At 36.1% G+C, this 135278-nt stretch overlaps 4 protein-coding genes and 1 non-coding gene across 9 annotated transcripts; 1 reads left to right on the forward strand and 4 right to left on the reverse strand.

Moving 5' to 3' along the window:
- Positions 1 to 3639: 3639 nt before the first annotated feature.
- LOC127789248 (transcription factor AS1-like) lies at positions 3640 to 8170 on the reverse strand. 2 transcript variants are annotated; one of them, XM_052318098.1, is made up of 3 exons: positions 8005 to 8170; positions 7754 to 7821; positions 3640 to 4959 (listed from the first exon to the last, which is right to left on the reverse strand). In XM_052318098.1, the coding sequence occupies exon 3, from the start codon at positions 4907 to 4909 to the stop codon at positions 3836 to 3838; it is 1074 nt and encodes a 357-aa protein (XP_052174058.1). In that variant the 5' UTR covers positions 4910 to 4959; positions 7754 to 7821; positions 8005 to 8170; the 3' UTR covers positions 3640 to 3835. The 2 variants fall into 2 exon arrangements, with proteins under 2 accessions (XP_052174058.1, XP_052174057.1); XM_052318097.1 differs by having other exon boundaries at positions 7754 to 8170.
- Positions 8171 to 17430: 9260 nt separating this feature from the next.
- TRNAK-UUU (transfer RNA lysine (anticodon UUU)) lies at positions 17431 to 17503 on the forward strand. Its single transcript has one exon. It is a non-coding gene; the product is annotated as a tRNA-Lys (tRNA).
- Positions 17504 to 21522: 4019 nt separating this feature from the next.
- On the reverse strand, positions 21523 to 23549 carry LOC127789313 (expansin-A4). The gene is made up of 3 exons (XM_052318201.1): positions 23310 to 23549; positions 22741 to 23059; positions 21523 to 22299 (listed from the first exon to the last, which is right to left on the reverse strand). The coding sequence occupies exons 1-3, from the start codon at positions 23461 to 23463 to the stop codon at positions 21987 to 21989; spliced, it is 786 nt and encodes a 261-aa protein (XP_052174161.1). The 5' UTR covers positions 23464 to 23549; the 3' UTR covers positions 21523 to 21986.
- Positions 23550 to 35980: 12431 nt separating this feature from the next.
- Positions 35981 to 86719, reverse strand: LOC127788776 (ribonuclease II, chloroplastic/mitochondrial). Of its 3 annotated transcripts, XM_052317385.1 has the most exons (14): positions 86365 to 86719; positions 71806 to 71965; positions 71560 to 71673; positions 71353 to 71430; positions 71153 to 71284; positions 70125 to 70346; positions 69768 to 69950; positions 42593 to 42655; positions 42405 to 42511; positions 42175 to 42324; positions 41406 to 41565; positions 39376 to 39771; positions 38349 to 38573; positions 35981 to 36794 (listed from the first exon to the last, which is right to left on the reverse strand). In XM_052317385.1, the coding sequence occupies exons 1-14, from the start codon at positions 86634 to 86636 to the stop codon at positions 36666 to 36668; spliced, it is 2391 nt and encodes a 796-aa protein (XP_052173345.1). In that variant the 5' UTR covers positions 86637 to 86719; the 3' UTR covers positions 35981 to 36665. The 3 variants fall into 3 exon arrangements, with proteins under 3 accessions (XP_052173345.1, XP_052173346.1, XP_052173347.1); XM_052317386.1 differs by lacking the exon at positions 71560 to 71673; XM_052317387.1 differs by lacking the exons at positions 35981 to 36794; positions 38349 to 38573; positions 39376 to 39771; ... (2 more) ...; positions 42405 to 42511; positions 42593 to 42655 and adding an exon at positions 65051 to 66329.
- A 4731-nt stretch (positions 86720 to 91450) lies between these two features.
- Positions 91451 to 105239, reverse strand: LOC127787900 (RHOMBOID-like protein 1). Of its 2 annotated transcripts, XM_052315967.1 has the most exons (7): positions 104772 to 105239; positions 94718 to 94881; positions 94223 to 94249; positions 93102 to 93268; positions 92739 to 92998; positions 92087 to 92218; positions 91451 to 91801 (listed from the first exon to the last, which is right to left on the reverse strand). In XM_052315967.1, exons 1-6 carry the CDS (start codon positions 105077 to 105079, stop codon positions 92167 to 92169), a joined length of 978 nt encoding a protein of 325 aa, XP_052171927.1. In that variant the 5' UTR covers positions 105080 to 105239; the 3' UTR covers positions 91451 to 91801; positions 92087 to 92166. The 2 variants fall into 2 exon arrangements, with proteins under 2 accessions (XP_052171927.1, XP_052171928.1); XM_052315968.1 differs by lacking the exons at positions 91451 to 91801; positions 92087 to 92218; positions 94223 to 94249 and having other exon boundaries at positions 92735 to 92998.
- Between the last annotated feature and the right edge of the window lie 30039 nt (positions 105240 to 135278).

Consider the following 135278-nt stretch of genomic DNA (forward strand, 5'->3'; position numbering starts at 1 on the left):
TCTCTTGTGTTTGAATGTAATTGTATCTTTTGTTTTCATCTTATTTAATTTCCGAACAGGATGTTCCTAAAGTTGAGTGAATTAATTGGTTCTAAGTTCTACTACAATTGGGCATGCGACTCTATAACCGTAATTGGTTTGTTTTTTTCTGTTGCTTTATTGTGCAAGCTAGTAGGTTGCTACGTTTGATTCGGGTGTAAGCAATTAGACTGTTGTTTTACCGGATGTTCCTCAAGTTAGGTGACTTAATTTGGTTTGTTCGGTTCTCATTTGTTTGCAATCGTTGTTGTTTGCAGGGTGGGACTGTTTTATGTTTCTTTACTGGTTTGTGGGTTCTTCTTCTACTAATATTGTTACCATTTAAAAATAAAATAGAAAGCTACAACTAGATGCACTTGTAGTTTGCACTACACATGCAGAAGTAGAAATCAAGGGCATAATGCTTTTGAAGTCTATTATTAGAGACCACACACGAGGATATGTATGATTTATTTTGTGTTGTTTATGAAGACTTCCTCTTTTTTTAGTTAACGCACTATCACGAGTTCCTCCGTTGTTCGGTCTCATGATTTTAGAAGGAAAGATAAATCAAGGAATCCAGCAGGTAGATTTCAATCCTTAGCACAATCGCAAATGTAAGGGTGGCAAGTATTTTTCATTTTCAGAGTTGCTACTTGCCTGCTGAATTATCACTAGTACAAGGTTCCTTCTTTATTGGATAGAATTTTGTTCTAGAAACTCATTCCCCATATTGAGAGTTTTGTTCTTATTTAAACTAGTTATTTTTTGAGTTTTCTATACTCCAATATCACTAGACTGTAAAATTGATTCTTATTATAAGTAATTCATTTCCCATCCTTTTTTTACCTCAAAAATCATGCTTACTCCAACCGTATTTTCTATTCTCCTCTTTATTTTATTTTTTATTTTATTTATTTATTAATAAATTTTAATTTTATTTATTTTACCATACTTATAATTTTCACTATTATAAAAATATACTATTTATTTTATAATTTAATAATAAATATTACGATATTAAATTTTAATAATAAATATTATGGTATCAAATTAAACACAACAACAATACACCAACAGCCCAAATATGCTAAAAAAATACAAATCAGAAAAAATATGATACAAGAACCACTATTTCAAATACACAAATAAATAATCTTGTTGAGTAATTTTGTAGGATCAGATTGAAAACATTATATTGAAAAATTTAGAAAAAATATGATACAAATTTTATGTGATTTGGCTCTATAATCAGATAATTCACTAATGTGTAATTTTGTATTAAAAAAAACTATAAATATATTTAACATAATTTTTTCTAATTTAGATAACTGATCACACTTTATTTGAAAATTCAATTAATCTAGTCGTGGGATTATCGTGGCATTTCCTCTTTCAAAAGATCGCTTGGACCTTTGATCTGTGGATCTGCTACAACGACGGGCATCTTTCGATAGCAAATCAACTTATACCGGCATTGAGATGGCCATTATAGGTGAAAGATAGCGAGGGTGGCTTGGCTAAAATAGATCGTCAAATCTAACGAAAGGATTAGGGTTCACCAAAACTTTGGCGAGCAGATTTGGCAATGGTAAGCAACGTTGGAGGCCTTCAAATCGGATTGCCTCGCTATCTATTTGATTTGGGTGACGAAGCATTCAAGATAGTGTTAGTAATTAAATTGACAGCAAGTTTAGATTGATAAATACATGGTGTCATTAGCCGCACTTGGGTGTTAATTGTTGAGGTGGTTTATGAACTCTTGTTTCTTAAAAGTAGGCTTTTCAACATAGACCATGGTTACTTGAAATAGGGTGTAACCAAGCTACTAGAGTATGAGACGAGAGGACTTGTAATTTGGTAAATTTAAAATTTAAAACTTTGTTAATAAGTGCATTATCCTTTTGAGATGGGTACCGCATGGGTCTCTTGAGAAATGAAATCTCATTAAATTTTATAGTGCAATTCTCCCAATCTGATCTCAACAAGGGATATCATATCAAAGCTACTGAATTCTTATGTCTATAACCCAACAATTGATAATAGAGAGTTATGTAAAGTTATAGATAATTTTGGTTTGGTCGTGGTATTTCATTACCAAAATGGAGCATCTCTAATAAATTGGACCTGATAGAATTTAAGAGTATTGTGACCACATCGTTCTATAAGTAATATTTATGCAAGTTGCCCTAGAAGCATAGGTGAAGTGGCGAGCAAGTGATACGTTGTGATTAGTGCTAGTAGGTCACGAGTTCGATATTTGAGTTAGACAATGGTCAAATGCCCACTTGTGATTTACCTTCTCTGTCGAAATTGAGAATACGAGCGAAGAAAGACCGCACAAAAACGATAATCCCAAGATTTATGCAAGCTTCTACGAACATATCCTAACTTGGTTTCAACCTCTTCAATTTTTAACCATGATAGTCGAGTATAGATTCTCGTGTCACACTATATATATATATATATATAAGATCATAATTTAAGAGAAAATAGTCATGCTCGTTGCATGTATTTTTTAACATTGATGTGGATGTAGACTAAGATTTAGTAAAATAAATTTAACGAGGGACTCAAAGGAAAACTTAGAAAGAGATATTAAAAAAAAATTGGGGATAAAAGGATCTATTTAATAAATATATATCAATCTAATAACAAAGTGCACGAATGAATAAAGTCTAAAAATTAAAAAATATAAAATAAAAGGGTTAAAAGAAGAGCTTCACACCAAAAGATCTGTGGAGACTTGTTCTTGAGAGGATCCCGGGAGAGTCTCAGCAGACTCCTGCAAAAAGGGTCCCTAGAAGACCTTAAATTTTTTGGGCTTTGTTTGAGGAATTTCTATTTTCTAAAATCAAAATTGTAAATAAGATAATTTTAAAAATCTCTTGAGGAATCTCATAAGGGATGAGACTTTTTCATAAGAGTTCAAATCTTAATCGATTTTGAAATACTCCCAAACTCCACTATGAATAAGTGAGTCCAAATTAAAAAAATATACATATTTAATATTAATTCAAGAACTCTATAAATTTTTTAACATTATCAAAAATTTAACTCAAGTATCAAAAGGTTCGGATAGAGAATGTCTCAGGGTGTCTAATCATTTTCTTTTTTACATAATTTTAATGACTTAAAGATAAATTTTAAAATAAATAAATTTATTATTATATTCAGTCAATAATAATTTCAACATTGATGGGAAAAGAAAAGAATCATGCTCATAGCATGTACCTCTTAACATATTCTGGGATATTCGTTCAGAGTACTAGTAAATCACAAATCAATTTGGTGAAGAGAAAACAAAGGTCAATTAATGGGTTGTAAAATCTAGACCAATTAATTACAATGCAAGCCAACTGATAAAGCAGTTCTTACTCTCGGTGGAGCTACTCAAGATAAATAGACAATTAAGGGGCAAACGAAACATATTATTGAATCTTGAAAATCTTTTTTGAGGATCAAGTTATCTAGATCTTATGTTTATATGCCAGAAGAAAAAAGGTCTTCATTTTGCTTCTCGTTGCAAATTGCTGCACCAATGCTAACAATAGATAAGACCAAGTTTGCTGCAGGACTGATGCTAAGTTTATCATGTACTAAGGACATTAAAGCTGCAAATTGAAAAGGTCCAAGAGATAAGTTTTGATATATAATAATGCAACAAATCAAATACCTGTTATAATGTAATAAGTTTTATGACTTGTGATGGAAGAACACTGGACAAAATGAGTTAAATAGCATCTTCTTACAGAGATGGACAGCCCAACCGCAATGAGCCAAACTCATCAAACGTTGTGGTGAATGCCAAATCTCCTCACCGCCCATTTGGCTCGGCAAACCTCAGCCCACATCCCATCTTCTCAATAAACTTGGTAAGCCGGAGGTGCTTTCCAGCCCACTCATCAGCTAACTTCTGCTCCTTGGCTTCTGCGTCCCTTTTCAGTCCGGCTAGCTGTTCTCTGTATTCGGCCTCAATCCTGTCCAATTCAGCCTTCAGCTCTTCCTGGAGAGCTCTCACCTTGGACTCGATCGCCTCGATTTTCTCGCTCCTCCGGGTTGCCTTCTCTGATTCGAGTTGCAGCTCCACTCTTTTCAACCTCCAGGCAGCTTCTTTCTTGTGCACTAGCCAAGCACGATGCCCTTCTTCCAATTCTCTGCAGCATTCTGCAAGCTCAGAAATTATTATGTTCTCTCCACAACCAGGTGTCGCCCCATGAGGCAGCAATGCACCCAAGACGATGGGGTTATTCTCTAATCCTCTATCGGACTGCAGCCAGGAAATTGCCGGTGATGGTGGAACGGTTGCAGGAGAGAGACTCAGCGTTACAGAAGGGGAGGGTGGCCTAGCATTGGAGGCGGCACTAGAATTGGAAAGCCATGGAGGAAGTAAAGTTGGTGGCGGAGGAGGTGGATCAGTGTGAAGGAAACCACCATTAGAAGGTGGCATAAGATAATTAGGAGCAGAGCGCTCTTTTACCAGCTTCTCTGCAAAAGTCTCAAGAATCCTTTCATACTTGCTGTCCTCAACTGGGTCCACAGCCTTGCTGTTATCCTTCTGCTCTCTCTGTTGCTTCTCTTTGAAAACTTCCCACCACTTTCCTAGTCTCTTGGCAGTTCGGCCAGGGACTTCAGCTGCAATTTTTTTCCATTTATTACCGTATTTGGCCTGAAGACGGATGACAAGACGCTGCTCCTCTTCAGTGAGGGACCCCTTCTTGATGCCAGGTTTTAGATAGTTCTTCCACCTCTCCAAGCAGGATTTGGCATCCCGACTGAAGGGTGTATTCATGCGCTGCGACACAAGGTTCCACTCCCTCGGTCCATATTGTTTCACATATGCACGCAATAAAGCATCCTCTTCAGGTCGCCAGCGCTGTCTTTCCTTCATCTCCAGGAGCAAATGCCAAGTCCCATTGCCTCAAACTCCTCATAATATATCTGATAAAAAAGATGAAAATCACAACATCATCCTGCTTAAACAATTCAGCATCAAACATCCTCTAGCAGGACCAATAGCCTAACCCAAACATGGCCCACAATGAAAATAATATAGTTCCTGGAGAAATATGCTGGACTTCTAGGGGGTGCTTAGTTGTTGAAAAAAGCCCCAGCTTCTGAAAAATTACTCTACAAAATGTAGAAAACTTGTTCAAATACCACACAAAAAAAAGTTCTACTTGGAAAATGCAGTTCTTCAAAATTGAACAGAACTTGGAAAAACTCTTAAAATGAGTCCATTCAAATTTTCCTTGCTAATTTGGAGATACAAAAAGCACACCTCTCCACAAATTTTTCTCCAAAATTGTCTTCATCTCCATCTCTAACACAAGTTAAACAAAAGAAAAACCCTCTCTCTCTCTCTCTGAACATATGTTCCCATTTTCTTGATTAGAAATTTGTTTTCTTTATTTTTAACATTCAAACACGCTTTTCAAATTTTATTTGGAAAATAAAAACTAGAGAGATTTTATAGAAAATTGAAGATAGAAAACTGAGAAATATTTTCCACAACTAAACAGCCCCCTAATGTTTTCCCAGAACCCTACATTTCCCATCCTAGTTGCTCAGGGAACTAACACAGAAATAACAGCTGTAGTGAAGTGAAGTATGAAGCAAGACGGACACAAAATGGATTCCTCATCAATAACAAAGATAAAACCAGCACCAGTAGTTGCCATCCCTACCCATTACAGGCTTGAAAGCATTAGTACTGGTCCTCCTCCTCTGTTTGCTAATTATCAGCTAGCATGCTATTCTCAATTTATAGTGAAAACATGAACACAAGATTCACCAATGGGACTACTATGAATTACAACTAAGTCCATCATGTAAGAGACCTAAGGCAATTAACTTGGTGACTGTCTAATTCCTCGAATCTCTTCTCCTTATGCTTTGGTTCACCCCTTTGCTCCACAGAGAGGGCAGCAACCAAGTTTAACAACAGACCGTGAAAGTGAGCAACTACTTCGTTTTGTTTAACATGACGGGCACTTGAGCAAGGTGATTTTTTCTTGTATTTTTTTAATGATAAATCCTAAGCAAAGGTATACACACCCATAAAAGTTCCTAAGGTAAATTTACATTATTCTGCTTTTCAAAGGAAACAAATGGAATACATATGATTCCAGTGCAAGAAATAGGAATGGGCACGCGGTGTGATATGGGAGGTTAGAAACTCAACAAAATAGTTATTCTGCAAATTAACGATGGATAACCCATTTCCAAACCATTTCTCTGTTTTCTAGTTCAGTTGTTACTTGATAATACAATAATTATTCTGCAAATTATTCATATATAACTGATTTCCGGGAGTATTGATCATGACCCATTTTCTTGAAACATTATCCTGGCAAACCCATTTCTCAATACTTTTTAGTTCAGTTTTTACTTTATTCTTTTCCATCAAATGAGAACATTTTTTGTTTGACCTAATAAAAAACACAAAAGAAAAAAGACATTCTTTGTTTGCGGGAGAGATGGTAATGGAATGGGACAGAAATGTGTAGAATGGAAAGTAAAACATTTTCTCCTTGTTTGGGAAAGTAATGGATGAAAAGTTAGGTAAAATACGTAAAATACTTCAACCTAGTTTGGGAGAGAGATGGAAATGGATGGAATAGGAAAATGTTAAAACAACAAAATGACATTTAGTACCTTCTTAATGAAAAAAAAAGTGTTTAATTTGAACGTACATAAAATTATAAAGAATAATACTGTAGACACACAAAAAGTTGTCCATCCATTCTTTCCCAATTTGGGGGAGACAAAAAAAAAAGGGCTTTGGAGCAGAATTCCATTCCATTCCATTATTATTATCATCTCTATCAAACAAGGAGAAACACCTTCCGCCTATTTCCACTCCATCGATCCCCCTCTCTCCCAATCACACTGTTCATATAATGAAGAGAGGATGCTTTAAATTGTTAAATTTACTCTTTCAAGTAGAGTGGAGCATTTCACAGAGCCTGAACTTCAAAAGATGAATTGGCAAAGAATTAGCATTTTCTGATAAAAATAGTCACAAGCAAAACATGAAAAAAATTAAAACAAAAGGAGAATGGTAATCGAAAAGAGAAAAGGACCTGCAGACTAAGCACAATTCCAGATTCAAATGAAATCTTACAAGTTGGTGTAAATTGGAACTGATTATAGTGAATGTTGAATGTAGAAAATTTTCAACAGATAAGGTATCACCCAGTACTTAAAACAATTCATGAAAGACCCTTCTGAAATCAAAAACATAAATCAGGATTCAACCTAAGCCATACGGGAAAATGTCAGTCTCCAGTGCCTATTATGGCCCAAGGCTTTGGAATGAAAAGTCACTCTAAGGTTGAGTATAATAAACTGTTAACTTGAAGCAATTTTACCACCAAAGGATCTTGTAAGGCTTGAGGTGATCAATCCAAAAATTACAAACCCAACAGTCAGTTTTAGACTTGTTTAACATCTACCAGAAATCAGTGAGAAAATCGGTACAATGTGCATTAATGAACCAGAAGAATCAAGAGCATCAACTATGAACTTCACATACACAGATCAAAGAGTCACCGCTAAAAGTTAAAAACAAATTCTTTCCTTCTTCCTGAAATAAAATCCCGGCAGAAACCGAAAGAAAACCCTCAAAAACATAAACTTTTAACAGAACTAAGAAAAACCCTTTTCCAGAAAAACAGTGGCCATCAACTACAACACATATGCGCATTGAGAAGGCAAGAAGAAAAGGCCTTACGGTTCTGTGGGAGGAAACCAAACATCTCCTACGCCGGATTTTCCTGTTCGATTGTCTTCTCAACAAGCCTAGAGCAAAATAGTGGGGCGGGGGGGGGGGGGGGGGAGAGAGAGAGAGAGAGAGAGAGAGGAAGAAGGAGCAATAAATGGGATTAGATTTAGAGAAAGAGAAGAGAGATACAAGCAAATGAGTGGCTGTGGCTATGGCTATGGCTGTGGGAGTGAATGAGATGAGATATGTCTGTAACTCACTTTTGCTTCTTCGATGATTAGTGTGAGGGAATGTGCTTACGTAACTTTCCTTCTTGATTGCTAACAGGGAAAAGTAGAAAATTATATATCTCTCTCTCTCTATATATATGTATGTATCGACAGAGAGAGAAACTGCAGAATATCCAGAAGAGAGGAGGGAGGAGCATCAATGACAGTGGGTCGAAAGGAAAAACTCTAACCATCCTATTTATGTCACGGTTGTTTTTATTTTAATTATTTTAATTTGAATTCATTTGTACCCTATTTATTAGAAGGCTTATAAATTTATAATTAAAAAATAAAATCATTATCATGAACCTTAGAGAGGAAACATTCAATCTAACTGTAATTTCATCCCATCCTGTTATAATTATAAATAGTATTTATTGATCAGGTCAAAATTAACAAATTTATATTCGAAACTAAATAAATTTATAGTTAAACTTACAAATGAACTCGTCGAGTGATTAGATATATATAATTAGTACTAAATTCACGATAAATTAAAGCCGACTCTTGTTCGAGTCTTAATCATATCTACTAACCAATCAAGGCTACAAAATAAATCTCTAAATCGAGATTACTATTGTTTGATCCTTTTAGAGTCGGCCATAAGAATGAATTTGAATGAAATGAGAGGATTAAGATTGAAATCCATTACAAAATAAACATCAGCTCATTGGCTTGTGCCTCAGATTGAGGAGGAGTCCAGTCAGGCAGTAAGTAACTGTATTTGCCACCTCTCCACACAAATTTAATTGCGGTTATAGTACAATTTTTTTTTAAATTAGGCTTTATTATTGGCATCCTCAATCATCTTATCCTTAGAGATATACTAAGAAGGTAAACCGTGAGATGTGCCCGAGTGATCAAGATGGTAGGGGTTGGCATCACTGATGTCACTCCTAAGGTCCTCCCCAGAAAGAAGCATTATATTTTTCTCAAGAATCGAACCATTATATTTTTCTCAAGAATCGAACTCACACTGTGAGTTTTTAGACAAACTTTTAGCCTATTTCTTTTTCACCTGAGTATACCCAAGGGCGATTATAGTACAATTTTTAAATCTTCTATAAAGACCACTAGTAGTAATGTAGTATACTTGTGTAAACTGCCTAAACTAAACTGTACAAGCTGAGATACTTACAAAACTGGGAGGGGTCCCCTACCCTTACACTCTCCCTACTATTGCCATCTACAAAAATTGCTAGTTTTTGATCAACTTAAAATTCAAAATACAGTTTATTTCTATTAATTGCCATGTAATCTGATTTTGAACATGTAACGAGATATTATTGAAATCTAATACCATGTCAACCTGGTAACGGAACGTAATATTACGATGTATAAAATATTTTTTCTATCTTAACTTACTTCTATAATAATTTTTTTTAAGAGTATTATTATTCTTCATTAGTATTTATAGAATATTGATACAATATATACAATATCAATACTGTGATACTTAAGAAAGTAATGGCATGTGAAAAAAGAAAACACTTTTAATCAACTTTAATATCACATGAAATAGGGTCTACATCGAACTTAAATACCATAGAAATTTAACCATTCAGACAAAATTAATAATTGTGTCGTTCAAGTCTAATTGCTCACAAAAAGTCCAAAAAAATTAAGGTACAGAGATTTAAAAATAAAGCAAATCTTTTATCCCGTCATCTTCTTCTCTTCCTTTGATATTTTGGGATCACTTGTTGATACGTTTGAATATGTCTAATTAGGTGATTTATCACTTAGTGACACCTCAAAAATAATTCTGTATACATATGATCAAGTAAATAATATGCTTACACTACCTATATCTAATTATGATAAATAATTATCGTTTATTGTTTATCAAGTGAACATAAGTAATTTAGTTTGGGACAAAATTCTAATGGCCCCCTTGATAATAATGTATCTTCCCATTATATATGTATGTATGTCAAAAAATTGAATTTTAATGTAATAAATATAAATTTCACATTTGCATAAATTATGAGAAATTAGTGTAATTTATGTCAAATAAATAGTCTTATATGTAATAAAAATGTATGTTGCAAAGTTCTAGTACCATTTGATCAATATTGAAGATCATATACATAATAAACTAAAACTAGTATGTCTATGTGCAACATCTATAACTCTTGGGGTAGAAGTATCACTCGGAGAAGTTCAAAATTTTTCATAATTTGCACACGCCTTCCTCTTCTTCTTCGATCAATTGCCTCCTCGCCAGTAGGCCATGTTGTTGGTTTATTGCCATCTACCATCGAAAGTCTTTTTTCGTCAATCTTAAGTTATCACCGACTAGTTTCATCGCTTTTTACTATTGAAAAACATTAAAAAGTATTGAAACCGTCATATCTTTACCCTCTCCTCCAATGAAACTAAATTGTCAAACTGGTCTTTATAGTGATTTTAAATCCTTGATTTTCACTCTTTCTTTCTCTTTTCCTTTTGCTCGTGTGGCCTTAAAATCGAGAGAAAATATTGGTCCATTTAGAAGTAAACATTGAGTAACCCAACACATGGTCAAATCATCAATCAACTTCGTTGTTGCCTAACATTCTAGCTATTGTCTAGTCATCGGTGCCTATCACCGTTGTCTTCTCACCATCCATCAATTCTCTTAATTTGATTTTTTTTATCATTGTTTTTTAAAACAAATTGGATTTGATATCTTACTTATTTGTGGTAAAAAAAATTCTATCAAAAGTACCTACATATTCTTTTTCGTGAAATCTATAGTTTTCGTAAGGTGGTTTGATCAAATTTGCACTCATTTGCTCTAAATCCAAGCATGGCCTACTTAAGTTATTTGTCGTATCTTAGACAACTTTTTTCAAAATCTTTCAAACTCTATTACTTTTGATTCGAGAATCTATTATGAAATCTAATTGTGTCATTATATTCTCAGTTATGCCTATTTCAACACTAATCTTTTAGTTTGTTTCAATCCAAGCTCATTCAAATTTTATTCAGTTTCAAAATAGGCTATCTAGTTAACTCGTCGTGTATTTTAATGGAATTTGAGTTTGAATAACTTTTAATTCATTTGTTAATTTCAAACGAGCTTGGATCCTATGAGTTTTGTTGTAACCTCGTTTATGATGCCCATTATTGTATTCGGCCCAATTTGATTTAGCTTGATCTAATTTTGCATTCAAATTTAGCTCTTAATTTAATGAAATTAGCCTATTTTTTCATAATATTTAATCAATTTCACTTAATCTCAATTATTCAAAAACTCAAGTTTGGATTCCTTAAACTCTTCTCCAACCCTAGTAATTTGACAAATTACCACAAAATCTTTAATTCAATTAATTCAAAATAATTTTCAAATTTCCAGAACTCCTAAATATTATAGCAATTGTCAAGAACCAACAAATGAATTTTCATTTGAAAATTTTTATTTTTATTTATACATATATAAAAGATATTATATTGGTATATATATAGATATATGCTTACCCTTATAAAAAGATATAATTATTAAAATCTAATCAATTTTTTTAGTAGATTTAATATTAGGAGTAAGCATAATTAAGTTCAAATTAGATTTTTGAACCGACCAAACTAGTTCAAAATTTAGTTAATACTTAATATGTTATGTTATATTTTTTAAATTTTGATTTCATTTGATTTTATTATAGGTAATCCAGTTATTTTAATTTAATTTCGATCCTTCTCTCAACTCGACTAGAATAACCTAATTAGGCTTTTTTTTTTTTTAGAGGGAGTTAATGATGAAATAGAATAGAACATAAAATATTATATGATAGGGTTTTTTTTTTGGGGGGGGGGGGGGGAGGGATAAGAAATGAAAATTAATGATATGTAATATAACATTTTTTCTTATTTCAAAAGAGTAATGATAATTGTTAGAATATAAGAGTGTTAAATAATAAATGACCAATAATACCCTCTTCATATATAGAAAGATAAAATGTGATAAAGTTAGGGACAAAATTTAACTTATAAAAATCCTTAAATTTAATGTTATTTTTACCCACAAAATTAAGTTGTTTATCTATTTTTATTTAATAAATTCTTATTTGTTTAAAACTTCTCCCTTTCTCTCGCACAATTGGCCAAAAAAAATAAAGAGAGAGAATTTTGCTTATTTAATTTTTATTAAATGAGTTGTAAAGGAGTATTTATCATGAGTTCTAATTTTAAAATTTATTACAAATTCTATTTAAAGTTCTTAGATAGAATATATAAAATTGGTGTTAAGAATCACATACGAGATCTATGTAATTATTTATATATTTATAAACATACAAACAAACAAAAATACACATCGGATTAAACACAAATCTAATATGACTTAATGTTTTATGCAACATACAAAGGTCTAAGATTGTCCACACCAAACTGGTAACAATAATCCTTCGATTCTTCCATGTGCTAGAGAAATCCACCAAAGGGAATGATGACCATGCTTTTATTCTTGCTTTACTACTTATTCTTTTGAGTGTGAAGCTCAATAGATGAGCAACAAGAACCAAGAATGCATGAAGAAAAAAAGAACGAGGCAAGACAATACACAAGTCATCTAACATGATTGAGTGGAAAAATAGAGAATTCCACTAAGTTATTTAGGATATCTCGGTTTGTGAGACTCGATTGTAGAAGAAATTGTTGAACAAAAAATGTTTATAATTTTTCCAAGCAGTCGACAATTTATTTTAACTTTTATAAAACATTCGACAATTTTGCATTTTTATTCGAATCATTATCCCACAAACCAAACAAACCCTTAATGGATATATGTTATACTATATCCCATGAAGAATATAATATAAACTTATCATAACTTATCTTGTCATTTTGCTTTTATGTGTTGATTTTCTAGGTTTATCGTCAAATAACAATTAAAAAATGTCAAAACTCTTTTGATATTAACTGAACTCTTTGACTTCTTTTTGAAAATCTTTGTGCATTCTCAAAGCACCCTAATGGTCTTTAGTGACGTCTAACAACGTATTAAGACAATTTAAATGGCAATAAAATCCATATCAAGAGAACCTATTTCATTAATAATTACTGTGTAATTCATTTATTCCATTACTAACATTTTGACCGAGTGAAAGTCATTGATCGATTAACGTCACTAACTCAATTCTATGCCATAGATCCTATTTAGTGTTGTTTGGCATGACACATTGAAAACTCATTTTCAATTATTCATGCTTTGACAAAGGGTTTCTCTTATCACAATCCAACCATAAGATCGCATAGGACGTTTATCTCACACCGAAAATAATAGATCTTATTCATCAAACACATGCTTTTATATATTAGTCGAAAAAGACCACTGAGTGATATTGCTCTAAATCAGATGATTATCTACACAATCGCGACTAATAACAAATCATTGATCATCTTATACATGTGATTTGTTCAACTAACAATCACACATGTATTTATTATTTGCATCTCATATTTTATGGTATATGACTTATCATCCTTTATTATTAATATCTCATACTAATCAAAAGTTACAAACTTATGTATTAGTCCATACTTGATTAATTAAAGTTTCCATATAAGGAATCTAATGATTAGGAACTTCTCAAAGAATTTTTGTATTAATTAATTTCGTCAAGATATTTTTAACAATTAAAGAATCTAAAGACTCATTCACACATAATAATATAGAGATATATGAATGAAGATTATATGTTTTTTATAAAATAAGATACAAAAATACATCAAATTGCCTCTATAGATGTCATTCAAATATAGTATTAAGAGATATCTCTAATAATTAGTATATTTTAATAAATATTTAAATTATGAATTAGATAATTTACAGGTATTATGCATGTGCATGAAAACTTATATATTTTGAAGAGATGTTACTTCGTATTTATGATTTAATTTTTAATTTTTTTAATAAATCTTAACTCATGACCAGCCCATGTGTAATGGTACCCTTATTTTTATTTTACTTTAGGTCTCAAATTTTAAGAAAAAAAAATGTTCTGGCACATGAAACCTAGTATTTGATAAAAGAATGTATAGATGTTGGAGATGTAACCACCATTCCTATGCCCAATGCCAACTGTTTTAATCTCAAAATGCAAATGTTAAATTTATTATAATATCTAATAAATAATTAATAAGAATACTTTTGAAATAAGAAATTTAAAAAATTAATATATTTAGGAAATTTAAGTCTTCATTACACCATAAATAATTTTTAAATGCCATTTAAAATTCATAATGTTTTTAACAATTAACGTAGGAGGAGGACAGGCCATGACAACTCCCTGTGCCCCAGTGGAATGCAATTTTGTTTACTCTCTTTAACGGGGTGAATATTACTCCCAGTATTTTAAAGGTTAAAACTAATAGAGAGTGATAGTCAAATAGCAAAATTGTATAAAGGGGTGAACAAAATTGCACTTCCCCTCTTAATTTTAACCCTCAAAGTACTAGAGTTTATGTTCACCCGTTAAAAGGGGTGAGCAAAATTGCACTCTCCCAATGACCCTCTTTCCATCGTGAATGAATAGAATAATAATAATAATAATAAATAAAAATAAATTATTAATTACCAAGAAAACACATTATTTTGGGCAAATTTGGGAGAAGAATTGAAATCAAACACAAAGTTTTGGCACGAATCTGAAAATATTATTAAAAAGTAAAATAAATGAGTAATATTTGTTATATAATTTATATATTATTATAAAGAAATAAAAAAAATTGACAGGACGCTGAAAGGTCAAAGGTGGGTGGGTGGGGACTGGAGACTGGAGTCCGGGTTTCACGGCACAAGGGGACGAGCCCCCGATGGCGACTTCACCTTCCTCTTGTCAGCGACGCGTTACGTCGCCCTTTTACACGCCCACCACCGCCCACTCTTCTTCTTCTTAATTCTGGGGTTCAAAAACACCAGAAAAAAGAAAATAGTACTACACCCCCAACTCCCCCAGTGAAAGTCCATTTCTACCCCCCCTGCTCCATTGCCTGTGCCGGGGCATAATGGGGATGGAAATATTTGATGGCGACGGGTCGAAAGTATTGTAAAATTGAGGGAGATTCTCTGCGATCTCCGCTCCACTCCCTTCCCTTGGGGCTGTTTTCTGTTTTGTTTTGTGGTGCCCAATGCCATTGTGCCAACGCACCAACCACCTTAATCTATCTTTAATAATGAAATAAGAAAATAATAAATTTTACAAATAAAAAAATGGTCCCTCCCAGCTCAACAAGGTTGACTTCTTACAACATGTACGGTGTCCCTGCGTTAGATCAGCACTTGCAAGCACTCTAACACTTAAATCAATACGTATTCAAAATGCCAGAGTATTGATAAGATTTGAAAAAAAATATATATTGACATGTGATCAAATTGGTTTATATAGAAATTAAGGTATCTTAAGTGTCGTTGACTGTTGTAAAATGATAGAAGATCAAGATGCACGATAATAATAAAGATCACTTTCGAGGATCTTAAATCTGATAAAAATTATGAACTAATAAAGATCATTGTGCGAGTTATTTAGAGTTGATGGAATTCATTATTGGTGCAAGAATCTAAAAAATATCGATTTAAATGGAATATTGTCAGAGCTCTTAGGCCAAGATTTAGCCTGGAGGTTGAGTTAGGTGCCAAGTTGTGGGGCTGCGGTCTGGGTACGGCCCAATGAATTAATATAGTGCAGAAATACTATTGGATTTTAACTAAGAAAGTCTAGAACAGTGATTCTTGTCTTGCATTTGCGTGTGTTTTCATATCTTGTATTAATGATATATATATATATATATATTGCATTTGATCATGGCCCTAACATCAACTCAGTTGGGCTTCTTCTAAGATGGGTCAAATCAAATAAAAAGCCCAAATAAACAACTAGGAGGATTTGACATGATTTATATGCAATTTGGGGTCAATTATGAAAAGATATCACCGAACATCACTGCGGATGATTTAAAGAATTAAAAAAAAAATGATCAAATCATTCAATCTTGTGCATTGTAGTTTGTACTATAAACTGTACAATTTATGTCATAATTATCTATTTAAAATGTTGGTAAATAAAGACCATGTCCTTGTGATAATTAAATAGTATATGAAATATTGTGGTATTTTATATTTTAGACTATATTACATATAAGAGAAGACATTACTTCTTATGATCATATAAAAATATAATATAACAACATTATTTAACAAATATATCGATATAGTTTAAGGTAATAGTCAAGGAGGAGTTAAACTCAAACGAATTTGAGATCTTGAGTCTTAATATTTTGATCTACATCAGGAATTAGATTCTAAGAAATAGAAAGCTAAAACTAAATGAATTGATATTAATTATTATTACTCATAATTAGGGCTAGCAATAAGCCAAGCTGTGCCGAGTTAAACCCAGCTCGAGCTCAGCTTGATTGATTTTAGCTTGGCTCATAGTTCGGCTCGAGCTCGATATGAGCTTATTTTTTTAGCTCGAGCTCGGCTCAATGATGACTACAAGCTGGCTCGGTTCGACTCGGTTTGAAATTGACTATTACTTTACTTTTATGTATATATATATATTTAAATAATATATGTGATATATATAATATATATTTAAATAATATATTTATAAAATTATTAAGTATATATTTATATTATTGAGTATTAAGTAATAAATATTTTTTTATTTAATAAATTTATAAAATTAATATATATATATATATAAGTATATCAAGCTGGCTCGTGAGCCAAATGAGTCGAGCTAATGGTAGTTCAAGCTCGGCTTATTTACTAAATGAACCAAATATTTGAGCTCAAACTTGACTCATTTATATCATGAGTTAGCTTATTGAGCCAATTTTCGAGTCGAGTCTTGAGCCAACTCACGAGTAGCTTGGCTCATTGCCAGCCCTACTCATAACCCAACACCTTGAAATATGGAATATAGTAACATGGAATATAGTAAGTATCAAACTTGCGAACAAAATTTAACTTTTATGGATTCACTTTGCCTGCAAATATTACCATTCAACAAAGGTTCATCTTTTTAGAATATGTTGTATCTATTTTTGACCTAAGTTTAGTGGACTAAAATCACCACTTTGGTCAATCAAAGTCCAAACATTGACTTAATAATGCCACATAAATAGTTGGATTCGAATATTTAGATAAAGATATTTTAGTCATTTATGATAAATTTTAAGGAAAATATGTTGAATTTATATTTTATTTCAAAGCGGTTCATTTTAAGTGAATATGTATGCATTGTGAGGTTATTTGGTTTTAAATTTATTTTTTATATGAAAAATAATAAAGGTAATATAAATGATGGTGATTATTAGAAAATTAATTTTACGAAACACATGAAGCTGAATGGGTATTGGTGTAGCATGCCTGTGCGTATAATGATCTTATTGATTTAATATAAACACCACCACCACCACCACAAGCGTGATGCCGTCTTAGCTCAGCTGGTAGAGCGCGTGGCTTTTAACCACGTGGTCGTGGGTTCGATTCCCACAGACGGCGGTTTGTTTATTTATTTATTTGCCAACTAAATTGCTGGGTTTGGTATTTTCCTGATTCGGTTCAATTAAAAATCTTAATTTTATCTTGGGGAGAAGAATGAAATATTGTAATTATTATCAAGATCATGGGGGTTCATAACATATAAAATATTATTATTATAATTGTTAAATGGAGAGAAGTTGGAACTAAATAGCTTGGGGGGTGTTGATTGTAAACGCAAAGGTCACGAATAAACATATTTATCTTTCTAAATTTTTGTATTTTTTTTGGGTGGAATTTTAAAATTTTGTAATTTCAAATGCGCTCTTAAACTATATAAAATTATTAATTTAAACACTTGACTAACAAGTGATACGCTCGCGATGACATGATAGTTTTTTAGTGTATTCCCAGCTCCTATATCTTTGTCTCTTTCTAATAGGAGTGTTCAAAAAACTTGTTGGATCGCTATTTTCGATCGAATCGGATCGAATTGACTAATTTTTTGAAATGGTGGTTCGGTTCAGTTTGGAAAAATGCTAAATCGCGCGGTTCCCGATTTGGTAGACTGGCGATTTGATTCAAAACCGAATCGCTCGCATATATATGATATATAATTAAAAAATAAAAAATATAAAAGGGGCGTCATCGGCTATTCCTTCCTTCCTTTCCTCTTTCTCCTCTTTTCCCCAAACCCTAACCCACACCCACCCACCCACCCGTCGTAGTCTTTCTTTCCCCTTGGACCCTTGGATCGCCGATCGGCTCCAACCTACCGATGGCCCCCACGTTGCAGGCTCTGGTAGCAGTAGATGCTCCTCTTGACATCGCCACCATTGCCTCGCAATAGTCCGACTCCAAGTGTCCCGTCGCCTTCTTCCCCCAACGATTTCGATAGTCGATTCGTCGGTCGCTGGTATCACCTCTTGACATCGCCGTTGCCTCGCAGCAGTCCCGTCGCCTTCTTCCCCCTTTCCAATCATTGATTCGCCAGTTGAGGGTAGACTCTCTCTCTCTCACAACTATTTCTGTTGATTTATTTACCTATTTTTAGTCACAAAATACTTGTGACTTGTGAGAAAAAACTTTCAATGAGACTTGTATTTTCTCTCCCACTCGCCTTATTGCTTTCCCTGCTTCTTGAGCATTTATGATAATACACAATCGTGTTTAGCTTTAAATAGAACAACCACGGAAATTGAACCAAATCAAACCGCAGTTTGCGGTTCAGTTTGGATCAGTTTTTTGCACCAAATCAAACCGCTTGGTTTGATTTGGTAAAAAATCGAGCTTGCGATTCAGCGCTTTAAATCGGTTCAAAACTGGTCAAACCGAACCGCAAACATCCCTACTTTCTAACATCTTTTCTTTTTTCAGCATCTCTTCAGCTTCCTCTTTCTCTCCAATGGCATCTCCTCAACTCTCTCTCCTTCTTCGGCTATATCTTCTCTCTCTCAAGTGTCTCTTTCTATTGCATCTCCTACAAGAAATGTTACCCCAAACTAGCCCCATCTTTAATCCCCTTAGACAACAAAGTGATCATACTTGAGCACATCAGCTACCCATTTAACCCAATCGACCCACATAGCCCAATTGGAGGAGAAGTAGGAGACGTCGTAGATAGATGAGACACAATTAGAAAAAGAGAGAGCGAGTTGAGAAGACACCAAAAAATTACTATTTCAATGTACGTGCGTATCACTTATTAATTAGATATTTAAATGAGTGATTTTGCACAGTTAAGGGACATATTTGAAATCACGAAAAGTTTAGGAATATAAATATAGTTTTGACTTAAATTTAGAGACATATTTGAAATCACAAAAAATTTAAGGTTCCACAAAAAAAAAAAAAAAAGACAAAAAATTGAGACCTTTCATAAAATGAAACATCACTAAATCCATCCGTGTCGTCTAGTAACATCAAATGTGGTGGTTGAGTCTGAGTGGATGTGACGCAGCAACTTGTTAGATTTCGCTCTAACTTGTGTTCTCATAAAGAAAAAAGAGAAGAATAATTTTTAAAGAGAAGTGCTAAGAATACAAATGTATTTTGATTCAAGATTGGATGCCTTACAAGTGAAACTAAATGGGCTATTTATAACTTACAAAATGTATTAGAGACCACACATTTAAAAAAAATTAAGAAATTAAGTACAACCATTCACTCAATACTTAAATTAAGGACAATCACACAATTAGTACTAAATCTACTCAATACTTAAATAATGAAAGCACTAATTCCACTCAATACTTAAATAATGGAACACACACCTAACTTAAGAAACTTCCCTAAGTTGGGCTTCATTTGATCGTCTTTGGTTGATGCTAATTTAGACTTTAAGACTTTTTTCGTGTTTTTAAAATATTTGAGTTGGGGATGTGTAGTGTGTAAAGAAGAAGATAGGAGGAGTGAAGCCCTAGGGTTTTAGGTTTCCCACTCACCCAATGGCCATCTTTGGTTGCACCTTTTCACATGTCTCTCATCCTCTCGTAATATTCCCAACTTTCTCTCATTCCTTGGCAACTTGTCCCATTAATCCCTTTGAGATTTTTCCACCAATTTTGACTGGCTCCTATTCTATCCATGCAAATCCAATGATCTATCCATACGCTCAACTTGGAATCATATCACATCTTTTCATATATACCATTCGCGCAAAAGAAGAAAATATCACAAGAACAAACAATAACGTAACCACCACAGCAATAATAAATCAAATTGGCACTAACATTTTCATTTATATACATATTTTATATATAATGTGACATCAGTTGTTACATGTAATTTTAGTGGGCGCATTACAAGTATAAATAAAGTAGAAGCCTTCAAAAATTATGGAAACCAGAGAGAGAGAGAGAAGAGAAAAGCATGGCCAGAAGATTCGGGCGGGCAATAGCAGATTGTTTCCCCAACCGAAAGAGAAGAAAGGTCACAAATTACAGACAGTGACAGGCAAAGCATAAATGCCATTATACCTTTCATTGCAACCCTACCCAAATTGGATTTTCATCTCCTTCCTTTTGGGCTAAGTAAACCAATAGAAGCTACCCACCGGCCTAGTCATTTTTTCTTTTTAACCTTAGTGCTACACTACACTACACTGGCATAATTGACCAATTGATATTTTTGTCCACCAATCCATGCTTTGGTTTTGATTGCGCTCTTTCCTTGGACACAGAAGAATCTCAAAGATAAAAGATCTAGCTAGTGTCTAGCCTTTTTGGCACTCAGATTCTCTCCCTTTTTTGTTCCTTTCTTTCTAATTGTATATATATATATTTTAGATGACATTCTATCATGGATGCCTGCTACTTGGCTCCATAATTTTTGTAAAAAAAGTAAATCAAGGAATCGCAATAACTAAGATTTGAATACTAACACGCTACAAACGTGATGATGAAAAATCTTTTTTCATGTTTACCTTAACCACTAGATTCTGTTTCTGGGACGAGATAAATTATATCTTTAATTCTTTTTTTGATTATTTTTTTAAATATCATCTTAGTACACATTAATATGAACCTCAAAATTAATTGATCATTTGTTAATTTTTGAGTTTCTATTAATGTGTATCACGTTAATTTTTTATTAATATAATTTGATAAAAATAAAAAAAATTAAAGTACAATAACTTATTTATCACAAAGTATATCTTGTCTACCACTTTAACTATTTTTATATTAATGAGGTTAGTTAGATTGTTTTTTTTTTTCTTATATTACAACAAAATAATTATCATTTTTAACTATTTTTATTCTTTGGCCATGTAGCCTTTGTATATTTAATCCTTCCAATAATATGCTTTAGTGGCGAAGGGTATTATAATTTTTTTAAAAATAAAATTAATTAAGGAAATAATACTAAATGGAGGTATGACTCGAGGAGTTAGTAAGTAGAATTGAAAGCAGCGGTTGGCTGCGAGGATAATTTGTATCCTTTAATTAAATTTTAAGAATAATTTGTAAAATTTACCTACTAATTAAAAAATAAAAAAATTCCACTTGGGAAAATAAAGTTAAATGCAAGTCAGTCAACACTTACAGCAATAGAAATTTATATATATATATATATATATCGTATAATTTAAAGCTGCGGGCTACATGCTTTTTGGCTAATTCCCCGCGGCCGCCTCAAGCCTCTGAACACTTTTAAACTTTTAGAAGAGCCTAAGCCTTCGCCGGTTCATGGAGTAACCAGCTAGCCGGCCCGGCCCGGCCCGACCCGACCCACTAACAAACGCCAAACAAATCAAAAGTAAAGCAGTGGGAAACCAAATTTCACAAGGGGAAAAGAGAGAAGAGAGAGAGAGAGAGAGAAAGAGAAAAAAAAGTTACCACAAACCCCCACTTTTGAGTTTTTTTTTTTTTTTTCTTTTATAACTTATATATATCATTTTCCTTTCTATCGTAAGAACTTTGAGATTTTCCCGAGAAAAAGAGAGAAAATATTAAGAAGATTGAAGAGGGAGGGGACGATCAGATTCAGATGTGTAGAGTGGAGATCAGACGTGGAAATTGCGACCGGTGAAGGTCTGGCCGAACTGCCAATTGGCGGGAGCCACGTTCCAGGAGGTGGAGGTTCTACCGTCACTGCCTGAGACCCTGAATGACAAGGACTGGCCCACAAGAATGGCGTTGGATTGCCAGTTCTGGCCCCAGTTGCGACTCATGGCCATCCACTGGGTGTCGCTGCCCTTCTTCACGCTGGCCCTCACGATATCCCCTGCGCCCGCCACGTTGGTGATCAGCACTAAGTTGAAGTAGCGGAAGCCGTTCACCGTGAACCTAATCCCCCCTTGCCTTGCACAAGCCACCCTGTCAAAATCCAAAAATATATTACAGCAAGGAAATGGCCAAAATGCTCTGTCTCGCCATCCATGAAACTGCGGTGTCTCCATATTTTGCAAGCAATGTATATAAGAATCAACCCCCCCCCCCCCCCCCTAAAAAAAAAAGAGTATAGTTTTAAAAGATGACGATATATAATTGGTGGTAGACTGACTGGTAGTGGCAACTTAAGCTTAGATGAGTATGTATTTAATGAGAATAAATATCCAAAACAATTCAATGGGCAACAAAAATACAATCTAACATATTGTTTGCCTCTTGGTTCCAGACTTGGGCTCCAGGCAAGGATTAGGATTCTATTTTGATTCCTGAACATGCCATCGCCGAGAAAGAATGAAAGAACGAAGCTAACCCATAATACTTTGAAGCAAAAAAGCAGCAGGGAAGAAGAGAGAAAGACTGACTCACCGGCGGTAAGAGACGGGGACAATTCCCGCACGGTACTCGGCGATCTGGACGAACATAGGCATGGCGAGGTCGAAGTGGGGGCGGGGTGGGTTGCACCAGCCGCCATTGTCGTTGGGAAGGGCGTAGTTCGGCGGGCAGAAGTTGGTGGCCGTGACGAAGATGGAGGGGTAACCCGGGTGGCACCATGTCGGGTCGTTGTCGCACTTGATCTCGAAGCACGCCCCGCAGCTCAGCCCCTCGTTGAACAGCGCCGTGCTCAGCGCCGCAGTCTTCACTCCGTACCCCTGGCTGTACAGATTCCCGTACCCGCATGCTCCGCCTGAAACACCAAATGCAAAACCATGAACTGTATGCGGCTTTGAATGATTTTCCTTTGATTGATACAAAAGAAAACATACAATTTTTAATTCTAATTACACGCAATGCTAAAACATATACAGGTGTCCTTGGGTCAGGGGAAAATGGCTGGACAATTGGACAGCAGAGGTTGTGGAATTGGATAAAGAGGAGAACCGCGAACGTATGCGTGTGGACGTGCAGTTGGAGTGTGGTAATAAAGAGAGAATTACCCATGGTGCCGGAGGCGTCGCTGCCGCCGTAGAAGGTAGCGTGGGCGGACTGCCAGGGACCGCCGGAGTAAACGCCGGGGATGCGAGCGTCTGCCACCGCCAGAAGCGAGAGGATGGTGGCGGCAATGCGGAAGAGGACTGGCATTGCAGCCATTTCACTGACAGAGAAGAAGAAGGAGAAAACAGGTAGGGAGAGAGAGAGGAGAGGAGAGGAGAGGGAGCGAATTGAAAGCGGGAGTGCGGAGAGGAGTACTTATGGAGGGAAGGGAAGTGGGCAGGAATCACAGGTGGGAGGGAGGCCTCATCATCATCATCATAATCATAATTATTAACCTACACTTAATGCGCTCCATTTTTAGTATTTTCTTCCTTCCTTCCTTTGTATATATATGTATATATCTGTGTGTGCGTAGATCAAAAGAAAATAGAAGGCAAAGAGGGTGCACGTGAGAGGCACGTGGAATAGGGGGGGTTCGATTGATGTGAATCTCAGTGTTTTGGTGTGCAAAATTTACTCTAATTAAAGTAAGTTAGATAACACACGATTAAATTAATTTAATAGTGTAAGAAAGAAGATTAATAAAAGATGTTGTACGAAAGAAGAGTGGATTATATAAAATAAATTTTTAACAAAATAAATCTATATGGGCTTTATACTCATTATATTGGTAACCAAATATTTTTAAAAGTTTTATACGTAATTTTTTAAAATATTATTTTATTCTTGATGTATTTTATTTACAATTGTGAATATACTAATTATTAACATTCTTTACATACAAAAACACTTTTTCACAATTAAAAAATATATATTTAAATAGTGTTTATTAATCAAGATATAAATTAAAAAAATAAAATATAAAAAATATTCTAAATAAAAATATTTTATATTGTGTTTTTGTTAGCTTTTTTGAAAAAAAATCATATGACTCTTTATCATAAATTTATCTTTTTTTCTCATTCGAATAATTTATTTTGATATAAATTTATTTTACTTATTTTAACAAATACTGTCTTAGAAAACACCATAAATTAAGAATGGTTCTTACCACTATTGAAATTTATAGTTTGGAAATGTTTGCATTTTAAATTCTTTTATTTTATTATTTCAAAATTTTAAAATATAAATCAAATAATTGTATCAAAACGTAAGCTCTTAAATACCACTTTAATAACATAACACTTGCGTTAAGAGGAGGAGAGGGATTTGGCGAGTGAGTAAAGAGAGAAGGGTTTAGGGTAGGAAGGGGTTGGTGCACTTTTGAACCCACCAAAAGTGAAAGTGAGCAGCTGGCACACAAAAGTACCATCCTGACCAACCAGATCTTGGAGATCGGCCACGTCCTCACCAAATTTATGTGAATTTCATGCCACCTCACCCCCCACCCCAACAGGCAACAGCTTCTCTATCATCGACTCTCCCATGCCCCATGCCAAGGCATGTGAGGTCGCCACCAAAATAAAACCCCTAATCCCTAATCTTACGTACGTGTCCCCTCACCACACCACGTGATCCAGACAGCCTCTTTTTAAAACCCACCGTTCTCACATTATGGTCTGAGGGTCCCTGCCCTCTGCCCCTGCGGTGACTCCCAAAGTGGGAACTCCCAACTCTTCAAAATGTTAAATGAATTTCAGAAAATTAACTTTGATGACAACGCTGAAGAGCCAATATGATTTTGACTTTGTGTGCCTATTTAGTTTTGTTTTTGTAAATGTCTTGAGATCCAAATTCACATGCAAGGTTGCAAGATTTTTTTTATGTTCGTACCCTTAATTATGTCAGAAGAGATAAATTATAGGTTGAGCTTTTGACTCTTACGCAAGACAAAGATCAAACTCGCAACCCATCAAATTAATATCGATATATTGCTTATTCGATCGCTCGACTTATGTCCTAAAGCATAAACTAAAACTTAATATATAACATCTTATTTTGATAATTCAGTCCACCTCTTAATTAATTAGCCAAAACCATTTCTATTTTATCACAAGTCATGTAGGCTTAGTGCAGTGGCTATCATATTTGTATAGTGTAGATGCCCAAATGCACTTAAAATGTCTTTTTAAGGTAGGGTAGGGCACATGATTAAATTGGGTAAAGCTAGCTGAGCAAATTTATAACATTATATTTCTTTTTTATTAAGTAAACCTTTAAAGTGCGAATGGATGTGTATGATTTGGTTTCAGTCCTTACATAATAAGCACAAATCATGTTGATAATTTTATTTTTTAGAACCCTTAAAACATTTTGTACACAAACATCCACTAAAAATGCCGAAAGTCTACCAAAATGTGGTCACCCAATTCATAGCTTATCATCACTTCAAGTTATTAAGTTTTCTTGAGAGAAAAGACTCTTTTTCTCTCTTATCATTAACCAAAATGCAGAGACATAATTAAGAATTCTTGTGAAATAATTAAACAAATTAATTTAAAAAAAAAAAACTATTAATTATAAGACTGGGGCAGCTTAGCTTAAGTGTGTATTAATTAGGTTTTGTTTCTACGCTAAGGGTGACTTTTTAGATTCTACAATCTCCATATATATATATATATATCATCCGTACGTACCACTTCATCAAGATTTTCGTAACATCTACTCTTATGTTTTAATGTCAATTCAAAATCAAGTGGCGCAGAACAAATGACAGAAAAGCTATATATTTCCCTTTCATTATGGACTTTCCTCTTGTGTTTTTCCATTTTGCTAAATGGCCAGAAATCAAAAACCTTAAATCTAAACATCGATCACTCCGCCCCTAATCTTTACTCAGCATTTTAATTAAATCTACTGATCGTAGTTCCCACATCCATAATTGTCATGTGATTTAATGAATACGTTTCCCAATTTCATGTTTCTATACCTTCTAACCCAAAATTGGTGTCTTCATTAGAGATAGGCTCGGCCACCTCGAATAGTATTAGAACCAAAAATTGATTTGAATCGATTATTTGAAAAATGGAAGCACAAATATACACAAATATAAAATAGTAATGAAAATAAAAGAAAACAAACACAGTAAGATTTATCGTGGTTCACCCTCTAAATTAGGACTATGTACACGTTGAGCTTCGGTGAGAAGAGCTCACTGCACTAATTGAAAAAATGATTTACACCCTCAGTGTATAAACAAGAATCCTCACTATATACTCACTGATTTCCTAGCAAAATTTGCTCAAATATTACATACAAATAAGAAGGTAGCCTTGTAAAACTAGAAAAGAAAATGAAGAACATGTACAAACGAGAGAAAACCCTAAAAAACGAACAACCCGACTTAACCTCTTGCTTTTCTTTTCTTTCCTTGCACAAATCTTGAGAAATCAGTGAAAATAAATAGACAGAAGCAACGATGGAGATACGATCTAAGAATGAGATCGACGACCTATAGAACAGTAAGCTAAACGACAAGATAGTACATGAGGAATCAACGAGCCATGAAATGATGAGGGGGGTTTGTCGTTTGGCCTTCCAAGCTCATGGGCTCCAAAACACCATCGTTTTGGAGCAACCATTGTGTGGTTACCTGATGACCCTCATCCCCTTATCAGAATGACATCATTTATGTAGATGAACCTTCACCATATTTCAACAATTTCCACCTTAAAGCTTCAGCACCTCAAGGTCACTCTTCCAACACTATGCAACATGCTTCAATTCTCGCCATCATCACTCTTGTTGGTTGTTCCTTCAATCAACTTCGACACGCAGCAAGTCCAAACAATGTTTGAACTTGATTGCTGTCACTACCTTTGTTCCTATGTTGTTGGATTGTCTTCAGTGGGGACTTTCTGAATTTTCACAATACCATTTGTCACCTAATCTCTTAGATAGTGGTATCTTACATCCATATGCTTGGTTCTTTCATGATATACTAGGTTCTTACATAGGTGAATAACACTCTGGCTATCTGAAAACACCACAACTCTACTATGTAACAGATGAATTTCCTTTAAGAGACCCTGGAATCAAATGGCTTCTTTAAATGCATTTGTTACCGCCACATATTCTGCCTCAGTGGAAAATAGTGCAACCAGAGGCTGTAATTGTGACTTCCAACTGATGCAATTATCTCTTAAGATGAAGAAGAATGTAGTATTAGATTTCCTTGAATCTCTATCCCTTGCAAAATCAAAGTCTATAAAACCCACAAGATCAAGTGCATTACATATTTTCTTATAATTCAAACCAACATTTATAGAACCATTAATATATCTTAACAAATATTTTAAAGCATCCCAATGAGATTTCTCAGGATTAGACATGAATCTACTTAGTAAAGAAATTGAATATGCAAGATCTGGCTTGGTACTAATTATTGAGTACATGATAGTTCAAATTACATTAGCATACGAGATGTTTTCCATCTTAAGAATTTCAAAATCAGATGTAGGACACTCTGATTTAGACAGGATAAAATGACTTGCTAAGGGAACACTCACAGATTTGCAATCTGACATGCCAAATTTTTGTACAATTTTTAACAAATAATCATGCTAATGAACCTTTAGACATAACGTACTCCTATCTCTTTCAATAACCATTCTCAAAACTTTCCTAGCAGATTCTAAGTCTTTCATGTCAAAATTTGTATTTAACAATAATATTAATTCACATATTTTAGATTTAGACTTACTAATCAGTAAAATATCATCTACATATAGAAACAAATAAACCGGAATATCAGAGAGCATGAAGTAAAAATAGTTATCATATTTACTTCTAATAAAACCAATCCTAGTATCAAAATTGTCAAATTTTTTATACCACTGTTTAAGGGATTATTTTAATTCATTCAAAGATTTTTTAAGTAAACAAACATATTCAGAGTGAAGATTATCAATATAATTAGCTAGTTGATCCATATATATTAGCTTATCAAGATCACTATGTAGGAAAACAGTTTTGACATCTAACTGTTCTCATTCTAAGTCAAAATGCACAACTATAGCAAGCATCATATGAATGGTTTTAAACTTGACTACAAGTGCAAAAATTTCAGTGTAATCTATACCTTCCCTTTGAGTAAAACCCTTAGTTATTAATCTAGCTTTATATCTTATAGGGTCAGAGGGAGTCATACATTCTTTGAGCTTGTATAACCACTTACATTTTACCAGTTTTTGCTTATCAGGCTTTAGAACTAGTTTTCATGTTTCATTGGCCATCATCCATTGTTTGCTACCATTTGGTGCAGTCATGAGAGCTAATAGCCTCCTCATAATAGGATGACTCACTATTTCTCATCTCCATATCTGCAACTAAGGCATAGTAAACTAAGTTTGAATACGCATATCTAGCAGGAGGTCTTATAGTCCTCCTACTTCTGTCTCGAGCCAGCTGATAGTCCCTTAAGTCTTGCTAAGGAGAGTCATCCTGCTCCACCTTAGCCTCAGGGACATCAGTTTGCTCCTCATGATCACTTTCGTGGTTAGAGGTTTGATCAACTTCTGGGTTTGAAACATGAGTGATAGGAGCAGTTGGCAGGTCATCAACCCTTACCAGTTGCTCCACCTTAACTTGGGTACCACCTATTATAACAAAGTCATTTGGGATATTAGGTTTGGGGTTCACTTCCATGTTTACTAGTTTGCATGGGAAAATAGTTTCATTGAATATGACATCCCTGGTTATAATTATTTTAACTCTACCTGAATTTCTATCCCACAATCTATAGCCCTTAGTCCCATCTTGATAACCCACAAATACACATTTTATGGACCTAGGATCTAACTTTCCCATAGATTGATGTGCATAGGCTTCACACCCAAATACTTTGAGATAATTTAGGTTCAATTTCTTTCTTGTCCACTTTTCTTTAGGACACCTAAGGTTTAAAATTGTAGAAAGGCTTCGGTTAACTAAGTGTGCAAAAGTGGAAAGGCTTCCCCCAAAAAAGATTTAGGCATATTAGTTGTAAACAGTAAGATCTTGACCTTTTCTAACAAAGTTCTGTTCATTCTTTCAGCCACCCCATTTTGTTGGGGTGTGTTTTTTACTGTTTTATACCTAAGTATACCATGTGAGTTACAAAACTCATCAAACTCCTAATTGCAAAACTCTAATCCATTGTCAGTTTTTAAGATTTTAATCTTCTTATCAGTTTGATTTTCTACTAATGCTTTCCAAGTTTTAAATTTTTTTAAAGTCCGATCCTTAGGAACACACTAACTTTTCTTGTAAAGTCATCAACAATAAATAAGAAATACCTGTTACCTCCAAGAGTAGGCATTTGTGAGGGACCCCACAAATCTGCATGCCAAGTATTCCAAGCATGCCTTTGCCAAGTGAGTTCTTTATGGAAGCTCATCCTATGTTGCTTGCCTAGAGTATAAGATTCACAGAAATCTAGGGAGTCTGCAAACACTGGACCAAGGTAATATTGGTTTGACAATGCCTGTACCCTTTCTGACTCATATGACCAAGTCTCAAGTGCTAGAGATTTGTCTAATCAGATTTAACAATACATGCAACAGAAACATTAACAGGAAATTGACAACAACCATTTAAAACATATAAACCATGATTCTTAGTACCAGTAAGAATCAGGTCATCATTTTTAAAGACACGCATAAAGCAATTTTCAGTTTTATAAGGCAAACCTAATTCATCTAAGGTATCAAGAGAGATTAAGTTTCTTTTTAATCCGAGCACATTCTTACATCAGTAAGCATTCTAATTTTATTATCATGCATTTTCAAAGATATGTCACCTATGCCTTAAACACTGCAAGAATGATTATTTCCCATATACACTATACCTGTTTCTCTATTACTAAAATTTTGAAACCATTCAATGTTTAGACACATGTGAAATGAACATCAGAGTCCATTATCCATTCATTTGTAATAGAGGAACTAGAAATAGTAAGCACTTCAGCTAATGTATTAGAGCTACCGGCAGCTACAATCATGTTCCCCCATTGTTTCTATTTCTTTATAAAATCATAGCAATATTTCTTTATGTGATCCTCTTTCCCACAGTGATAACATTTTCACTTAGTTTGTTTTTGTTTACCCTTCTTCTCTTTATTTTTACCCTTAGATCTAGAACCCCCCAAGTTGATCACTATTTCAAGCATTATTCCTTTTATCAAATTTTCCTTTAATAAGCAGATTATTACCAGATTTCTTAGAGGTATTTAACTCTAACTCTCTGGCCTTAATTTCAGAAATAACAAGCTCTAAACTAGATACAATTCCAGTATATTGTAAAGCATGCTAACAACATTGTAATCATCAGACAAAGAATTTAACAATATCATAGCTTCACTAATATCACCTAAAACTTGATCAATACCTTTTAATAGTAAAGTAAGTCTAGTGAATTCATCAATGTTTTTATATATAGACTCGGATGCATTCATTTTAAAATTAAATAACACGCATTTAAGGTAAACCAAATCAGGAGCAGTCATAACAGAATATAAAGAATTAAGTTTATTCCAAAGATTAATAGGAGTATTCATATCATCAAACCTTACGAATGACACTGTCACCAAGGTGGAGAAATATGAGGTTATAGACTTTTTCTCTCACCTCATTAGTCCTTGCTAATTGTTATGCTATCCATTTCCTATCATTGAACTCCAATGTAATAAGCACCTTATGATGAGAGAGCGAAACTCTCATATTCTTTTTTCAGCTTCCAAAATTGCATTTCCCATTGAATGTTCCGATTTCAAATTGAGTTGATGTCATCTTCGCCTTGCACGAACGTACCCTAAAACTCTAGACACTGACAGAGTCTTACATAATAAAACACCCAACTGATCGAGGCTTACAATAAACCCTAGAGAATCAGATAGACTCGATGAGCACGAATAAACCTTAGATTTGAACAACACAAACTTCAATTGGATCTAACTCTAAAACGTGGATACCAGAAAAGTGGATCTGATACCACCTTTAACACTTAGAACCAAAAACGGATCTGAATTAACTATTTAAAAAACAGAAGCATAGATATACACAAACATAACAAGTAACGAAAATGAAAGAAAACGAACACAGTAAGATTTGTCGTGGTTTACCTTCTAAATTAGGGCTACGTCCACATTGAGCTCATAGTTCTGAAAAGCGCGAGACGCAAAGGGTCCTGGAGCCTGAAGAGCGAGGCACACGAGACGAAGCACGCCTTTGAGAAGTGAGGTGCACTTTTTAGAAAAAAAACTTAAAATCTTGTAAAATCATAAAAAACTATCAAATCATCAATAATAACACATGCATCTCATTAATGATTCATTATCTTCAAATTCTAAACTAACATCATCAAAGTTGATTCATTCATCATGCAAATTCTAAACTAGAAACATTATCAAAGTTCAAATTTAAAGTCTCAAACTCAAACAAGTACCAATCATCATGCAAAGTTCTAAATAAATATATAAACACTACAAGTCCACAATCAATAAAGAAGTTTTAATCAATCATCATCAAGGAGATCATAAACATCAAGGTCAATATCTTCATCATCCCCTTCAATCACCCCTTCATCTTCTTCTTCTTGTCCCAATTCTTCTCCCTCTTCCAAGTCTTCATCATCTTCAGTCTCTGTCTCACTTTCCTCCTCCTTTTCAATCACCTGAGTTACCTGTCGTTTTGAAGTCGAAGCCGAAGTTGAACCCGATTGTGATCGAATTTGTTTAATACATTGTCTAGATACATTGGGTCTTTTCCTACTTTGAGGCAGCTCTTCCTCATCATCATACCCTTCACCAAATTAAAAATCATTATCTAACAGTGCCATATTTCGCTCATCCATGTTATTTTTCTTCCTTTGCATGTACTCTCCAATCTCTTGTTTTACTGATGGATGATATTTTGGACAAGTTTTTGTACTCTCCACAATCAATAAACACTACAAATCCACAATCAAGAAAATGTTTTCATTTTGAAAAATGTTATTTTTCTAAGTCTGGAAGATTAGCACATTATAAGGAGACATATAAGAAAATATTTTTATTTTGAAAAACTATCTCTTGATATTTTGATAGCTAATATTCATTGTTGTTAAAATAATTTTTAATGAATTTTTCAAGAAATAGTAGGTATGTATTTTGGGGTGGTAAAATCACTAAATTCTGAGTTTGTACTAAAACCAAAATTCTATTTTTTTATTGTTATAGATTTTGATTTTTTAGATATTTTTATTGAATCCAAATAAGGGGATACTTTCTTATTTACATTTATGTATTAAAATAAATGGAAGGTAAAATATAAATAAAAGAAAATGTGAACATTTATTTAAACTAAAGAAATGAAAATATGTTGTAATGTATACATGTTGGAACTGAGAAGAGGGGAGGAATTGGGCTGCCTAAGTTTTAATTAAAACCTAGGTTTCATACCTAAGTTTCATGAGGCGCGCCTCACCCTGCAAGGCGAGCGCCTCACTGAAATCGCCTCGGCCCAGGCGAGACACTGAATTGGCGCCTTGCGCCTAGGTGAGTCTTTAACAACTATGGTTGAGTTCCGGTGATAAGAGCTCATTGCACTAATCCAAAAAATGATTTACACCCTCACTGTACAAACAATAATCCTCACTATACACTCACTGGTTTTCTAACAAAATTTCCCCAAAGATTACATACAAATCAAAAGACAATCCTATGAAACTAGAAAAAAAAAAAATGAAGAACATGTACAAACGAGAGAAAACCCTAAAAAACGAACAACCTGACTTAACCTCTTGCCTGAGAATGAGATCGACAGCCTATAGAACAACAAGCAAAACGTTAAGACGGTATGGGAAGCATCAAGGAGCCATGAAATGACGAGGGGGGTTGCCTTTTGTCCCTCCGAGCTCATGGGCTCCAAAACACCATCGTTTTGGAGCAACCATGTGGTTGCCAGATAGCCTTTCTCCCCTTATTAGAACAACATCGTTTATGTAGATGATACTTTACCATATTTCAACATTAGAGATCAAACATCAAAGTAAACTCGAAAAACTAAATCAGTTTGTGGTGGTCAAGCCCATGTGCATAACTCCCTAGTTTCCCCCTAATTTAGGACTGGACCAGCCTGTGTGAGTAGTCCTTAAATGCAAACTTACTTTAATACTTTGTTTACGTTAACAGAAAAGTCATAGAAGAAAAGAAACATACAAGACAAAAAAAAAACCATGAAGAACTAATGTTTAAACCGTTTATGAGATAAACCAATAAAGGATTAATAAGCCTGTTAAATTTACTGAGTCAACCCAACCTCATCGGTGCCCAAAACAAATGTGTTAATTGCAAGCATAAGTGTGTTTTTTAAATGATTGAAGACAACCAACAATTCCTAATCCAAGAACATATACTAGATAAACTCCAATACGTAAAGCTTCCCGTTTACTTCGCAAATATTGAAAAAGAATTGTATTTCTACGCTACTTTCTCCTTGTTTATTTACAAAGAGATTATTTTGCAACTTAAGGGGACTTTGAGGTAAATGTTGTTTAGTTTTTCATTATGGTGGAAGTGTTCTTTTTTGAGAAAAAAAAAAAATTAATCTACTCTACCCGACAGATCTACTGAGGGGGTTATCGAAGGGTGTCAAAAAGACAAAAATGCTTTCGTCCAAATTGCAAACCCTGTCATTGCCTTGCTTGCTCTCTTCTCTCTCCCCTTCCCATGGGCACCGATGCAACTGTCGACTGCCGCTACCTTCACCTTGCCGTCATTGCCTCGTCGACCGGCGCTCATCTTCCCTCTACTAAGGATGCAACAACGATGGTCGGCGGTTGCCTCGACGATCATGGGAAGAAGAGAGAGCAGATAGATAAGACAGTAATAGGGTTCGCAAATTTACAATTTGAACAAGAATATTTTTTTTTTTTGACACCCTTCGATAATCCCCTTCCTACATCTGTCGGGCGGAGTAGAAAGGTCTAAAAATAAATTGTTTGTGTGTGAGAGGGAAAGATATATATATATATATATATATCAGAAGAGGGAGGAACAAGGGTGCAAGGGAGTGAGGAAAGATCAACGAAGGCCTTGAAGGTGGAAGCCTTCCTAAAGGAGACAAGAGACAACCAAATGGGACCCCTCTTAAGCTGCCCAATCCATCCATCAGCCACAAGGATCTCTGGCTGGACCCATTTCTATGTGATCTTCCGTTCTCACTAAATGTGTTCAAGACATGTTTGGGGTTTTGGGCCCTCCATCCATCACCCATCCAACCCCTTTCCAATTCAAAACCGTTTTCACCAATTATATACAAACAATATGACGGGGAACCTGGGTGGGAACCCATTTAATTCGGTTGCTCTCTGCTGAGCAGTCACCATCTAAGTTGGGCTAAACCAATGTGCAATTCCAAAACAGGATACTAGCGATAAACACATTAATGAGCAGCAAGCGGTTGCCTCCCCAATAGGCATCCAAACATGGGTGTGTTGAAAAAGAGTAGTGCCAGTGACGTGGCAACATATGTGAAAATGTTTAATAAAAAAATATTTAACAGATTTTATTTTTTATATTCTTTAAATAAATATGTAATACCAACTAAACACTTCTACATGAACTACCAGAGATGTCTAGAAAGTGACCCAAAAAGTTGTTTGCTTGGTTCAAAGAAACTGAACCTATTGTGCTCTACGAGTTAAAAACGAAATAAACCTCGAAATTGTGTTTCATTTGTGATACCCTGCTAATGCAACCTTTGCTTTTGGGGAGGGTGAAATTTTAGTATCAAACAAGTAAATAACAATATGTGCAAACTTGCAAAGTAAAATTTAAACGAATAACTTCATATACAGTGGTAAATTTCTTCTAGACTCAGCTCAAGCTGAACCCCGGTGAGGCCCAAACCCCTCAAACTGGTTCACTTCAGCCCAACCACCTATTGTGCCCTCTTTTGAACCCTGCGTTGCACCCATATAGCCGAACACACACACACAGCAAATCAGTAAAAAAGAAATGTGATTCTTGAAAGGAAAAAAGCAGCTTACTAACCCTTTCTGGTTGACATTGAGCCATATTTTTACTGAGAAACCCATTCCAAGTTCTCCCACACCTACAGGATTCAATACAAAATCAAGATTGGTATCAAAGGTTGGGTTTGTCACCCAGGATTCTGCTAATTGCGAGCATGAATATTATAGGTTGCTCTTTATGCATTTCAAATTTACTCGGACCTGATCCCCCAATCATTGCAGACACTAACCTTGTTCAAATGCTGAATCTGATGAAGAAATCCGCAATTAATCCTGCATTTTCAAAACTACCACAATAAAAACTTGTTAAAAGAAGGGGAGATGACAATATTGACATAAGAACATGTACTTGATGACCAAAAGTATATAGAAAAGCAATGAACAAAATCCAAAGCAGATTCAATGTTACCTTGCTTGTCACATAGATGTCAACGCGCTTGTATAAGGGGCAAACTACACGTACCTTGAATCCAACATTAGTGTTGATCATTTGTCATTACACTCCATCTCCATCAGGAACCTACTTTACTGAAAGCCTTTCACTGTATATGGCTAATAATCTACTTCCAATACATACTTCAGCTTAAGTATGTCACCATCGATCTTGCTTTAGAAATCAAACCATTGCTATGAAGATTTTCAACAATAAAAATTAGTTCATGAAAACGATAAGAAACATAGTACATCTAAGGGAGCAGAAAATGGAGATGGTGTTAATTTTTGGTATTTCAATGCAAACCAATGATTGAATGATATATATTCATTGCTGGTTATGGATAATATATTTTCACATGGAAAGATAATCAGCATCCATTAATTGGTAATTTTCCTCTTTGCAACAAAAAGAAAAAAGGACACCAAAAAAAAAAACCCTACCTCAACTCCCATTACTCCAACCCCCTTCCCCCTCTGGGCCCCAATAAAAAAAGAAAAAGAATATAGGTATTGGAGGAACAAAAATATAAAAGCCTCACATCCCTCGTATCAAGAGGAAACTATTAAACTTCACCAACTTTGTCATCACACCTTGTGAACGATCAATCATATTGCCCGTCAACCTTTCAGTATCCTGATCATCGTTGCAAAAGTAGAAGGCAATTTGAACAACATATACAAGTTAAGCAAATGGCTTCGCTGGTCCATTCCGCAAATGCTGTCCTGGACATGTTAACTTTGTCCAACAATAGAAAAGGCAGTCCCATTATCTGGACTTCCAGCTGCTTCACAGGAGGTCCAGCTTGCCGCCTCACACATTGCAATATGCACTCGCCAGATAATGGGAATTGTCATTTTCAATGCAGTAACAACAGAATGGGCTGCTGTATAGACATTGAAATCCAAGCACTCTTTTACTGGTGGTAAACAAATCTTTAGTGGGATCAAGAGGGCATTTGTCTAACATGGAGTGCCTGTAAATGAATTTTGCTTTATACCACTTGAACAACCTCCTTGAGAGAAAGAACATCATCGCGCGGATGAGCTTCTTCCACCTGAACTTTTACTTCATCACCTATCTGCACCCCGACTGAAACCCAGGCAGAAGCTTGAGTCCCGACCTGCAATAGAACTTTTATAATCCATCATCTTATTGCAAGAAAATCACACACCACTGAGCCAGTGATGATGAATCAAAGAAAGTTCTGACAGAAGACACAGGTTTTACTTCACAAGGGAGGAATTCCAGCACCCATGACATCAACGAGTTCATGATTTTACCAAAAAGTTTTATTATGTGCACGGTATTGTGATGATGTCAGTGTTGAATGTACAAGTAAAAACTTCTAATCCCACAGTATCCCCAATAAGGCAATTGGAGCTTAAGGGGACAAAATACTAGTAACAGTATCAAATTAAAAGCAGAAAAACAAAAGCAAGAAGAAAAAAACATAAATTGTTAAAATACCCAGTGCAGAAGGCTCTCACAATGCGGGCTCTAAGGAAGGTCAATTGTGACGGCTTTACCCGAGAGCCAAAGTTTTTTTAAACAATACATGTTATTTAGGAAAAGAAACCACATGAAACGAGAAAGTAGATTCGCTAAGTTATTTCCTTATTAGAGCTCATGAAAAGATGAGATAGAGATGGTGGGAGTAGCTACTCTATGATGGCATCTATGCCATGGCAGCATGCAAGAATAAAGGTCATTTTCCCCATTGGAAATATGCTTAAAAGTATCTAGTGTATTGCTTCCTGCACTAGTGTGCACACAAGTGGTACAGCAAGCCAAGCAGCAAGCATGACAGTGATAACAGAACCAGTCAGCAGGAGACTCACTCACCAGTGATAAAAGAACCAAAGGCAACATATGCCCAAATATATGGGCAGTGTTACATTTAGATAGCGTTTGTTAAAATAAGCAAGATAATATTGTATCAAGATAAGATTGGAATGCTTTCTGGACTAAGATATGGAATGATCAAAACAAGGTTGGGGCATTTCAAGATTTTTATTAAACTGTTTGTTAAATTTTTTAGAATATATTGGATATATACCTCATTTTTTCTTATCTGTAAGGTCAAAGATATGCTTATCTTCGGGGGGGTGGGGGGGGGAGATGAGCATATCTGAAAAATGTCAGATAAGAAGTCACATGACTTCTTTTCCAAGAATCGTCAGATAAATTTAACAAACACATTGGAAAGGACAAAAGTCTATAATACTTTCCATATCTTATCTTTTCTGGTCTATATCTTGGTTAACAAACACTACCTTAGTAAATTAAATATCTCAATAGCAATTCCACCTGATGTTTGCAATTTTAGCTAAAAATCCTCAAAATCTGGGCAATTAATTAAGCATGTCTTTTCACTGCCAAACATCTATCTGCTTTCAACAGATTGAACGAACTTCTCCAAGGTTACAACAATCAGGCTCAAAAAATTAATTTCTTATATCTATAAGGACAATAAGGCTCAAAACATTAATCTATCATTCCCCACTACCAACAACAGTAATCATGGCATGAAATTTTCTATCATTGAGTTGCACAGTTTGATTTCTAACAGATAATCCATTTTATGATGAAATAAGAAATTAAAGATCCTACATAAATCTCAGTGGTAGTCAGTTTGCACTTAATCAGACATCAGAAGTAACCTGAATATACTTACATCCAATAATAATATGGCTGCAAGCCTATCTTTGATGAATCTGAGGACCAAAGCACGAAATCTGGCTTCTTTTGGTTGCCTTCTCAAATATTCTAATATCCAATACCAAAGACTACTGCTGCAAACTCTCCTGATTATTCTAGTGTTCATGTTTATTACTGATGCCTTTCCTTCAAGCTGACCAGCTGAAAAAGGTGGAGAATCACCTCTAAGAAATGCCTTCACCTATATGAGCATATATGCAAAAGAACAGGTCAAATTTTCTTCTCCTCTTAGTTTTAGATATATACATTTAAAAGAAGCAAATCTTCTCACATTATTATGCCTAAGATTCAGTAATACAACAAACAGAAGCATATGGAAAAACAACCTTTCCAAAAGAAAATAAAAAAGGACATCAGAATAATTGTGAACAAACAAATGTACTAAAAATTGAAATAAACAGAATATCGAATAGAAATATCCTGAATTTAGCTATTTATTGAAATGTCACAAACAGACTCAAACTTCTTCGAACCTTCACTGCCACCGTATAAGAGACAAAAAGAATTGCAAGCATAATACAAATATGTGCAGTGATTCTAAGTTCAAGCTTCATGGTTAGGTTTTTCTGGATGATAATCATAACAAAATATGAAAAATTTCCCCATTTTTGTCTGTACTTGAGCCGAGACCCACCTGAAACCCATATACCATCCTACTGATCCATATTCAGAAAACTAATCCATGTATAGCTGTAAATACTTCTTGCATTACATTTTCAAATTCAAAAAGTCATGAGCCACCGGGTGCCTTTGTTTGGTCATTGGTGCATTGCAGAAGCCCAGACTGCCAAGAGTGAGAAAACAAGTTCATGGAAATTATTTTGAAAGGCCATTAATCAGGTCTTTACCCAAGCACCCTCCAATGGGGAATGGAACTCATGATGGCTTTTCTGATGGAAGGAATTAACTTCATTAACCATCATTAAACTTCTACTTAAAACATCAAGTGGAATAGATTAATCATAATATGGGGAAAAAATTACCTGATAATGAGCAAGAAGATCCATATAGCGCCGAATAGGAGATGTAAACTGAACATAACCCGGGATCCCTAAAAGCCCATGGCGTATAGGCTTCCTGAAATCCATCTCAGCAGCACGCATTATTTTAATAATTGCTGAGCTCCTAACAGGTCCTTCAGGTAGATGGGAAAATGCGGACACATCAATGTTTGATTGAGGCTGTCCCCTAAAAGGCAATGGTATATTATTAGAAGAGCCAAAAGTGGCTACAGCTTCTCCACATAGTATCATCATCTCAGAGACAAGTCGCATTGCAGGATCTGCCTGGTTTTCAACATATATATTGATTGATGGCTCAGGATCATCTGGATTAACCACCTTGATTCGTGTCTCGAGTGTGGCTGTGTCAATTGCACCCTAAAAGAATTTCAAAAATAACCTCTTAAACAGTGCAAAATCAGTATGCTGTCAACGGGATAATAGAATCGAGAGGCTTATGGAAAATTTATCAAAATAAATAGTCCAGTGAGAAAATGCAACCTTTATGTAGCTGATAAACACAAAAATGAAACTGTCTGTGTGAAAGTGAAGAAGCCTCCCTAAAACAATTTATTGACTGCACAAGTACACAAAAATAATGCAGATGTAAAGGAATAGAATTTCAAAAGTAAAACCAAATCAAAGTGGAAGGTCATGAAAGAATAGCTACAATTGGGTTAAGACATAAATCAATGCAGACTAAGACATTCTTCCTGTGTTCCCAGATGCATATCTTGCCCCAAAACAAGTGCGTGTGACCCCTTTTCTCCCCCTGGTATTATATAAACAAAATCTACTACTTCGAACACCCATACAACTTTTCCTTACATCAGTGCCAAGGTAAAACAACCATATTCATTAAGTAAATTTCCAAATTATGTATGCATCATAAATCTGAGGATGCATGAATAGAGATGGGAAGAGAGCTAGAATTCATGAAATGAACCCCACCTTGTGGAATAAAGTCATGTAATTAATGTTGTTGTATGCATCATAAATTCATTTTCAACAAATAATGAAGCAAGATGGATGGGCAGTTCCGCAAATCCTCCACAAAAGGGAGGCTGAACATAGAAGATGCAGGTCACATGTCAACAAGTCTTCAGCAGACCAATTGTTAATTTAATCCTAGGGCCCAAAAAAAAAAAAAAAATGCCTCCAAATATGAGATGAATTGCATATTGGCAATTTTAAAGTGTTTTTCTATGCCAATAAGAAAGGGCATATCCAGTGCACAAGGATCCCCACTTTGTGAAGATTGGGGGAGGACACAACTTGAACTGCTGACCTTCCGGTCACAAAGTAGCAATCCTACCATTGCTAAAAAGGCTCACTGTATGTTCCATGCCAATACAAAAACGAAAGAAATATTGTGCACTTGCACATGTCATCAGTTGCAGAATTCTGACCATCTCACCAGATTGGTGGTAAACTCTCACTAGAAATATTGTACTATACGTGCTTCAGCATATTTTAAATATGAAACATGGCCAATATCAGGTTTGTGGTACAAAACATATTTTTTACACTAACATGCCAATCAGGATATTACAGGAAAAAAGTCTTTTAAGGATGTTGAGGGATGGAGATACAAGGGAAAATGATACCAAGAGAACTATGACAATCCTACAACAACAACAATGGCAACAGGAATGCAATAATTGATGATCATTGGCAATTTGGTAACAATAATGTGGACTAGGTTGAAGTGCAATTAGGCTGCAATGTTATACCTCAGCTAATGGAACAGTCAATTTTTTATTTATTTAGCTTTTTTCCCCTACATTACCATTTCAGATTTTAATGCAGTCTTGTCGCATACAGTTATCATACAACCAAAATCTTGCATAACCATCAACAGAAAATCAAACACATATAGCTGCTAAGAATTTGTGAGAAAGATATCAAAAAGCAACCAATGAAAGCTCTGGGAATACCATTATCCTAATGAATTCAAAATTGCAGTTCTGAACACCTGAACAGTAGAAATCCTGATTTTGAGTTTAGCCTACCTGTTCGCGACGCCATTGCAACCTCAGAGCTGCAGCTTCAGATAGAATTCTTAGTTCAACCTCCTCCTCCAGGTTCAGATAAAGTAACTCAGAGGCACTCTCATATGTCAGCATATATGTAGGCTTGATAATAGAATTATTCACAGAGTATTCTGCAATACTACAAATCCAAATGAGCTGTGAGGTTATTTTCATCTAGGGAATATCATGTTTATAAGCCTTTTAACTGTGTGGCAAATACAACTATTTTTATCTGTGCACCAAAATATAAAAGTACTCTTGTTCATAATGGCAAGGAAGCACATATGGCAATACTTTGAAGGATCATTCTGCATTTTGATGCAAGATGTCACAAGATCTCAATTGAAAACATATAGGATTGATAGTTAAGAAAATTCTACGGAGTATAACACCCATCAGAATTGTCAGTTCACTATGAACACTGTAGATGTGCCACAATCATCAGAGTAGGTAACATCATCTTGAATTATTAACCTCCTTATACAACCAGGTTTTTTACTATTTCCAGAAGAAGACAAATAATACACTTCCAAAGCACATGTCAACCAATGGAGTAGTTCAGTTAGCTGACAGCATGCAAATACCAAAACATTCTAAACTCAGCCCAGAATACTTTGCTGAGGGTCTGAAAATCTAGAGATTACAAATGTTTCCATGTTCTCAGAATGTGTCATCAACTAACTCACATAGTAATTGCACAGAATAAAGCAACCACTTAACAGTCACGTCAATTCTGTGAAAAGTTTACCTGCCATCAGAATGCAATACAACTGATACAGTAACAGCTTTGCAAAGCTTTCCTTGCTTCAAGCTCATTCCCTCCATAGCAAGTTTCTCAGGAAACATTGGATAAGTAGCAGTGGGCAAGAAAACAGATGTTCCTCTTTTCAAGGCCTCTCTGCAGAGCAAGAACTATCTTAAAATCACCAGTGATGGTAGAGTCATTACAACTGAATACCCATTACATCTAAAAGTTACCCGTCTACTATGCTTCTAGGTTGAACTAAGCTAGTTGGATCTGCAACATGTATCCAAACCTTAATACGACCATCATTCAGCCTTGTTGCACTCAATGCGTCATCAAGCTGCATATCATGATCAATTAACAACCTGAGTTAAAGAATGCCAACATTATTAAGTAAAGTATATAATCTTTTTTTCTTTACCTCATCAGCCTCGTCTACATCAATTGCATAAACTTTCAGGTGGGTTAGATCAATTCTGTCAACCTGAATAGAAGAAACATAAATAAAGATGTAGCCACATAAGCTTGAAAGATATTCAAAAATTATCATGTAATGTAATACATTCATGATCTTTTCCCAGATGTTAATTGGCTTAACTAAAACTTTTAGTGGCTTGTCCCATTTCATATTCTAATAACATGCCACACTGTTTGGTGCCATTTGAGAGTCTTTTATATTACTAGTGGCCTAACTAAAATTTCTGCTATGATTCCTGTTTGGTTCTCATATTGGCTTGCTACCATTAAGGACCTAAGTTAACTAACTATATGTTGTAATTGAGTTTCAATTCTCTCCTTTCTTGTTTTTTCCTGTTTGGAGTCACACAAGCTTGATTAATTCATACCTCAACTTGTATTGTAAGGTTCTCCAAAACCTTAAGCCTCAGCTAATCTTAAGTCTGCAATAACAATTAGCACCATGACCAATAAATAGCCAATCTTACCACATGAATAGCACACGAAATTACTCCAGGCCAGTGTCAAGTCTCGGGAGGGAGGCTTGAATTCGGGATTGTTTAAGAAGAGAGAAAGGGAGAGAGAGAAGAACAGAAAGAGAATTTGGAGGGAAAGAGAGAGAGAGAGAGAGAGTTTAGAGGGAAAGAATTCAATTCGCATTCAACAATGAATTTCCATCCTCCCGCGTGACAGCCTTATATAGGTTGTTCCTAGAGGTTAAATTCAAACCGAGGGTATTTTGGGAAGGCTGCCGTTACAGATTCAGTTAGCTCCCGCCAATACAACTAAAATTTCAAAAACAAAAATTACAAGGGTCGTGATACTCCCCTCCCCTTCAAGAACATTCTTGCCCCCAAGAATCCTTCACAATAGGCCGGTAGCTCGTGGGAACTACATTAGTAGCTCTAGTAGGTACTCCCATGTGGTATGGTCTGGTTGTAGCTACTACCATTGGACCAAGACTTGTGTTAGGGACATTGTTACCTAATAAACCACCCTCCTATCTAGGATGGCCCTTGGCTCTAGGGTCTCTTCAAGTTCATCTTCTATTGCTGGTAGTGGCCCCTGGTTCAATGGATTTCTTGAGCAAAGGCACATGAAACACTGGGTGCACATTGATCCCATAGGCAACCTTAGCTTGCAAGCTACCTTCCCCACTTTAGCTTCAATGACATAGGGCCCAAAGTACTTGGGACTGAGCTTGGATGCAGGTGTTGCAACGAAGGGTTGTTGCAAGAACCTCTTCACTTTAAGGAACACCTTGTCCCCTATCTCCAAATCCCAGTCACTTCTCCTCTTGTCAGTTGCCTGCTTCATCCTGTTTTGGGCATTACCTAGCTCCTTCCTTAGGGTGGAGAGCATGTCCCCCCTCTGTTGTAAGTATTGCTCCATCGCTGCTAAGCTAGAAGAACTGCTAACTATAGCTGTCAGGAGAGGGGGCTTGTACCCAAACACTGCCTCAAAGGGGCTTCTCTTGATGGCACTATGGAAACAAGAGTTGTACCACCACTGAGCCAGTGGTAGCCACCTATTCCAACTTTTCATCCTAGTAAAACACATGCACCTTAGATAGGCTTCAAGACATTAGTTGACCCTCTTCGTTTGACCATCGGTTTAAGGGTGGTAAGCAGTGGATATTGCAACCCTACTCCCAACTTCTTGAACAATTCTTGTCAAAAATTCCTGGTAAAAATTTTGTCCCTGTCAGATACTATTATCTTAGGGACCCCATGTAGCTTTACCACTGAATCCAAGAACACCCTAGCCACCTCTTGAGCTGAGAAGGGATGAGTGAGACTGAGGAAATGCCCAAATTTTGTCAGCCTGTCTACCACTACTAAAATCACGTCCTTGCCTTCAGATTTGGGTAACCCCTCCACAAAATCCATGGAGACCCCTTCCCATGCCTATTCTGGAACCTCTAAAGACTGCAAAATGCCGGGATATGGCACTTGCTCGTGCTTACATCTCTGGCACATCTCGCACGCCAGAACAAACTCTACCGCATCTCTCTTCTGTTTTGGCCAAAAGAACAACTGCCTAACCTTGTGATAGGTGGCCCTGATCCCTGAATGACCCCCTAAGGGTGATTAATGTAGGGACTTCAATATCTTCTCTTTCAACCCCTGATCTTCTCCCACAACCAGCCTTCCCTAAAATTTGATGAGGCCATTGGACATTGAGTATCCTCTCTCCCCTACATTTTGAACTACCAGCTTGGGTAAGAGTTCTTTCACCCACTCATTCTGCTCATAACTTTGCACCACTTCTTCAATCCATTCTGGTACTAGTGCTGTGATGGCGTGGCATTAGCCCTCTCTGTCACTGCCCTCCCTTCTTGATAGGGCATCAGCCACTATGTTTTCCTTCCTATTGCGGTAGAGTATGGTATAATCTAGTCCCATGAGCTTAGATACCCCTTTCTTCTGAAGTTGGGACTGTAGTCTTTGTTGGGATAAGAATCTGAGGCTCTCGTGATCTGTTTTAATCACAAAGGAGTTACTCTCGAGATAATGCCTCTATTTGTCCACGGCCTTTAACACTGCCAACAACTCCTCATACACACTCCACCCCAAGTGCTTAGGTCCCAATGCTTGACTGATGTAAGCAATAGGCCTCCCCTCCTACATTAGGACCACCCCTATCCCTTTGTCACAAGCACCTGTCTCCACTGTGAATTGTTTTGAAAAGTCTAGTAGGGCTAATACAAGAGCTTGTGTCATAGCCTGCTCGAGTGTCAAGAAGGCTGCTTCAGCTTGGGGATTCCAATGGAAACCTTCTTTCTTCAATAGGTTCGTTAGAGGCCTGCTAATCACCCCATAATGCCTTATAAATTTCCAGCAATAGCCTGTTAATCCCATAAAGCCCGTCAACTCCCTTACAGATAAAGGCCTTGGCCACTCCACCATTGTTGTGACCTTGCTAGGGTCAGTTTTAACTCCCTCCCCTGAGATAATATGCCCTAAATATCCCACCTCATTCTTGGTAAAAATACACTTAGATAGCTTGACATACAATTGGCTCGTTCTAAGGACTTTAAATGCTATTTTAAGATGGGTGATGTGTTGTTCAAGGTTGGATTGTAGATCAGTATATCATCAAAAAAGACTAGGATGAACTTTCGGAGGTAAGGGGCAAAAATCTGGTTCATGAGCACTTGAAAGGTGGCAGGAGCATTTGTAAGGCCAAAGGGCATGACTACAAATTCATATAAGCCTAAGTGGGTTCAAAAGGCTATTTTAGAGATGTCTGTGGGCTTCATCTGGATTTGGTGGTATTCAAATCGAAGGTCTAGCTTGGAGAAAATCTTGGCTCCTGCCAATTCATCCAACAGGTCCTCTATAAGGGGAATAGGGAATTTGTTCTTGATGGTGTGAGAATTGAGTTGATGGTAGTCAACACAAAATCTCCAAGAGCCATCCTTCTTTTTGACCAACACAGGAGATGCAAAAGAGCTTTGGCTCAGCTGTATGAATAAAGTGGCCAGCATGTTGGAAATTTGTTTTTCAATCTTAGCTTTTGGGTGGGTGAATAACAGTAGGCCCGAATGTTTACTGGGATAGTTTGGGGTTTAAGGGGAATGGGATGGTTTAGAGGTCTTTGGGGTGGCAAGGAGTTAAGCTCTTTGAACAAATCCTTATATCTATCCAAAAGTAAATTCAAGCTATCTATGGTAGTTGCCTGAGATTAGGTTGAATGGAATCCTCCTTTCTCACACGGTTGAGGCCCCATCTCCTTCTCTGGTTCTTCCCTTTCCATAGCTTGGATTGAATAGAGCTGTACAATTTGCCACCCCTTTTTCTGCAACTTCTCCCCTTTAATCATCTTGCACTCCCCCTGTTCCAAGCTGCCAGCCAACGTGATTTTCTTACCCTCCATTTCCACAGTCACCTGTAGCTTGTTGAAGTCAAAGGTGACGGGATTGACCGTCCTCATCCAGTCCACTCCAAGGACAATATCTCAGGCCCCCAACTCAAGGATCCTCAAGTCAGCCGTGAACTCATAGCCATGCATCACCCATTTGAAATCAACGCACCTACAATGGTTGTACATCTTGTGCCCGTTAGCCACGGTCACTGAAAGTGGGTGGTGTGGGTAATGTTGCATTTCAACTCACTAGCAGTAGCTTCATTCAAGAAGCTGTGAGTGCTACCACTGTCAATCAACACCATCAGCCCCTTCCTCTCAAATTGTCCCACAACCTTGATAATCTTCCCAGTAGGACCTCCCCTTAGAGCATGAAAGGAGATTTCTCCCCTTTCTTGTCCTTGATCCTCCTCATACACATCCTCTGTCTCCTTACCTTTTGCTTTTGTTCCCCTTCCCCATTGTGTTCCTCTTCCTTCTCATCTTCTCCTTCCATATTGAGCAAGTGCCTCTTGCACTGATGGCCAGGGTCGTATTTGTCACCACATTTGAAACATAATCCCAACATTCTCCTCTATTCCATTGTTGAGGCTCTATTAGCAGGGGCATTAGGATCCCTTTTTTGCTCCCCCCGTGGACATAGCAGGCATCAAAGCCTTAGTGTTGCCCCCTGTTAGGTAGCCAACCAGTAGTAGGCATCACCCTTGGCATCGACTTGTTCCTCTTGTAAATGACCTCTAGCGTTAATTCCTATAACCTTGCCTTCTCTGCCGCCTCTCTCACTGTGGCCGGCAACAACATCTTTACCATGGACCTTAACTCGTCCTTTAGGCCACTAATGAAACTAGAGACAAAATATTGATATGTAAGAGTGGGTTGAGCACTCCACCTCAATGCCCCCAACTCCTCAAATTTCTCCTGTACTCACTGACCATCCCTTCTTGTTTAAGTTTGTTGAATTCCTCAATGACATCAGCCATGTTCCTTTCTCCAAATCTAACACACAATTCTTTTGCGAAATCAATCCACCTCGCCCCTAGATCTGGACCATACTTGGTACCAGCAATCGGCCACATAATTAAAATATGTCGTAGCCAAGGTGATCCTGTAATTCTCCAGTATGTGATAGAATTGAAAATACCTCTCACACCTTCGGATCCACCAACGTGGTTTGGATCCTTCAAACAGAGGTATCTCTAGCCTCGATAGGGGGCCTCAGCTAGATCTAGGGGAATTCAATTCTCTCACTTGGTCATTCGCCTCCTCGAAGTGTAAATCTCCCACCTTTGAAGCTCCCTGTGGCCTAGGCAGAATGCCTGGTCCCAACGACCCCGTCTCCGACGCTACTCAAGGAGGGAATTCTGGTGGCAACCAGAATTGCAGGAGCGCAGATAGCATGTTAATCATGCTGCTAATCCACTAATCCATCGACTCCCTTTGCCTCGCTAGCTCTCTCAGAACTCCATCATGGGAAGTCGCCATATCCTCCCGTAGTTCCTCTCGAATTGCTGCAGTTGATTTTCTTAGATTGATGAGCAAGATTGGGATGTACGATATCTACTCCCAATCTTGAGGGGGAGTGTCAACAAGGGAGCAACCAATCTTGTCCTTATTCTCAGACAAGATCAAACCAACAATGATTGGGATTGATTGGCAGTGATTGATATTGGTTTCCTAAAACCAATGACGTATCTTCTAGAAGATAGATTGTTGTATATTTTTATGATTTATTGTATCCTAAGTTTCCAAAATCAGATTTGGAAACTTTCTTATTCTATTTCTTAGAATCTTCATAATTTGGTAGGAAGTCTTGCATATATTTTACCTCACCCTTCAAAGGGAAATAAGATTGATAGCCATTTTTCACGTCTTTCTTGGTAGGTATACAAGCTAAATAAGTCACTATATGGTCTAAAGCAGTCTCCAAGGGCCTAGTTCAAACGATTTAGTGACACCATTATTCAATTGGGATACAAATAAGGGCAAACAGACCATACCCTCTTTACAAAAATTAAAGCTGATGGCAGAAAGACAATTCTTATTGTCTATGTGGATGGCAACATCATCACATGAGATAATACATTGGAAATTGAACATTTTAAAGGAAAGTTGAGGGTTGCATTTGAAGTAAAAGATTTGGGAGAATTAAAATACTTTTTGGGGATGGAAGTAGCCAGAAGCAAGGAATGGATTTGCATATCTCAAAAGAAATATACTATTGATCTGTTGAAAGAAATTGGTAAGCTGGGATGCAAATCTACTGGCTGTTGAAAGAAATTGGTAGGTTGGGATGCAAACCTACTGGTACACCCCTAGAACCTAACTGGAAGAATAAAGAAGACAACAGGTAGGAGTATCAAGTAGACAAAGGGAGATATCAGCGATTGGTGGATAAGTTAATCTATTTATCACTCACAAGACCTGACATTACATATGTTGTAAGCATAGTAAGTCAGTTCATGGATTCACCTACAAGAAGGCATCTTGAGGCAGCCTATCATATTCTTAGGTACCTCAAAGGAACACTTGAGAAAGGACTCTTGTTTAAGAAGACTCAAGACAGAGGAATAAGTGCATTTGTGGATTCTAATTGGGCTGTGGTTCTATTGAAGACAACAGGTCTACATCTGGTTTTTGTACAAAACTATGAGGAAATTAGGTAACCTAGAAAAGCAAGATGCAATTAGTGGTGGCAAGAAGCAATGCAAAAGCAGAGTTTAGAGCTATTGCACAAGGGATATGTGAGGTTATTTGGGTAAAGAAAATGATGGAAGACTTGCAACTTTCAGTATCTTCACCAAAAGTACTTTATTGTAACAGCAAGCTGGCCATTAGTATTGTGAATAATCCGACACAACATGACCAGATGAAACACGTGAGGATTGACCGACACTTTGTCAAGCAAGAAATAGAAAGGGGAGATATAAGTCTCACCTATATCCCTACTGAGTTTCAAGAGGAAGACATCCTTATTAAAGCAATGCAGAAGCAAGGATTTGAATATATTCGAGTCAAGCTAGGAATGGTAAATATCTATTCATTAACTTGAGGGAGAGTGTTGGAAAAGATAAAGGAGAAAATTTAAGCTATAACTGAGAGGATAAGAAAAGAAGATGCTAAAGATAAAAATGAAAAAGATAACCAATTGGAAGGATAAGAATATTCCTTAAAATCAGATAAGGAAATCCTGATTTATATTGATCTTAATCTAAAGTATGATGCTGTAATCTATACTTAAATATTAGGAGTTTAATCTAATTCTAAATTCTAGGAGATTTCTTAGGAAACTTTGTGTATATATTTACATACCATAGATCAATGAAATTAAAGGAAGTTATTCCATTCATTAAACTTCTAGAAAGTTTACTTTTCAATATATAGTGCAACCGAAAACATTGGGACAAAAAGAAGTAAGGAGATGGACATGGGGAAATAGATCACGAAGAGTGTTAAAAGGAGTTCTAAATTGTAGGGCTTTAGTGGGAAGATGATTAATGAGGTAAAAGGCGATACGAACAACTTCCCCCCAATAGGAATGAGGAACATAGGTAGTGAACATCATAGCTTAGGCCACCTCAAGAAGGTGTTTGTTATTTCTCTCAGCCGCCCCATTTTGTTGAGGGGTGTATGGACATGAACTTTGATGAAATATGTCATGTACAGAGAGATAATTAGTGAAATCATGGGAAAAATATTATCAGCCATTATCAATTTGAAGAACATGAATAGGAGTTTGAAACAAATTCAAAATGAGTTTGTGAAACCTTTTGAAAATGCTATTGGCCTCTGATTTTTCTCTCATAAGATGGACCCAGCAAACCCTAGTATCATCATCAATAAAGATTATAAACCAACGAGAACTCGAGATATTGGGATGTTTAGCAGGACCCCAAACATCACTATGAATCAAGTGAAAAGGTTTAGATGGTTTACAGGGCTATATAGAATAATGAAAACAAGGTTGTTTGGCAAGAGTACACTGCTCACATTGAAAAGATTGTTCTTTATTAATGAAAATGTGAGGATACAAAGATTTTAGATATAGGAAATTGGAGTATCCTGGGCATTTATGTCACAACAGAACATTAGCATTAGCTATTATAGTAAGGACATATTTTGACATATAGTAAAGGCTATCTCTCATTTTAGCACTACCAATCATCATCCCCAAAGACTGGTCCTGAAATATACAATAGGATGGGAAAAAAGTTACACTACAATTCATGTCTCTTGTAAGCTTACTAACTGATAGTAAATTACATTGCAATCAGGTACATGTAAACTAGATTTCGACTTTAGATTTGATAAACACACTGTTCCAAACCCCAAGGCAGGGGAGGTGCCATCAGCCATAGAAATATTAATAGTTGTGCTACAAGGTGTATAATCCATTATAGAATTAGTCAAACTCGACATATGATCTAATGCACCAGTATCCACCATCCAAACATGTTTAGGAAGCTTTTGTGAGATTAGTGAGTACTGAGGAATACCTTGTAGAGCTATTGAAGTTGTTGGCTTAGGAGTAGGAGGACTTGAGGAGTTCGTACCTGTGGTTTGATTTAGCAGCCTGTACAAGGCTTGAACCTGCTTTGCTGATAGGTTTAGATTTGTGTTATTCCCAGGTTCAGTGGAGACTTTGGTAGCATAGGTTGATCTTGTTGCTTCTTTCTTATTTCGTGGCTTCCAATTTGCTGGTTTGCCATGAATCTTCCAACATGTTTCCCTTGTGTGGTATGGTTTGCTACAGTGGTCACACCACTACTTGTCCTTCCCTTGATTTCTTGAAAAAGTATCCGCCTTTTTGACAGTAGCAAGAGTAGAATTTTGAGGGCCTAAGATCGAGTTTGTCTGTTGGGTGAGCATCATGTTACGCCTACTTTCCTCTCTCCTTTGTCATGTACCTAGGAGTATAGGAGGGTCAATGTTGTAATAGGAATATAATAAATGGGATAATCTTGTAATAGGTTTATAATAACTGTTAGGATATATTGTTAGCAAGTGGTTAGGCTGTTAGAATGTAATGACGCCTATATAAGGTTGATGTTAGGAGTTTGTTGGCATGCTTGAATTGATAATTGAAATCTCTTATTTCTCTCTCTTGCATTCTCTCAATCTCCCTCCAATTTCTCTCTAATCTTTCTCTTTCTTTCCCCCTTTGTTTTGTTCTCCCTAACTTCCTCCCATCTCTTCAAATCTAACTCCCCAATTACCTCATAAACTTGTTATGAACCCTAGGTTCATGACAATTGGTATCAAAGAATGTTCCTTGGCTAAATTCCTGCAATTGGTAGCAGTTGATTCCGACAACTCTCAGCGGAATCGATAGAGCAGAGGCTTCAAGTGGTTCCAGCAAACACAAGGATTCCAACAAGTTCCATTGGTTGCGGTGTGATAGGCGAGTGCAAGCATCCGAAGAGAATCAAGATCGATTCAAGAATCCAGGTGAATTCCAACCAGTGGTCGGTGATTGGGTGGGAACTCCATTGGCGATCTTGAATTCACTTTGATCGTGAGTAGATGACGAGAAAAAAGACGCGAGCGAAGCAGAGCCTCAAGCGATTTTCGGCAAGCCAAATCAGCGTTGATCGAATGAGGAGCTAATTTCTGTCGCCGATCCAGTTAATAGAAGTCCATAGCTAAACCAGTAACTGGAATTGAACTTGGAAAATTGAAGGTGGAGCAGGTCAAGCACCTCTAGATTCGATTCTTGAAAGGCGAAGCAGAGCAAAGCAAGTTCGGCTTGAAGCGGAATAACGCTTGCAATTCGCCATCCCAGAATTAGTTTTGGACAGGGAGCGAATTTAGGAAGTTGAGCTATAAATGACTCTCGGCTGTGAGATACGAGGCGGAATTTGGAGACAGATCTGAACAAATCTCCAGCGACCGTCCTCCGCTACTCATTCGTCATTCCCAATCACCTCACGGCCGGCAATTCCAGTGGTGTGATTACGATCCATATTGTGGAGGCAGTGAAGGCGACCCCGATTTTGGGAGACAGGCTTGATAAAGACGACTGATAGGGAAGTCCAGTTGATCGGAATTTCCAGAAGAACAAGGCCATCCCAACCTTGAAGTTGTTCGTTGGAGAATTTCGAAGAAGCTGCAGCCGAGGTTGATCACTGAAGGAGGAGTGAGGCAGGCAAAACTTATAGAGCTTGGCGGAATCTTGATTTTGATGTGGTGAATTGCGGAATTGATTCTGACACACAAGGAGGAGAGGTCGGCTCAGATCTGAAGGAGAAGTAGGAGGAGTGGCTTCTGGCGAGTTCCGTTGAACATTCTTAGCCGTCGATCTCTTTGTTGAGGAAAGATAGAAGGTTCGACTGTGAAGGCGGGGCAGCCGTTTGACTCGCTGCTACTTTCCGAGCTGTTGCAGTAGCAGTTGAGGAAGACAACCTCAAGTCATTATCGGAACTGATCTAGTGGTAATTTAAGAGATTCCGATTAGAAGTCCGACACTGCATACCAGCAAATCAGAGACGAGAATTCCACAAGCAGTGAATTGCGTTTGAGGCGATTCTAACTAAGAACCCGATTTGTTCACGGAAGAGTTGGATTAAGGATGTATCAAGCTCCTATGCCTTGGCCTTTGACTTGTCCTGCTCTTAGAGAATTCTGCCATGACAGATAGCTTGCGTATGAAACAATTGGAGTCTCCTCTGCAGTAGAAGGATGCTGCATTTTCAGTGGGATACAACAGAAAACGTGAAGAGTTTGGGCTGAATCATGAGGCACGGAAACGGACATTAGACCCTTGGGTTAGCAAAATGTGTGAGGAATTTGGCTGTGTAATACGAGAAGAGCTTCAAGAGTTTGCAAGGATGCTGAGTAAGGAGTATAACTACAAGTTTCCAGCAAATTTCTTCGACAAACCGAGAAGGAATGTTGCAGATGATCATTCTGAAAATTCTAACCAAAAGAGGATGGATTCCGACAACTATTCAGCAGGAATGAATCCCAGTAAGCTAAAAGAAGAAGATGTTGCTAATGTGAAGGACAAAAATGTTGAGAGTGAGCTTCAGAAAAATTCCAATGAACGAGACGAAGATGTGGCAGAATTATCGATAGGGGAAGATGGTTTAATTGTTGGGGAACCTCGATACAATGATAGGAATTACAGCATTGAGGCATCACAACCTGGTTATCATGACTCTATTGAACCTCCTTTCTTATCTTGTCAAAAGCTTGGTGTGAAAATGGATGGAAGAATAGAACAGAATACAGAAACTCAGTTGCTTCATCGGCCCTAGAGAAACCGAGGTCAGTGGAATCCCAGATAGTGAAGTGCTTTAAACTTTCTGATCCAGGTAGCCATCCTATTGGTGTTGCAACATCTCACTATGAGGAAGAGGAACCTTTTGAATCCCTTGAGGGAACTGAGGCAAAAACTATTGGAAAACCTTCCCCTAATGGCGATGACTTACTGTCGGGGGTGACTGATGGGGTTGACTATGTGCCCCAATCCAAGGCTGGAGATGATACTAAAGATTTGGATTTTTTTTAGCAATATTGGAGAATTGGACTTGGGAAAAGATAGCTTCCCTTATTATCATTCTGGAGGATCTATTAATTTGATTTATGGAGAACATCCTCATGGGGAACAACCATCTCGAACTCTATTCATAAGAAACATAGACAACAATGTTGAGGACTATAAGCTTCGGTCTACTATTCAAGCACTCATATTTGAATCTGAAGCCACTGAGGTCAATCTGGTTGCCCCTATTGAAGTGCTGGTCCAAGTTATGCCGGTGACAATTCTTGGAATCCTAAGAACAAAGAAGAAGAAGCCTAGAAGGAGAAAGAGGGAAAAAGAGATTGAACAGAAAATGAAGGTAGGAGTGGGATGAAGAAAGAGCAGCTAAATGATAATAAGTTTCTTGGGGACAAGAAACATTTTAAGGCGGAGGGAATTGTCATGTACCTAGGAGTATAGGAGGGTCAATGTTGTAATAGGAATATAATAAAGGGGGTAATCTTGTAATAGGTTTATAATAACTAGTAGGATATATTGTTAGCAAGTGGTTAGGCTGTTAGAAGACAATGACGCCTATATAAGGCTGTTGTTAGGAGTTTCTTGGCATGCTTGAATTGATAATTGAAATCTCTTATTTCTCTCTCTTGCATTCTCTCAATCTCTCTCCAATTTCTCTCTAATCTCTCTCTTTCTTTCCCTCTCTGTTTTGTTCTCCCTAACTTCCTCCCATCTCTTCAAATCTAACTCCCCAATTACCTCCTAAACCTATTATGAACCCTAGGTTCATGACATCCTTACCTCATCAAACACCTCTCTTAGTGTAGGTAAGGGTTTAGTACCTAATAATCTTCCACGAACTTCATCCATATCTGAGTTAAGACCATGGAGAAAATAAAAACATGACCATTTTCCAACATTTTAGTGTATTTTGTGCTATCAGCTGGACACTCCCAATTAATAGTGTAGAATAAATCCATCTCATGGCATAACTCAATCAAAACATTATAGTATTCTGTAACATTAAGGTTACCTTGTCTAGTTGTACGAATGGCTGACCTGATTTCAAAGCGTTGAGAGGTATTCTCCAAATCTGAGTACATTTCTTAGACTGCATCCCAAATCTCTTTTGCAGTCTTGTAGAAGAGATAAGTTTTATCGATCCTTGGCTTCATTGAGTTGATAAGCCATGCCATAATAGTTGAATTTTCTACTTCTTAGATGCCATAATTTGCTATTGTATTTGGCGAGGTAGAATAGCTCCTGTCAAGTATCTAGCTTTTCCCTTCCCCTTAATCACGAGCAAAACAGATTGAAACCTCTCTGAAATTACTCCCATTCAATTTATGTTGAGTAATCTGCAGAGGATGGTTATTAATAGGGTTTGTAGAAAAATTGGACTGAGAATAAGGGTTAGGAGAACTCGTGGCTGAAGCTTCGGTTATGGTTGGGTTTAGCAGAGTTTCAGCCATGATTTTTTAAACAACCTAGACCCTTGTCACGACCCTAGGGTTTAGAATGGGATTTTGGAGGAATTTGAAGAAGAAGAACAAAATGGGGAAGCAAATAGAACAAAAAGAGGGAGAAGTTGAGAAGGGAAGAAAGGGTTTAGACAGACAGAGAGGAAGAGATAAGAGAGAAAGAAAACAGAATGATTCATTCAATTAATCGATAGCCCCTATTCTCCATTCAACAGCCTATTTATAGGCTATGCAGTTATTACCCACCTAACAAACTAACAACTAAGTACCACTACACACAAAGGGAAAATACAAACAAGAAACAATTACAACTAATGCCCTTGGGGACATGACATTTCCCCTCCAAATGAGAAAATTCTTATCCCCAAGAATTTACAGCAACGCTACAGTTCAACCAACCCCTACTTTCAATACTTGCTACCACCTTCTCTCCTTCTTCCTCTTTTGCCTTTTGCCTTTAAGTAGTAAAAGGCTAACAGCGTTTACAGCCTTGGAATGTTCCGCCTCTACCTCAGCCCTTCCTTCAAACACAACCTCTCTTTCTTCTTCCTCTTTTTCATCCAATCCTTCCATGTTTAGTAGCAGTCTTTTGCATTGGTGGCCTGAACAGAAGTTATCTTCACATTTATAGCACGATCCTATTTGCCTCCTCTACTCTAGCACAGAATTTTTGACTGTATAATGGTTAGAGTTAATCTCGGGGTTTCCTTCCAACTACTGATTGGTGGGAGGTTAATCCTTCCATGCTCGGTTAAACTCAACTGAAACATCTTCAATAACGCCCTCAATTCTTCAAACTTCACTTGGTAGTCAATCACCGAACCCTCCTGCTTCAATTTATTAAATTCTTCAACCATGTTTGACATATTTCTTTCTCCAAACTGGTCACAAAATTCTCCCACAAATTTCGACCAATTCAATGTATTTCCCCTATCTTGCGCCCACCCTTGATACCAAGAATCACTTGTATCATTGAGATAGACTGCTACTAATGTAACCTGTTGTTCCTCTTGAATTCAGTAGAATTCAAAAAACCTTTCACAATGGCAAACCCACCACCATGGTTTCACCCCCTCAAACATTGGAATTTCTAATCAGGGCATAGGCGTATGTACAGTAGTTTGGAAAGAAGTTCTTTTACCTTATTGCCTCACTCCAAAGCAAGCTAATCCTCTGCTTCTAGCCCTTCATTAGGTCTAGGGAGAATGCTGTCATAGATCAAGGTCGAGTCCCCCCTTGTTCTTGGAGGGAAATCTAACGGAAGACGGAATTGGGCAGTGTTGCCAGCATGTTAAACATGTTGTTGATCTTCTACCCTTACTATTTTACTGAATCTCTATTCTTCTCCAATTCCCTTACACTGTCCTTGATAGTCATAATATCCTCTCAGCTCTGGATCATAACTTCTTGGGACTAAGACATGCCAAATTCCAACGCCTCCATCCTTGATTCCAATTGCTTCATTCAGGTTCCTTTAGCCATCTTGCAATTTTGTCACAACCCTATTGCAATTGTCTTCTTACCCGATTTCGACAATCTTGATCACTGCTCCTGCTCTCACAATCTTGTCACAGCCCTGTCACACGGTCTCCTTAGCCGATTCCGATAATCTTAATCGCTGCTCCTGCTCTCACAATCTTGTCACAACCCTATCGCATGGTCTCGTTAGCCGATTCTTACAATCTTGATCATTGCTCCTTCTTGCATCTGTGAGTCCACTTCGCACCTTCCTTCTCGCTAGAATCCCAGTTGCAATCGCTGGGGTTCCTGCTCACCCAGACATATTATGTCACCTTCAAGTCCACCAAGAATTGATCAAAGGAGCTCGCCTGATCTGTTTTGCCTTTAAACGACGAACAGGAATTACCCGAACTTCTGCTGAAAGCCGCCTTTAATCACCATTAAGACCAATCGGCCAATCTCGATTCTCCTTCGTTCATTCGGCTCTATTGCAATTTAATAGTTGTTGCAAGATACACACCCAAAATTCGTCGGACTCTCCTTCGCTAAATTGGCAACAGGATTTAACAACCCCAAATCAATCAGCTTAATTACAATTTTCCTTACAGCTCGATCACTTCAGACACTGCTAGCTGTGTTGGATTAAACCTTAATTTCACTGCTTAAGATTTTCACCCAATTTGCTAGAATCACAGCCAAGGATTGAATGGCTCTGATACAAATTGTCACGACCCTATGGTTTCCTAGGGTTTAGAATGAGATTTTGGAGGAATTTGAAGAAGAAGAACAAAATGGGGAAGCAAACAGAACAGAAAGAAGGAGAAGTTGAGAAGGGAAGGAAAGGGTTTGGACGGACAAAGAGGAAGAGATAAGAGAGAGAGAAAATAGAATGATTCATTCAATTAATCGATAGCCCCTATTCTCCATTCAACAGCCTATTTATAGGCTGTGCAATTATTACCTAACTAACAAACTAGCAACTAAGTACCACTACACACTAAGGGAAAATACAAACAAGAAACAATTACAACTAATACCCTTAGGGTCATGACAACCTTAAGATCTAGGTTACTGGCACTTGGCTTTGATACCATGAAATAAGCTAAATTCTTGAAAGTTTACTTGAATATTATTGAATCTGAGTAGAAGTATTTATACAAGTACAAAATATCTATTCTATCTCCTAGAAAATAAGAATAAATTCAAATTTAGATAACAGTAACTAATATTCGAAATGCTAGAATTTATCTTCTACTTTCAAGTTGTATCTTTCCCTTGAATCTTGGAGCTTTATCTTATCTTCTAGATTGCCTTATCTTTTAAATCGTGAAGTCTTATCTTATCCAGCCACCTTATCTTCCTTTTTAAACTTGAACACCCAATCTCATCATCCAACATGGAGTGTCAACATAGTTATGTGGATAATACCATGTTTGGATAAATAGGCACTAAGGGTAGAATGGAAATATTCTCCTCCATGATTAGTTTTGAGGACTTGGATGTTTTTGCTTGAAATTGAGTAATAATCATGTTGTGAAAGAACTCAAAGATTTTCCCAACTTTTGATTTTTCTTTCAATAGGAACACCCATGAGAGTCTAGTATGGTCTTAATGAATGTGAGAAACCATTTAGAACCAATGATATTGTGAATTCTAGGGGGTCTCCAAATATCATTGTGTATCATGGAAAAAGGGTGAGAAGACTTGTCAGGAAGGCTAGAATATGAGGCACAAGTATGCTTGGAAAGTTGACAAATCTCACATTGAAAGGATGCTTTCTCATTGAATAAAGAAGGAAACAATTTTATGAGATACATAAAGTTTGGATGTCCTAATCGATAGTGCCACAACATAACTGGACTATCAATATTAATGCTAGAGTTCCAACGCCATATATGGTCTTCGTGATGGTTGGGGTTTGCTGGCATCTTCGACTAAAAGTAGGTAGAGTCCTACACATAGCCTAGCACTGCCAATCATCTTCTCCAAGCCTGATTCCTGAAATTCACATAGGTTGGAAGAGAATTTAGTGATGCAGTTTCTCCCTTTTGTAAATTTGCTCACCGAAAGTAGGTTACAATTGAGGTTAGAGGCATAAAGAACAGATTCAAGGTTAATTTTTCCAGAAATCATAACAGAACTTGTGCCCTTTACTTGAGAGAGAGATCCATCAGCTATACGAATAGTTTAGTTACCATGACAAGGATTGTAATAGCTAAACAAAGACAAATCTCTTGTTATATGGTCTGTTGCCCCGAAGTCAACTATCCAAGATTTTGGATTTTCCCGTTCGACACTTAATGCATGCAAGGAGTTACCTTTTTGGGCAAGTGAACCAATTCCCATGGGGGCAGAAGTGCTCTGGGGGGTTTGTTGTAGCATCTTTTGGAGGAGTTCAAGTTGTTATTTGCTGAATGGGTTGGTCTCTGAAATACTTTTGAGACTCAACCATGTTTCCACGACCCTTTCTTTCTCGTGCCGGCTTCCAATTTGCTGGTTTGCCATGTATCTTCCAGCATGTGTCCTTTGTGTGCCCGATTTTCCGACAGTGCTCGCATACTGGTTTATTCCTTTGCTACTTGTCACGGTTAGATTAAGCTCCTTGAATTGCCAATGCAAAGTTTTCAACAGGAGAGAGAGAGAATGATGTGTGCCTAGCATTACTTTCTTCCAGCTTTCTTCCCAATGAACTTCAGAGAAGGCTTCCTGGACATTGGGAAGGGGCTTGATGTAATACCCAAGAATTTTGGGTTATTATTTTAAAGGAAAAATAGAAATTCGGGAAAATTAGATATCTGAAAAGCCCGAAAAATTTACCGAATGTACCCTAAAGCTTAAATGTCTAAAGAAATAGGAACACCTCTAACGAGCATCTTGAGGCATGATTATTAGGACCGAAAGAAATGGAATCAGGAACGATTTTCGGTACAGCAAAAATGCAGCTGCCATTTAAGTTGCAAAACCGAATTCTCGTAGGAGACTTCTGAAATGATGATGGAAGCTATGGGAAGCTTCGGTTTATCGAGTAGAACAACCCTTCAAAAGTTTCAAGAAGAAACGAGTAGATTTAAAGCCGAAACAGAGAAGCGGGCCTAAATGCAATTTTCCAAAGTTGCCCGAGGAGGGTCGAAATGACATTTTTTTCCAAAAGTTGCAAAGAGGAAGTTGAAAGATTAGAACTTAAGGGACTCAATGAAAATAATCAAAAGTCCAGGGGTATGTGAAAAAGGGACCAAAGTGGGAAAAACGAAACTGAAAGGCCAAAGTGAAAAAAATGGAAAATTCGGCCATGGCTTCCGACAGTGGCATGCACGGTCTCCGACCGGCCGTTTTAGGCAATGGGCTAGCACAAGGGATGGTCGGGGATCTCGTAGGAGCACTCATGAGCCATCATTGGGCGTCGGGGTGGCCGGATTTTCGAGAAATCCGACCAAGAAGTTGGCCGCGACATCAAGCTCTGCAACTCGAGATTTTTGGTTGTTTGAGAGCTGTTTCAGGTAGATCTAGGGCAGGGTAGAACATCTAAGCCAATGGTTAATGCGGCCAAAGGCAAATCGGGGTTCCCTATCGCCTATAAATAAAGCCATTTGAAGTAGAAAATTTTAGAACTTGGAGCTTCAAATCGAGGGTCATTTTGAACGAATTAAGAGGCAAGGATAGAGGGCTTTTGTTGCCCATAGGTTGGAGGTCATATCTGGAGCATTTGGTGAGCAACGGAGCAGAAACGAAGTCAAATCGAAGCCTCGCCGAAGCCCTAGGTGGACCGCCTGGCCGAGACTTCAAGCTCTCCGTTAACCGACTTTCCGACCTCATTTCGAGCCCATTCAGGTACTATTGTGATCGACTTGGCATAAGCTTCATTTTGGTATAAATTTTGCATTTTTCCAGCAAGCCGTGGCAGGAAAGGATGACTGGCGCGTGGGCCCCACGTGCCAGTCTCACTCGCCCTAGCACGCGCCAGCGCGTGCGGGCTTGGTTTTTTTTGCAATTTTTTTTATATTACTTAGAAAAATATTTTAGAATTTCCTATGTAAAAATATTTGGAGAAAAATAGGTGTAGGTATTTATTTTGGAATATTAGTAAAGAAAAATTGAAGAAAAATAGAGAAAAATGCAAGAAAATTAAAAGAAAATAGGTTTTATTGATTATTTAAACAAATATCTTGCCTAGGGTGCTTTGGGAAGTGAGGTGAAACATTTGGTGCGAATTTCAAGGTTCGCACGCAAATCAAGGCGGTTTGCACATTTTTCGAGGTATCCCGATAATTGTAAAAGGTGAGTGATTTTGTCCCTATAACCCATATATGATATGATTTCCTTTTTATGCATGATATTTTTCATATGCTATGATCATTTTCGTTCATATACTATTGCACGGGAAAACATGATATACGCACGACACGATATTTTTGTCATATTGAAACTCGTGTATGGGGTTGGAATGTTACCCTAAGAGTGTAGCCGTAATTCCCCTAGGGCAATAAATGGAACAACGTTAGGCTTATCCTGCAGAGGTTTGGGATTCTGCCTAGGGTTCCGTGCCAGGTTGGTGGGCCTGAAAAGTTACATTATGGGTATATGTTTATAAATGTCCATGCATCATGCATCATTCATCATTCATTCATGTTTATCTAACTCTCACTTAGAAGATTTCATCTTCTGATATTGGATTATGTCCCTAGAATATTCCACGTTTCAGGCGAGGCAAGCAGCCAGAAGGGCAAGGAAGTGATCGAGGCATGATCGTGTTGGAAATTTTGTGGGTCCCATGTGAGACTAGGACCATCTATTTTATTCAGATGTATTGTTTAGATTTTAGTATTGTTTATTATGTTATGTTGGGTGAACGATCTGTATGTACCCACATATGTTATGTTTTTGAGGTTTCTTACAGGTTCTGATCTTACTTCCGCTCATGTTTAAAGTGTATCATTCATTTACTATGTTTGGAAGTGTTATTAAATAAAAGTTATGTTGAGGATTTATTGCCGGTTTATGTTTGATGTTTATATAAAAAAAAAAAAAATCCTAGCATATATTAATGCCTTGGAAGTCGGGGTGTTACACTTGATACTTAGGATTCTTCCTCTCACATCGTGTAGATTCTTGTTGAGCCTGAGAAAGAACCGGTAGACCTAGTATTTTTCAACAATTTTCTTGTATTGTTTACTGTGAGAAAACAATTATGAGAGAAAAACCTAAGAGATTAGTCTCTTAGTGTGTTATTTATAATAGGCACAACAGGCCTAATAACCTACAAGCTTAACCTATGGGCTTAACCTAATTACACATAGTTACAACAAATAAATAAATAAAAACACATACAATAATATACAATATATCTAATTATACTAATAATTCTAATACTCTCCCTCAAGCTGGAGCATAGATATCATATGCACCAAACTTATTACAGGTATATTCTATCCGAGAACCGTTTAGAGACTTGGTGAAAACATCGACAAGTTGATCACTGGAGTTAACAAACTCTATAACAATAACACCTTCAACCAACTTTTCTCTAATAAAGTGACAGTTGATTTTAATATGCTTAGTCTGCTCATGGAAAACTGGATTGGAAGCAATATGCAAGACAACCTGATTATCACAAACAAGCTTCATAAGGGACACTTCACAAAACTTGAGTTCCTCCAAGAGTTGCTTAAGCCAGATGAGCTCATAAGTTGCATTAGCCATAGCCCGATACTCTGCCTCTGCATTGGATCTAGTTACTACATTCTGTTTCTTACTTTTCAAATAAATCAGATTTCCTCCCATAAGAACACAATATCCAGAGGTAGACCGACGATTAGAAGGAGAGTCGACCCAATCTGCATCTGCATAACAACAAATATCTGTGTGCCCATTATCCTCATAGGGTAGCCCTTTACCCGATGCTCGTTTGATATATCTCAGAATTTGGATAACAGCATCCCAGTGAGAATCACATGGAGAACTAAGAAACTGACTCACCACACTCACAACAAAAGCAATGTCGAGACGAGTAACTGTGAGATAGTTCAGTTTGTCTACCAATCTTCTATACCTTCCAGGATTTGAGTAAAACTCCCCTTATCCCAGCAAGAGTTTGACATTTGGGTCCATTGGGGTGTCAATCGATTTGCAGTTCACCATACCAATTTCTTCTAAGATGTCAAGTGCATACTTCCTCTGAGAGATTGAGATCCCATCTCTTGATTGAGCAACTTCAATACCTAAGAAATACCAGAATTTGCCTAGGTCTTCAGTCTGAAAGTGTTGATGGAGATGTTCTTTTAGATTTTGTATACCAATCTGATCGTTCCCTATAATAACAATGTCATCTACATAAACAACGAGGTAGATACATAAAGAAGAAAAATATCGATAGAAAACTAAATGATTAGCTTCACTTCGAGTGAGACCAAAAGTTTGAACCACAGTGTTGAACCTGCCGAACCACGCTCATGGAGATTGTTTTAGGTCATAGAGAGACTTCTTGAGTTTGCAGACTACATTGGACTCCCCCTGAGCAACAAAACCAGGTGGTTGCTCCATATAAACCTCCTCTTGCAAATCACCGTGAAGAAAGGCATTCTTAATGTCCAATTGATAGAGCGGCCAATGACGCGTGGTGGCCATAGAGAGAAATAAGCGAATAGATGTCATTTTAGCAACTAAAGAGAAAGTATCACTATAATCCAGTCCATAGATCTGTGTAAAGCCTTTGACAACCAAGCGGGCTTTAAGACATTCCACCTTTCCATTGGGGCCCACTTTAGGGGTTAACACCCACCAACAACCAACAGGAGTCTTTCCTGGTGGCAAAGGCACCAAATCCCAAGTGCCAAAAGAATGCAAAGCACTCATCTCATCTAACATAGCCTAGCGCCAACCAAGATGGGACATGGCTTCACCTATGGTTTTAGCATAGTTCTGAAAGGCACGATGCGCAGCAAGGCGCAAAGGGTCCTAGAGCCTGAGGCGCAAGGCGCGCCTTTGCGAAGCGAGGCGCACCTTTTAGAAAAAAAAAACTCAAAATCTTGTAAAATCATAAAAACTATTAAATTATCAATAATAACACATGCATATCATTAATGATTCATTATCTTCAAATTCTAAACTAACATCATCAAAGTTGATTCATTCATTATGCAAATTCTAAACTATAAACATCATCAAAGTTCAAACTTAAAGTCTCAAACTCAAACAAGTACCAATCATTATGCAAAGTTCTAAACAAACACATAAACACTACAAGTCCACAATCAATAAAGAAGTTTTAATAAATCATCATCAAGGAGATTATTAACATCAAGGTCAATATCTTCATCATCCCCTTCAATCACCCCTTCATCATCTAACGGTGCCATATTTCGCTCATCCCTATAATTCTTCTTTTTTTGCATGTACTCTCCAATTTCTTGTTTTACTGATGAAGGACATTTTGGACAAGTTTTAGTACTCTCCACAATCAATAAACACTATAAGTCCACAATCAAAAAAATGTTTTCATTTTAAAAAATGATATTTTTCTAAGTCTGAAAAATTAGCGCATTATAAGAAGACATATAAGAAAATGTTTTCATTTTAAAAAACTATCTCCCGGTATTTTAATAGCTAATATTCATTGTTGTTAAAATGATTTTTAATGAATTTTTCAAGAAATAGTAAGTATGTATTTTGGGGGTGGTAAAATCGTTAAATTCTGAGTTTGTGCTAAAACCAAAATTCTATTTTCTTATTGCTATGGATTTTGATTTTTTAGATATTTTTATTGAATCCAACTAGGGGGTACTTTCTTATTTACATTTATGTATTAAAGTAAATAGAAGGTAAAATATAAATAAAAGTAAATGTAAATATGTTGTAATGTATATTTGTAATGCATACATGCTAGAATTGAGAAGAGGGGGGGAATTGAGTTGCCTAGGTTTTAATTAAACCTAGGTTTCATGAGGCGCGCCTCACGCCTCTCGCCTCGGCGCCTCACCATGCAAGGCGAGCGCCTCACTGAAATCGCCTCGGCCCAGGCGAGGCATTGAACTGGCGCCTTGCGCCTAGGCGCGCCTTTAACAACTATGGGTTTTAGTAATAGAAACAGAAGAAAGGCTCGAAACAAAAGCACTATAAGCAGGTGACAAACGGTCATAACACAAAAAGTTATAAAGAGGATGTGGATTGCAAGTAAACCGTGTACCTTTACGGAGTGCAATAGGAAGGCTATCGGGCTCAGGATCCATGGCAGGAGTGACCACTGACGGGGAGAGTGAGTCAGGAGAGTCGCAGTCAAGAGGAATGCCGGTGCCAAGAGCAAGATGAGGACGACGGTGATAAGTAAGAAGTGGAGGATCCGGGGAGTGCGGACCGAAAGATGGAAGTGGAGGGTCCACCGAGGAGATAGACGGAGCTGATAAGGGCAACGGGAGAGAAGGAATAGGCAATACATGGTCAAGACGCTGTGAATCAGGCTGAGCAACCGAGAAGAAAAACTGTTGTTCAAAAAATGTGACGTCAGCAGACATAAGATAGCAGTTCAACTCATGAGAGTAACACTTATAACCTTTCTGCAACCGGGAGTAACCGAGGAAAATACACTTCAAGGATTTGGCAACAAGTTTATCCTGTCCCGATCAAAAGGAATGCATAAAACAGATACATCCAAATACACGAAGGGGAACAGAATAAAAGGGCTGGGAGGGGAACAAAAGAGAGTGAGGAATGTTGTCCTTTAACACTGAAGATGGCATGCGATTGATTAGATAACACGCAGTAAGAACAGCATCTCCCCAGAATTTGGTGGGAAGATTGGCATGTAAAAGTAGTGTTCGTGCAATTTCAATGAGATGGCGATTTTTACGCTCAGCAACACCATTTTGTTGAGGTATATAAGGACAAGAAGATTGATGCAGAATGCCACGAGTAGTTATGAAAGTAGTAAATTGAGAAGAAAAGTACTCATGAGCATTATCACTACGTAAAGTACGTATAGAAACTTCAAACTGTGTTTTTATTTCAGCAGTGAATGTCTGAAAGACAGAAAACAACTCAGACCGACTCTTCATGAGAAACAACCAAGTGCAGCGAGAAAAGTTATGAATGAAAGTAACAAAATATGAGAAACCATGAGTAGAATTGACACGACTAGGCCCCCATACATCAGATTGCACAAGAGAAAATGGAGCCTCAACCCTATTATTGACACAACTAGAAAAAGAACTACGTGCGTGTTTACCACGCTGACATGACTCACAATCAAAAATAAACAACGATGACAAACTAGGAACTAATTTCTTCAATTTGGAAAGGCTGGAATGACCAAGACGAGAGTGGAGAAGATTTAGGGAAGCAGCACTGGTGCAAGCCATCAGCATAGCAAGATGATAGTGACCCTGTAACTCACACCCGACGCCAATCGTCCGCCCCGTACCCTGGTCCTGTACACAAACAGAGGTAAGAGTGAAAATGACTGAGCAATTAAATGTTTTAGTAAGCTGGCTAACTGAAATCAAATTGAAAAGATTGTCAGGGACATAAAAAACCGAATTTAAAGATAAAGACAAAGTGGGTGTGGTTTGGCCTATCCCTTTAACTGCAGTTTTGGTGCTATCAGCCAGGGTAACTGTATCAGAATAAGTAAGTGAAGAGAAAAAAAGTTGATTACCACACATATGATCAGTGGCGTCAAAATCTATAATCCAAGGACCAAGAGATGGGCTTTTAGCAATGCAAGCAACGGGATTACCAGGATGAGACTGCTGGGTGGCCTGAAACTTCAAAAAGACATCATACTTAGCTGCAAACATAGGTATCAATTGTGAACCCAGTGCAAATTGGGCAGAACTAAGATCACTCTGGAATGCATGAGCTACACAGGTAGATGATGTAGGCAGAGCAGCTGGCCGACCATGTTTCTTCCAACACTTGTCCTCAAGATGATCTAGTTTCTTACAAAAGGTGCACTGTGGACGTGGCCGATTATTATTATGGCCTCTATTTCTTCCTGAGTGAGAAGCTTGAGACACAAGGGCTAAAGATTCGGCTGGAGGAACAACATGAGAAGAAGAGGACATACCATGTGCATCGATCATGTTCAGCAACCTTTTAAAAGAGTCCTTCATGGTAGGATTAGTGGAGCTGGTCAAGATTTGATGCCTGATGGCATCAAATTCTGTTTTAGACCGGAAAGAGCAATAACCATAAAAAACTTCTCTCTTTGAGCAACCTGTTCTGTCTTAGTTGTAGAAATGGGAAGAAGAGCATCAAATTCTTGCATGAGAGCCCGAACCTGTCTCAAATAAGATTCCATGGACGACTCTTGCTTCAGATTCTTAATATTAGAGACCATAGTGTACAAACGTTGGATGTCATTCATATAATATTCTTCAGCTTCCTTCCACATGTCAACACAAGTTTCAAATGAGCGAAAGAGCTGCATGATGGATGGATCAATAGACTGCCATAGGAGGATGCATAATTGGGTATCAACTTGTTCCCATCTAGCCCGATTGGCTTCCGGCACACTTTCAGCCTTTGTGGTAAGATGATCGGCTTGGCCTTGCCTTTTGAACCATATTTTGACAGAGGCTACCCGTGAGAGATAATTAGCAGATCCTATCAACTTGATAGTGGTGATATTGGCTCTTCCGAGATTAGGGACAGTAAAGGACTAAGAGGCAGCAGGGGCAACACGTGCGGTTGCGGAAGTAGCACCAACAGAAACTACATCACTGAGGTCAGACATAGCGAGAATTTGACACTGGGAATAGGCCTAGGGAAGGAAAACGAGCTGATCTGGAGAAGCCAGGAGAAAATGGCCGGCGGATGCACCTGCGCATGGGGGTGTACAAGGGCGCATGGGAGCTCTGGCGGCTACGATTTTCCTACAGCAATTCAGCTTTAAGGCGACGAAACCTAGAGTAGGGTCGGTTCCAACAAACGACGATCAGTTCCAGCGTGAACAGTGACGATGAAGAGAGAAAACTAGGGTTTGAAGGTTGTTGGAAAAAGATACGTAGCGGTAGCTAGGGTTTTTCTCACCAGTAGCTCTGATACCATGTGAGAAAACAATTATGAGAGAAAAACCCAAGAGATTAGTCTTTTAGTGTGTTATTTATAATAGGCACAACGGGCCTAATAACCTATGGGCTTAGCCTAATTACACATAGCTACAACAAATAAATAAATAAAAACACATACAACAATATGCAATATATCTAATTATGCTAATAATTCTAATATTTACCATATTCTGAACACTCCCAGACCTTTTCTTCAAGGATATCCAATTGTTGCCATTGTTGAGTTAGGGCATTGAAGTAGTCTGTCACGAACAGCTCGCTTTGTCGTAGCTCATGCAACACACTTTTTATTCCAAAGATCTCCGAGGTGTTGTCAACATTGGAATAAGTTTCCTTGACTGCACCCCATATTTCCTTTGTTGTTTTGTAATACATAAATTCTGATCTATTTCATTCATGTTGGAATTTATCAGTCATGGCATGACCATACTATTTTCTACCTTCCAAATCTTGAAGGTAGAATCGGTTTCTTGAGGTTGTACAGCAAGTCCAGTGAGGTAATCCTCCTTGCCTCTCCCACAAATGAATAGCATGATAGATTGCGACCATTGGATGAAGTTCTGACCGTTCAACTTGTGCCCAGTAGTCTAAAGAATAGGGCCTTCAGGAAGACTAGGAATTGGTGCTAGTACTCCTCTAGATCCGGACAATACTTCAAAAACCAAGTTCTCGCCTCCACTAGCCATGGTGGCTTATTCGGATAGGATCAATGTTTCAGATTAAACTGCTCTGATACCATGAAGAATTTGGAGAATAATGAACTTCACTATCTTCCTTTGACCGAGTAGTACAATTATATAAAAGTAAGAACTTCAAATACAGCTTAGAAAACTATACAATTTAGGAGACTACAACAACAATAACAACATATCTAGTCTTTATCCCACTAATACAATTTAGGAGACTACTAAAAAAAAAAAAAAAAAGAAGGTTGACTTTCATCAATGATTCCATAGGATTAGAAAATCCTCCTCAGTTCCTAAATTAGGAAACAAAGCAAAGCAACCAGGATTCTACACCATCAAAAAACAACAAAAAGATTACACGGGAGCAAAAGGCATGTGCCTTGCACCTCATGGTGAGGCATACCTTAGCACTTAGGCGGGCACCTCAAACAAAGAGGTGCCCTTAGCTAAGCATTGAGCCTAAGCCTGGCTCCTTTGACAACTATATTAGGATACACATTTTAAAGTTATGGGTAAATTGGATGGTCAAAAACATTTATATATAAACGTTTATATATAATACATACTGTATGATGTTTCAACAAGAAACTATGAACATTTAGGGGTATGACTCAAATTACCCGATGGGGTTAGGGTTGGGGATGGGGGGAGGAGATTTCAATTTCCACTCCATCTAAGAGGCTAGCATATTCAAGCTTTTTCTTGAACCACTGTCCAATTTGGTAAAGGGCCAATATATTGCAAAACCTAACCCATGTCATATATGATGAACACAGTTACAGTAGAGAAAATAGAAGACCATGTAATATTATGTGCACAAAGACGCATATGCATTTCAGCCCACCGAGTCCCAGAAAAAAACATATAAAAGACATGGTTTAAGAGAAATGGAAGAACTTTATGCAAGCAATACATAATCAGCCAAAAACAATATCATGCATTGAATAAATCTGCATATAGCAATGAGAATCTCACATTTCATACCACTAATTCTTATTCATATATTTCTTGCATGATGATAAGGGACTGCTTCTGACTGCACAAGAATTAAACTAGCACTATAGTAACCAAGATGCTGATATCTTCCAATAATAGAAAGCAAGCTTACTTCATCTGGATCTGATGACCCTGACAGAAGACATTCAGCAGCTGATATAATCTCATCTGAATGATCAGTACGAATGTTGAACTTTAGTAGATCAAGATTGACATGTACAGGAAAATATCCAATAACTATTAGGAGATTTAATGCTGAAGCTGATGTCTTTGACAGTCCCAGTGCTCTCAGGATCTGACAAGAAGGAAGTAGATATTATATTAGGTCTGCAGTTGATGCATGTGCATGAATAAATAAACAATGGCATCTCAAAAATTCTCGCCAAATATCTCAACTAATTCCCTTCTGTGACCTATCGCTGTAAAATCAGTTTCAGTTACACCAATATCAAAATTCATAGCTAAGTACCATTCCAGCAGTCTTCTTTTGCTCGCCATTTTCACAAGCATCAATGGCATAATTTTCAAGAGATTTGATTCTGTTGCGTATATTTTCCTCAACCTCCCATGAAGATTTGGAGGGTTTAGCATGAGGTGGCATCGACTTGGCAGACTTCAGTAACTGCACAAACTCCTCAAATTCCCTCTCAGCAGTCTCCTTAGCAAGCTTTCTACGTAGAAGTTCTTCAACCTAGTTTCCCAAAAGATGGAATTCCAAGTTAAGAGTCATTTTAACCAAGAAAGCAATAACATATACAGTATCATGCATTGGTTATAAATAAATTGAATGGTCCTCATCAAGCATACATCAAAGTATCATCTAACTGCTGGATAACCAAAAAAAAAGGCAAACATATTCATTTGGGTTTCAGCTTTGCCTTATTATAGTATCTTTAATAAACTTGCAAGTTACAAAATAGAAGACGAAGCAATTTGAACAGAGACTTCAATCATAACACCCCCCCCCCCCCAAAAAAAAAAAAATAATAATAATAATAATAATAATAATAAATAAATAAACTTTGCATTAGCAGAACATGGGGTACAATATTAGCCATACAATTAGATCCAAAAAGCCATAACCAAGGGTGAACTTAACCAAATAAGAACCGCATTATGTGTGAAACACTAATACATTAAATGTTGAAATGATCTAATTCATTCTGAATGCTACTCAAATGGGAAACTAAATAATTGCTAATTCTCCAATGAAATTCACCATTTCCAGACCAGACCAAATCAGAAAACTAACAAACATTGTTCACACATGATAATATCCACTTGAAAATGTTTTTGAAGGAGAAATAATGGTAACATTTCCAAATTAGAAAACAAAATTATCCAATACATTATACCAAACCAGGCTACTTGCCACACAAATCAGCAACTATAAGGATACTGATACAAATAAATCCAAGGTCCAAGGTGGACCAACTCTTCATTTCCATGTGAACCATTTTTTAAACAGACAGGAGAACCAAAACATAAATCACATACCTGAGAGGCAGGCCGAGGCCCATAAAAAGAAAATGAACCTTTGCTTTCTAGGACAGTGAAGTAAATTTCATCTTTCGAGAGCAAAAGATGAGCACAATAGCTCTCAAGAGGCTCCGCACTACCAAAAATCATCTGTTAGAATGAGCTAAGGTCATTAGAAGAACAAGAAGATATAAATGTGACGCCTATTAAGAACATACCTCAGCTAAGTCCATAACTGTTACTGACTTATTCTTTTCAAGAAGCTCAACCCAGGCATACTCAAGCAATGAAGGATCCTACACCATAATACAACAACAACAAAATTATCTATTATTCTGACCACAAAAGAGAATGTTCATAATAGAGGTTCAAGCATCCCTTTTCTTGGGACAAGAAAATGAACTGTATATTAGACCTTAACGCACCAAATTATTTTGAGCTTTCTCGATAAAATCTGATATTTCTTTGTGGTCAAAATTTTCAGCACCAGGAACAATAAAAGTTACTTGTTGTGGTTTAATTGAGGTTGTGACACCATTCTGCATCATACAAGACCAGGCAAACAGTCTAAGTAGAAAAGCACCCAGTTGTTAAATCATTGATGAAACAAACAATGGATTCCAACACCTAGCAACCTATTAAACGAGTGCATTAGTTGTTTTCACCACAACCTGATCGGAGACCATCCAGTTTTTCTTGCCATCAGGTCTCTGAGCAACTGCAAGCAATACCCTTTCGGAATCTTTCTTGAACTCCAGCAGTAACCCTTTTTGCAATGCTTTCCTTTCAAGTTTATCTTCCAAAAGCTCCCCACTGTTTGTTAGTCCCACTCTGCAATTATTAAATAAAATATGTGGCACAAAGAAAGATAGCAGTTAGAAATCATAACTGGGGGGAAATAGTTGCATAGGGATTTGATCCAAAGGAAACAGTCCTTCATATTATCACTCTACATCATCCCCAGTATAGGATGTATATTTTATTTAGATTCAAATGCAAGCAATGACATTAGTCAGAAAATCATAATTTGTTTCCATTTGAAGTGACAATGTAGGGATGCCCTTTATCTTTTTCGATAAGCAATAGGCACATCCTTCCTTTATCAACAGAAAGTTTGTTATGCCTCTGCCAGATTTAGGATGTATATATTACTTAAATTCATATGTAGGGAATGATATTGGTTAGTAACTCATATTTTTCTTTCATTCAAGTGGCAAATAGGGACATGCTTTATCTTTTTTGATAAGCAAAGGCATGCCCTTCCCCAACAGAAAATTTGTTATTTCTCATTTGATAATTTAATGATGCCAAGTGCAAATTTGAGTAGCATGCTTCCAAAATTAATCAGAAATTAGCACATTAATAAGGATATTATGAGATATGGGGAAAGAAGTCACTTCACGAGAAATCATTTCCATTTCAGTCTCTCCCCATTAGATCACCAATGACACATTCTAGATTAGTTTAAAGTCAAATGGTGTCAAAAGGAACCAAACATCCGATATTATTCCTTAGGGTAGAATTACATGACTGTATACAAATCAATGAAGAAAACTAATCTCTAAGTTAGGCAATTGCCTAATTATATCTTACTAAAATTAGGAAACACAAACAACCTAGAATATAACTGGAAAGATGTGGTCAAGATAGGATCTCCAAGGAAAAGCAATGGAGATATGGACACATAGAACTCGGGCATATATGAATATGAATCTCGGTATCTTTTAACACTCCTCCTGAAGATTGTGAGCAAATGTCTTGCATTCCAATCTTGCTCAATAATCTTTGACACACAAGGCTAGGAAGTCCTTTTGTAACAATATCTGCAAGTTGATCACCAATAGACACAAATGGGGAGCAAATCAAGCCACTATCTAGCTTTTCCTTTATGAAATATCTATCCACTTCAACATGTTTTGTCCGGTCATGCTGTACCAAATTATGAGCAATGTTAATAGCTAACTTATTATCATAGTAGAGTCTTATAGGTGCTTTCCACTTGATTTTTAGGTCTTCCAAGAGTATCTTGATCCAAAGTAATTCACATATTCTTAGTGCCATTGATCTGAACTCTGCTTCATCACTTAACCTGGCTACAATACTATGTTTCTTACTTCTCCAAATCTCAAGATTACCTCCTAGAAATGTGCAATACCCTGATGTTAATCTTCTATCAACAATTGACTCTACGTAATCAGCATCAGTATAGACCTCAAGAGACAGCCCCCCCCCCCCCCCCCCCTCCCTAAACAATATGCCTTTATCGGGTGGCCCCTTTAAATAATGTAGAATCCTATACATTGCTTTTAGGTGAGTTTCCTTAGGATTATACATGAACTAGTTAGCCACACTCACTGTATAAGCAATGTCAGACCATGTATGTGAGGTAAATAAACCTTCCAACTAGCCTTTGATAGGACCCTTTATCCACTGCACCATCTTTTGAGACATCTCCTAGCCGATGATTAGGTTCAATGGGTGTATCAACAGCCCTACTTCCCAACATACCAGTTTCAGTCAACAAGTCAAGTATGTATTTCTGTTGAGATATAAAGATTCCCTACTTAGAGTGAGCTACCTCAGTACCCAAAAAAATAATTTAATATGCCGAGTTCTTTAATCTCAAACTCCTTGACCAAGCAACCTCTCAAAGTTTCCATTCCTTCCATATCATTACCAGTTACTACAATATCATCCACATATACCAGCAATGTAGTCACTCCCCCTGTGGCCAAGTGTTGTACAAACAAGGTGTGATCACCTTGACTCTATTTGTATCCCATACCAAGCATGACTTTAGTGAACCGATCAAACCATACTCTTGGTAACTGTTTCAATCCATATAGAGCATTTTCCAACCTAAATACCACATCTTCCCTTATCTTTGATCCAAACCCAGGAGGTACTCTCCTTCTCTAAGTCACATGTAAGAATGCATTCTTGACATCTGTTACAATTTCCAACCTAAGTTAGCAACCAAAGACAATAGCACCCTTACAATGTTCATTTTTGCCACTGGAGCAAATGTCTCAAGATAATCTACTCCATATGTCTGTGTATATCCCTTAGTAACCAACCTTGCTTTATGCCTTTCTAATGACCCATCTGATCTATACTTCACAGTAAACATCCATTTGCATCCTACCAGCTTTTTCCCTTTTAGTAATTTCACAAACTCCCACGTTTGATTTTCCTCCAGTGCTGCCATCTCTACCTCCATGGCATTCTTCCAGTTCTCATTGCCTATTGCTTCAGAAAAAGTCTTAGGAATGGGAATTGTGTTTAGGCTGGTGAGGAAAGCTTTGTGTTTAGAAGGCACGTTTGTATAAGACATGAACAAGTGTAGAGGGTGTTTGGTACAAGGTTATTGTTCCCTTCTTAATGGCAATAGGAAGATCAAGATCATTGGGATCAGGTTCATCAAGGTCATTTGGATTAGGGTCAGTTGCAAGTTTAGTGATAGGTTCAACTCCGAGAGTGGGAATAGCAAGACCAGGATCCAACTCAGATGATGTATCCTGCATAGGTTGAGGAGCTAGTGCTTTTTTTCTTGAATACACCTGTAGTGGACAAGAAGAAGTTGGTGGTTGCTCCCCCTGTGTCATGCCCTGTGAGTCCTTTGAATTAGAGACTAAAGGAAGTGAAGAAGAAGAAAAGTCAAGAAGAAATAGATCTTTGTCCATGTCTTCCAAGAAGGAAGTCTCCCCCTGAAGATAAGGACGATCAAAATAGGATATATCTTCCACAAAGGTAACATCAGCTGAGACAAAAAAACTTCTTGGTAGGTGGATAATAACACTTATAGCCCTTTGAGTAGAAGAATACCCAAAAAAGATGCATTTGAGGGCCCGAGGATCAAGTTTTCCTCTCTGTGAAGTGTGTATATGGACAAAAGAGAGGCAAACAAAAACTTTGGGATTAAGACCATTAGAGGTTAAATTGGACTATGAGAATCAAGACTCCTTGAGGGTAGCCGGTTGATAAGATAAGTGGTTGTCCAAATAGCTTCTCCCCAATATTGTATTGGGACATTGTTTTGAAATAGGAGAGCTCGTGTAACAGTTAAAAGGTGACTATTCTTTCTCTCAACCACCCCATTTTGCTACGGGGGTATGAACACAAAAAGACTCATGAATTATTCCCTTTTCATGAAAGAAGAAGGACAAAGACTAATTGAAATAGTCTTCAGCATTATCAGGACGAAATCTTTTTATGTCAACTCCAAATTGATTTTTGACCATATTGTAGAAGATTGGAAAAATGGTGCAGACTTCAAATTTAGCTTTCAAAAGGTATAGCCAAACCACACGAGTGCAATCATCAACAAAGGAGACAAACCATAGAGCTCCAAATATATTAGGAACAGTTGAGGGACCCCATACATCACTGTGAACTAGAGTAAATGGAAGAGAACTTATTTTATTTGTAAGAGGGAAGGAAACCCTTTTATGTTTTGCAAGTTCACACACGTCACAATAGAATTCCTCAATGTTGTCACGACCCAAGGGACATTAGAGGGGCAAGATTGTAGGTAGTCCCCATTGTTGGTTAGGAGCTAGTTTGTAATTCTGTTACAGCACATGGGGCTGTTATTCTAGAATATACTTTTAGTTAGATGCTAGTTGATGCCTATAAAAGGCTACTTGTAGGAAGTGGGGGATCATGTTGATGTTAACGAATGAATTGAAATTCTATTCTCTCTTAATTCTCCAAACTCTCCCTCGGTTCTTCTTCTCTTTCCCCCCAATTCTCTCTGTTACAGTTCTATCTCTCCCTCCAATTCTTCTCTATTTTTCTCCTAAATTCTTCCAATTTCCTTCCTAGACCCTAGCTAAACCCTAGGGTCGTGACATTTGGTATCAAAGCCGACGATTCTCAGCTGAGATTCCGACGAAACCAGTAGTTCGATCACTGTAAATTGGTCACTGGAAGCACATTCTGATGAGCCAGGCGATTTCCAGTGCTTAGGAAGCCACAACGAAGGTGATCAAGTGTCGACACAGGACTAATTGAGTCATAGCAAGAGGAGGTTGTTCCTTCGCTGTGAGTCAAAATAGCGTATGCAGCTTTCCGATCTAAGTCCAAACGGAACCAATACAATTCCAAATTTCAGGTGAATTCGGACAAATCAGGGTCGGTGAATGGTTCAAGTGAATTCGGACAAATCAGGGTCGGTGAATGGGTATGAAGTGGACACAGGCCTAGGTGAATTGAAGCGAAGTTGATCAATTTGAAGCGACTTTGTTTCTCGATGGGGGATGATAAAGCCCTTGGGCGTGACGGTTTCACTGTCAAATTTTTTCGTCATGCCTGGGATATTGTTGGGGAGGATTTTATTGCAGTTGTTTCTAGTTTTTTCTAGTTGGGCAAGTTATTGGGTGAGATCAATGCTACTATTATCAGCCTTGTGCCTAAGGTTCCCCACTCGGAGTCTCCTAGTCAGTTCCGTCCGATTTCTTGTTGTAATGTTACCTATAAGGTCATCTCCAAAATTATTGCCAATCGAATTAAGCCTCTGTTACCCCAATTGGTTGATGTCTCCCAGACCGCCTTTGTGCCTGGTCGGTTAATTGGCGACAATATCTTGATGGCGCAGGAGTTGTTGCATCGGTACCACATCCCGAAGGGTCTTGCCAGATGTGCTCTTAAGGTTGACATTAGTAAGGCTTATGACTCGGTTGATTGGGATTTCCTTCTTTGTGTTCTTCACCGTATGAATTCCCTATCTCTTGGATTAAGGCATGTGTGACTACGACCCGTTTTTCAATTAAGGTTAATGGGATGCTCCATGGTTTTTTCCCAGGTGGTGGGGGCCTCAAGCAAGGGGATCCTCTGTCCCCCTATCTCTTTGTCTTTGTCATGCAAGTTCTCCACGGTATTGTCGCCTATCACTCGCATGCGGATGATTTTCGTTTCCATTGGAAATGTGATAGTTTAGACATTGTCATGCTCATGTTTGCTTCGCCACACTTCGTCACTTCTTCTGTGATTCAACACACGTCAATTCCGAGTCACTCGCCTGATCTCAAATCACTCGAAATCCGCCGAATCTCAACACCAATTCGAGTCGCCCTCCTCCGTTTAACGATTCTAACGCAGCCAATAAGATTCGCCTTCTAAGATCAATCTGAATTCCGCTTCACCTCTCAAATCGAACAGATCCAAATCTCAATTCTGAACTAAATTGCATGCTAGTTCTCCGGACACAATTGTTGCTTGAACGTGCATGAATTACAGATTTCTGAAATCACCTTAGCCTCGTCTTCACCAGAGTTTGATTGAAATCACATTGAAATCACAACTAAGGAAGGATTGGCTCTGATACCATTTCTCACATTCCTAGGGTTACCTAAAGTTGTGATTGGAATTTGGGGAAGAAACTGGATGATAGAATTAAAGGAGGGAGAGAGAAACCAAAGAGAGAGAGGGGGAGAGGTTAGAGAGGAAATGAGAGAGAGAATTAGGGAGATAAAATCCACTTCATTCATCAACATGCCTTTCTCTACATATTAGGGCCTATTTATAGGCTATTCAATAGTAAATGAAATCTGGAAAATAGCATCCATGTGCTCCTAACAACTCACAAAATACCTCCTACTAACTACTACAACCTTATTACAATAATACCCTTCTAACTATCCTTGAGTTGTGACACGTGATTAGGTCCAGATTGAGAAAACTTTAAGGCGACCCAGCGACTCTGGAGATCTGGAAGGTGGTTAGGCGTTGGAAGGTGTTAATCTCCAAGCAAGCAAGCCCCCTCAGTTCTAACTTGGAAGGCGCAACAGGTGAGTGACCCTCAGCCAATAATTTTGGTAATTATTATTTGGAATCGAAGGGAGAAGCAGGATCTGGTGATTTCCGATGCTGATGTGAGGCAATTGTCGCATGTGAATCTGGGCCCTCCTGTTCGAATCTTGAGAGGGAAGCAGGTGGTATTTTCGAAGTTGGAATTCGGCTGTCGAAATAGATAGCAGCAATATCTAAGAGGCTGTTTCTCTGTGCTGGACAATTTCCAACGAGCCGGAGTAGCGTCAATTGAACAAGGAGGCGAAGCTGAGCAAGCATTTCGGCTCAGGAATTGAATTCGACGTTGGTCATGAGAGTTCCGATAGTGAACCCGGGTAGATTTTGAAGGCAAAATCAGATTCAGCTATGATTCTGGTAAGTTAATAACCGATCAAGGTTCAAGTATTGATAGGAGATTGTTGTGAAATTTAGAAGTGTATCCGACTTGGGGAGATGAATAGGTCTGCGTCACCGACACGATTCCAGCAAGTATAGAGACTACTTGCAGCAGGCGAGTCAGGAAAATTGGTAGCTCTAGGCAACTCTAGAACCTGCAATTAATTGCCGCCTCTTGGATCAGCTTCAAAGGCGACTGTTGTGAGGTACATACTGAAGAGAAGTGAGGGATTTAGGATGTACAAAGCGCCTGTTTATTGGCCTTCGAGTTGTCATGCTCGTGAGAAGTTTGCTAGGGGCAGTAGTGCAAGCACGAGGACATTGGAGTCTCAGTCGCAGCAGAAGGGTGCTGCATTTTCGGGGGGACGACCTGATCGTGAGGCCATTGGGAGCAGTGCATACATGGAGCAGATGAGCCCTAAATTGCAACAAAAGAATGCTTTATTTTCAGCTAGAATGGAGCCTCAATGGCAGCCAAAGAAGGCTGCATTTTCAGTTGGCAGCAACAAGGACAAAGGAACAAGCAGTGGGATTCATGAAGAGTGCGAGGAATTTGGCCGTATATTCCGCGAGAAGTTACAGGAGTTTGCAATGATACTAATCAAGAAGTATCATTGCAACTTTCTCATTGAATACTTCGATGATTATCACGGAAGTTTTAACAAAGAGGAATTCTTAAAAATGGAGCAGCCGGAGGAGAAGCTGAAAGAAAGAGCAAACAAGGAAGCAATGAGCATTGATCATTTTATGGAAGAGTTGGAGCATGAATCAGAAATGAAGGAAAGGCGGAACCAGGAGCGTGGTGAACACCGCAGTGAAAATTCTGCCCCATCCAACCAAAATGATGAGCTGCCAGATGATTTTAAACCAGATGGGAAGCCTGGATCAGTTGATAATGGAGATCTGCAAGCTACCAAGCTTAATGTTGGAAATTTGTCTCCTCAAGTGGATGAAAATTCAGTTATTAAACAAGCGATAAATCATGTTGGGACTAAAGAACCATTGGCTGGAACTGAAGAAAACTTGTCAAGGGTGACTAATAATTCTGAAGAAGCAAAGAGATGTTATAAAGACAACAATTTAGGCCAAATTTTGCAAGAGAAAGAAGCTAAAAATTGTGTTGAGAATCAATCTACAAATCAGATTGATGATGAGAACTGCTATGAAGATGGCCTACTTGTAGCTAAAATATCTTCCAATGTTATGAAGGTGTGTAGAACTGATCCTAAAATGTGCCACAATGTTGCTGTAAATTTTGAGGTTGAGGAGCAACAACAATTGAAGGCTAAAGGACTGCAAGTTTCAGCTGTTGCCTGTGACCAGAAACAGCTAAATTCAATGAAGGCACTAGATGAGGATATATTGACTGGATTTGGCATCATATTGGATCCTCAATCTATGGGTACAAGCTATCTTAAATTGGTAGCTATCACCAACCCACGAGAAATGGTATGCCGCTCCTTGGAGGAAGATGCAGCTTTGATTGCACTGATTATCATTTTTGTTTTAGCTGAGGAGTATCCAAGAACAAAGAAGAAGCGACCTAGAAAGGAAATGATAAAAGAAAGAACAACCAAGCTAGAGAGAGTTGGTATTGGTTGAGGAGCAATGGCTAAATTGTTATAAGTTCTTGGGGACAAGAACTCTTTCAAGGAGGGGGGAATTGTCATGACCCAAGGAATAATAAAAGGGTATTATTGTAATAGGATTATAATGGGTTGTTAGGATATTCTTACAAGTTGTTAGAAGCACATGGGTGTTGTTAGGAGGTTATTAGAAATTAGTTAACTAGCTACTATACCTATATAAAGGCCCAATTGTAAGAGGAGAAGATAGGCATGAATTGATTAATGAAATTCTGATTCTCTCTACAATTCTCTCCCTTCTCCCTCTGGTTTCTCCCTACTATTTCTCCCCTCTTTCCTCTTAATATCTCTCCCTCTTTCTACTGATTTTCCCCCTTCCTTTAATTTTGATTTCTTCCCCAATTCCTCTTCTAACCTATCACGAACCCTAGGTACGTGACATGTTGCAGCTAGAAGAGTTGGGAAGTAATGGACAATGGGTTGCTTGCAAAGAAGTTTGAATTCCCTCCTATGATTGGAAATGATATGGTTACAGGAATGACAGCTCAATTGGAGCCATTTTCAAGGGTAATAGTGAAGAGGTGGATGGTTGAACTTAGTGTTACAGCAAATCATGGTACTGTTATGGTTGAAGAAAAAGAAAAGAGAAAGCAAATGAAAAGGGAAATACGAGAAAAGAACAAGAAAAAGGCAAAGAAGAAATCAGATTGTGAAGGCTGGAAGTGGATGAAAAACAGGGTAAGCAGCTATAAGTTTCTTGGGGACAAGAAACCTTTCAAGGAGGGGGGATTGTCACAACCCAAAGGAAATTAGAGGGGCAAGATTGTAAGTAGTCCCCATTGTTGGTTAGGAGCTAGTTTGCAATTCTGTTACAACACATGGGGTTGTTATTCTAGAATATACTTTTAGTTAGATGCTAGCCGATGCCTATAAAAGGCTACTTGTAGGAAGTGGGGGATCATGTTGATGTTAACGAATGAATTAAAATTCTATTCTCTCTTAATTCTCCAATCTCTCCCTCAATTCTTCCTCTCTTTCCCCCCAATTCTCTCTGTTACAGTTCTATCTCTCCCTCCAATTCTTCTCTGTTTCTCTCCTGAATTCTTCCAATTTTCTTCCTAGACCCTAGCTAAACCCTAGGGTTGTGACAAACGTCTAATTCTTTGAACAATAAAGGTGTTAAGAAGGACTTGGAAAAATGCTTCTCTTTGATCTTATTCCCCTCTCACGGGTGAATCTGATTTATACACAAACTTCCTCTTTAGATTAGGATGTTGCTGAAAATTGATTTAAGAAAGTTTCTAAACCTAGATTAGGAAACCTATACAGCTTTTAGGATACAACAACTTATGGAAATATACAACCATAAAATTATCAATCTTGATCTAGAAGATACACTCTTTATTTAGGAAATACATATAATCATTACCATCAATCAACACTGATTTGATCTTGTCCAAGAGTAGAGACAAGATCTGATCCTTCATCGCTGACACTCCCCCTCAAGATTGGGAGTGGATATCATGCATCCCAATCTTGCTCATCATTCTTTTGAACACGACTGCAGGAAGTCCCTTGGTTAGCATATCTGCTAGTTGATCACTTGAGGAAATATAGGGAGTACAAATCAATCCACTGTCCAATTTCTCCTTTATGAAATGGCTATCCACTTCAACATACATTGTTCTATCATGTTGAACTGGATTATGTGCGATACTAATTGTTGACTTGTTATCACAGTAAAGTTTCATAGGTGTTGTCCATTCAATCTTAAGATCATCTAATAATATCTTTAACCACAGTAGTTCACACATCCCTAGAGCCATAGACCTAAATTCAGCCTCTGCACTTGACCGAACAACCACATTCTGTTTTTTGCTTCTCCATGTTACCAAATTACCCCCCAACAAGGTACAATAGCCGAATGTTAACCTTCTATCTACAACAGATCCTGCATAGTCAGCATCTATGTAAGCTTCTAGTAACATGGCTTCTTATTTCTTGAATAAAATGTCGTTCCCAGGTGTTCCTTTCAAATAATGTAGAATCCAATATACGAGCCTGAGATGAGTCTCCTTTGGGTTATGCATAAACTAGCTGACTACTCCTACAGCATAGGCTATGTTTGGCCAAGGATGAACCAGATATATCAACTTTCCAACCAACCTTTGGTAAGCTCCCTTGTCAACCATATTATCTTCCAAAGTCTCTCCTAGCTTATGATTTGGTTAAATGGGAGTTTCAACTGCTTTGCAACCTAGCAACCCAGTTCCATTTACGAGATCCACTACATACTTTTGCTAAGAAATAAAGATGCCCTCTTTTGAACGAGCTACTTCTATTCCCAAAAAATATTTCAATTTCTCCAAGTCTTTAATCTCAAATTCTCAAATTCATGCCCTCCTCATTATTTTTGGTGACAACAATGTCATCCATGTATAAAATAAGCACTATCACTCCCCCTGTGGCCGAGTGATGGATGGATGAATAGGGTATGATCTCCTTGGCTTTGCCTATATCCCATGCTGAGCATCACACTTGTAAATTTGTCGAACCAAGCCCTTGGGGACTATTCCAGTCCATACAAGGCTTTCTTTAGTTTGCATATTACCGGTTCTTGTGTGGTTGGACCATACCCTGGTGGCACTTCCATGTATACTTCCTCCTATAGATCCCCATGCAAAAATGCATTTTTTACAGCAAATTGATGCAATAGCTAGTGTAGGTCAATAGCTAAAGAGAGAAGCACCCTAACTGTATTCAGCTTTGCCACTGGTGCAAAGGTGTCTAAGTAATCCACCCCATATACTTGTGTATATCTCTTGGCCACTAATCTTGCCTTGTATTGATCTAATGACCCATCAGACTTGTACTTTACGGTATACACCTATTTACAACCCACCGAATGTTTTCTCTTAAGCAATTGCACCAAATCTCACGTCTGATTTTTTTATAGGGCTGTCATCTCAACTTCCATGGCATCCTTCCAATTCTTATTCCCTATAGCTTCAGAAAAAATTTAGGGATAGGAATGGTATGAAGACTGGTAAGAAAGGCCCTGTGGATAGATGATAGCTTAGAATAGGAATGGTATGAAGACTGGTAATCTTTGGTTCTTATTCACTAAACCATTCGTTTGATTTAGCTATGTTTGAAGACAAATAAGATGATGAAGATGTTGATGCTCTTGAACTTGAAGATGAAGATGATTGATAACTAGTGAAGATTATGGACAATGGAGTTTAATGGTAGCCAAATAGTTGTAGTTTTTTTTTTTTTTTTTCCTAGCTTGTTATTTTGAAAGTGGTTTGGTTTGGTGCAATTTGAATTTAAAGGCAACATGAATATATTTTTGCCTTTTGGTATAATTTTAAACTTAGCAAATATATTTAGAAGTATTATTTATCTATTTATATTTAAAAGAATTGATCATGATAGGCACATTATTTATTTTCTATGGATATATATTATTTATAGTTGAAATTGAGAATGTGTACAGAATCTTACGATTCGATTCAAATCTCGATTTAACAACAATGTCTTACACACAACAATAGAACCCTAATTATAGGGTTGAGGAATTATAACATAAGAAAGATTACAATAGTTAAAACTAGGAAAGATTGCCTATACAAAGTTTAGGAAAGTATCCTAAACTAGAATTAAGAAAGTATCTTAAACTGTTTTTAGCAATTTCTAAAAACCAAAGATTAGATCAGCTTCAAATCCTAGAACGGATAATTAGTCAACCTTCCTTATCCTTTCCTTTGTGTATCCTACGAGAATCAACAGATATATATGAACTTGTATACAAAATTTAGGGGTGATGGTAAATTTGTAATCTATAAAAGTTTCTGAGGTGAACTTGGAGTAGAAAACCTTAGTGGATTAATGGTAGAACACACGGTTCATTAGGCATTATAAAGTGGGCGTAGGTGCAGTTGGCACCCAACACTATAAATTCCCTTGTGTAATTTTTGTGGCATTGTATAATTGATTTTTACCTTTTTTTACTTTTCATACGAACATCAAATTAAAGATTAAAACAGCAACCAACTACTGAGCCTTAATCTAACTATCTATGGTTGGCTACATGAATTCTAGCTCATGGTAATTTTTTGTGGTGTCGTTTGATTGATGTTTACTCTTCATATACATGTCAAATTAAAAAAATAACAAGAAGAAGATATTGAGCCTTAATCTCACTAGGTGCAATGGGCTACATGGATCTTAACTTGCTAGTCATTTCAATCTATAGCCTTAATCTCACTATCTCTTTTATTAAATACTTTTTCCATACTTCCATTGCATCCACTTTCCTCACAAAAAGCCTTATTGGTCTTCTTCTCACATGACCAAACCATTTTAATTGTATCTCACTTCTTATCTTCACTAGAAGTCACTCTAACCTTATTATGAATAACCTTATTTTATATTTTCTTGTGTAGCCACACATCTATTTTAACATCTTCATCTCTATAACACTCATATTTTGCAATGTTGGTGTTTTACTGCCCAACATTTTGTCTCATGCGATAAAGTTGGTTTAAAGTATCTTACAATTTTTATTTTTAACTTTAATGGAATATTACATTCTCACATGTTATTTCTTGCATTCTTATCAAAGTTTCCAGAAAAGTTTTATAAATGATTTTAGATGAAGAAAGGAGTTTGGATTACATATACATGTATCATCAAGCTGAAATATGTGCTAGGACTTATAAAAGAGATACTGGCTTACTAAGGCCTTCTTGATGACAATTGGTTTGTGATGAATGAACTCAAAAAGTGCATCCAAAAAGACATGTCATGTATATTATTTGTAGGCAATATTGTCTTAGTGGATGAGGTAAAATGAATGAATATTAAGCTTGAATTATGGAGGACCACCTTATAATCCAATTTTCAAGTTGCCCGAGTCAAAAATAAAATATATGACATACAAGTTCAGTAAAAATAGAAGTGGAAAGATGTCGTGGTAAAACTTGAACATCAAGTTATTCCTAGAAAAAGATTAGTCCACATAACTTGGATCAGTTATTCAAAAAAAAAAGAATGATTAGTGAGAATGTTACTCATACAATCAAGGTAGAATGATTAAAGTGGAGAAGCACTTTTAGCATTTTCTACAATGGTAAAATCCCTTTAAAGCTTAAAAAAGATAATCAATAGATGACCATAAGACCAGCATTGTTGCATAACTCAAAATGCTAGGCAATTAAATGCCAACATACACGAAATATAAACATAAGCGGATATGTGACTACACAAGAAAATAAACAAATAAGACTAGAAACCAGATTATATGCAATAAGGTTGGAGTCATGGACACAATTAAGATGGTTTAAACCTATCAAAAGAAAACCAATTGACGCATTTGTAAAGAAAGTGGATGTAAAGAAAGAAGCTTGCAGTGAAAGAAGTAGAGGATGGCTAAAGACCATTGTCAGACTCGTGGATCTAACAAGGGGAATTCTCCTCTGAATTTGGGAGAATTGAGAGGGGTTGAAGGGAGGAAGTGGAGAATAAGAGAGGGAGGGAGGGAGAGAGAGAGTTGAGGCGGGAAAGATGAGAATCAAATTGTATTCAAGGATACCTCAAAAGGGAGCGGGATCAGTTAGTTTTATACTGATCCATCGCTCGAGGAACGGCGCCAAAAGGTTGCCAAATTCAAATATTACAACTGCCTACTTATTTCAGCAAGGCTTATAACTGCCTTCACACTACTTAAGCCCCTGCCTTTATAACCATAGGCGCATAACAAACATATGGAAAATGATCAAATATGACAGGATATAATGGTCTTGCAAAGAATATTGTCATTGATAGAAATCGTCGGATAGCTAGAATTCCTGTAACTTACCCCATCTAGTGGAATTAATGATTTGTTGTTGTTTGTGATATTTTTATTTTGAGTTCTATTCTAATTTTAAGCATTAAGTGTAGTTAGGTAGTCATGAACAAATTTCATGTTAAATGTATTTTAGACAGCTAAGAGTAAATCCTCTGCGTCAGAACAGAATAGTCTTCACGAATAGCAATTTTGTCTACTGAAAAATAGCCCTCGGGCAGCTTTTAAGACACAGAAACTCCACAGTCATGTCATACTTTCAACCACCTTTGTGCTAATTGTTTGGGCTCAAATGCATTCACTTACGAAGGAGATTTAAAGTTCCTCGCCATCATTTTTACACTTCGAAGCTAGCATCAAGAAGGAAACGGACATCAAATTCTAACTGAGCACCAAGAACCTTTTTCTAGTAGAAAACATCACTTCTTTAGAACAGATAGACCTAGTTACCCAAAATTACGAGTATTCAAAACCAAAGATTGTTCTCCCACACCGCACGTTTTACTTGCGAAATGAATTCCACTGCCAAATTCGCGTCTTCGTGTTTGCTTTTCTGTATTGCATGCAAAATGTATGCAGAAAAAACAAAAGGTGAAACTAAAACATACTTGGCACTCGCACAAATTCTCTTCCGTTTGCGTAAGGAACCCAGCTCTTCCATGACAGATTCCACGAGGCTCTCTGATGAATAGCTCCGAACACTGCCATAACCGAGGAGGCCGGCCTGGCCGGACCTGAAATTCGGAAGCCGAAACCCGATTTTGGCGTGCGGGCGCCACTGGGACGCTGTGAAGTGGTGGAGGCAGGATCCGAGAGCAGCTAGAGGCGGAGAAGGAACGGAGCGGAAGATTGAGTAGGTGTTCATCGCTCGAACCGCCATGGTCGCGTGCAAGGACTAGAGGTGGAAAGTGGCGGTGACCATACAGAGAGAGAGAGAGGAGCGAAGCGATTTGGGCAATCTCTGAGGCGATGGCGGTTGTGTCTTCTGATATTGATAACGCTTGAAATTTGAGTTCCCTTGTTTTTTTTTTTTTTTTTTAAACATATTTTATTTGCGTTTTAAAAATATATAATTATAAACACTTAAAACACATTTAGAAAAATATTATTGATACTCCATAAATTACACCATAGACTATATAACATAGATAAAATATCTAAAATACCCCTCATCTAAAATAATAAAGTGAGTCAGTGAGACAACATGAAGCGGTGAGTCACATGACTAACATACCCCCCATCTAAGATTGTAAGGCTCGTTTCCGAATATTCTCGCTTAACATAGGATACTTGAAAGAATATCATTACAAATATGATATAGAACAAAACTGAACTCAAATAACAACTCATTTCATTTATAGCAATAGAAATTTAAATAAGATTTAACTATATTTTCAATATTCCATGACTCTAGACTCGATGGCCATACAAAATAATTTGAGGCTTAAATGCCAATAACATAATAAATCCTTATCACTATAATCCTCACCAAATCACTAAGTAGAATCTTTGAAGTTAAAACACGTCTCCGTACACCACTATCTCTAAACTGTAGTCCTACTAGACTTGTCCCCAATAACAAACTTTCCTTTACTTAGAATGGCAAAAAAGATCAAGTGAGCCACAAGACTCAACAAGTTTGCGAAACAATAAACAATATATAGGATCCAAGAATGCGATGACACCAAAAAGAATAATAAATGACTCCACAATTATATACAAGATTCATAATTCATGAATTTATCATTCAACTTAAAATATCATGTCACCATGTATCACTATGCAAATGTGCATAAACTTTCAATGTCATTATCAATTATCACAGGCTCGCAAGCCATCATTCAACACATGCAAGAGTGCATCATTTCATTATCAATATCACTCTTCCCGTCTCTCAAGCCATAAATCGATGCATGAAAAAGTGCATAATTTCAATAAAACCTCACAAATAAATATGGAACCAACTTGCTAAGCTATGGCCACCTTGTCCCGCGCCAGGTGCTCTAGGCTACCATTTCTCTCTTCGTGTAAAATAATAGGTGCACAAAACATATATATATATATATAACATGTACATGTATGCATCGTGTATACATTTGCCAACCACATGTATTTAAATTCTTGTTACCGCGATATTCATACTTTCAACATTATTTACCCATACCAGGTATTTTTTCATCATCCGATAAATTCAACATATATTACTTCATAACGTTTACCATATTCAGGATGTAATTTATGACACAGAAATACTTGATATAATTTATAACACATGAATAATTGTTTAGAGATGCTATTTAATATTAAATCTCGATTCACCAACTGAGGAGTATTATAAATTTAATAACTAATTTTTTTCCCATCATACGATTGTTGTGATTTCATTTAACCAGTGACAGTATACATTTACTTGCATTCGTGCTCATGGCTCAAATTCATGATTAATACCCATGCAATCAGAATAATCATACCACGCGAAAATGCCGGTCAAAATAAATCTAAAATTTTTCTAAGGCAAAGGACCAACTAGAACATATTTTTGTAAATGTCTTCATTTTAAAAAACCAACTCCCGGTATTTTGATAACTAACATTCATTGTTGTAAGAATGATTTTTAATGAATTTTTTGAGAAACAAAAGCTATGTATTTCGATGAATTTTTTGAGAAACAGAAGCTATGTATTTCGAGGGTGGTAAAATCGTAAGTGAAAGTTTGTATTAAAACCAAAATTCTATTTTTTTATTGTTAGGATTTTGATTTTTTTGATATTTTTATTAAAACCAAATAGGGGGTACTTTCTTATTTACATTTATGTATTAAAGTAAATGAGAGATAAAATATAAATTAAAGAAAATGAAAATGGATGGGGTGTGAGCAGAGGCTTGCAATCAAGGGCTTATGGGAAGAGCTCGGGATGAGATCGCTGGCAGAAGCTTACGAAAAGAGCTCGGGAGAGCCTGCAGTTAAGGCTTATGGGAAGAGCTCGAGGTCATGAGTTCGCGGCTTACGGAGAGAGCTCGGAAGAGCTTAAGGTCATGAGTTTGAGGAAAGGACTTGCAGCCAAAAGCTTACGGAGAAAGCTCGGAAAGAGCTCGCGGAAAGAACTGGAAGGAGGAGCTTGGAAAGAGTTCGCTGGAACATAAATGCAACTGTATGTGCATATATATATAGGTGGGTTGGCCGAACAAATCAAGGCACTCGAACGACTGTTTAAGCATAAATATGTTGCGCATTGGCTAGATAGGGCATTGCTCGAATAAAGCTTTACAAATTAGTGAGGGGTAACAACTCGTTACGCATGTGCGTATATGTGTATTTACAAGTGGGTCTCATATATAGGCGAACAACATATATTTTAAGTTGAGCTTTTATTATTTGTGCGAAACCTCCAAATACCTCAATGAAATCATGCGAATGGTGACTTAGCATTTTACATTCAAACACAAAACACACACACACACATATATATATAAAAGAGGCATTTGGATGGACAAGGGACATTTGTTAGGGTGAATCAAACCTCGCTTGAGATATCAAATGGACTTCACAGTAACTAGGGAATTTATACACAAAATAGACACAGTGAAAAACACTAACAACGAGGTGACACAATAAGCGATAGTTTGCAATATCAAGGAACATAAGGGAACTTGCAGAAAGTTAAGGAAGAAGTAGAAAATCAAGGAAGCTTGCATTGAAATACAGAATATATACATATAAGAGAGCTCGCATTGAAAATAAGTGGAAGTGCGAGAAGAACTTGACTAAAAAGAAGAAGAAATCCAAGAAGAACATCACCAGCCTCTTCCACTTAACTTACTCCACTACAGTAATGAAGAAGGAGAAAAACAACAACAACGTAGCAGCAATGAATGAATAGCGATGAAGAAGAAGAATGCTGAATAAGAAGAAGTAGTCTAAGAAAGAGAGAGGACAAGAAGAAAGTTGGACGCCATAAATGATACACCAAGGAGGAAATCCTCGGCGTAACAAAGGGGATAAAGGGAGGGCTGCAGGTCTGCCCCCTGCATCTCATGAAAAATTACTTGACCGCCCCTTACCCTAACAACAGTCAAACGAAAGTCCAATGACACTATTGACATTTGCTGATCAATTTAATTTATTATGATTTTCTTTTAAAAATTTCAAATCTCATTTCTCAATTGGATTCAGCCCATGCCGTGGGCCATTCCATGGCCCAACTCACTGGCCCAAATAATTTTCAACATCTAACTCCATTCATAATATAATTAAAATTCTAAACACAACTCAATGCCCCAATTCATTTGGACTTTTCCCACATTTTTTAATCCCATTTGGATGGGTTATCACATTCTTATTTCCACTTACATTTTATTCCATAAAAAAAAAATTCAATTCTCAATTAATTAAAACAAAAATTTTGAGCCCAAAATAAAATACTCAAAAACGCCTAGACCCTTTAACACGTCGTTACAAAGGTGGTGAGGTAGCACGAGACGTAGTGAGGTGAGGCGATGAGACACAAAAGGTATTTTTGTCATTTATAATATATTGTGTAGCCCATAAAATACCTATAGCATAGTCCACACATTTATCACCTCATGGATCATAAGTCATGATCGTACAAAATTTTATATGAAGAGTAGACATAAATGACCTAGCACAAGGAAACTACATATTAATGCTAAATGCGTTTCTTTTTTCCAATTATTTTTCGTTAAAATTAAAAATTAGACACTCCTAATTTTACATATTTATTTCTCAATTTCAGCTCATTCTATAACTATTTTATATTTTTACACATTTTCCTTAAAAATTTTAGTGAAATGTGGGAAAATGTTTTGAAGATTAAACGGCCAAAAAATAGTTTTTAATTTTTTCTTTAATTTTCTATTAAAGGATTAAATCTCTAACGAGAATTTTATAATATGAATAAAAAAATATATTTTTAATTTTTTGTTTTAATTGAATGCTATTATTTTTTAAAATATAAAATATTAAAGTATATTTTATTATAAAATTATAATTAAAAATTAAAAAATATTACGACCCTAAATGTGATAGATAGGAATTAACTATAAAATAAAATAAAACCACCACCAAATTAAGCAGTTTGATGAACTTACAAATTGATCCAAAATATTCTATAATTAGGGAGTGAATTTAATGTTTTAAAATTCCTTTCATATCTTTCGTAATTATATACAAATTTAATGGTAAGAACTTGCGCTAGTAATTTTTAAGACCTTAAATTCAAATCTCACGAGTTCATAAGATATCTCTTTAAATTTTACATGATCTATTATCATATTTTTTCGTGTTTAAAGATAAAAGTTTTAATAATACTAAAATAAAAATCTAATAAGGTATTACCAAAACTCTTAAATAATACTGTGGGTATATCTAATGTCATAAATCTCAAATAAGGTTGGCAAGTATATCTTGCCTGAAGGAACAAGTTAAGCAAGATTGATATAAGGCCTTGAATGCCCCTAAAATCCCAATCTAAAGATTTTGGCAAAAATAAAGAAGAAGAGAGACATGCCTGCACAAATTCTGCTGCTTTGCAAATGATAGATGGAATAGGGTAATTTTGTGTCAAGCCACACCGCACCCTCGAACCCAGAGACATTTCAACTAGTGAGCTTGGCGTTGCTAATAAAATTTTGGTCCACAGAGGCCATCAAAATAATGCGATTGCAATATTCCATATAAAAAATTGTGTGAATGAATTGGCTACAATTATGTGAATAAAACAAATTGTGTATATTACTCACAAATGTACAGTACAAACATATATATATATACATGTGTATTTAAAATTAATTATACTAATACCCCCTTACTTATCTTATTTAATAGGTACAATTTCAGTAATGAAGGTCAATTTACAAGAAGAACCCTAGTAAAAACTAAAAACAGATGGACAGCGCTGATGGAAGTAAACTTAAAACGTTGGAATTAGTTATGGCTAAGCTGAGTGCATAGCATAGCCCTCGGATCACTCTGGCCGTGGCCGGTGCCCTAGCACGTTAGGTTAGCAGGTTGCCGATTTGATCAGACTGCAAGAACAGCATTAATCGAGTTAATGCACCAACTTCGTGCAGATAATACAAGACAAAATAAGGAAGGTGCTTTCCTACTCAAAACAATAATAAAAGGAAAGAGAAGCAATGTGAACATAGCTTTCAGTTATTCCAAATATTGGAACAACATAACATCCCAAGACAGCACGAGTTAATCAGACTCCACATTACCGTGACTAATAGTAACTTTTAAAGGTTTCTATTGGTATTACAGAAAGAAACGTATCAGTGGGAAACTATAGGAGCATTAGCCCTACTTACCAAGCAGGATACAGCCTGTCTATCACGGCTCCTTTGAGTAACAACAAAACTCCAATAATGGCATCAACAACAGTGATCATTCACGTCAATGGATCAACTTTGTGGAAAAGCACAACTAAGCCGACCGTAAACCTGTTAAAACAAAATGGGGTCTAAGTCAATTAGGTGATAAACTCAAAACTAGCAAATTTTCAAGGATATTTAGGGTAACATCTCAATTAAAGTAAAGAAAACTGGAGAATTAAGGGAATGAATGATTTGATTGTCGTCCAGGACATGGATGAAGGTATATCATGTGTCATTCAAAAAAGGGAAAACCAAGCAACAACCTTTGCATGTGGGTTACCGTTCATGATTTTCTAATTTGGAGTTGGGAATTGTTTAAATTATTTCCCAATATTAGTGCCAAATAAATTTTGATAAGACAAGTTGGACATAATAGAAACAAGTTAAAAAGAGCAGCAGGTTTCATGGATTAATAGAGAATAAAGTTGGATGTGAATAACAAAGTAAGCTAGAACTATGCAACTTCATCTACATTACTTGTCGAGAGTCGAGACCATGGACAGCAAGTCAACAGACTCAAGTACTTGTCTGATTTAGAAAGAGAAAGAAGATCAAAGTGAAAAATCAGACAATGATTCAAGCTTACCCAACAATAAGAAGGATTACAGAAAGCATCCACAATATGATCTGGTATATCTTGAATTTAGGTTTGGTTGAAGCAGAGGAATATCCAGGGAGGATATATTGTTGGCTAACCCATCCAAACCAGGGGCGGATCAAAAACACAAACCCAAGAAGAAATCCAGAAATAAACCCTCCAATATGAGCGAAACTGTCCACATGGGGGAGGATCCCCAATGCTAGATTGATCACAATGACAACCACTAGGGTCAATAGTCCTGCTACCTGGAAACAGAAATGGGGGTTGTAAGATGAGGAGGCTTAACCAAGAGAGTTACAAATACCATGCTCTTATATCGAAAGCTAATACTTAGAGAGCAGACGACACCTTATTAACATATATGGTCCAATTGGTTATTAATTCCGAAAGCATGCCTCCTAATAATCCAAAAAGTGCCCCAGAAGCACCAACTGAGATATTAGATTGGATAATAAAGAGTGCTGACAACACACTCCCAGCAAAACCAGAGATCAGATATAGCAACCCTATCCGCACTGCAAAAAAGGCAATGCAAGAAAGACACAAGTTTAACATAACTACACAACTTTGACACAGTCAGTAGCATACTGAAGAAGAAGAGAAGAATTTATACTATAATGAGCCCCTGAAGTGGAGCAGAAAGGAACTCCAGAATGGTCAAACTAGTTCCAATATGTATCTTGCAGACCAAACTAAACATGTACAAAAACTTGTAATTAACCACTATGGAGAGCGATCACAATATAAGTTAATTTATTACATGTCTCAACAGATAGAAATGGATTTAAAAATATTTCTGACCAAAGTATCTTAAGTTTATAGTAGTTGACATACCCAGATCCCAGAATATAGACAGATCAGAGGATATACCACAATAGCCATCATGACTAGCCAAAACAGAGTCTGATGAAAATTCTGGCTAGGCAGAAATGGAATGAGATGGGGATGGTGATCATGTTAAATAATAAGTCAACAATCAAAAAGAAAAAGAAGTACGGCATCTGTAAAATTTCTGGTTTTAAAGCAACCAATGCACAATTGTCAAATGACACTACAAGGATCACAGACTTACAGATAAACAATTATTGTAGAATTTCATGAAAACAATGCTCTCCTTGTGATGAATTTTCAAATACAATAACATCAATTACAACTCAATAGTTGAGAAGTAATGCCATTTCAAACAAAATGTCAAAAATAAGATTGAAGTGTAGGTGAAAATTAACATCCTCCCAAGTCATACAGCACTTTTGGATATTACCAAAAAAGAAACTGGAAAAATGTTTCATAACTTTGAATTAGCTATTCCTGGCAGCTTAGCCTTATGGAACCAAGAACTAAATTCCACCATGCAGACCCAACTTTTAAATAAATCATTTAATTTATTTTCTATTAAACTGATCAAACAATACAGCAAAATAGAAGCAGTGTTCAATAAAAGAAATATCTGAGCAAGACAAGATTCTAACCTAAAAAAGGAGGTGAAAACCCGACATCTGTTCAAGAAAAGAATAAGGACATGAAAATTTAATGAGACTCTAGAAGTGAAAGAAATACAGATATAGTATGTTGGAGATGAAACCCAATTTAGAAAAAAAAGAAAGAAAAATACATCAATAATGTTATCAACGTGAAGACAACTTTGAAAGTATCTACTTATAACTGAGCACTGCTAAGGAAAGAACAACTTAGGTCTGAACTGTGTGCTTGTAGGCTTAAAACTGAGTGCTGCTATGATTTCATGGATTCAACAAAAGTCTTTATCATGCATCCAGTGTGTTAGCAAACTCTCCAAAGATCATGCAGTGACAACTCTTCCATCTACCATTACTACTTCATGATGACTCGTATTTTAGTTACTAAACCATGCATAGTGATGAAAGTATGATGTTAGGAAAATACACAGAATAAAATGTAGTTATATAAAATAGTGATGCTAAAAAGGCATAAGATGCAATACATACCAGAACCAAATTCTTGCTCAAGTCGAATGCCAATTACTAAAAGACTCAACATATTGCCTAGTAAATGAAGAACTCCAGCGTGCAGCCAAATACAAGTGATAAGACGCCATCCCTGGTGTCTGTGGACCCCTTCACTCACATCTAATGCCCCCATCTTCTGTAGCCTAAAGATAAAATCATTGAAAAGGCGGCTTAACAATAACATCAACCATTCTTCACCACCTTATATTAATGTACAAATGGAATGGAAAGATACGAGTCAAAGCTTATTGCATATGTTCTAATAGCAGAGGATCCAATACACTACACATAATTAGATATCCTGATTACACCAGTATGGTCAAAAGCATTCAAAATCATCTGTACAAGATGATTGTAATATCCTAGATTTTCTAAAGGGTTCAAGAGTAATCTTAACTTGAGCCATAGGTGAAATTATCAAAAGATGTTGGGCTTAAGTATAATTTCTTACGGTTATCAGTACCAAATCAACAACAGGGAGTGTTCCAGAGTGTAATTATCTAAGGAAAATGATATGGTCATGATGAGCATCTCCAGATAGGATTTATGGTATTAAAAGAAATCAGAATCGAGATAGTTTTTGGTACAGCTTTGATTTAGACTGAAAAATCGAATCATCGTAGGGGACTCTCGGGAAGTCAACGAAACCCTGAGAAGACTACAATTTTTCGTAACGATCAATCTAAAGTGGTTTCGAAATGAAACAAAGGTCCCATGAGGATGCAAAGGCGAAATCGTCCATATCAAGTAAGATTTTAAGTTATTAATTTTGGATTTTCGGTATCGTAACATCAATTAATTTGATGTTCAAGGATGTAATTGTAATCAGAGAATTTCCCAATAGGATGAAATTTGGGTTGAAAAGTCTAATTTCTCTTTGCATCATAGTGTAATATATAGATACTAGCGTATACCCATGCCTAAAGGCACGGTGTAAATAATATTAAGATTAAAATGCAGTTATAATTTATACGTATTATGTTATAATAATTTTACTTGTATTAAACGCTCTACAAAACTCAAATAAGAAACAAACATTTAAGATTTATAATATAAGATTCAATAATATTGCAAATCAAAATATAAGAGCAAGTAAAAAAAAAAAATTATAAACATTGAACAAAAAACGGAAATTAAAATTATTGTATATTTGTTTTTAACGTTTTATAATAAAAAAATTACTAAATCTATATAAAAAATTACATCAGTAAGTGCTCTATAATTTGAACAAATTAAATTAAAAATTAAATATCAAACAATACATATCAACCGCCGCCAGCTGCCATGGTTGCGGCCATCAACTGGGGGGAACCCCAGTTCGGGGTTGGAGAACCTTGGGTTCTCCGACCATGCGTGATCGGAAACTTTTTGATTTTTATATTATTTTAATTTAAAAAAATTATTGTGCCTAAAATAAAAAATAGAATTAATAAAATAAAAAAAGAATTAAATAAATAAATTATTTTTGAATATTTGCATCTTTAAGTAACTCAATAGGATAGATTAACCAATTTCATATTTCTTTAAGTCAAAAAGATTCAACACTTAAAGATAAAAATATTAAATTTTAAATTAAACTTCTTATTTTGAATAAAGTTTTACATTAAAAACAACATTTGATCATCAATGATTTTAAAAAAAGATTTTTATTTCTTTTGGAATTGAATTATCTATGTCAAATTCTTATACATTAAAACTTACACAGTTGGTGTTTTTTTATTTAAAAATTTTCAAAAATTAAGTATTAAAACATTACATTGTTGAAAATTAAAATTTAAAAATAGAGTCCCCGACCTTGGTATAAAAAAATTACATTTTGGTGTTTTTTTATTTAATTTATTTCAAATAAAATTAAGTATTGATATTTAAAAATTTTATATAAATTTTTAAAAATTAAAAATTTAAAAAAATTTTGGAGTCCCAACCGCTGGTGGTCGGGGGCTCCAAGGGTCCCATTTTCGAGCCTTTGGCATGCTCCTCGAGACCCAAATTGATTTTCAGAATTTTTTTCAATTTTTTTAAAATTTGTTGACATTTTCTCCCTTTTCCCTATTTTTTCAGTATTTTTTTTTCTCCTTCTCCCTTCTTCTTCCTTCTGCTTCTTCTTCCTACAACACATAGCTGCCGACCACGCACAGCACTGGCCACCTGCTGGCCTAGCCTCCGCTGGTCGCCGTTGCGGACAACGTCGTATCTGCTGATCGTCCTCGGTCGCCACGCCACAACCGCCATCAGTCGTTCGCTGCCGCAGGCCAGCTCCCGCGCCTCTGCCTACGCGCACTGACCGCCATCACCGTTCGACCCTGCTACTTTTGGCTGCCAAGCGTTGCCGCATCCGACTGCCGCACCCAACCGCAGCATCAGCTTTCCACTACGAGCCCACCTCTGGCCGCTCGCTGCTTTAGGCTCCATCGCCGCTGTAATCGACCACTGCTTGCTCTGTATATATCTATATATATGTATATAGAGAGAGAAACTTCAACTCCCTCGCCCACTGCTTGCTTTGTATATATATATAGAGAGAGAGAGGGTCAACCATTGTGGGTGGGTGGGTATGTGTGTGTGTGTGTATGTATGTGCCTGTGTGTGTATATATATGTATGCGTATCCGTGTGTATATATGTATAGAGAGAGAGGGTCGGCCATTGTGGGCAGGTGGGTGTGGGTGTGTGTGTGTGTGTACCTATGTGTGTGTATATATGTATGCGTATGTGTGTGTTGGGGGGGGGGGGGGGATGGCATGGGTAGGGGTATGTGAGAGAGAGAAAGAGAGAGACAATGAGTGAGGGAGTAGGTGGGTGGGTCTGTGAGAGAAAGGCAATGAGGGGGGACGGGATGGTTTTGGTTGAGCTGTGGGTGGGAAAATTTTTAATCTCAACCATCAAATGTATTAGAAATTAATCACAGCCATTGAAATGTCTCTCTTGAGACATTTTCAAAAACCTTCTTGCTTTATTATATATATATATATATATATATACCATAGCAGCAGCAACAAAGCTGTTGTGCGGTAGTCATAGAATCGAACAGCGAGCAGGAGAGGGGCCACAGTGGCGGCTAGCAGGTAGCAGTGGTGGGCGGCGAGGCCGGCGAAGGCGACAACCAGCATGTTCGTGCGCTGGAAGAGGAAGCAGGGAGGGAGAAGAAAGAAGAAAAAAAGAAAAAAAAAAGAAAAGAAAATGAAGAAAAATAGAAAAAATATGAAAAAATCTTCAAAAATTTTAGAAATTAATTTGAGGCATGAGGAGCATGCCCGAGGTCAGAAAATTATTCAAGCACGTGTTTCAAGATCAGGGCACGCATACTAAGGAAACCTGAGATGCTAAGTTAAGATGAGTAAAATTTCTTAGAAAATTTCAGAAAATTAGGAAAGTTATTTTACGAATTGTTATAGAGAAATATTTAGTTTGGATTTATTGAGGAGAAATGGAGAAAATTAGAGAAAAATTATGAGAAAATTAGAATATTGATATCTTTCAATAAATCTGCTAGCCAAGGAATGTTGATGTTTCGAATTGAGTTCGTTAGAAGCCTGGCACGAGAATTAAGATGTTATGAGATACGTTCGAGATAAGTGGTACTACTCAACTGAATTTAGTTTCATGAAAGAAGTTTGGCTTGTAAGTGGTTCGACCCAAAACTTAATTTTAAATAAATGATTTTATCATGTTGTCATGTCTTGATGTGAATATATTCATGTAGATTGCATTTATATGCTATGATGAAATGTGCATATGTATACGATGATATTATTGATCATACATTCGCATAAGGGTTTGAGAGTACGGGTCGGTACCGCTGCTCTTCCAAGGGTGCACCCATACACCTCAGCATATTGCAGGAAGCCATAAAAATGGGGAGTAACATTAAGGTATGGTCGGGTCAAACCGAAATGAAAAGGAAAATGACATTTTGCATCTATGCACAAAATATGTTTATTGTTCCCTTATTTAGATGATTCATCATCTAACTTGGGCTTTGTCCCTGAAATATTCAAACGTTCCAGATGGAGATTGTAGCAGAAACGAGAATGAAGAGGCATGAAATAGCACTTAGCAAAGTGCATGATGTAATGATTAAATGTTATGTAGCCCATGTATTTAAGTTTTGCTACTTTGAATTCTGAACGTTTTGAGGAATAATGATGTATAACCTTATTATTGGTTAATGTTAAAGTTAAGGTTCGATTCTAACTTCCGCATTTGATATTTATGATGATTCTCTTTCGAGATATATGTATGAAAATTTTGGGATGGATATAAGGAATGATATAATTTAGCATTAATTTTGAAAGAAAAAAGTTTACTATCCCAAAATTATCTTAAGTTATAACACGCCTAAAAAAGTGAAGTGTTACAATGATTATATCAACAGAAGGTTCTCTCAAGCTCTCAACCCAGAAAAAATCAATGTAAATGACTGCTAGATAGTTAAGAGAAAGCACCCCAGAAATAACTCTTGCTGATGTGGAAATATCAAGGTATATGCATGACAAAGATCGCAAGACAAAAATGGGTGAAGTTAAAACAAAACACATTTAAAAGATAACATAATAACATCGTCTGAAAATACACACCCACTCTTGTTAATGGAACCCAATAATTGTAGAACCAATAGTCTGTGAGGACAAGAGTCTAACATCTAGATTGAGACAATGGTAGTGGAGGATTCCAAGAAAGGACATCAAATCACGTAAACCAACTGAAGCTATAACAAAAGAAGAAAAAAGAAAGAAAAAAAAAAATACAGCAAAGATGATTCATGTCAGGAACAACTAGGATATAACAGTTGACTTAAGTGTACAATATCCAAATTGACAATATTAGCATGTCGGCCATGATTGAAGATTTTCCCCTTTTTTTTTTGGATTTAAAGATTTTTCCATTTAAGACTGCCAAAATTTGTGAATGGATGCTATAACTGTGAAGAATAAACAAAATGGCATTGCTTAGTTAGTAAAAACAACTTTTGTTTGTGAAGTATCATGGGCAAAGGCCTACTAAAAGGCAAAAAGGCCAAATGCAACCCACAATAGTCCCTTGGAGATCGTAAGAAGTCCTAAGAAGACTCTAGTCTCCCAAAAACTATAAAAGGTCTCGAGTAGACTCCAGTCTCTTGAAGACCTTAAGCGGTCTGGGTTAGACTCAATCTCTCGAAGACCATAAAAGGTCCCGGTTGGACTCCATTCTCCCGAAGACAGTAAGAGGTCATGATTTGACTCAATCTCCCGGAGACTGTAAGAGATCCTAGGTAGATTCCAATCTCCCAGAGATTGTAAAAGGTCCTAGGAAGACTCTAGTCTCCCGAAGACTAGCTTTACAAACCCCCTCTTTGAAAAGTTTCGAACGAAGTGTGAACATGATAACTCTAACATCAGAAAATCCCTCCAAGAATTCTGTAAAGGATAGACCTGATCAACAAAAGTCCTAATCCTAGTTGATCTCAAAATACTAGGAATGCTTATCACGAACCTCCACACTCCTCTATAAATAGATAAGTCATCATTCCAAAAAAGGTACGCCACTAATACTAATTTAAAAGCTCTGCAACTTGTTTAAGCATTCTCAGGATTTTGACTTAACCATATGAGTGTTTGCACAGTGATTGCCATGCGCTCTCTAATTGTTCTTTTTCTTGCAGATCCTAAGCGGCTTGACAACAACATTCCCAAAAAATAAATTTAGTGTTGAATTCAAGTGACAACAATTGGTCTCATCTATGGGAAACATTCAAAAAGCCTAAAGAAATAAAAATGGTTTACACAATATCTCAAGTCACAGGTAATAGGCACAAGGAAGAGGGTTCTAATGTCGATAGCCCCCCTAATCCCAAACTCTAGGAGGTTGTTCCATCTGAGGCACCCGGAGCTTCTAGGATGGTCCCTCAAACTATCCCTCTCAACGAGTATGAAGCTTTGAAGTGACACCATGAAAAGAGCACCAAAGCTCTCCAGGAGATGGCTACCTTCTTCAGAACACTCTCCCGCACACTCCACTTCCTCCCATCCTACAAGATTACATGCTGCCACCATGCGAGAATACAATACACAAGCAAACACTTCTCTAGAAGACTAAAAGAGGACTCCAATAGACTAGAAGGAGTATGGGAGAGACAGACAACCATAGAGACCTATGGGAAGACAATAGGGAAACTCTCTTGGTGAGGGGTCTCTGAGAGAACTTCTTAGGAGACTTGGCCCCTCCCCGAGAGACATCATGTCATGATGAACCGCGGGAGACTATCTCGCAAGACTATCCAAATCAACCTCGAGCAACTATGATCTAGAGAGGGGAGGAAAAATATCATGAGGTTTGGAAAGTACCACAACAAGAATAACACCTAAACTTCAACCAAATCAATCCAATCTCACTGCTCGAGAAGCCAAAGACATGAAAAGAATAGTGGAATAGGTCTTAGAACAAAGGAAACTGGTGCTACAACCCTTGGATAGAACTCGCCCTCAAAAACTAGCTATTGAGGGGAAGGTGCCAAAGAGGTTATAAACCCCACACCAAGATCCCATACTTCCCAATGTGGAACAAGTCCCATACCTTGTAATAGACTATAACATACCACCACACTCCGCAGCCCTGGCGCCCAAGCCGGCAGGTTGGAGCCACACTCCGCAGCCTCGGCCATGGTCATGCCAGCAGGTTGGAGCCATGGGGCCGACTCTAATACCACTGTTACAACCCTCAGGTATAACTCACCCTCAAAAGCTAACTGTTGAGAGAAGGGTACCCAAGAGGTTATAAACCCCACAACAAGAGCCCATAATTCTCGATGTGGGACAAGTCTTATACCTTGCAATGGATCATAACATACCACCACACTCCATCACCCCGGCGCCCATGCCAGCAGGTTGGAGCCACGCTTCGCAGCCCCGACCATGGCACCCTAAGAGCAATAGAGGGGCAATATTGTAATAAGGTTATAATAGTTTCTTAGAAGATATTTTGCAAGTTGTTAGCAAGTTGTTAAGAGCACATGAGTGCTGTTAGGAAATCAGTTAACAGCTAGCTAAGCCTATGAAGAGGATAGGCATCATGTGTAATGAAATGAAAATTCTATCTTCCTAATTCTCTCTATCCCTCACTCTTTTCTTCTCTAATTCTCTCTCCCTTTTTTGCTAATTTCTTCGCCTCCTTCAATTCTAACATTCTAATTTCTTCCCTTAATTCCAATCACAACCCTAGGTAACCCTAAGAATGTGACAACCGGAAACCATGGAGGAAGACCCACATAGAAGAAAAATTCCCTTCACTACAGAAATTAAGGAGAAACCTCTTCCCCCCAAGTTCAAAGTGCCTCAAATCAACTCTTACACAGGAAAGGGAGACACCTGTGACCACATACAAAATTACGAGTCTGTGATGATGTTGCATGGCTAGGAAGACACTATTATGTGTCAAGCCTTCTCTTTAACTTTAATAGATCATGCTCCTACATGGTTCAATAGCTTAACAAAAAGGTCTATCTCCTTATTCAACCAATTAAGGAGAGAAATCACTAAGGCATTCATCATTAATTGCCATTGAAAAAGCAGTCACGACAATGCTTCAAGGGACAAGATTAATACCTTTGCACAAATCCCTCGCCTTAAAACAACCAATATCATTAGCCGATTTATTCATATGGGGTAATGAGTGCATATTACATGCCAAAATAATGCAAATAGTCGGTGAACAAGAAAAACGAGATAGAAAATAGAAAGAAAAATATCTTGATGAGGAGATGAGTGAAAGAGAGGAAAAAACCAAAAAACCTAACGGTCCTCCACAACTCCAATTCAAAAGCAATGCTTTGCTTATAGAGCCCCTATTCGTTATATTGGCAGTCATTGAAGCGTCATAACTTATTAAATTTCCTAAGCAAGACTAACAAACCTCTAAGAAAGAAAAGTGATGCTTTCTATCAGTTCCATGATACTCATGGGCACTCCACAGACAAATGTCATGAGTTGAAACTCAGAGGGATGAACAGACAAACTACCCTAGAGGTAGGGGCCATAACTCTAGGTAAGAAGAGCAAGAACAGAACAAAAGTTCTTATTAATCCAATGAAACATGAATCCGAGAAGCATGTTTTGCCGTTCAAATGCTTGAAGCCCTCAAAAGAAATCAAAACACTTGAATACGCTGCACTGAAGTATCATAAGCAAGATTAAGGGTGTTAACAGTTATATTTGTCATTCAATATATAATGCCTAAATAAAATGAATTTTACCCTATTGCACTTTCCTTTTTGCATATTTTGTTTCTTAGGACAATGAATGCAAGAAAAAGGCCAAAGCTTCAGCAAACAAGCCAACCTAGCATGAAAAACGCAAAAAGCGTGAGAATGATCTAAGACAAAACTAGTATTATAAACACAAAACGCGTGATAATGATAGAGGAAAAACCTAGCATCAAAAGCGCAAAATGTGTGAGACCATATTAAAAAGTCAAAAAAGCAAAAGCATGAGAACAATCTAGAATAATCTATAATCAAAAGCGATAAATGCGTAAAAATGATCTAAAGTAACCAAGAGACAAAGACACAAAAAGCTTGAAAATGATCAGGGATAACCCAGAAACAAAAGCGATAAAAGCGTAAGAATGATATAGAATAACCAAAAGCCAGAGATGCAAAAAGCGTGAAAATGATCGAGGATAATCCAGAAAAAAAAAAAAAAAAAAGAAGCAATGAAAGCGAAAGAATGATCTAGAATAATGAAGACCAGCTAAGATGCTTAAGGATTGCGAACCAAGGTTTTGCCCTGGGCACACATAGTTGAAAACAAAGACTCGCTAAACGTCCAAGGGTCATTTGTGACTTGCCTTAAACACATGTGGATGATCAATGACAACCCACTAAAAAGGAATAAAGTACAAGAATCCTTTGACAAAACAAAGTCCTCCCAAAAGATTGGGGAGCAAACCCTAATTCGAGAAGGAAGGGACACAAGAGAGTAAAAAGAGCCCTAATAGCTTACTCAACCAAGCTGGAAGAATCTCCACACTGAAAATTGGGCAATAGTTCCAAATCGGAACCACCGTATCAGCCTTATGGCCCTAAATGGTAAAGTTCTCAACAACTAACTGAGGTACTCTTCATAGAAAAACTTGGAAGACAAATGGACAATAGAATCAATAAAACAGACCTTCTGATGAAGAAATCCCAGAAAAATCACAACCGTCAAATGAAAAAGAAATGAAAGTCCTGTGTGGAAAGATCTACTAGATAGAAATGTAAGACAAAAGGAGAAAAAGGCCCCTCAAACATCTTCCTAAAAAGGGAAGTCCATAGCATAGTCTATTCTTCCCTCCGATACTTGAATGAAATAGTAGGGAGCAATTGACGTGTCATGGGCAAAGGCTCACTAAAAGGAAAAAAGCCCAAATACAACCCGTAATAGTCTCCCGAACATCGTAAGAGGTCCCAAGAAAACTCTAGTCTCCCGAAGACTGTAAGAGGTCTCAAGTAGACTACAGTCTCTCAAAAATTGTAAGAGGTCCTGGGAAGACTCCAGCCTCCCAAAGACTGGCATTCAAACCCCTTCTTAGAAAAGTCCCAAATAAGCGCAAACATAATAACTCTGACATTCAAAAATCTCTCCGAGGATTTCGTAAAGGATAGCCATGATCAACAAAAGTCCTAATCCTAGTTTATCTCGAAATACCAAAAATGTGTATCACAAACCTCTACACTTCTCTATCAAAGTGTTTATGCAAAGACTGTCATGTGCCCCGATTGTTCTTTTTCTTGCAGATCCTAAGTGGCTTCACAACAACGTTTGCAGTAAATAAATTTATTGTTATGTTCGAGCGATAATAATTTGTTAACTATTTTCCTAGATTAACAGAATAAACAGTTAATATTGTAGACGTAGAGGGATGAATTACTATCTTCTTTGGCTCAAAATCACCTATTCCTCAAGTTCAACAGCAGTCTAACTAAATTTACTTACAGACGGCACCAACATTCATCAAATTGAACTGTAGACCAACAGAACGAAGTATAATCCTATATATGATGGCGAAGAAGAGCTTACGTGGAGGCTGAAGGGCCCAGAAGAGGGTTTTCTTTCCACGGCTGAAAAGCGAACCTCCCTAAGAACCGAAGACTGCACGAATCAGAGTTCTTGGGACAGTCATTGACGCCCATGGTGACTACGAACAACACAACATTAGCTACAGCAAACGAAGGAACCAACCCTGGGAACCATTTCTTTAAGCGCTTGCTTTCTGGGGACACTGGCCGAATCTGCATCTCCGCATCCATAACCGGATGGCTCATGCTGCCGTCGCCCCGTCGCGTGCTAACCGGAATCTGAACCTCCGGGAGCGGTTCTGGAGTCATGGCAAGCTCAGACGGCAATTTACTCGGGCTCTTAAAGGAGCCATGTCGTGTGGAAAGGTTGGGAAGTCGTGGAGCGGAGGTGTTTGAAGAAATGCCAAGGAAAGGGGCAAAGGTACAAAGCTTGACCCCTTTAGCACGCAATACCAAAGACAAAAGTCATCTCTCTCTCTCTGCCCCCTAATAGAAGCTACCTTGGGCGCATTAAGACTTTGAAATGCTTTTAACTTCAATTATTATTGCCATTTTGTTTATTTTTTAAATTATAATTAAATTAACATATATTTGAAATTACCTAAATATAATTTAGTATTTGAAAAGTCTAAACTATAACAATTAAAAATAACCACTAAAAAACATGTCAAGATCAATCATATTTTTTATTTTTGATTAAGAGTGAGGTAAAAAGTTAATAATGTTTTGATTATTTCAAAGATTTTAATCTAAATTATTACATCAAAAATTATGAATTTGTTAATTATTTCACAATAAATTAAAATCCATATATTTGTAACAACATACAAATTTTAAATTATAAAAAACATAGTTTTTTTTCATGGTAAATTTGGTGATTTATCGATATTCCTCCAAATAAATTATTCTAAGTAAATTTTAAAATTATTAAATCATAACTATTTAAGCAGTTTGATTTTTTTTTTATTTTTTGCCCTTTAGCTTTAGTGTCGTTTTCTTTATTATTTCTTCTAAGATTCGTTTGAGTTTCCTTGTTATTAACATGTAACTAAAGAAATACAAAATTTTAAATAATAATTTGTCTTTGAGATGGGTTTAATTTATTTTTCCCTTTTAGTAAATTTTAATTAATAATGAGTCTTGATACCCTAAAATCGTATGCATGTAAAAGACATTTTTATAAAATAAAAAAAAATCATTTCTGCATTTAGTAACACAAAATTTAATATTTACTTATATAATTAAATAGAAATTAATAATATGTACTTTAAACATAATATTTACCATTCTTTGTATGGTGTCATAAATAGAACGTCATTCATTGTTGCCTTTTTATTTTTATTTGATTTATTTTTAAATTTTAAAAAATAAAAATTTAAAAACCAAAAAGTACAAACTAAAAACTACTACCTTCACAAACCAAAAATTAGAGCATCAATTCACTGTGTTGATATATTTTGTTATGAAATTTACTTAATAAAAAAATTAACTAAGCATTGAATATTGTTTATGGGCGACATGGTTGGATACTCATTCCTTAAAAGAAAGAAAAAATAATTTAAAAAATTTAGAAAAAATTCTTAGATGTGACGTAAAATATAATAATTTTATTAAATATATAATCATAGATAAAAAATAAAAATTTATATAACTGACTTCATATAACAAAATTAAGATTTGTGACCGTTATTGTTACCATGAAATAATAATGTTAAATACTTTTATAATATTTTGAAATTAACTAATATCAATGCTTACCAAAAATTAAAAAAAAAAAGTAAAGTGGTTAAAATTTATCTTTCAACTTCTATTAGCACTATAAGTTATGATGTCATCTTAAGAAAAAAAAATAGTGCAAGGCTACGCGCCGAGCACATAGAGTTTTTTTTTTTTTAATATTAAAAATTATTGTCGCCCTCACATTTGCGGCGAGGTTAAAAATTGAACTAGCCATTGAATCTTCTGATTTACATCTCCTACTGAAATTATGAGATCGAACAGCGGGGGCGCTCGTGATAGTGCGTTAATAAAAAAAAAAGTAAAATCTTTTTTATATAATATTTATTAAAATAAATAAAATAAAATTATATTAAAATAAATTATTTGTAAAATTTAATATAATTTATCTAAAGGGGTGAGAAAGATAAATTTATTTAGAAAATTTAAGATAAAAAGTCACATGATTTATTTTTACATAAATTTAACAAATATAGTTTTATTCAAAATATTTTTTATATTTCACTTTTTTTAATTTATCTTGGTTAACAAACACTAATTTAATAAATTAGAGTAAAGATAACGAACGCATTGCCAAATCTTTCTCCACATTTCATTTTTGTATTACAAAATTTATTAAATTTAAATTAAAGGTGTGTGATTATACAAGAATTGAATGTCTCAAAAAAAATAAATTCTTTAATTTTATTGGTTTCTCAATTAGGAAAATAGGCAATATTCTTTAATTCTTGAAATTTGTATGTGAAATAAATGGATTTTTGTTTTTTTGGCATGAATTTATCATAGAGTTGACATATTGCTTTGGGATAGGGTACATTCTTTACATCATAGTGACTAGTAGGATTGCGCTCTGTACCAACCATGCAAGTTGGTTGCCTTGATGAAGGTTTGTAAATATTATCCTATATAGATTATTAAAATATGAAAGAGAAATATTTATGCATACAACATGAATCAAGGACAAAAATGGTTTTCTAACATTCACTAAGTGGTTCATTTCCAATGGTGGAGTTAGAAGTTTTTAATTGGGCGGGTAAAAATTAAATAATAAAAAAAATTAAAACAACATAATACTAAAAAAAATATATTGATAAATTATTACAATTGTTCTTGACGCGTTTTTATATTTTGATAACGTTGCATAATGACATCATTATCAATTTTATTAAATATATTATTTTTAATATACATAATTAAATTGTCATTTAACCATTGATTTCTAATTCAACTATGCAATCGAGACTTGACAAGGTTCATGGCGAAAAATACTCTTTATACTGTAGTAATAGCAACATGAAGAATTAATGCTAGTGTCACAAGTCTGTAAACTAATAAATACGCATCATTTTTCTTTGTCGCTGCCAACTTCTGTGTAAGATCACTAAGGCCTCGTAGTCTTTTAAAATTATTGTCAATATGCACATCAATAATATATGCTTCAAATATATCAAGTGCCAGGAGATTTGTTAATGAAAATTTTGTAGGATAATACTGTCCAAGTTGAATTAATTTGTTCTTATCAAAAGTAGAAAATGAATCATTTAGACACAAGCACGCTACATAAAGGCACAAGTCACTATTTACTTATGAAAAATGATCATTCAACTCCTGAAGTTGCATATCAATGACTGCATAAAAAAAATCCACTCGCAAGTGATGTAAATTTGTTATTTCTAAAGTGTTACGCCGTGAACGACCTGGAGGTATATACATATCATCCATGTTGGGAATATTAATATTGTGCTATTGATAGAAAAATAAATTATTTCCAAAAAATAATCTCATCTATTGTCTCTCATTGCTTGAAGCTATTATTTACAAATTTTTACCAATTTCATAGCATAGGCAATATCATGATCTTTCTTTTGTAGTGCATTTGACAATTTATTTGATATTCCTAAAATCTTCTTTATGAGATGTAGATTAAATGCAAAGTTAAATGTTAATATCAAGCTCAACAAATTACGTGTTTCACATCTTTTTCTAGAACCTGAAACATCATTAGTAATCATTTCAAGGACATCAATTGTAGATAAAAATATGTGAATCAAGTTCAATAAAGAACTATAGTGAAGCCCTAACATGTATCACTAGAACACTTAAGAGTAGTTTGTTGATTAAGGCCCAGCCCATTAGATATTTCACCATGATTACTTGCTTCAAGAATTTGGAGTCTTTGTTTTTCTCTAAGAAGTCACACCATTTAGTTGATCCAACAACATTCACAACCCTATCAACCAAATCAAAGAATGCTTCAATATCTACATGTTTGTTTGTCATGGCTACAAGAGCTAGTTAAAGTTTATGAGTAAAGCAATGAATGTAAAAAAAAAACGCTTGGGTTCCCCTTTAAAATAAGTACTTTGAGACCATTAAATTCACCTTGGATATTGCTAGCCCAATCATAACCTTGACCTCTAAACTTGATATACTCAATTTATATCTAGAGAACAAATTATCAGTAGCATCCTTAAGTGAGAGAACTGTGGTACTTGAAACATGCTCGATAATTACAAAATGTTCAACTATGCATCCCTTCTTGTTCACATAACGCAAAACAATAGATATTTGTTCATTAACTGAGATGTCACAAGATTCATCGATTAGAATAGAAAATAACCCATCACCAAATTTGTTGATAATGACATTTATTGTTTCAAAAGCAACAACACTTATAATATTTTTTTGAATGTTAGGTGATGTCAGTTTGAGATTTTCATGAGCATTCTTGAAAGTAACAACTTTAATCTCATCATTATGATATGCCAAAAAGTGCAATAGTTTGAGAAAATTCCCTTAATTATTTGAATCTTCAGATTCATCATGTCTGCGAAATGCAAGTCCATGTCATAAAAGAAATCGAACACAATCTATTAAAGCACCCAAAAAAATTCGATAGTCATTTCGTATTTGTTGTGAATGCTTCAAGAAAATTGCCTGAATATTTTTCTTTGGATTCATAAAGGTTTCAAACTTAATTCAAGCTTTATTGTGTGGACTATTGTGACTTCCAATGTGCTCTTGAAGTTTTTCTTTCATTTTTCAATTCGAGAACCTTATCTCAACAAAAGTGTCACTACCTGCTTGTTCCATACTTGGTTGGAAAAGATAATAGTAAAAGCAAAATCCTACATCTTTCTTTATGTTATATTCCAACTAAGAAGGAAATTCATTAAGCCAAGAAGCTTGAAAACATCTCAATGATAGTTTCTCAATTTTTGTATGTGAAAATTTATGCTTACGAGGTTGACAATGACCTAATTGTTCGTATGCTCTTCAAATTTCATCTCCGACATTAACATCATATTTCATAATTAGAATTTGTAGTCCAGGATCTATAAGAAGTTGATTAACATCAATTCTATTATGAATATCTTCATCCCGAACATCCATTTCAACTTGAATATCTCCTTCATCATGAATTTCATTTTTATCCCAAGCAGCATTACTTTTTATGCAAATATCACTTTCTTGTCGAACAACATCAGTTTTACTTTGATCCTAAGCAACATTATATTTCTTTCTATTAACATTTTGCTCTTCAATAGAAAATGGAGCTATCATTTTGAAATATCTCTCCATAACTGTTGGACACCTTTTGAAATATCTCTCCTTTTTTGGACACATGTCGTTAACACTCATGAGAATTTTCTTTTAATTTATGCAACCATAGTCCATTTGGTATATCTATTTGAACATATAAATTTTCCCTATGCTATGTTGAAAGTTTAATACTCTCTCTTATGTTTAGTGTAAAGACAACTACTATAATTAGGGAAGAAAAATATTTTTTGGAATGTTTACTCTTAACAAATGTGGGAGTTGAGACATGCCAAAACCCTTAAAAACAACTATTCAGGTTTATGTGTTTAAATAAATACTAAATACTGTCAAAGGTGGGGTATAGCAACTAATTGCATAATGCATACATTACAAGCATTTTAGTTAGTTTTTAATCCATATATTGGTAAATGCAAACTGATATTGTATCCTATAAAACACAAAAGCAACTCAAAAATAAGGAAATTGAAACTTGAACTCAAGATTAAATTGCTTCACTTTCTCTCATTTGTCAAAGCTTATATGAAAAGCTTTTTTTGACTTTTAATATTATATATATATATTCTTGACTAAGTGATTAAAACTGAAATCATCATTAAGAGTTAATGATGTCACCGTTAAGAGTTAACGGGGGCCTAAGTTTCATCATGAGATGGTGAAAATGTTATTAAGAGTTAAGGACGAGCCTAAATGCAATTTATAGAAATTTAGACTAAAGGGCTGAAAAAGGCCGACAACCCTTGAAGACTGTCGACCTTTTCTATCGACCACTTGTGTTACAGAGACACGCGAATCGCACAATCGATTTTTCATTTTCGCAACTATCTTTAGGGCATGTGGCATGGGAGGAGGACAATGGCATGAGTCCTTTTTATCGCCCCTTGGTCTTCTTTCTCACTTTCCCAACTGATGGGTTTCATATATAAGGCTAAGAAGAAGATAACGAAAAAATAAGAAGCCTTTGCAATTGTTGCTACTCTTTCTCAGCCTTTTGCTCGTTTTCTCTTATTCTTCCAGAATCCATAAGCTCCCTCCATCTACTCTTTGTTTCTCCATTATTAGAGTAGCAATATTCTTTCAATAGTAGAAACCATTTGTTTTGAACCCCATTCCAGTTTAATCTTCCTCACTCTTTTTAGCTAGCACATAGTGTAACGGCCCGCCTCCCGGAGCCCCCGAGCACCAAGAGGATCCGTGAGAGGGTCATTACTAAAATGATATCGAACAATGACGCACCTACAACACACACATAACCCTTTTTGAAATCATAATTTTTCTTTATTACAACATCTCATCATAATCTTTACAAACCATTCATCAGTTGGGCCCACCTGGGCTTACATAACATGCGACAAACTCTGAAAACATTAACCTTATTAGGACACGATGACACCCAGGATCTAGGTTCGGGAGAGCTCTGCACTGGCTACCATGACTTGACGGTCTGGACCCAAACCCCGATGTACACACCTGCGATCTCAGGATATGCTGACCTGGAATGATGTAAAACAACATGAGTCGCGAGACTCAGCAAGCTCTAGAAAGAAAGGTTACGGGTTTAGGATAGGACTCTTCCCATGACACCCCATGCAATTCATGTCAATGAAATCACGCCATGTCATGAGCTATACGTACCTTACTTCTACATGCATAACATAAAATAAACTGCACATAAGGAACCAGGGGCCCACATAAGTCAAACATTGGCACCCGGGTCCCACATACAAACCTGTTGTAGCCTAACATAGGCTACCATATCATCATTCTCTTAGACCAGCCTTTTCCTGACATGGTCGGCTTTTCCTGACATTCAACTTTTGTCTTTTCCTGATACTTGTCACATACTTTTCCTGATTCCCATCATATTCTCATGTGTTCATCATGTCATACATCACATAATCATATACTTGCGCGATCTTGGTCTTCCCTCGGGCCAACCCCGAGCTAATATCTAAGCCGAGCCGAAGCTCACATGAGTCGGTACTCCCGACACCTGGCACGGTACTCCCGTCCAGAATAACAATAACATTAGAACCATGCAATGCAACACATAAGAAATGCAAGGGCTTCCGTAGCATAAACGTGATGACAAGGCCCCCATAAACCAAACATCAGGCCCTGCTACGCCCACACATAAGAATTCACACATGCGACATGCTCTAAATGCATATGCTCATCTAGGGTACCCAAATTGGCTCTTGGACCAACCGGGTCATGCAAATGCTCATACATCCCATCACACACAAAGCATGTCCCCACGTGAATGCAACCCAGCCCTTTGTAGCACACACATCATGAAATGCACAAACCAAGGCGGGAATCTGGAGTACCAGCTCTTCTGGCCGTCTAGCGCTTATCGTAACAACCGATGACTGGCGCCCATACATCCAGCCATCAACTGCCACGACCCACGGTCAACAGTCAGTGGCTTTGTACCCATACCCTTAGACACACTTACTGACATTATTAACTTTATATCTTCCCAGCTTAACTTTACATAACATTTCTCCATAACTCATAACCCTTCATGTACATAACCACATAACATCGTAATACCATTCTTATTACTTTTCATTCACATAAAGTCATCTCAACATACATAATAAACTCTTTAACACATTTTCTTAATTCTAACCATAACCAATTTCTCTAAGAACCTAACCCCAACGAGTTCGGCATCATTCCCAAGGAAAGCGGAGCGATACGAAGCTCCGTAACGGATAGAAAGAATAACACCAAATCATCATTTTCTTAACTCATTCCATTAATAATAATCCCATTTAATAAAACATAAGTCATAGGGTAGTTGCCACGCGGAATATTATTATTAATGCGTGGCACCGAATCAAGGTGAGGGAGGGTTTAGAGTACAAGAAACCTCAAAGACTTTCACGGGAAATAAATAACGCGAAGAGAGGGTTAGGAGCTTGCCTGAAAATGGTTGATTTCAACCTCTCTTGTGCTCCCGATACGAATTAAATCACTTCCTAACAAATAACACATCCGAAACGTAAATTAATTATTTCTAATCGCGCAAAATTTATAATTTACACATATCACGCTTCTACAAATTTTTACCCACGTACCTGATCACTTCCAATGCCAAAAAAAATTCCAAAATCCTTTTATTTTTCCTTATTTCCTTTTCTTTCCTCTCTTTTCTTCCTTTCCTTCATTTTCTTCTTCTTTTTCTTCTTCCTTTCTTCTCCTCCTCCCCGCGCCCGCTGCTCCATGCTCGCGCTGCTTCTTCCTCCTTCTTTCCTTCTTCTCCTCCCTTTCTTCTTTCTTTTCTTCTTCTTCCTCTTCCTCTTCTTCTTTCTTTCCTTCCCCGCGCGCTGCTCTTCCCACTTTGCTGCCCAAGCTTATCTCATTGCACTCAACTCAATGGCATTAAAGCCATAAAAAGACATGGCCAAGACAAGGCCACGCCATGCATACACACATATAAATATATATATATATTAAGTAATTAATTTAATTTAAGTTAATTTGATTTACTTTCTTATTATTACTATTATTATTATTGTTATTACTATATTTTATTTTATTATTTTCATAACTACTTTCAATTAATTTAATTAATCACCTTAATTTCCTATTTTTTTTAAAATATCATAAATAAATATTTCTCAAAAATTTCTAAATATTCTAAGATATCCACAACATCCAAATTAATTATTTTTACTTGTCTCCAAATTTTTGAGATGCTACACATAGAGTAAGTAGAGGGATTCATCTATCCTTAGGAGTGTGGACTAACTAGGCCCCCCATGCATTTGGGGGTTGGTTTGGTCTAACCAAAGTGCTGTTCGGGAGGAGATTGGAGGCTCAACGGTTGTTGCCCAGGAGGTTATCACACTCTACATCGCCCTTCAAACTATCCAAGAGATATATCTTGAATCCCCTTATGGAATGGTTTGTTTATGTGTTTCATATGGACATTGAAAACGAGTCTTCCAAAGATGATTCTTTGTTTATTTTCGCTGCCTATGTATGTGTTTTTGAAAAATATTTTTGAAAACCAATAAAACCCTTGCATGATACACCAAATGTTGGTGTTTCTCTTCAATATATATATTATGTATTTCATAAAAGCTTCATTCAATATAATTTATATATACATATCTATTATGCAGAGAAGCAATAATGTGTGAATACATATATATATATATATACACACATACAAAATATGAGGAGGTAGTGTTTGTTATTTCTTAATTTTTTTTAATAATTAATTTTTAACTAACCTAAAAAAATAAAAATTCTGGATGGGCAATGGCCCACCCTTGCCCATATGTGGCTTCACCATTGTTCATCATTTATCTTCACCCATTTAAATATGCAACAAACGAAGTTATACCAAGGACAAGAAAAGAGGTTGTTAAATGAAAAAGAATCATTTTTTTAATATGAAGTGTGGGTAGATGTTTTGTTTAGTTTTGCCCACACTATGCAAGCTTATATTCTTGTAAACCTTTAAACTACATAGATTTCATTTTGGTATAATTATGTATGGAAATGAATCCTTATATATTAATATGTAAGTCATTAACTTGTGGAGGTGTAAGGTAACCTTGTCATCATTGTTGAAATGAGAAATCAACATTTGCTTATTATTGGGAAAAGAAGTATCTCACACATTCTCAAAATACATTATACAAGATATATATATAGCTTATTGATCCTAAATTAGACCCTATGATCAAGCTTTAATAAATTAAATCCTAAAATCATGTTTTGAATATTCTAACTTCTTTCTATATTTACAATGTATTAAATATTCTAACTATCTGTCTTTCTATATTTTGCAACACTACCCTTTAAGCTGGAACATAAATATCAATCATGCCTAACTTGTTGCAAATATAGTCAATCATAGAACCATTCAAAGCGTTCATTACTTAATTGTTTGCTAGTTTTAACATGACCAATTAATATGAGACCTTGCTGAATCTTTTCCTAGATGAAATGACAATTGATATCAATATGTTTAATTTTCTTATGAAAAATTGGATTTAACGCAATACGTAGAACAACTTGATTATCACACCATAGTTTCATAAGTACAGAGTTACCAAGACCAAATTCACTCATCAATTAGTGTATCCACATGAGCTCACACATAGATTGTGCTATGACTCTATATTCTAATTCTGCATTTGGCGAAAACACTACACTTTACTTCTTACTTCTCCATATTACCAAGTTATGTCCAACAAAAACACAATATCTCATTGTTGATCTTCTATCAACTTTAGAAGATGCCAAATCTACATCTGTGAAATAATTTACCTAAATGACCATGATTACCATATAATATACCAAGTCCTAGAGCTTTTTTAAGATAACATAAAATCTATTATTGGGCATTTCAATGAGAAGTTTTGGGAGATGACATGAACTGACTCCAACAATAACATGGCAGACAATATTAGGGCGAGTCATTTTCAAATAATTCAATTTTTTGATCAACCTTCAATACATCTCAGGATTATCAAACCATTATCCATCATCTACTATAAGTTGTAGGTTCATAATCGTTAACACATTACATGGTTTAGTGGCTAACTTCCATGTTTCTACTAGGAGATCAAGGATATACTTTCTTTCAAAGAGAAACATATCCTTTTTAGATCTTGTAACTTCAATGCCTAAGAACTATTTTTAATTGTCCCAAGTCTTTGGTCTAGAAGCACTTCTGAATGAAGGATTTGAGGGCTATAATGAGCAGAATTAAGATTTGAGAATAAGCCATGGGAGGAATAGGTTGTCACAGTATATACCAAAAGAGTATCTTTTCAACTATGATGAGCAGAATTAGGTGAAAGAAGAAAAAAAAAGGTAGTCTCAAAAAAGGTAAAATAAAAAAACTCCAAATATTGACCTAAATAAGGAAAATAGCATTAGTATCCTTATTCGGTATTACCTTTGAAAACACACTTTAGGGATTTTGGATCTAACTTAGATACGTAAGGATGAATGTCATGAACGAAACAAATACAACAAAAAATATGAGGTTTAACAGGAAATAAAGATTGGAAGGGAAACAAGACATAGTAAAAAATATCACCCATAAGGACAAATGAGGGCATTTGATTGATAAAAAAATACAAGTGGTGGAAACAACTTTTACCCAAATTTGTGTTTAGGTATTTGCATGTGAAAAAGAAGGGCACAAACAACTTCCAACAAATGTCTATTCTTTTGTTCGACAACACCATTTTGGGGTGGTGTATCAACACATGAAGATTCATGAAAAATACCATGTTGGGACATAAAGGAATTAAAAGGGACAGAAAAATAGTTAATGGCATTATCACTACGTAAAACACACATAGAAGTATGAAAGTGTGTTTGAACCCTAGTAAAAAAAGGGCACAAAATGTAGAAAATAGCTCAAAATGATTCTTCATTAAATATAACCAAGTAGTATGAGAATATCCATCAACAAAGGTTACAAAGTATCAAAAACTAGACTTTGAGACCACTAAACATGGACCCCAAATATCATAATAAACTAACGCAAAAGGGGATGAAGCCCGTTTATTAATTTTCGGTAAGTAGGACACACAATGATGTTTAACAAATTGACAATACTCACAATCTAAAAAGGATAAATATTGAAAATGAGGAAATAACTTTTTCAATGTAGACAAGGAAAGATGCCCCAAACAACAATGAAGGTTAAGATGAGATAGGACACTTAAACAAGCAACATGTTTTGATAGTAAATAAAGACCACCTGATTCACATTCTCTACCAATATTCTGCTTCGTCATAAGATCTTGATACATAGTGATTAAGAAAGAATGAAATATGGTAATTAAGAGTTCGAGTGATTTTACTAATAGATAGTAAATTGAATGAAAAATCAAGCAAACATAAGACATATGACAGTGAAAGTGATGTAGTAGGATTGGCAATACCAAAAGCCACTATAGAAGCAATTGATCCATCGACCAAAGTAATAGTCAATAAAGTTGTGAAAGAATAAATATACACCCAAGAGGGGGGTGAATTGGTGTTTCAAGATTTTTTAAATTTGAAACACCTTTTTGCAAAGAAAATTGATCGACCCTTTTTGGGGCCTTTAAAAAATAGAGATACAAATATTTATTGAAAGATTTAACACTTACTGATTAAAGTATGAATTTTGTAAATATGATTTGAATAAGAAAGAAATTTATAATTTCAATTTTAGAGTTATCACTAACTTTAAATGTTAAAAGTAAAACTTGACTTACTAAAATTAAAAGTATACATGAATAATGCAACACACAAAGATTTTATCGTAGTTCGACTCACTTAGTCTACTCCTGTACCTTTGCTCTTTATCAAGGACTTTAACCAATTCACTAGATAACTTTGTAAATAGGATCAAATATAACCACTAGTTTTTCAAGGATCAAGTGAAACTATTTTTTTTTTCAAGAATTAGGCGCAACCATTTCCTTTTCAAGGGTTAGGCAATGGTTTAGGGATTAGGTGTAGCCACAAGTAGCTTACATGAAGCAAACAACACAAGATTTACAACAATAACTCAAATAGAAAAATAAGGCTTCTCTCAATCAACAAAAATTTAAGAATATAAAGCTAAGATTACACTTTCTATTTTTACAGCCAATTGAAAAATGAAAACTTGAAGGACTTCTTTAGCTTAAGACAAAAACAGGAATTATTCGAACCACTGCATTTTCTTTAGCCTCATCTCCCTTTTATACTTTCTTTTGCATAGCCCTTAGACTTGTTAACAATAGAATAAAATATCTAATTTCCTGCAGAAACAACTTTCTTTTTCTCTAAAACAATGGTTAGAATATCCAAATATCATGTCAAATGTGAGAGAGAAAGTTCAGAGCAATAAAGGTGTCTTAACGAACAAAACTATGCATTAAATGCAACTGCAACGGCTAGTTAATGACTATAATTTTGATATCAACAAACTTCTACTTGAGTGGAAGAAGATGATAATCGAGTGGCTTTTATAAAATACCTGATCGACATGTAGTCTTTACCCAATTATGATTAAGACCCGGCTAAGTTTTCACTCTATTGAAAACTTTGATAATCGACTACTTTATAGAGAAATATAGATCAGGATTCTTATAGTCTTGACATATTCAACTATGATTCCTCCCTTCACTAGATTGGAAATATTAGTGCATAGTAGTCACTTGATTAAAAACTTAAGCCACTTGAATACTTCTGCAAAAACAAAGAGCAACTTTTGCCAGGTAAAAACTACTCGAGTGGACTTTTCTCTCACTTGATTAGCAAAGCATTTTCACTTTAATGGTCATTTTTAACACTCGAATGAACAGAACTTCACTCAATTGATTAAGTATTTCACTCAATTAATGATCCAAAATACTGAAATTAATACTCCATTAAAAGATTCTCACTTGAGTGGGACATTTGATCACTCAATTACATAATGATAACATAACCAATTTTAATTTTAACTTAAGATACTTAATCTAGACACTTTTAATGCTTGATTCAAGCCATGTCCCATATTAAATAAAGGTGTATCATCGATAACTAGTATTTCTTGGCATCATGCCAACACTCAAGTGATCTAAACCTATCAATCAATTGCTAAAATGAATATAGAGAATCACTTTTTGTTCAACATAATCCACTCAACTGAGACATAAATCCTAGTTGATTACTTATCAAGTCCAAAGGACTGGTGTAAGCACCCCTGCTCGGATATCCCAACCACTCGGTCTATCCAAATGAAAGCGCTTACAAAAGGGAAGAGAAATAAACACAAGACAAAAATACCCTGCCATGCATACATAAGAAAAATACAACAACGGAAGCAAAACGATATACATGCACTCCACCAAGTACCCCGCTGGAACAACGGTCAAAAAGTATATAAAAATATACAGACACTTGTGCCAACAAATAAAAGATATAAGGAACAACCCGCCATAGTAAAAAATGAGAGATAGAACTCCTAACAAAACATCAGAGACAACGGGGGGAAGCTAAATGTACACCCTACAGACATGGCTGGCTGCTAGGTGGAATGATCCTCGCTCTCGGCCTTCGCTTTACCCTTACCTGGAATGATGGAAAGCAAGGTGAGTTGCAAGACTCAGCAAGTTATGAGGAAATGAATGTTGTACAGTAAATAGAGGAGATCACCCCAACACAGTCCTACACGTACACACAAGCCATGTGACGCAACAATATAATAGTACAGCATAATAAAAGCACATATCGGTCCTTGGGGCCCACATAAGACACCTGGCACCCAAGTCTCATACCAACATGCCGCTGCCCTGAAAGGCAACATAGATCTCCAACAAATCTGCGCGCGCTATCCCTGGTCGATACTCCCGTCACCCGTATCCATGTCGGTACTCCCGACACCCGAGCCATAGGCTCCCTCGGAACGGTACCGACCGAGAACTAAATACTACCAGTAACCATGCAATGCACATAACAATGCAATGGCGTAGTGAGCATCAACATGATACACTGGCGCTCATACATCCAGACATCAGGCCATGCTCCGCCCATATAGTAAACCACACGCGATGCATATGCCCGTGCTGGATGCATCATAACCAAGTTAGGATATTCATGACCAAGCATAACCAGATCATGAAAACCCCAACATGCAGCCTGTACCCATGTGCACACCAAAACATGCAACAAGAATAAAATGATACCAGTCATGCTATAATCACGTAACGGCAGAGCTAGTCAATAGTGCTTGGCACCAGTCAACGGTCAGTGGATAGGAGAGACCAGCCGGCAGCCTAAGATAGACCGTACAACAGTCACTCTGTCATCGAACCGCTGATCCAAGCCCCCACTGCACAACCGCTCTAGCCTGTAAACAACCAAAATCCATAATAATACTCAAACAACTAAGAACCTAGCCCCGGGTGAGTACGACATCATTCCCACAGGCATGGGGGTGGCACAAACCCCCGTAGGCAGCCAACGAATAAAATTCTCGAGACCAGTTTAATAAATTAAATTTTAAAACAAACTGTTTAAAATTCCATAATTTATTAACAGCCGAAACAAACGAATGGAGGTCAAATAAATTGACAACGAAAGAATCGACAAGAAGGGTATAAAGAACTTGCCTTTACGAAGATATCTTTAGGCTTGATTTGACCCAACACGGTAAAATTTATACAAACTGCAACACCCAAATTATTTGCCAAAATTAACAAAATCGGATTCCAAATGAAATTCTGACCGTACAGAATATTTATTACTAGCTTCTCTACATACCTGGCAAATTAAATCTTCAATTTAACTAGATTTAATCTGAATTTCATCCCCAAAATCTCTGAATTTCACGATCGCGCGCACTGCTCCCTTTTCTGAAATTTGCTTACTGTTCATTGCAAGAAAATACCCGAAATTGGGCTTAAATCGGGCAAAAAACCAGCGAAAGAGGCGCGACCACGTGGCAGCGCGTGGGCCAGCTACTGGGAGGCCACCGCCTCACCGAAACGGCGTCGTTTCGGACGCCTAGGCTGATTAAAATCAGCCAAAAATCTGGCCCTCGCGCGCGCAGCCCCCGCATCTCGAACCCGCGACCGCCCTCGCCTCCGCACGCCCGCGTACTGCCCGCGCCACACGTTGCCTTCATACATATACCATACTGCATTATATTTAAAGGGATCTTCGGTCCCTTTTCTGAAATCGCGCCAACCCCTTCCAACTTCCATTATTCACACACACACCCCCCTTAATTAATTACACTAACACCCGAAACTTCTAAAAATCTCACAATTTAATTTATTTCAATTTTTTCCTTATTCCAGAAATATTCTAAAATAATTAATTAATTACCCTAATTTCTTATTTCCTTAAAATCACATAATTTATTTTTATTTATAACAATAACTTATTTTAATATTTATTTTAAATTAAATTACCCCGATAATGAATAATTAAATTAAATCGCAATTTACGGGTCACTACACCTGGCACTTTAGTCACCCTAATATTCGATTAGGAAACTATACCATTTAATTAACCAACACAAAATGCTTGACATTGAAGCTCGATTTTCATACTCAAATACAATGTTAAATCACTTGATTTTCAAACTTACAAAGATAAATATGAGATTAACAAGCATATACTTAATTTAGGCTTTTAATACTTGATAGTAAGTTCAATTACTAACAAATTAAGCTAACTTTCCAATCATTTTCACTTGATTATTTAGAAAGCTTTAATAGAAGAGAATAACAAGAAACTTTATTAATATATATATATATATATATGGCTTTTGCAAACAATAGAAGGTTTGAGTACAATATTCACTACTCAAATAAGAATTCTCTTTTCTAGATTAAAGAAGGATCATTCAATCAAAGCATAACAAAATGCAATTATATGAGTAAAATGATTTCTCATTCATATTTACTCAATTACATATAAGTCAAATAACTACCCGTTGCTTAACTAAAACAAAACGTATCTAAATTATATTCTTTATGCTCTAAAACATTTCAGTCAATTACTAATATTGAACTTTCGAAAATTACTTGAAAGATGACTATATCTAGATATTTCAAAACAATACTACTCAATTTCATTGACTCTTCACTTGAGCGATGTTTTGAAAAGAGTTGAATTCTTTAGCAGCTTGACCAAATACTAGTTGATTCATCAAACTCAAAAACCTTCAAATACTTGAATGATTTCCTTACAAAGCAACAAACATTCAACTTATAGGATCCTTAAATATTCTTCCATTAAATTTCAAAACATTGAGAACCTTAGAATTTTAATATCAAATAAGCAATTTAAGCTCTAAGAATCAAGAAACTAATAATTACTATCCAAGTATTTAATCATTTACTCAAGAACTTTGATGATTTGACATTGAATCATCAAATATGCATATAAAACACATTGCTCTTAGACTTTGAGTAATGCTTCCACATAATTTCAACACTTAAGGCATTATCTTAATCCTAATGCTTACTCTAAGTATTATGAGGTCTATATGGCACTCATGTATTATGAATAAAACATATTAATTGATAAAACATATTAAAATATAAACCTATTAAGGTTTTTTGAGCTTTCCATTCACAAGCCAACCTTATAATAACAAAACATTAGAATTCATGCTATCAATCAAGACATGAGCGTACTTATTATGAAAGGATATAATTACTTTAGAATAATAAAGCTTAAAATAGTAAAGCCTCAACAACAAATATGAGAGCATTAAATGTTACATTTGTAACGACCCGGTAACGAGATTTGGGTCATTTTGTCAATATTTTCTCATATGCTACACATTTTATTAATCAATGAATTTGAGATATTATATTTAATGTATGAAGATGGAATATGCATGACTATGATCAACCACGACTGTATGTAAAATTTTATGAAAATTGATTTTTGGGGATATTTAGTAATTTTTTAAAAATTTAGGGATTGGAGTGTAAATAATAAAATTTGAAAATTTAGGTTATTGAAATCCTGATGATACTTTTTTTGATGCATAATTAGAAATGTCAACTTTTTATAACATTTTGATTGTTAAAACAACTATTTTATCATTTTTGGACAAAATGACTATATTTCATCCATTAAGAATTAGTGGAGATTAAAATATCATTAAATGTGAAAGTGTTGATAAAAATATATATATTATTAAAAAAATTAATGATATTTTAGTAAAATATTAGTTATAAAAATTATTCTCATGCCTCGATTAATTTTTATATAATATTATATGTGTAATAGTTATACATATATTATTAAATTTAATAAATAAGGTAAAGAATTATTTAATTTAAAAAAAAAAGAAATGGAAACAGTGGAAGGTGCCCGCAATTATAGAAAACAGAGAATAGGAGAATGTAGAGATGGTAAAATGGGCCCGGCCCGGGACCGGGCTAGGGCCAGCATTTTGCTGGCCCATTTAAGGCCGGGCCGATTTGGCCCGGCCCGCTTGGCCCGGCGGGCCAAATGGTGGCGGGCCGGGCTGGCCCGCTTGGTCCGCTAATCGGCCACAAACCCCCCTCGCCCCCCTCAGCCTTGCCTCTCGCCCTCACCCTCTGCCTCGCCCTTGCCCTCACCTCGCCCTTTGTCTCGCCCTCGCCCTCGCCCTCGCCCGCACCCCTCGCTCGCCGTCGCTGTCGCCCTCGTCTCGCCCGCGCCTGCGCCCCTCGCCTTATCCCGCGCCCCTCGCTCTCGCCCTCTGTCTCGCTCTCGCCCGCGCCCCTCACTCTCGTCCTCGCCCTCGCCCGCACCTCTCGCTCTCGCCCTCGCCCTCGGCCTTGCCCTCACCCTCGCTCTCGCCCTCGCCCTAGCCCTCGCCCCTCGCTCTCGCCCTCGCTTGCCCTCTGTCGCCCGGGCCCCTCGCTCTCAGTCTCGCCTCTCGCCCTCTCTCACTCACGCCGCCTGCCTCTAGGCCAAAAATGGTATAAAAAAAAAAAATTTGGGCGAGCCCGTGTAGGGCCAGCAATCTGCTGGCCCGTTTTTAAGCGGGCCGATTTGGCCCGGCCCGTTTGCCATCTCTAGGAGAATGATTGGGAAGGGGGGGAGGCGGAAGGTTGCCGTGAACCTTTGTGCGTGTATATATATATAATATAATAATAGTTTAATATATAAAATAATTAAAAAGAGAGAAAAAGGGTGTCATTTGAAATTTGAAGAAGAAATGGATCCAAATTCAGTTAATGATGTAGGTTTGAATCATGATAGTCACAATGTGAAAATTTTATCCTCTTGTGGAGATGGCTTATTGTAGGCATCATGCACTGTATTTCTTATCTGTTGCACTGTTGTATATTATGATTAACCCTTTCCTCGTATGTGGGATAGTGTGTGAAACTCTTAAGGTGAGGGATTTCACCTTCTACACCCAAAAAATGGATTGAAATTGAAGACACGTGTGTAGCTATCTTACCACGCACTATCCTCTCTCTCTATATATATAGATATATAAATTTATAATATATATAAGGAGGCAGCCACTAGAAGCACATGGGTGGCTGCCAATATATATATATATATATATACATATTTGTTAAGGTGATGCATGAAGAAAGAAGGCAGCAGCGTGAGCGTCGTCCGTCTCTCCTTTTCCCATTCCTCTATATTATGTATTCTGCTCTTCCTCTTCTTACTTTTATAATTTTCAACTCACTTTAAATACTTTAGGAGCTCCATTAGAAGAAAAAATATCTAAAACAAATTTTCTTTCTTTCTTGTTTTTTTTTTTCATATGTAAGTTTTATATCTATTTTTTCTTGCAAATACAAAATTTTATATTGTTGTCTTTTTAGATACAAGTTTCTAAATCTTTTTTTTATTTTAAAAAATTAATTATTATTTTTAAATTTTTGTTCTTCCTTTGATGAATCTCATCCAAAAGTTTAAATAGGGTTTGATTCACCCTATATTTTCAAAGAAATAATACCTCTCTCATGTTGGGTCCTCACATTTAAAGTAGGTGTGGTTACATCTTGTATGTGTATTAGTCAATCATATATGCATTTGTTGATTTAATATTATGGTTGATCATTAATTGTTGGGACTATACGTATGTTGTTAATGTACAAACATGGGCATGGTGGTGTGTATACCATTTAGTCATATATGGTCATGTGCATGAAATATTTAGGGACGTGATCATGCATGAATTTATACATATATATATGTATTTACGAGTTGATACGTGTGCATGATCATTACTTTGCAGATCTATTATTTTGCGCGGTGGACTATGTTCGCGAGGTACTCTTAAACTCGATAGGTGAAAGCCTGATGCGAGGGAGTTTCGGTTCACAGTTGATAATTTTTATGTCATAAGCTCGGTAGGTGTAAAATTGACGTGAGAAAGGATTTTGATCCACAGTTTAATAATTTGTTTATAAATATGTATTTTTACTTGTATTTTAGGGTCTTGGGTGTCGAAATATCTTATGTAAGCTCCAAGAACCATATATGTGCATCTGTGCATATGCATAAGGTTATATGATTGGGTAAAGTGTATGGGTGCGCATAATGTGTTAAGTTATTTTGTAATGCTTTAATTCCTATTGCTTCATGTTCTTTTTAAATTATACTTACTAAACCTTATAGCTCATACTTGGTTTAACATCATTCTAGGAAAGGGGAAAGCAAAAGTTGATGGTAACCCCAGTGGAGTTTAATTCTTATAAGATAGTCTTATGTATAAAGCAATTCCAACCGAAAAAGTTTTTTGGAGTATTTCGAGTGCAAGGGCAAGATTATCACAATATGTTGTGTTGTAATTGAACCTTTTGAGAGTTGTAAATAAATAAGCCCTTAATGTTTGTATTAAATAAATTTATGATTTTAATATTTATTTTGTCTCCGCTTAAAAAAAAGAAAAAGAAAGAAAAGGTAATTTATTTACCAAGTGTTTATTTGTACCAATCTTTTTTTGAGATTTTCACTCAAAATTCTTTGATAGTGGGATCTCTGAGAGAGGGTCTTGACAACACAAAAGTTTTATATAAAGTACTTTATCATCAAAACATTCTTAACAACCAACTCAACTAGTTGGTAGATGTTTTTGAGAAGTAAAGGAAGAAATAATACCTAGATTGCTGTTCATATGATTTGTGATGCCTAAATCTATGACTTATTTGGAAGAGGATGACACAAGACATGTAATGGGATTACCTGAATTAAAATATAAGCAAAACTTTAATATGAGATTTCAATAGAAAACATAAACTTAAAACTAGAATTAGGATGTGAATCGAGTATGGCTGCTCATTAATTAATTAATATACATTTTACTCGATTAAAGCCTAATCGTAATCGAGTAATAATGTTTGGAAATGTTAGTTGAAATTAACTTTCAAATATTACTCAAGTATTAAGTATTGGTAATTGAGTAAAGTATGTTGTGACTAGAATATTAGACAACTAATGTATGAGCTTTATAGAGTAATCTTCCTTTAATTGAGTAAGGAAAGATTTTAGTTAAGTAACAGGTGATTATACTCAACTAACTTATCAATTTAATTAAGAGAGACTTGATATTCAAAGATTTAATCAATTATGTACTTGAATTACTCGAGTATGTGATGAAATAGCATCAATCAAGTAATCAATATAGTAATCGACTAAGAGGTATATTAGTTGAGGAACTAAATCTTGTAATCAAGTAAGAAAGGGCAAAAGTGACAAGTCTATGTGTAACGCCCCGTAAATGGAAATTTAATTTAATTATTCGTTATTGGGGTAATTTAAATTAAAAGAAATATTAATATAACTTGTTGTTATAAATAAAAATAAATTATGTGATTTTAAGGAAATAAGGAAGTAGGGTAATTAATTATTTATTTTAGAATATTTTCTGGAATAAGAAAAAAATTGGAATAAATTAAATTGTGTGATTTTTGGTAGTTTTGGGCGTCAGTGTAATTAAAATAGGGGGTGTGTGTGTGAATAATGGAAGTTGGAGGGGGGCTAGTGCGATTTCAGAAAAAGGGACTGAAGATCCCTTTAAATTTAATACGCGCGGTATATGGTTGAAGGCAGTGGCTGGCGCGGGTGGCTCGCGGGCGTGGGTAAGGTCATGGGATCGATTCTGCGTGAGGGGGGGCTGCGTGCACGTGAGGCTGATTTTATTTAGCCTTTGGGCGTTCGAAACGACGCCGTTTCGGTTGAGGCGGTGGCCTCCCAGCGGCTGGCCCGCGGTTGCCACGTGACTCCCTCTCGTTCTCTCATTTTGCTTCGAATTTAAGACCAATTTCAGGCGTTTTTGCTGCTTCAGAAGCAGCACGGGAAATTAGGAAAAGAGGCAGCGTGCGCGGGTAAGGAAATTTGAAGAATTTGGTGAAGAAATCAAGATTAAATCAAGTTTAATCGCAGTTTTAATTTACCAGGTATGTGGACAAGCTAGTAATTAATATTCTGTACTGTTGAAATTTCGTTTAGAGTCCAATTTTGTTAATTTTGGCAAATTATTGGGGTGTTACAGTTTGTATAATTTTTATCGCGTTGGGCCAAAACAAGCCTAAGGGTATCTTCGTAAAGGCAAGTTCTTTATGCCCGTTACAACGTTCCTTTCGCTGTCAATTTGTTTAACCTCTCTTCGTTTGTTTCGGCCCGTTTAATAATTATGGGATTATAAGATATTTGATTTAAAATTTAATTTAAAATGCTGGCTCGTGGGTTTTATTTGTTGATTGCTTACGGGGGTTTGTGCCACCCCCCATGCTTGTGGGAATGATGTCGTACTCACCCAGAGATAGGTTCTTAGTTGTTCGGGTATTATTATGGATTTTTGCTTGATCATAGGCTAGAGCGGTTGGGTAGTGTAGGCAAGGATTGGCTGTTCGTTGACAGAGAGACTGTTGTACGGTTTATCTTAAGCCATCGACTGGTTACTCTTATTCACTGACCATTGACCGGTGCCATGCATTGCTGACTAGTTTTTTCGTTACGTAATTATAGCATGACTGGTTACATTTTATTCTTGTTACATGGTTTGGTGTGCACATGGGTACAGGCTGCATCATGGGGTTTTCATGATCTGGTTATGCTTGGTCACGGACATTCTAGTTTGGTTATGTTGCATCCAGCATGGGCATATGCATCGTGTGTGATTTACTATGTGGGCGGAGCATGGCCTGATGCTTGGATGTATGGGCGCCAGTGTATCACGTTGATGCTCACTACGCTATTGCATTTTTATGTGCATTGCATGGCTACTAGTAGTTATTAGTTCTCGAATAGGAGGACCGTTTCGAGGGAGCCTATGGCTCAGGTGTCGGGAGTACCGACACAGACACACGGGTGAAGGGAGTACCGACCCGGGACAGTGCGGATAGGTTTGTTGAAAACATTTGTTGCCTTTTAGGGTAGTAGTAGGTTGGTATGAGACTTGGGTGCCAGGTGTCTTGTGTGGGCCCCAAGGACCGGTATGTGCTTTTATTATGCTGCACTATTGTATTCTTGCGTCTTATGGCTTGTGTGTATGTGCGGGACTGTGTTTGGGGTGATCTCCTCGTCTGTTTAAATTATAGCCTTTTCTTTCTTTAAATTTGCTGAGTCTTGCGACTCACCTCGCTTTCCATCATTCCATGTAAGGGTAAAGTGAAGTCCGAGGACGAGGATCGTTCCACCTGGCAGCCAGCCTTGTCAGTAGGGTGTACATTTGGCTTGCCCCCATTGTCTCTGATATTTTGTTAGGACTTTTGTCTCTCATTTTTTACTATGCCGGGTTGTTCCCTGTATTTTTTTATTTGTTGGCACAGGTGTTTGTATATATTTTTATATACTCCGTGATTGCTGTTCTAGCAGGGTACCTATGTGCGTGCATGTATATCGTTTTGCTTCTGTTGTTGTATTTCTTATGTATGCATGTCAGGGTATTTTTATCTTGTGTTTTATTCCTTTTTCCTTTTCGTAAGCGCTTTCGTTCGGATAGACCGGACGGTTGGAATATCCGGGCAAGGGTGCTTACACTATGGACTTGTATAATTAATCAACTAATAAAGATATGTTAATCAAGTATTATATATGAACTTATTAATTGAGTAATAATTTGAAAACAGAATGTCAAGTCTTTGTACTTCAATTATTAATCAAGTAAGAGAAACTTTTAGTCGAGTAATGATACTCTTTAGTCAAGTATCATAATTGATTAATTGAGCAATTTGAAGTTACAAACTAGTTAAAAAAGTTAATCGACTAAGAAGTGAATATTAATATAGTAACTCTTGTCTTAATTGAGTAAACTATTATATTAATCAAGTAAAACATTATTGGACAGAGTATGAGTCTTTGTATTTTAATTATTAGTCAACTAAGTGATTTTTGTACTCAAGTATTGTCATTCTTTAATCGAGGAACTAAGAGTTTTAGTTGAATAAGGATTATTAGACAGAAAGTGAATTTCTGTATCATAAATTATTAATCGACTAAGGAAAAGATGTAGTTGAGTAATGTCTGAGCTTAATCGACTAACGTTGGGATGATTGCCCTTGCGCGACCCCTTATACTCATACCCTCGATTACGTAGAGAGAGGTAAATTACAAGTAAGGCCTTTGACCCTTGCGTTTGGGAAGAATCAAACTTACCCGCCATCGAGTTGACACCGACATAACACTCGCCCTTTTGTCATCCAACCTATGCCCTGGGGGCTTAATCGACTAACCTTTTAGGCCTACTCAAGTAAGTATGGATCTTACTTGAGTAATGATAAATTTCACTTGACTAATGTTGCATTGAAATTTGAAAAATTAGCCATTATAGAGCATTAAATACGTGCAGTTTTGACCATTTTAGTTGTTTTAATTACATTTAATGCTATCTTATCACTTTTTAGACAAATTGGATGCAAAATAAATTTAAATTGTTTATTACCATATACATATGATGGGCAAAGAAATAAATTCTTTTATATGTGTATTTGTGTGAACTAAGTTGACAGTTATAAGTCAAATGAAAAGAGCTCTTGAGATTGTAGTTATTTAAAATTCAAATTCAAGCTCAAAGTAGGGGTGTGCAATCAGTTATAACCGAACTAAACCGACTAAAAATCACTAACAAAACTAAATTGAATTGAACCGAACCGAGGCATATAATCGAACTAACGGAGTCATCTAAATTAACCGAAATAACCAAAACTAAACTAAACGAATTTTGAGCCGTTATAACCGAACCGAAATTCTTACCAAAAAAATCGAACTGAAGCTAATAATCAAACTGAACTTAATAAAAGAAGGTTGGGTTGTCAGTTCGGTTTGATTTTTTGGTTAATAATACCAAAAAAATTGAATCGAATAATCAAAATTCTTGAGAGAAATAATCAAATTGAACCAAAGCTAATAACCGAACTGAACTAAATAACTGAAAATTTTGAGGAAAATAACTGAACTAAACCACTACTAGTGTAAAATCGAATCGAACCGACCGAACTTGTCGGTTCTGTTCAATTAGTTCGATTTACTTAAACTCTTGCTCACCTATACTCAAAGCTCCTATAAAAACTCAAGCAATGCACAAGATTGGGTTGATGCCTGAGGGTTCCTCTTAATGAAGATATTCACTTAAGAGTTGCTTGTGCCTTGTTTGGTTGTTCTTCATGAAAAATCTTCCATACTGGAATGAAAAAAAAAAAGAAGGAATAGTTGAGCTGATCATTCTCTTCATCATTCTCGATCTCCTTCATATTTAAGAGAGTTGAGTGTTTCAATTATTTATTCTTATCACTTTTCTTGTATTTCCTCATAAGCTTTGTTTCTTTTCTTTTGAGAATTGATCTTTATTGTAAGCTTTTGCTCAAATTTCTTTCAAAGAAACTGTTGTAAGAGTTATTGCCTTGTCCCATGAAAAGGCTTGTAAGGATACCACTCAGCCCATAAAAGCACAGGTTTAGCTTAGCCTTTAAAAACTGAGATCTTAACTTAGTTTATAAAAGTTAAGGTTCCAATTTAGCATGTAAAAGTTAAGATTCTACCTGAACCTGCAAAAATTGTGTGAAGGTTATAGCTTAATCTGTAAAAACTAAACAATCAATGGACTGTTGAATTCTTTGATGAGGAGCCAAAGTAGTGGATATAGACAGTTGGTCGAACCACTATAAATATTATGTGCATTATTTGTTCTATATTTCTCTTTACATTGTTTTTCATATGATGTGTATCTTCAATTTATATTTCATGCATTGTTTTTGGAATCACATAAGCATGAGCATTTTCATTCAACATATTCAGTAGTAATTTTGAAGTCAACAATGTTAAACATTGTCAATCTTTATTTATAGTAAATGTTTTCCAAGACATGAGAGTGTTCAAAATAGTTTTTAAACAAATATTCATCAATTTGAAAAAGTTTTTGAAACACCCAATTCATCCTTATTTTGGGTGTACACTCATATTTATTTTCAAATTGTTTTGAAGCTTGGTACTGAGTAAAACGAGCATACTCATCAGAAGAAATTAAGAAAATCTTATTAGTAAATGAAGGACTGGTTTCACGAGTAGCGATGTTAGTAACTTGTTACTGTGGTGGTTTCTCATGGAGTTTCCAACACGTATGTTTTGTGTGATCAATTTCACCACAATGATAGCATGTGGGCTTGATATTATTATCTTGTCCACGACTTCCATTCCTACTTGTATCACTACCATTCTTGCCACTACTTCTATTTCAGCTACTCTTATCACCATGATTTTTTATTTCATTCTATGTTCTTCTATTTACAAGTGCAGTATTATTACTAGGAGAAGAAAGCCTAGACACCTCTACTTGTAATACTCGAGTAAAGGTATCGAAAAGAGATGCAATCTCTGGACTTGACAGAATCTATGTTCGAACAACATCAAACTCGGGCTGTAGGCCTATAAGAAAACTCATAACAACCATATACTTATGTGAGATTATAGAACCTTTACATTGTTGTTGAAAAGAAGAAGAGTGTTTAGCTCTTCATATACCCGTTTAAAATCCATAAAATATTTAGTGAGAGTCCTGTCTTGCTCTTGGAGTCGATAAAACTCCTTGCATACATCATATATGTGAGAAACATTTCCCTTTCCAGAATACAAGAATGATAAAAAATCCATAAGTTCTCTGATAAATTCATAATGATTAACCAAATCGTTTACCTTTGTGTTAATAGAATTTTGCATATGTAGGAATATTTTGGCATCCTCTTGCAGCCACTCCTTCTTTGCAACAACATCAGATTAAGGCTCATCAATAAGTTGATCATCCCTTTCGATACTTTGAAGATAATCCCGCACAGTTTTACACTAATCTATGTAGTTTCAACCACTAAGTCTATGTTCTGTGATGTTTGTTATCATATGAACAACATCAGAAATCACAATCTTCATATCATTTTGGTATCAACCCTTTCTGTTGTTTTGGTTGATTCTGCTATTTTGTCTACCATCCCACTTCACACTAGGATTTTCGAATATTCTAGACAAACTAGAAATGAAACACATGAGATAGAAAAGACACTGACTCAACTAGACTAGAACACGAAAAAAAAAAAAATAGAATGATGACTCAATTAGGTCACGTTCAAATTTCATTTCAAAAGAGAAGGACACAGACAAAGAACTTGAGACTCAATAGGGTTGCACCAAGAACACAGGAAATCTATGGCTTTGATACCATGTTGGGAAGAGAAGTATTATCTTCAATCTCACACACTCCAAAATTACATTATACAAGATATATATATATATATATAATTTACTGATCCTAAATTAGACCCTATGGTCAACCTCTACTAAATTAGATCCTAAAATCATGTTTTGAATATTTTGTCTACTTTCTATATTTATGGTGCACTAAATATTTTTAGTTGTCTGTCTTTCTATATTTACAGCACTTATGTTTAGTAACACTTATTGTTTTGCCTTACATAGAATTCTTAATATATGGTTATTTCCTTAACTATATTTTTTCTCATAAACTAAGATATGTTTATGAACTTGTGGTGCAATAATCATTGAAAAATGATTTTCTTTTTTTACATTTAGGCTTCATTTTTTTGGGAAAAAAACACTTCAATTTTATGTAAAACACTTTCCGTGTTTTCCTATATTTGGGACCAGAAAAATAAGGAAGTCAACTGAAAGTGATTTTCAGTCAATAGAAAAGCAATTGTTAAAGGGATACCTTCTTTCGAAAAATGACTTCCCATATGCAAAAAAGGAAATCAAAAATTTTCAAACAATGGAAATGGTTTTTAGTAACATATTTAAGTTACATCCAAACAATAGAAAACACATTTCTTTCTCTCTTTTTTTTCAAAAAAATATTTTTTTAAGGAGACTAGTTTCAGGACACTCTCCCTCAAATAAATGGAGGCTTAGTTATGAATTTTCTAGTGAGACATATCTAAATTGTTTAAATCATAACACTATTATGAACATATCTATTTTGATCGTTTCCTAAAAATATATAGGAAACAATGTATTAAACTATAAGAAAATTTCATATGATAGGTACAGAAGTCTAGTTTATAGAAAACTTGATTTCAAATATTTCAATTTTTGAGAAAAATGATATTCCCGATTTGATAACGACTCTGCGGTGTAGTTACTTGGTCATACCAGTTCAATTAGAATCAAATTTGAGAAATTCAACACTACAAGAAATTTAGTATATTGTGACAAAAATAATTGTGATGCATTAAATTTTGTCACGAAAAGTATTTTTTTTGTGACAAATTTGTGACAAAATAGAGTTTTCTTATGCCAAATTCAAAAAGTGAGTAAAGTTATGACAAACTATATTTTAACAAAATATTTTATCATAATATAGTGATGTAGATAATTTATAATGATAAAATAATTTTTGTCACAAAATTTTGTAACATGAAGTTGGCGCCGAAATTTTTTGCTCCAATTCAACTTACATAATATGACAAAATAATTTTGTTACAAAAAATTTTGTCACAATATTTAATTATATAAGATGTAATTATAAAATTTTTTAGTCACAACAAGTAATAATTTTTATAACAAAAATAGTTTGCCACAACATAGTATTATAAAAAAAAATTGACAAAAATATGTACGTCACAAGAAATTAAATTTTTTGTGACAAAAATAATTTTATTAAATTTATTTTTTCAACTTGTAGCCTATCTTTTTGTCATGAAAAGTAATTGTGATGGATTAAATTTTGTCATGAAAAGTATCTTTTTTGTGACAAAATTGTGACAATGGAGTTTTCTCATGCCAAATTCAAAAGTGAGTAAAGTTGTGACAAACTATATTTTGACAAAATATTTTGTTATAATATAGTGATGTAGATAATTTATAATGACAAAATAATGTGTTACAAAATTTTGTCACATGAAGTTGGCGCCAAATTTTTTGCGCCAATTCAACTTACATAATATGACAAAATAATTTTGTCACAATATTTAATTATATAAGATGTAATTACAAAAATTTTTAGTCACGATAAGCAATAATTTTTATAACAAAAATAGTTTATCACAACATAGTATTGTAAAAAACAAATATGACAAAAATATGTACGTCATAAGAAATTCAAAATTAAAAATTTGACACAAAATTTTGTTGTTTTGATTTGACACAAAATTTTATTTCACATTTGTTGTTTTAATTGTTGCAAAATTATATAATTGAAGGGCACAATAAATCAAAATTAGAGTTAAAAAAGGTGTCACACAGCTAAAATGACAAAGTTCATAAATATTTTTATGCTTTAAACAAAAAATAAATAAAAAAACATATACATTGTAAAATTATTAACTAAAAAACAATGATATGCAAAAAAAAAATGTTATTACAAAATTTATAAGATGTAATTACAAAATTTATTCATTTAATAATAAAAAATAAATTTAGCCGTGAAAATTTTTTAGAAAATGTATAAAAAAAATTTAAAAAATATATATTAACTCTTCTTTTTATTTTTTAATTAATTTATTTATTTCAATTAATTTAATCAAGATATTATTTAATAAAAATTTTAGGTGAAAATTTGATCTCACCTAAAAATATTATTTTCTCATGTAAAATTTAAAAAGTGAAAAAATTGTAACAAAAAATATAGAATGGATATATGTATATAATAATAATAACAATAATAATATGTATTAATATTCTTAATTATCACCAAATTTATTCATTTAATAATAATAATATGTATTTATCCTTGGGTCACTCGATTCAAATTGGATAGGACAAAAAAGAATAAAAAATATATATATTTATTATTTATTTATTTATTTAAGTTAAAGATTATATATTATTTTCTTTAATATCCGAACAACTTTTCGGATTTTCCTCAGCACGTCTCCAAACAGTTTTTCGAAATTTGCTGCATGAGTCTAAATGCTGTCGCGAAATTACTGTGCACGACCAGATGCTCTACTTTTGGTTATCTCTCTCTCTCGATCTATCACTTGTATAACTTCATCTCCAGTGTCTCTTAGGCTCGCTCCAGTCCTCTCTCTGTCTTTCCCGTCCGTCGCTTGCAAGTATTACTTTGATCTACAAAGAGGTAAGTCTCGCACACATCTATGATGTATTCATATATATGTCAAATTAATTTTATCACATTAAAAATTATGTCAAATAAGTTTTGTCACTATTTAAATTGTGACAAAATATTTTTGAATTTTATGACAAAATAATTTCATTGGTATTAATATTTTCTTACTAAAGAAATTCGTCACTTGTGTGAATTATTGACAAAAATATTTTTGTC

This window comes from Diospyros lotus, chromosome 13, assembly GCF_014633365.1.
Source record: "Diospyros lotus cultivar Yz01 chromosome 13, ASM1463336v1, whole genome shotgun sequence".
NCBI classification, from domain to species: Eukaryota; Viridiplantae; Streptophyta; class Magnoliopsida; order Ericales; family Ebenaceae; genus Diospyros; species Diospyros lotus.

Bases quoted from the DNA above. Each gene is read 5' to 3' on its own strand.
- LOC127789313 (XM_052318201.1), bottom strand. From the start codon at position 23,463: ATGGCTGCAATGCCAGTCCTCTTCCGCATTGCCGCCACCATCCTCTCG. The intron at 23,060-23,309 runs GTAATTCTCTCT...TTGGTGTTTCAG, and splicing joins CGACGCCTCCGGCACCATGG to GCGGAGCATGCGGGTACGGG. The intron at 22,300-22,740 runs GTGAGTCAGTCT...GGATTTTGACAG, and splicing joins GTCCCCGTCTCTTACCGCCG to GGTGGCTTGTGCAAGGCAAG.
- LOC127787900 (XM_052315967.1), bottom strand. From the start codon at position 105,079: ATGACTCCAGAACCGCTCCCGGAGGTTCAGATTCCGGTTAGCACGCGA. The intron at 94,882-104,771 runs GTAAGCTCTTCT...TTTTATCTTTAG, and splicing joins CTGGGCCCTTCAGCCTCCAC to GCTACAGAAGATGGGGGCAT. The intron at 92,219-92,738 runs GTAAGCTTGAAT...TTGTTTTAACAG, and splicing joins GTAATCCTTCTTATTGTTGG to GTTTACGGTCGGCTTAGTTG.
- LOC127788776 (XM_052317385.1), bottom strand. From the start codon at position 86,636: ATGGCGGTTCGAGCGATGAACACCTACTCAATCTTCCGCTCCGTTCCT. The intron at 70,347-71,152 runs GTATGTGATTTA...TTGGGAAACTAG, and splicing joins GGCCTCGGCCTGCCTCTCAG to GTTGAAGAACTTCTACGTAG. The intron at 36,795-38,348 runs GTAAGTATATTC...GTTCTATTGCAG, and splicing joins CAGCCATATTATTATTGGAT to GTCGGGACTCAAGCTTCTGC.
- LOC127789248 (XM_052318098.1), bottom strand. From the start codon at position 4,909: ATGAAGGAAAGACAGCGCTGGCGACCTGAAGAGGATGCTTTATTGCGT.